This window comes from Gymnogyps californianus, chromosome 6 (assembly GCF_018139145.2).
Source record: "Gymnogyps californianus isolate 813 chromosome 6, ASM1813914v2, whole genome shotgun sequence".
Classification (NCBI taxonomy): domain Eukaryota; kingdom Metazoa; phylum Chordata; class Aves; order Accipitriformes; family Cathartidae; genus Gymnogyps; species Gymnogyps californianus.
This window is the reverse complement of record NC_059476.1, coordinates 29,385,690-29,529,868: the sequence shown is the minus strand read 5'-3', so window position 1 is coordinate 29,529,868 and position 144,179 is coordinate 29,385,690. Positions and strand designations below refer to the sequence as shown.

The 144,179-nt window shown below is 37.8% G+C and overlaps 1 protein-coding gene across 2 annotated transcripts; it reads right to left on the bottom strand.

The window, feature by feature from the left end:
* Positions 1–77,580: 77,580 nt before the first annotated feature.
* SH2D4B (SH2 domain containing 4B) lies at positions 77,581–143,773 on the bottom strand. Of its 2 annotated transcripts, XM_050899304.1 has the most exons (10): positions 143,599–143,773; positions 130,349–130,508; positions 129,086–129,233; positions 119,115–119,259; positions 110,451–110,640; positions 109,731–109,750; positions 108,960–108,963; positions 106,255–106,382; positions 81,081–81,301; positions 77,581–77,698 (listed from the first exon to the last, which is right to left on the bottom strand). In XM_050899304.1, exons 1-10 carry the CDS (start codon positions 143,771–143,773, stop codon positions 77,606–77,608), a joined length of 1,284 nt encoding a protein of 427 aa, XP_050755261.1. In that variant the 3' UTR covers positions 77,581–77,605. The 2 variants fall into 2 exon arrangements, with proteins under 2 accessions (XP_050755261.1, XP_050755260.1); XM_050899303.1 differs by lacking the exons at positions 108,960–108,963; positions 109,731–109,750 and having other exon boundaries at positions 106,255–106,404; positions 110,446–110,640; positions 143,590–143,773.
* Between the last annotated feature and the right edge of the window lie 406 nt (positions 143,774–144,179).

Below are 144,179 nucleotides of genomic sequence, written 5' to 3'. Positions count from 1 at the left end.
AATACACTCAATACTGAAGGAAAATACAGGCTTACAATAACTGGAAGTAGAAGACTTTTAAAAACAAATCCACAGTGCAGTCACTTTTTCATTTTCTCAGAAACTAGACCTTAATTTAAAGGGGAAACTTTCATAGTTAAATAGTTTTGTCATGCCTTCTCTTGCCTACTCTATTTATGTAAATTTTCCTACTAGTTTACATATCTAAAACTAAATAGCAGACTTGCACTTTATTATGGAGGAGAGGTATGACATTTCAGCAGGGGTTTCTTCCTGCGTTATCACTGAACCACACTGAGCTTCCATGGAAAGCATAGCACAGCCACTTGTTTTAAAAAGCAACAATTGAATGGGTCAGTGCCTCAGAGAGGTAGTGATCTATATCTCATAAAACAGCTTGACCTGTTTCCTGATTATTTTGCTGAAAATTCTCCAGTGAACCCGTTGATAAAGCCTAACCGAGGGTTGAAAGAAGGTGCTTCTTTCAACACAGAATCACAGCCTAGAATCCTCTTCTGAAAGTAAACTTCTGCCTCCATTTTTGTAAAACACAGACAGAAGATGAGGTCCAGGGATGCAATATTAAGGAGGCCAGGAGGGTTAATGAAGCCAGGATACTGGTTAGGGACCTCTTTCTAGAAGGGAAATCTTGAGTCATAGTCTCTGATTATTTCAACTGAATTGTTTTATGAAAAGTGACCATTAAAAACAGGGGCATAATTACAGGCTGTGATGGAGATCAAACCTACTGGTCTATGTTTTGCCACACACCATGGTAATTCACGCAACAGCTCAAAAATTTCACTGGCTTTAGGTTGGGTATGCTAATCTTCCTATCACTTATAAGAAACAAGTGCAACATTTGGGCATTTTAATCTGCAAATTGTTGTTGCCCTGGAGCAGAATAGAGGCAATCTCTAGAGTCAGAGAAAATGTGCTGCTATTGGCACACGGGATGTGATCTGCCTGCCACGCATCACAGGATGCAAGGGGAAAAGGAAAGTCTTGTTTCCAATCAAGCCATCATCAGAGTTCCCACTGATAGCAGCAGTACCAATCTTCAGCTCAGCTAAGAATACGAAGAAAATTCTTACCCAGTGATACAATTAAGACTTCATTACACAAGTACTGAAGTGCATATTGATGATAGTTTGATTTGAGAAATTCAGTTACCTTCATCACAGGCTACAACCTGTAACTTCTATGTTTTGGTTCTCTTCCCTTAAGAGACTCAAAAACTATACAAAAGTAAACATACTTCCATGTGTATTTTCTTGTACTGAGAATCCAAAATAAATAAATAAAGGTTCTTCTGCTCATTAACTTTGTTTCCTTTTTTAAATATCAGCTTCTAATTCATAGGCTCAGTGATATAGTATATAAATGAGGCATGAAATGAAAAATCCTTGCCTTCCCAGTGGGGCACTGATCACACTCACTTGCAGAGTGCCAAGTTAAGATACCTACTGCCAGAAATGGTCAAACAGGCTACCTAGTACTGGGATGAACTGTAAAGCAGAACAACAAGGCTCGGAGGAGACAACCAAGGACACTTCTCTCCCTCATTTGCTGTTTGTACCAGAGCCAATTACCAGGGCAGGGTCTGCAGGCAAGAACTGCTAGATGCTCTTTCTAAATCTTCTGAAAGAAAAAAAGGACAACTTAACGACATTGGTCTGTAAACCCTTTGCCACAGTGAACAGATATTGTCACTCTTCTAATGTGATATTGACATTTTATCTCTTCTGTGCTAGGAGCTTTGGGAGAAGCTATGCTTTATCCTGCTCCTTCAGTGGTAAGAACAAGGAAATAGGTATGCTTAGCACAAGAGAGAGAAGCGTTTAGCAAAGAGACTGTACGGTAACGTGTGATTTCCTAGGGTAGGACTGCTAGAGAATTTACAGACTAGAACATCAGAAGTGTGAAGCACTAGGAAAGAAAAGGAAGAATGGTACACATTGAGATGCTTAGATCCTATGTAAATTCAATAGTAAGGAGTTTTAAAGGAGGAAACTATTTTTTAATATCCAAGGAGAAGATAACAACTCTTCCTTTAAAACTTAAAACTTGAAAGGGGTTATACCATGCCTCCATAAACTAGGTGTAATTACAAGTAAAGCTACTTCTAGAAATCACTCAATCTGCCCATGTTTTTCTTAATAAACTAAATATTTTGATCATCTAAACAAAACCACATTAAAACACTAAAATATTAAAAACATAATAAAAAAAAACATTAAAGCAGAAAGTATAAGAGTTTCTGGGAGGTGGGGAAGAGTTCTTTAGGTTTTTTTTTTTTACCAAGCACAGATTTTGAAGAACCATGAACATGAGCCCACAACTGGAAAGATCATTTGTCTCAGTGGTCAAACATCTATCTATAGAATTAGTTTTAGTTTTCTTTTCATTTTCTTGCAAAGTCTGTGATGTTCCACACTCGTTCCTTTTCCTAGCTCAACAGCATGGTCAATCCTTTTATTCACCAGGCATCTTTAGGAAGCTGTGAATCTGTTCTCCTTGTAAAGGATTAGGATCTCCTCTAACTCCTCTTGGAATGCATACTTCAAGGATCTGAATTGCTTTACTAGTGCAAACACTAAGTATTTTTAACAAATGCACACCATAGTGAGGAGAAATACTAATTTAGTTTAATGTTATATACTGTTTCATGGAACTAATTGCACTACACAGCAACAACAAAAGCTTAATCCTCATAATCCATTCCCTAGACACCCCTATATATTTACATATGTTTGCGTCCATGTGTATGCATATATTTACATGTGTTTATAAATCAAAGACAACATGCTATTATAAATAAAAAGAAACTCATTCACGGATGTTGCTGGTATCTCTGGACAGCTATAGCTCTTTTTAAATCAGGTAAAATTTGTTTGGGGTAAGTAATGTTCATGAAACACACGAAAATGAACTCAACTGCCCATCACAACAGGGAATAAGTGGATGGGAGATGCTAATGTACTCGAATAGAGAGGTCCCTATACACCCTGACATGTTTAGTGGAACAGCAAGTGAATGAGAATGCTGTTAGTCCCAGGGAGGGACAATTTACAGTCAGTCAGGTCTGTAATGATTCCTTCTACTTACAAGGTTTCAAGCTAGGAGTTATACAAGTAGTTAGACTGGGTAATTACAATGATCTCTCCAGCATTACAAACTATAAATAGTTGAATCACTCATCATTCTGTTCAAGTTGCCTGCTTTTTCTCTTAATTCCTTTTGATCTTTTTCTTTCATCTGCTATAACCAGTTGTCCAAGGCTCACACATATATGTATCTCTACATCATTCAATTTATAGCTTATGCTTATCTTTCCATCCAATGTCAATCTGATGCTAAATTTTTTCTTTAGTTTTGATTTGTCAGCTTGCATTCCTTTTTAGGTATTTTTGTGATGTAAGCACATGAACAAAGACTTCTCTCTGAACCTATCTTTTGTTTAAGCCATTTAAGCCATGCATAGACTACAAGCTTTCACAACAAAACAAAAGTTGAAGGTTAGTTACTTTGAATCAAATGTTCCTTTACTACAAGGCTAAGTGGTTGGAGTCTTTCTAAATGTAGTGCAAAGCTCATCTTCAGTAATTTGCACCAATCCAAGAATTATTTCATTGTTTCTACCACTAGGGTTTAAAATTTCCCTTGCTGTTCCAACGTCTGATTAAAAGTAAAGCAATGTTTCGGTGATTTCTTATACCAGAACTATAGTGCTTTCACAAATAAAAAAATTCCTGAAAGGGAGAGGAAGTATTTTTTAAGCTTCTAAATTCAACAAATACACACATTCAGGAATGACCCAGATTTAAAAACAAACAAACAAACAAACAAACAAAAACCCCAGCATTTGTGGGAAGACTCCCTGCATATTTATTTAGACCAAATGTGGAAGAAGTTATGTTATCATCTGAAAAATGGTCAGAGGTGTTAAATTTCCATTAAGCAGCATTGCAGCACACTCTAGTTTTTGCTGTCTGTAGTTCTAGGTAAAATAAGCAGTTGCTTAGGGTAAGGCTGACAAGACAATCTGGTATCATTGCTCCTTGCTCCTGGAAGCCCCACATTTGCTGCTGCTTCTGCCAACACTAAAGCAGGTACTAGTTATGTGAGACAACTGCTACAACTGATATTACTGTGTGTAGTGTGTGTGTGTGTCAAGAAATAATAAAGCATTCCAATGCCTTTATGAAAATGCCAGCTTTTAAGTTTTTCTGAATCAAAATGTCTTTAAAAAGAAGAAAATATCTTCAGAGCCTTACACTAATGTTTTCGTCATCTTCTGTTCCTCACATATCTCCACCTGCCTCATAAAATTAGTAATATAATATACACACAACCATGAGTCAGTCCGTAACTGCGTTCAAGCAGTGCAAAGTAGAAAAATTACCCCAAAGAAGCAATTAAAAAAAAGCATTTCTAGAGATACAAATTGTGGGACAGTCAACCTGATCTTGATTATAGAAGCCAGTTAAACAAGGGTGTATTGAAATGCAAATATATCAATTCCACAAGTGTTTCTGTGAATACCTGTTGAAGAAATTTTCTTCAAAAGCTATTAAAGAATATGTTGTTTTTGCATCAAACCATATATAAGAACACAATGGGCTCTGTTAAATAAAGATAAGGGAGAGGAATAACCTTGTTAAAGGCATGACTGTATGAAACAAGGTTGTGCACTTACCACTGTTTGACTGTAATTATGACTTGTAGAAAAACAACATGTTCCTTGCGAATTAATACGGTGACTGCTGAATTCTTTTATACTTAAAGCACTTTTCATCTTGGTTTTAACCCTTTTTATTTCCATTTGAATGTTTTGGAGGGTTTTATTTAATAGATGGCAACATATTTTCAGCAAGCACATGACAGCAAGACGGAAATAACCAGGGACGGATGTAGTAGGCGTTACATGCACTCTAGCATACTGTAGTGGTAAGGTCTCACTGCGACTTTGGTCAACGGACGAGAGTTAACAAGGAGCTTTGCAGGTACTTGGAAACACATCCAAGACATATTTGGAACTTCATTTAAATCCAGTTTGCATAAGCATTTCTACAGAGACAAATAACAAAACAGGAACAACCTATCTGAATGCACTCAATGAATTCCCACTCAGGCACAGCCCCACTTTTTTATTCATAGGAATGTCATGGAAATAACCAGAATTACAATTCCGATCAGGTCAGAACAGAAGCAGCTTATTACTATAGCTATAGGAGAGAACACTGAGCAACGGAGTGACAGACTCTGCTGATAAGAACTCTGCCGAAATGGGACAGTTACAGAATTTATATACCTCTAGGTTATACAACTCCTTCTCCAAAACTCAGTCCGATAAGCTGAATAACAGCAGCAACTGAAAACCTTCAGATGAATAGACTCTGGACAGCACATCCTTCTACAAAGAATCCACTCCTTTTACGAATAAGCCACTCCTTTGTTAATTAAATTGTGCTGACTGGCAAGACCATTAGCTGCAAACGTTTCTTAACTAGCGAGGCCTGCAAAGGCGTATGAGATGTTAACTGTTTTGCTTCCACAGGAGTCTGTGGCTGAGATAGGGGATATGCTGTTTGGTATTTTAATTTGCTTAAATCCAGATTTTTAAAATCCCACCATACAGCTTTGATGCCACAATGATTTCTGTCCCATACAGCTCTGTAATATAAAAGAAAACTCTGCATTTGCTAGAGCTCTAGAGATGAGAGTTGGATAAACCTGGAACCAATGCCCCTCTTGGATTTGTACTCAGTCTATGCCAGCATTGTCTGTTAGACAGTGAATAAGGATGCGATTGCCTGAGCCACAGAAAACTGACACATTAGAGAAACTCCAAAGATTCAAGAATCATCAATCAAATTCACGCTTGCCCTCCAAAGAATAGCAATTGGCATCTTGCAAATACAATGCATGGGTTCCCTTCGGTTGTGGTTTGAACTTCTGAGGAACACGTTGCCATGTTTTGCTCTGCAAAGAAGGCAACTTCAGCTTCTCTTTCAATAAAGGAAGCTGTGCTTCTCACAGGAACCCAAGATCCCAGGAGATGAAAACCACCAGGTTTTACAGGCTTGATAATATTACCTCCACAAATAATAGGCATCTTAAAAGAACTACATAAACTCTGTGCTAAGTTGAACTGTATATATCACTCATTTTTTGATACAGTGACTAAATCAAAAGGAGACTGAAAGAAGGAGATAATCTTAAGGAAAAACAATTGATACAAAGTTTGATTATGCTTTTTCCCACTAAAATGAAAACTCAGGAGCAAAAATAATCTTGTGAAATGAACGAAACATGACATTCTATTTTAGAGAGGTTTAATTTTTAATTGTTGTAAAATTTCAGTTTTGAACTGTTTCTCTCTTGAAATGTGCTAATATGTAATGTGAAAATGTTCATTTTAAAAAATCGACTTTGAAATTTATTTTTTGCGATGCATTTTTCGTGTTTTTTTTTTTTATTCTGGGATATTTTTCAAATGAAACTATTAACAAATGCTGATTTTGAGACAGTGTCAGTCCACTGAAATCTTTTTTTTTTTTCCTAATCTAGATACTTCCCTTTAAAGCTTAACTCATTCCTATGCAGAAAGTGTGGTAATAGGAGTGAGTTTTGTCAGTGTAGTGAATACTAATAACCTCTCTATATGTTTTGTGTACTAGTACTTTGCTCAACGACCTGCTTTATGCTTGTTTAAATAGTTTTGCAGCATGAAGTTAGATATTATTTCCTGTTTCTCCGTATTTCAGAAAAATATGCACAGTTTTACATTTTTAGAGTAGATATGGAAAGTATTTTAAAGCACTTTGAAGACCATTTCCAGGATATTTGATTATCTAAGAAAAGAAGGAAGATCCAAACAAGCTTTGCTAACATACACACTTCAAATCTATCATCAGAGGCTTCCAGTTTGGCACTGTAATCTTATTGTGTCCTTGGCAGCTTGGAAGAGGGGGGATGGGGAGGGAAGGTAGGTAACCAGAAAATCCAATACGTTTCTGGAAAGACTCTTCAGAGGGAATTAATTTGTTGTTCTCCTCATTTATTTTAAGTAATTTCGTGCTGGTGAAAGGTGCCAGCTGAAGACACGGTAGACAAGCAGGGAGCAGCTTGGGTGCAGCAAGCCTCTGACTAGCTCATGCCAGCTTTTCTGCAGGCACTCCAGGGCTGGAGCGGGGTTCAGGGAACTCACCTGTGCCTGCAGGAAGGAAGGGGACCTTCCAGCTTGATGTCCCTCTTGGCTTTTGCCACCTGGCTCTTACCTGGGTTCACTATGTTTCTGTAGGACGCACACTTTTGAGGGAGAGACTCTTTCTTATTACACTTTTTTTCTGGGTACTGAGATCCTGATAGTAGTTGAGGCCTACTGATACTTCTGAAAAATAATTATTGCCCTGGCATGAATTCCCACTATCATTCAGTCCCAGGAAATGAGTTTTGCCCTGCATGTTTCAAATACATCCTAGCTCTTTTTAACAACAAATAAATAAATAAATAAATGTTGAAGCTAGAAAAGCTTCCCAGCAACACTTTACAAAGATTTACAGTAGAAATTAAGGAGCTTGAGTCCTGGACCTCCAGTTTAGTTGCTGTATTATTTATACTGCTAAATTCCCAATGTTTATCACTATCTATATCAAAATGACATCACATTCCTTTTTCTGATACAAATTAGATTTAAGTCAAAGCTTTTAGCTTCAAACCATTCTGAAAAGTGTGAGGATGTATTGATTCCCATCAGACAGGGCATCAGTTTTTCACCTCTTCCATACTGTCACTTAGAGAAATACCTACTAGAAGGAATTGTCTAAATGACTTTAAAATGTAGATTGTGTATGAAAATAAGCAATAGAAGATACTAGATCCTTTCAATTTAGGAAATAGGCATAAATCTCCTTGGCTCTTGACATTCTTGTTTTCAAAAGACCTGACAGAAACCCAGCTAACTTCTCTAAGCAGCTACTTCATACCAGTGGCTTCACGGCCATCTGTTTCTTATGTCAACAATGCATCAGAGTTGAAATTCAGACTCCATCCTGAACTGAGAGCTGATTCTTTTGAATAAACATCATCATCCAAAATACGTCCCACATCTCCAGAGCAATAAAAGCAGGGAAGAGAAGAGTGGTCACCTCTGCAAATGGGCCATTCCTCCAGTTGTGACAATTCACGGTTTTGTTTTGAATACATTGCTCTCATCTGACACTGTCTTTGGACCGGCCTTGAATTTCAGTGGCTACAAAATATAAATCACCTGTACATATTCTGTTTACAGTTTAGCAAACTGCCATGGTTATAGTAAGATCAGGAAGTACAGAAAAAGCATGGAGAAAAAAAATGAATCAGAGAAAGTTAACACATGGTCATGGAAAAAATAATGATGCTGGTTTCTTGATAAAAGAAAAGGAGGTTCACAAACAAGAAGAAAGGAGTTGTTTCATTTCAGTAGTTACAGGGGCTGAAAGTGACACATTTACAGATCTCTGTATACAAATTAAGCACTGTTTCAAACAGTATAATCAAGAACCACTCTGCATAATTTAATATTGGAGAGCAGCATAATTAGAAATGTACAGAGGGCAAAATGGCTGTTTCACTGAAGAAGTGAGATTTAAAAATACATATTCATTCAAGCTCTAAGTGAAGACTAAAGTCTTCGGAATTCTTAAAGCAATAAAAAAAGCCTGTATGTACATAGAATTGTTAATATCTAACAGCAAAAATAAAGAACACAAAAATACACTTTAAAATGTGAAAATAAAATACAGCATTTTGATGTTGTTGGAGCTTTCAATATTCATTTCAGCATTCATCATTCAGTTGATTAGAAAAATCAACTTTTTTTTTTGTTGTGTTGGTGATGGAACACTGCCCTGTCCAAGTTTCAGCAAATAGTTCTGCTGCAGGACTAGAAGTGATAATCTCAAACTAAATGAAATAATTTTGTCACATGCTACTGTCTTTTAATGGTTTTCAGCAAAAGAAACACCAGTAAGTCAATTGATTACTGTATGTGTGGTTAACAAAAGAAAACTGATTCTAAATAATTCTGAAAAAATAAACAAATACAAATGAGAAATAAGAGTTTATCTCCTTGGATCTGCCACAACTTAACTGATGAAGATGTTAATGAATAATAAAACTATCCTTCACAAAACTAGGGACATAATTTTTAGATCACCTTCTGAGTTATTTGAATTGTGCTAGAAATAATGACCCAACAACCTGCCATTCAGAAAACACCTGAAGGTCCAGTGTTCTGGCCATCTTCCTCTTCTCTGTCAACACTCTCTTTTCCTACCAGTTCCTCACCACACCCTATTGATTACTTCCCTAAAAAAAAAAAAGAAAATCCCATTCGTGCATGTCCATTAACTTTCTATTCCCTTGTCACTACCAAGCTGGCACAAAAAGTTCCAAGTGAAACCATGTACCTTTTCCACACTGCTTTTTAAATCTCAGCAACTATATAATCCACATTTCAGCATTCCTTATTGTCCTAGTAACTTCAATGTTGGTAGACAAAGTCTCAAGATATTAAACAGAGGAAATGCTGATTTCTTAGCTTTACTTGCTGTACATGATGCAATAGCACCATAAGCTTAGTTTTTACAAAGTTAATTCCTTTTATTCTTATTATGGGGAAGGAAGAGGAGGAAGTAGAGCAGATTTCAAGTCTTGAATATAGAACGCATATTATCATCACAGCTTTCTGTGCTAACATGGCTCTTGACTGCATGAGAACACATTAAGAATTCATCAACAACATGGATTGCCGAAGTAAAAAAAAAAAAAAAACAAAACAGATGCATGGGAAAATAAAATTAAAAGTATAATAGCATAAAAACTATCACCAAGGTTCTTCATCCTTGATATCCTAATAAATGTTATTTGTTTCCTAAAGAGCTATTTAACTGTCTACTGGGTCCACAAACTAAACTATAAATTTGGGTGTCCTAAGATTGTCAAATCAAAAAACATACACAAAGCAAGACAGAAAACTTTGTTTAGGTTGCTTCTTTAGACAAATGATAAATCAAATACAAAGATATCCCATTAAAAAAAGAGCACTATCGTTACGAAGTAAAAGCAAAAAGTTAGGGAATGCCAACTTTAAGATGAGTGCAACACCAAGAGGGTGTCAGAGGTGCTTTGTGATAGAGCGAGATGAAGGCATCAATGTTTATTTTCCTTCAGACTTCTCTCCCTGCCCCCTCCTTTGCCAAACAACTTTAGAAGACATTTCTCTATGCTGTCAGCTATTTTCTCCATGTCTCCCCTCACCTGGAGTTCTTTCTCTTCGTGTCATCTGCCTTTCCTTCACTCTCATCTCAGTTCTTGTTGTTTTCCTGAAGGTCTCAATCCTAGACAATTCATTGGATTGGCAAGATGATAGAACTGATCTATCCTGTGGCATAAATCTATAGATGTTTTTCTAATGAATTGGTAGATCCAGCAAACACTTATTAAGGCTCCTGATGCAAAGTGTAACCCTCTTTTCATTGTGGAACTGGTACGATACCAAACATCATCGGGGCAATCCCCGGTATCGGTACAGGCTCGGGGATGAAGGGATTGAGAGCAGCCCTGCCGAGAAGGACTTGGGAGTACTGGTGGATGAAAAGCTGGACGTGAGCCAGCAATGTGCGCTCGCAGCCCAGAAGGCCAACCGTATCCCGGGCTGCATCACAAGCAGCATGGCCGGCAGGTTGAGGGAGGTGATTCTCCCCCTCTACTCCACTCTCGTGAGACCCCACCTGGAGTACTGCATCCAGCTCTGGAGCCCTCAGCACAGGAAAGCCATGGACCTGTCATGAGGGTCCAGAGGAGGGCCACAAAAATGATCGGAGGGATGGAACACCTCTCTGATGAAGAAAGGCTGAGAGAGTTGGGGTTGTTCAGCCTGCAGACAAGAAGGCTCCAGGGAGATCTTATTGCAGCCTTTCAGTACTTAAAGGGGACCTATAAGAGACATGGGGACAAACTTTCTAGCAGGGCCTGTTGCAATAGGACAAGGGGTAATGGTTTTAAAGTAAAAGAGGGTAGATTTAGACTAGACATAAGGAAGAAATTTTTCACCATGCGGGTGGTGAGGCACTGGAACAGGTTGCCCAGAGAGGTGGTAGATGCCCCATCCCTGGAAACATCCAAGGTCAGGCTGTGTGGGGCTCTGAGCAACCTGATCTAGTTGAAGATGTCCTGGCTCATTGCAGGTGGGTTGGACTAGATGACCTTAAAAGGTCCCTTCCAACCCAAACTATTCTATGATTCTATGATCATGGGAATTCTGCCCAAGAACTTGAGACATACAAAATGCAATATTGGATTGCAGGTGCATATACACTACTGAAAACTATGTAACATCCCTTTGGCCAACTCAATGCTTAAATAATGCTTTTCTCAGTTATCTATGTCCTGTTTGAATTATTACTTACAGTATTTACTCTTCTCTATAATTTGTGAGGAGGTATTTTGGATTCACTTTAGATCATGGAAACTTTCGTGTCTTTAATAGTTAGATGTCATCGATCACATCTTTTTAAAGGAAGAAAATTTGACAGAGATATCTTTGTCAGTGTTTGCTCCTGTGACTATGGATAGGTTCTTCCTACATCAACAGCAGTTGCAGTATGAGAGTTGCAACAGTGTTTCAAGGCTATGTCTTTTGTATTACCATTTTCAGATGTGTTATCTACATTGCCTTTTAAAATCTACTGTAACTCTTGCTGCAGTCGTGTATATACTCTGTGAACTCTAGTGGACTTCTTTGTTAAAGATAGGCTAGTTTGCATAGAGAAAGACTTTATGCCCAGTGTCGGGCAGTGGTGCATAGAGACCCCCTGCACTGAATTTTCTAGAAGTTGATGATGAGGGCCTTTGGTCCAGTCGGATTTGATGTACACAACAGTCTAAAGCAAAGTAATAAAGATCATTATTTTCCTCCTGGAATTTTTTGTAATTTATACTAAAGATCAGAAGCCAAACCCAACAGCCCTCTTGTACGTGCATAAGAGGAAAAGGCAAAGGAAATACTGTGAAATCCATTTTACAAACTAAGAAGGAGGTACAAAGCTATCAGTTGCTTTAGATAAAGTCAAACAAGAAATACACAGCAATATTAGTGACTGAAAAATACCTTGGAAGCCTCCAGAAGCCAGAAAGTTATGATTTCTGCTAGAATGTATGAATCTTCTTTGGTACCATAATCAAGTCTCTATCAATGATATACACACTGTTGCAAAATGCCAGCCACGAAGGAAAAGGAACAAGTACTTACCTTGTTGTAGCAAGGTTCATTATTCCCTTTTCTGACAGGACTGGAGAGAGCAGTTTTCTTTAGTCCCAAGGTACTTCAACTGCTTCTGCAACACAAATGTTTTCCTCTTATTTTCTGCTTCTTTGGCTATAGGCAGAAGAAAACATCACTGTTCTGGATTGTAAAGACCATGACTTTGTTTTGCTCTCCACATGAATTTGGAGCCTATGTCTTTGCAGGCACAGTTTTTCAGTCTTTGACTGAAACACTGCAAATGACCTTCATGAAGCCCATGAGAGGAGCTGTAATATTTTCTCACTATAACCTTGTCATGAGTGTTGAATGTACTCAGCCTTGTGCTAAACATGAGAAGTTCGTTCACTCCTACAGACTACTGACACTGCATATAATACATAAATTCTCCTCTAGGTAATGCACTAAAGGCCTGGAGATAAAATAAATAAAATACAGAAATGGAATCTCTGTTTGCCTTTATATATCTGTTAATGTGTCCACTGCAGGTAAGCTAGGAAGCAAGCAACGTTCTCATGAGTTCTACTTGCTCTTTCCTATTCACCATTTAACTTTTACAAATAAACAAACTTGTAAAACACAAGAAGGTGCAAAGTTAACTTGACCAAGCATTTAAATATCCTTTTATTTGCTTTTGTTAAGCAAAAGGTGATTTAAGAGGGATCCTACTAAGAGGTGAAAAAAGATTTTGATATCACCATAATACATATGTCTGAACACACAGGTAGGATTCAATTTTGAAGCTTTTACAAAATATCACTACAAAGCAGACACAGTAAAGATATAATAGAAGAGACAGAAAATGTCCTTTCTAGTGGAAAATACAATGTTAATTAATTTATATAAGCCAAAGAATGCAGCATAATTCATCTTATCAACAGCTTATTATGTAAACATAATGCAAGACTTCAAGTGCCCTAATGCACTGTAAAATACAAATGAAAATAAAGACCAAATTGGGAAGTATGTTACATAAGAGTTAATATAATTGGTTAGTATAGGAGCCATATATATGTATCTATTATCAAGGACATAAAAAACCCCACTTACATATATTCCTGATTTTGCAATATGGTTCTGTTCTATTAAGGGCAGAAAGATGAACTGTGCCAACAGACAGACAAGCACGGGCAAGTACATGACAAAGCTATGACAGGGTGAGAATTTCCAAAGCATTCACATTCGTCTTTTAAGATCTGAATCAACATTTTCAACACCAATGTTTCCATCTGCCCACAGCTGAAAACTAACCAAAAGCTCTCAAAACACTGTAAATATTTCAAGTGCATAGTATGAGAGTGCTCCCATGGTCCACCTTTGACAAATGGCCTGGATAACAACACTTGTAAAGATAGGAATGCAAGTGTAAACAGCATGAGTGAATCAAGTTACACAAAACTATCTGGGAGGACATTTGCCCCAAATTGTTCGTGTTAAAGCGAAAGATAACCATCAGCTGGATTAAATAACAACCAAGAAATTATGGAGACTTCTTTCTGAAACAAAGAAGTCAGCCTGAAAAGAATTATAGGAGCATGAACATTGAGAGGAGACCTTGAGGATGACACATAAGTAGTCAAAACCTGGTTTGATGCTGCCACAAGTTGTCCCACAAGCAGCACATCCTCTGTCAAGGCCTGACAGAACGTCTTCCTCATCACACATGATGAGCAGCCACACTCCAGCCAGGAGAGTGAGGCCTCGGGGTGCCCCAAGTAGGCACCCACACCTGGAGCGGATGTACACCACTTGGGGAGGGTGGGGATGTTGGGTGGGGTCTGAGCCCATCACTGGGGGTTGGGAGTATTAAAACTTCTGGGATTAGTTACATAGGGGTGTTTAGAAATTTGTGGGCATTTCTTACCATTTTGTAAGTATCTGGTTTTGTGGCTTATCTGATATTGATCCTGAATGTATAGTTCACTGATTGTCTGTTTATTACATGTTGTTAAGTATTCAATAAAGTGTTTTGATCCTGATTTGGTTTAAACTATGTGATCTGAGCAGTGGTTCTCTGTGAAGCATAGTTTCACATATCTCAACATTTTACTTTTTTTCTCCCTAACATTTCAGCTGGACAAAGTTTATATACATGAACTCCTAACAGTCAAAAAAAAAGAAAAAATATTCAGCTTGGAAATCTTCAGCTGGTGGTAGTGGCATTTTTTGTGTGCATGATACCCCACACTTCACAGGAATACTTTGAAACCTGAGAACCAGCCACCCCTAAATTCTGCCTGTTGTAGACAAACATATAACTAACTTCACAATTTTTACAATTCCATTAAAATTATTTAGCTATTGCTCAAAAAACTTCCAGGGAAAGTTAAATATCATTAGTAACTCTATTTGCAGTGGGCAATTCAGAGAAGTTAAGTGAATAGTCCAGGTTCATGCAAGTGGGGCCTAGTTCTGGAGGCGAGTTATTTAATCTGTCTGAGAAAAATCTATCCCTGTTTAATTTTAGGGACTTCTGTGAACTAATTTAACTTTCTTGATTTCAGTTTCCCCACCACTGAGAAAGACACAGTAATACTTGATTACCTACAGCACAAAAGTCAGTACTCTTTAGCTGTCTTCTTTAATCCAAAACTGCCAATCATTTTGCTGGTTCCTGTATTTGGTGACCGGGTTGATTAATTAGTTCACAGAACTTGTTAAAACTAGTCAGGAGAGAAGAGTGATGGGAATAATTTGCTAAATCCTAGCTTTTGAAAATATTCAGGGCTCTGATTCATGACCAGGGATGGCTTGCATTGACGTGGCAATCATGCAATCCTGCTCCAGCTGACTATAGGGAAAGTGCAGCTACTTGTGTGGCAGCTACTGAATAACCACAAATTACAGCCTGATGTATTGCAGAAAACCAAAGGGCAGTTTTGGTTTACCTCAATACACTGTACTCTGAAACTGTGATATTTCAGCTTTCGCGTGTTGCTGATCTAACCAAACAGCTCAGTGCATTCTGCTTCTGGAACAGAGGGTGAGCAGTGGGGTAGGAGCTGCTACATCCATCTTCTATTAAGTGACTTGCTCTTGCGATAACAATTTAAATGCATGAAAATTCCAAATATTTCTAGAGCTGATTCTTTTTAAATAGCAATATTTAAATGAAACATTACATGAGGAAAAAAATTACAATAAAAAGATGACTAAAAGTATGAAAATTAAAGTCAGCTATAGTTTGGATTTTGCCAGTGTAAAGTGCTACCAAAACAAGATATTTCTCTCTGCAACACCAGTTCTCCACAACATTCCATAGCCTGTTATTTCATGACTATAATGTATACAAGAAAAAACAAGGAGTATCATTTCTTTCTAGTTTTCTTCAGATTATTTATTCACCACTCCCCCAAATTTGTCTTATGCAGACCTTTGTTTTTATACACTACATAGCTAACATTTCCTGAGACAGATAATAATTTTAGTTGCAGTTATATACTACATTTAACAGAAGCTAATAAAACAATGTGTTTTCAAAGGTAAAAATGATTTCATATATGCCAAGTTGTCTGTTACAAGTCCTTCTCATACTGCATCTTTTCACACCATTCTCATGAAATTAAAATGGGATTTACTATTAGAATTCTCCCACACATTCAGAAACCTAATTCTGAATACTACAATTACAATACAAAACATCATATCTGATTATGGAACTCTAGAAGACAGAACAGCCTTAATTATAACAGATTTGGTAAACCTAGTGTGTTCTTAATGAATTGTATCTCACACTGCTGAAACTTTCACACAATTGGCAGAGATGAAGGCCAAAACAGATCACATGGTTATCATTCATGTCTACCTCCTTTAAACAAAGCAGAGGGGGAGGCCTGGAAGCCTAAATACAGTATGTGCTAATTACTCAGTATTACAGCTATTAGCAGAGTCTGGTTTATTTTGATACTTTCAGAAGGCAGTGTCTCCAAGACGAGTATAATATTAATAGAACAGGTATTACGAAGCTAAGGTAGTTTAGAAGTGAACGGCACAGATAAAAACAGTAAAGTGTAGAATAGATCCATTTAATAGCCCCTGCAAATCACCATCCACAGTATTTATTCTCCTATCTCTGCAATGCAGTGCTTCTCAGAAGAAAACGTTTCCCTCAGTTTGAGAGATATATCAACAGTATATCAACAGCCTTAAATAATATGCAATATTCGTAGTCAAACTCACCCAAGTAAGTTTTGAAAACAAAGGCTAGAGTTTCCTTTTCTCTGGCTCTAGCACATCCTAGTGTGATCTTCAACACAACAATTTTCAGTCAAAGAGCAAGTTCTAAATTCTGTGAATTGATACTTCTGGGTTTGACCAAGACTGCAGTAGAGAGAGAGCAGTGCCGTTAAGAACTGAATTTTGCAGTATTCCCTGCTGGAAACAAAATGGGGAGTTCTAAATTATTGACATTTCCTTTTTTTTTTTTTTTTTTTTTTGATAGAGGAAGTGACAGAAACTCTGTTGAGGTTTATAGCACCATTTTGCAGATCCCACTGGTCTGACTACTTAGTATTCAGGAAGAATGTAATTTTAGATCTAAAATATCTAATATCTAAAAGCAGCCACAGTGAGTTTAAAACATCACTGGTCCTAATTCTAATCCATTCTACTTATTGCAGTTTATGTCATAACTCAGAAGTATCAGCTACAGGTGCTGCTTTACCTTTCAAACCAAAAAGTGAAATGCAGTGCATCTTATGCATCTGAAAACTCAACCTTTTCCAAAATCTAGTATCTTTGCAGAAGAAAATTAAGAATCAGGTGAAAAAATGTGCTATATTAAAATATCATAAAGGAATGTAAAAATAAGTTTGAATGAAAAGAACTTTTTCATTGCACTGATTATGATTAGCTTTGCAAAGCAGAGTAATCTGTGGTGGAAAATTGGAAGGAAGAAAATTAATATCATCACATTGGTTTTCTAAAGATAATATCAAAGCTACTCAATAAATGCAGATTTTGAAATAGTATGTAAATAACACAGGAAGAGGTAAGTCTATTTGCAATTCAGCATCCAGCACTTCGGCAAAGTTTGTTTCAGAGAAGAAACAATAGATGTTACTCTGGTCACTCCATATTATCAACTATTGACTCATTCATTGTCTCCACTATAAAAAGGATGATAACTGATTTAAACCTAATCTGTTAAGACCTGTAATTGATTTCTTTATTGGCAGAGAAAGAAAAGAAAAATGAAACCTTTCTTCCTTCCTGTTATATACGTAATAATTATGGCAGTGAAAGACATTATGATACTGAGCAGCACCCTAAACAGTACACGGATTGCCACCTAATAATAGCATCATAGTTACTATATCATATATATTTTCAGACATATATTAACTTAGTGTACCTAGTGTTCCCTTCTGCAAATTCCAGTTAAATAGGATTTTTACAAGGTTACTGAAGGTAGTGGAATGTTTCCACAGATCACAAAGGACAGCTATAAGCACATGAGAGATACTGCTAACAACTCAAGGTGGTATTCATCCCATGACATTGCATTTGGCAGATGATCTATGACTATAGGGATCCTTTGCCCCTACTTACAGCTCATTCCAACTTTCCTCCTTTCTTCCTGCTCTGCAAATGAAGCACTGCTTCATCATCCTGACACTTTGCACCAGCTCTCTGCATTGTCAGCCATAGCTACCCAAATTTGAAATATGCTTCTGCTGCCTTGGGGCTCTATCAATACACACCAAGGTAAAAGGAAAGGGAGAAATAAGATTTTGTCACACATGGGTAATATATTGATTCTTTGAATATAAATTCCATTTGTAAAAACCATGTATTAACTTTTACACTTTTTCCAAAGGATTACCAAAAGGATTACCAAACACCACAGACTTTTTTAAATCCCACTGTCTTCCTGACCTGAAGATCATTATGGTTTATAGATAAAAACCGCAGTACCCTGAGAATTTCCACTGTGCATCAGTCTCATTGCAGCTACAAATATTCAGTCAGAAATTATTTTAATGGCTTTCCTCCTCCATATAAACATTTCCTTCTCACAAAATGTGTTTCTTATATAAATTTCATCTGATTTAAGAAATAATCTGGTTTTGTTTGGGACAATAAACAATAAATTGTTTTAATCATAGTGGCATTTTAAGAAGTATGAAGCTTTTGGTTTTTTCTACATATCATTCATAGTTAATCCGAAACAAAAGACTTTTCTTCCAATAGCTTTACCACTGAAAACCATATATCACATTATACAAGTGGGATGCAAGGCCTAAGTTGATGTAAGGAAGCCATTACTTCCTTATTAGACATCCCATGAAAAGATAGAGCTAATTCCTTATCCCCTCTCCAATGCTGTACACAAAATTATTAAAAGCAACAAAGATGATGAAAGGACTAGAGGGCATGATTTATGAGGAGCCGCTGAGGATACTAGGTTTGCTCAGCTTAGCGAAGAGGAGACTGAGGGGTGATGACCTCGTTGCTCTCTACTACTTCCTCATGAGGGGGAGTGGAGAGAGAGGTGATGATCTCTTCTCCCTGGTGTCCGGTGATAGGAACATGAGGGAATGGCTTATAGCTGTGTCAGGGGAAATTCAGACTGGATATCAAAAAGAAGTTCTTCACTGATATGGTGGTCAAGCACTGGAACAAGCTCCCCAGGGAAGTGGTCATGGCCCCAAGCCTGTTGGTGTTCAAGAAGTGTTTGAACAACATTCTTAGATACATGGTTTAACTTTTAGGTTTCCCTGTGCGGAGTCAGGAGTTGGACTCAATGATCCTCGTGGGTCCCTTCCAACTCAGGATATTAAATTAAATTAAAAATTAATTTAAATTAAATTAGTTATAGTCCATTCACGACACTCGTTCCTGTGAACTATTAGGTTGTCTCATATACTCTAAGTGGCCTGACTGCTGTCATTTCAGGCACCCTGCTCCAATGATCAAAGCTCTTTATTCATCCACAAAATGAATAAAAACATGCTAGGAGGCACTAACCGGTAGCCTGTAACAATGCTACTAGTGTAGCCACATTGACCTGAAGGTGCCAAAACTAGGTCTGTGCTTGGCCTTGGCGGCTGCTGCTGAAAACACGAAGGAGGTTAGCAGGGCAGCTGTGGCAGTAAGTCTCAGTGTCAGCACCTGTCCTTTTAGAAGTGAGCAGAAGTTATTTCCCCACAAGTGAGCATATGTTGCCAGTCTAGGATAGACCTGTGACTAGCTAGTTACCTAAAAATTACAAACTTTGAGCTGGAATGCCCCTTCTTAAATGGTGTGATAAATGAGAACCAAAGTGCTTTCTTTTGCATGTTACGCTGAACACAAAGAGAAATATTTTCCTTTATGCCATTTGCCACATTCTCTTACTCAACACTAAATTATCCCCGCAATGTTTCTTCTCCTTCTCTGTAATGAAATCTGATTCCTTAAAAGGAAATGAAGAGAATTACACTCTTTCACTTTATGTCTATGCTCTGATTTTTCTTTCAGTTCAGAGCATATAATTTTTCTTTTCCATTTGGATAAAAAAGCCTCTGAAGGATCAGAGTTAGTTAGAAGGATCAGTTAACTTTGGTATATTCATGCATCCATATCCACACTTTAGGATACTCTGATGGAACAAAACTTGATATGAAATCCCAGCCCTACTGAAATAAATAGTGAAATCAGCATCTCCTCTTTCCAAGAAAGTTTCACCTTCTGTCACCGGTTAGGCCTGGTTGTCTTGCCTCTGCTCCTCATTCAAGTCTGACACTGTCTGCTGGAGCTGCAGGCTCTCAGCTCCCTGCTGTAACTCCATATTCTCACATGTAGGTCTGGAGCCTCTTCTGCCTTGAGCAGGCTCAGTTGTCATCAAGTAAGAAGCAATCTCCCATCCCCCTTCCCAGACTTCTTAAAAGAGCATTGACTCAAATGTGAACAAACACTATTCATCACATATTTTAACACGGAAGCCCAGAGGAAACAGTGCATTTTGATAAGATATGAATCTGACAATTTATTTTAATATGTTCTAAAAAGAAATACTTCCATCTGCTCATAATATAACCTAAGATAGACATAACCCATTATAAAACAGGTAGACAGAGATTTGAAGCAAAATGTACATAGAAGAAGAAAGATCACAGATCTTTCTAAGGAGTTATTTAAGAATGATGGGCAGTTAAAAACATGCCATACAGTTATTTCAATAAAGCAGTGCAAATAATGCAGTTATTTTAATAAAATATTCAAATGAGTCACATATTCAGGAATGACTCAAGCTGCTTCTACTGAACATGGCCATCAATGGAAAAAAAGTGGAGGTTCTTCTTGATTTCACTTAGCTTTGGATCTGAACCAAGATGACTATATTATCCCTTGGGTTTTTGTTTGTTTTTATTGAAAAATATTTCAACTGTTTTATGAAGGACAAAAACTGTCAACAAAACAGTTGTTACATTTGTGAAATATTTAATTCTCAAGCCATTAACGGTAGCAGTGTTACTGCAAATATTTTTCATCACTGTTTCGTGATATCAGAAAAATGATACGTGTTAGGAAGCAATATGAAAAAGACAAAGATGGAAATTTTGAAATGAAAAGGTGAATATAATATTTGAAACATACATCACTAAAAGGGAAAATAAATATGGATAACACCTAATTAAAAGCAGTTTTGAATCAATTACCTGTTCATTTTCTCACCTTTCTGTATGGCTAGTAACAATCTCTTTAAATGCTAACACATTTTGCATTATTTGCAACTTTGCAGAATATTCATGTAATATATCCTTGAAGTTTTACCATAAGATCCTTATTTGTAAGTACAAAACCAACAGTCAGACTCCTTGAAAGTGTTTGAAATTTGTCACTACCAAGCCCACTTATTCATTGTTCACATAAGCTAAATCTTATCTTCATGAAATAAAGACATTTCCACCAAAGAAAGGAAAGAGTTATTTTATGTATGTTCTCACCAACATAATGCAACAGCCTGTAATCCCATGTGAATGAGGAGACAACAGAGACCAAGCTGCAAACCACCCATCCTTCCTTATTTATATTTAATGGTAGCTCTACTCTGCCACTCATGAATGAGAAAGTTGACAAGATAAAGGCTGGAGGAGCAATGGTGGAACCCTAGTATCGACTGGCAGTTTTTTGAGAAGCAAATGTTTTTCCTTTGTCCTGTACTTCAAACCCCTCTGAGATTTCAGGATTTTAGCCCACTAACCTGAGATGATGCATCAATTTGCATCTCTTGGCACATTCTTCTATGAGATGAAATTTACACTGAACTTAGCGTAAATGTGGGTAACCAATGAGGTTAGTGGTTTGTTTGTGGCTCTGGAGACTGATTTCACTGATCTATTGTGGTTTTGTCCTGTTTAGCCTTCCTTACCTTTCTTTAGCCTTCTGGTGCTGGCATTATTTTTGAAGTTGCTAGAATTCTTTTCCCACTGTGACCCAAGTAACGTGCATTATTTCACAACTTAAATGAATTCATTAAAAGATAAAAGGGGAGTTTCTGTTAGTGTTCATTAAGCTTCTAATATCTTGTGGGATCTTGTGGGAGCAATACATTACTTATCACTGACTGGGATCTTGACTTTCTCTGATCACTCTCTATGGGAGCTGAAATAACAGTGAACTGTGCTGTGTTTTCCTCTCTAATTAGATCGCAATTTACATTTTATTATTTGATTTTTTTTGCCAAAGTTGTAAAAAGAAAAAAATCAATGCTATGGTTATTATTAATCTCATGGTAATAAAGCATGCTTCCTGTTGGCTATAGAGGTATTTTTCAGTGTCACGGCAATATCCTTCACCAGTCCTCAATCTGTTGGGTTGCCTTCGTGCTACTCTATACAGCTTGCACTAAAAGGGGCTTTCTCTTTTTTTAGAAGAATCTTTAGGTCTCAAAGCTTAAGTTGGCAATAGTCAGTGTATTCATTTTATTTATGATTTCTCTGACTTTCTATTTGTCCAAGGAATGTAATTGTAGCTGAGAAACAAAGATCAGGTTTAACAGTTCATCACTAAGGAACTTCATTTAAGCACACAGATAAAGCATCCAGATTCCCAAATCAATGAATACCATTAATAATTACTATGAATATTCTAAGAAATGTAGAGATGCCATAAACTCTGCACTCATGTTTTAGGATCTGTTGGAAATTTTCCTTTGAGAAAGTGAAAGCAATATGTTGCATATTGTTTTTTGCTCTTTGAAATTGCCTCTTGCTGATGGTGCTGAATCCCAATTGTCACCAGCACCTTGAGGCCTGAGGCAGTCACCTGAAAGTGAAACAGCTACACAGCAGAACCAATCATCTTAGAAACTAACTTGGAGAATACGACATTTTATACGTCCATTCTGCCTTCTTGTAATCTCTTTTCTGATACCAACTGTCTTCCTCTCATCTAGCATTCCACGTCCTCTCACAACCTGTAGTTGAGACCTTTCATTTCAGCTCTGGAGGAAGTCTGAGTAATGTGTAATGTGACTAAATTGCATATACACCAGGCAGGGAAAAGAACAAATGTAATTCTAGGCCAACATTTCTGGGGAGATTCCAGCCAAAGACAGCAATCATTTCTCTGATATAACTCTTCCCTAAGAGCTCACTTGAATTAGTGCTCCAATGGGCGATTAAATTCTTTTGTTACTTCCTTCTACAAAATACATCCTCTACTCAGCACAGACTATTACAAAAATTAAGAACATCACAGCCTGTTCTCCTAGAACTCAACATTTTCCCAAACACAAATAGATAAATGAAAGGCTATACATAGCAGCAGAATCTAACTGTCCCTCTCATCATAGCCTTGTGGAACAGAGTTTCAAAAGGGGTGTATAGAGGTATGAAAAAATCTATGCGTATGTGTTATACCATGGCTTAAAAACTGGGCAAGCTATGGCACTGCAGCAGTACAGGACATTTGATGTGTTTTTAATAGGGCTTTAAAATAAATCTTGTACCCTGGGTCAGGCAAGAAAGAGAATAAAGCTGGATATCCATTGTTATTCTAATTAAGCATTCTTTGTTAATTAGCATTGAAATTAATTGCATCTTCAAATCGTGGAACAATTGAGTGGTACATTTCATGAGTACTGTCACAAAAATTCACTGTGATGGGAAAGCCAGCAGAAAGAAAATTCTGTTTTCATTGGGTACTTTTTACTGTTTGCTGCTAAAAATAAAAGATGGGTTTGGCTAGGAAAACCTTTAAGAGTTGTTTTTACTCTGCATAAATAGCAAAGTTGTAAAATTTCTAAAAAAGAAAAAAAATCACAAAACTGTTAGATTTGTATAGGCAAAAATTGCATTAAATTTGATAGTTACACACAGCTCTGAATCTGTTGTCTTAAAACATATTCATTCCTACTTTTAAAATCAGTGTCCATGTAGAAGTGGCCATGTTTTAGAATAGTAGAAAAATTAAACTCTTTTATTGCTTACAAGTTTCACTGATCTGATGAGAATATCAAGAAAAAAAGAAGGTTGGTATTGGTATTTGTTGAACAATAGCAAAGTCCTTTCATTTATAAATTTTGCATAATAAAAAATTATGTCAACACGTTCAACCCTTTGTCACCCTTGTGAACTCTATGTCTTTTTGACCCTGGCTGGGAAATGACTAGCAATGTGGTAAAGTCTTTTTGGCCTCAGTGGGCCTCAAGAATACATTTGAAGTCAAACAGGTACCATGGGTTTGACTGAGATGGAGATTCGTTCATTGTTTAAAGCTTGCAACACATGAATTTACAAACAGATATCACTCTAGAACTTGCTCACGATCTCTTCATTATACATGTTCTTTTGGTGATTTGGCTGCTGTGTATTTCACTAATGTATTCAGTGACATAATTCATCTGCAAATGAGATGCCCTTCTCAATTACATTTCTGGAAAAAAAAAGTTTTCTAGCCAACGTTCTGACAGTACTTGGGGAAGAGTGGGAATGGAAAGAATAAATTCTTGAAAAAGTGAAAGTGGTTTTTGGGGGAGGGGTTTTGGTTTATTTTTCTTCCTGTTGGCTCATTTAATTTTGGCTTGCTAGGTTAATACTCTTCCTATGTATTATGCTCCTTCAGTAACAATTACTTGAGTGGTTTTGTAATTAACTGCCACATTGCTTATAGCTGTATAGGCAAAATTTACTGTGATTAAATCCAAATTAATTATTTCCACACAAATACTAGTAGAGTGGAATTTGCTTGGGGGGAAGAAAAAAGGTCTTTTGCATTCCCTCAGCTGTCTCAAACAGAAAATTCATAACCGCTCCCAGAGAAAGGGTTTTAAAAAGGCAGACTGAAATGCAAAGAATTAAACTAACAGGTTTCTTTATGGCTTAATTAGAATATTGGATTATATATGACAGGTCAATTTTGGTTAATTTGGCAGCTCTAGACCATGAACGAAGGGAGGTTTCAAAGTAACCATCTGTAACATCTCATCCACAAATGCACAGAGGTCATGATGGACACCCCTCTCAAATTGTGTAACGGTCAGATGGCAGGAAAAACCACAAGTGCACAGCTTCAGCCAGAAAGAAGCATTAGGGGCCCCAATTCCTTTTCTCCTGGGGCCCGGATCACACCACTCCCAGGGTGGTGCCACAACACCCTTCTGCTTTGGTAGTGTGGTAGAGGAGTTAGAAAGCAGCCATGGGTTGCTTTTGTTTATGCATTCATACCACATCTTGCACAGATTTTTCTGTCTTCTAAGGAAAGAATTAATCTGGATTACTGGCTAGCACAATTTCACAGTAGACGTTTTAACTGCCAGAAGCTGTCATCAGTAAAACAGAGTCCTTTCCTGAAACCAGGACCAGGAAGCAGATTATGGTGTACACCCTGGGTTCAGGCTGGAAGACAACCACCAGGGTGTACTTGGAATTTTTCAGAAGCAAAACCTTGTAATGGCTTGGTTCTGCAAAACAACCGACACAAAGATATTCCCTTGTAATTTGTGCTTGGTAAGAAGCATTTTTGCCACCACCTTTCCAAGTGTCTGAATAGGTAAGCGGATGAGAATTAATTTTGCAACAAGGGTTATTACAGTGGAGTCTGTCTGACATTCTTAAGGCAAGTGTCAGAGGACTTGTAAATAGAAGTAGACTAGCTGCACTTTCTAAACAAATGAATAATGTAAAAACAATTCTTGCTTTTCACGGATACTGCACAGTATAACAGACAATACTTTTTTTTGCATTTAGCTTCAATGTGGATGTTTTATGTTTACAATGGCACTTTTCTCTGGGGAAGTGACAGTTATGACAACAGATGACAATATCTAGAAGTCACTTTAAAATTATTGTGCTACTACAGTAAAAAAAAAAAACCAATGAAACCAATAGTATCTAAACAAGCATTATCCTATAGATTAATCAGTGCTGTATTATCTGCAGTTCCTTAATCCAAACATAGCTTTCCCCGTGTATCCAAGCTTTCTTCTTAGGATCTACAGTCAAGACTCCAGTATTCCAGTACCAAAATAACACAAGTGACAGTGGTACTGTTTATACCACTGATAGGAATAATCACGTTAGCTAACAGCTGCTATCCTTAATCTGTTATTGATGCGTTTTGTAAAAGGGTATGTTTGAAATTCAGTTTGGCTGATTCGAAAACAGGATTCTGAGAAGAAACATTTTCAACGGCCTGCCAGAGCAATTGGTAAAATATGAATAAACATAAACTAGAGTGACAAACTTTTTTCTTTCCTGTGAAGCTTTATTAGTGTAGATGTAACTGGAAGGAATAGAGAAAGGTATTTCTCTGAAAGTATAATGTAGGTCCATACTTGCCACTCATTCCTTATTTAAGGAAGTATGTTGATTATTATGCAAGAAGTGTTCTTTCTACTAGCTAGGAGCATTTCTATGCTAAGTTCAAACATAATGAAGCAAAGCAAAAAACCAATCCAAAACAAAAAATCACCTCATGCAGATTAGGAAGCCATATTCTGGAAACAGAAAGAGTGCAACTCAACAAAATCAATCTTAAAGTCATAACAAGTCAGGTTTGTTCTATATTACATCCTTACTGAAAGATTTGATCTATGACATTTCCAGAATGACATCTGAAAAAGACATCAGGAATGTAAGGCACAGGGAAGCAGTGAAAAGGTTACATACTAACTGCACATATAAATATAATTTCTTACCATTTAGCAGGTTGATAAGCAGACATTTTCTACTCAGTGTTTCAGCAAGGGGCACAGTGAATAATTAGGAAACCTTTTGCTCTCTTGGGCCTTGAGTTAAAGCACCTGACTCAGTGATGTCATCAAGTAAAACAAGTTCAGCTTATTTTTTGTACATCCAAGGCAAAGTCATTCGTATCAGATGAAATGAAAGTTGTGTGGCATCTGTTCAAGAGTGAAATGGATTACAGCACAGGCTAGGACAGTCAAAGTGGGAAATACGCTTGTCTGCACACAGAAGTTCAGAGTGATGCAAACAAGAGTGAGGTATGCAGTCATGCAAACACAAGGTAATATTTCTGAAGCCTGTTTCAGAGAGCATTTTGGATCTTCTAATACTTTGGATTCTCTGGTGTACAGTTTCCAAAACCTCAAAACTGAGCCATGAGAATGGATAAAAAGCTCCTGACATGAAGAAGTAGTGGGAACAAAATATGGAATCTAATGTAACAACGGGGGGGGAAGAAAATAGATTTTTACTTGGATATAGAAAGACTGTGTTATTAGCTGTCCTTACTGCAACTGGTTTTCATTCTCTGAAATCCAATTTCTACATCAATGAATTAAGTCAGAAACAGGATTTTTTTGAAACAAATATATCATTTTACTGGGTGCCCACTCTACTAATTCTTCACAAGTTAGTTACACTAGAATTTTATACAGGAGGAAAAGGAAAAGGACAGGCAAAGAAATTATAGAATGCAACAGAGTTTCAAGTTTTGCGATATCTTTCATGGGCCAAACACATGGCAAATTTTGAATGGCATTACTTTGAGTACAAGTATCTGAAAGTTGATGAGAAATGACACATGTGAATCTAATTTGTCCCACAATAAGAACAGACAATGAGAAAAAACAGAAATGGTGACAGTGTAATAATATTAATGTGAAACATTAAAAATGTTAATTCTGTGCTACCTTTGAAAGATGATAATCCTTTTCTACAGTCATATCCTGTTCATGGTCATTTTGCCTATGACAGTCCACCTGCTGCTGATACTCTCTGAAAGCAGGAAGCCATCCAAGACTTCATAGACCTCTCTCATATCCTCTCCCCAGTTGTCTGTGGAGAGGTCTTTCCTTCTACTCTGAGCTAAGGAAACAGATGTGTATAGTGTTGATAATATAGATGGACCATGGCTGTAGAAGCAGTCACAATTAAGTTCTCTCCTTCCTTCATTGAGTTTCCTGAAAAATTCTAAAATTCATTTTAGCCTGTTTGACTCCTGAGCGTTGAGTCAGGGCTTCGTAAATCTACTAAACTCACAGTAGTAACGCTAGTATTGATTTGAAGACCAACAAATTCTTAGCTAATCCACTAACACGTCTGTCAACTAGCTCTCACGAGACAGATCCAGCCAGCAAACAATCAAGCATTTCCCTGAATGCACAGTAAGGTTTTATCTTAAGTAGGGTAATTATATGATCATTATAAATTAAATCTTGCTCCTCTTGATCACCCATAAGTAAGTTAAGAAAGACTTGATTCTAGCTAAGGATTTGAAGTACTTCTCCCTCCTCCATGTCTCCATGTTTAAACTTGAAAAATTAATACAAAAATAAACAGTAATGCTTTTGTATTGCTCTGCATTTTCCCACTACTGGGGGAGAAGTGAGATAGCACAACGCAATAAGAGGTTTTATCTGATTTCTCCAATGGTGAAAATAATGGTTTCAAGATAGGAAAGGTATTTCCAAGTAAACTGTGGCACAGAAAAAAGCCAACTACCCACTGGTCTCCCAGCATGTGATGCCATCATTGATTTTTCCTTTCCACATAAAAATATTTTAAATCATGTGAGTCCAGGATTTTATCTGGTTAAATGAAATTAGTTTTTAGTAATGATAAATCATTTTTAATTATAATGTATGAATGAAAGATTGAAGTGTGAGACAAAAGTGCTGAAGCCAAGGGAAGAATGGGAATTCTTTTTTTCTCTCCAGCTTTACAGATCTCAAGTCAGCCCTTTGAACATTTCACAGACAATTCATTTCTGAAATGCTCAGTACTTTAAATCACATGGAAGTTATGCTTGTTACCTTTTTTACCTTAGTTTTTGTCACAGTGTATGATTCTTATGTCATGCTCCTCTATATGCTGCTATTACTACTAGACAAAGTGCCTCAATACATGTCAGATAGAAAACCACTGTAGAACTGGTAAGTTAAAGTTACAGTCATACACACAGCACTAGTCCTTCTTTGGCATGGGATTGTTAGCAGATGTGTAAGCAATGCTAAAGCTGAAATCAGGCTGGGGATATCTATTCATCTCATATTAAACATTTTCATTTTTACTGTCATGGTCATTTATTTTATACTGTATGGGCCTTTAGTCCTAATGCTATGGTACTTGCCATTTAAGATGGGAAAAAAAGTGCCAACTGAAAGAGAGATTAGAAAATTTCATTTAGAATGTTTTGGGAGATTAGAGAATTTCATTTAGAATATTGTCAATAGCTTCATTGTCAGAAGCTGGAAGTCCTTTAGCGTGGTCCCAGTATTTCAGAGGATTCTTAGAAAAGGATTTAATTTATTATGGGCAAACATTGAAGATATATACATATAATTGTATGTGTGCATATATGTATGTGTGTATATTTACACTATAAACATAAATTAGCAACACAAGATCTCAGAATTTATTGAGGACAATAGAAACCTCTCTCCCTCATGAGACTGAAATGGTTTCTATTCACTCATAATAGTCTGACAGAAGGTAGAAAGCCACTTATCAGCCTTATAAATTGAGCTGGTTATTAGTCAAGCAGTTTCAAAGCAATTCAAAGGTACTAATTTCATTCTCCCCATCCCTACACCCCAATGCTCTCATTCCAGCACTCCACGATTACAGCTACTTACACCCACCTCTTATCTACTTCACACCCCCCTCCTCCACATCAAATCAAGTAACAGGATGCTCCACTACCCTAGTAACCCAGGTGTACCATAGCAAGCACTTTACTCCAATAAAATCACACAGGCAGAAGCTCCACAATATGCTGTGAAGAAAAACAGTCTGTAAACCCCTAAGATAATATCTGTTAATGAGTGAGATGCTTAATATTCAGTGGGAAGTAACAATAGAAATAAACTATCCACAGAACTGGCTATTTAGGAGACAATACACAGAAGATACAATAGATTAATTCAGCTCCGAAGTAAGGATATCTGGGCAAGTAACCTGAAATTAACCCCTCATTGTTTGCCAGAAGTCAGTCCACAATAGCAAAAATTACTAGGTTTTTTTCGGCTAAATTAATTCACAAAGGGATATTCTTCAGAGGCTGAGGTGGGATAGAAAGTAAGCTTAAAACCTGAATACCCTGGAATACAAAGGCTGAACAAATAGGAACGACATATCAATAGCAATTTGTAAAATCTACCATATAAAGAAAATAAAATCCTCAATCAAGTGAAAAATCTGAATCCAAGAAGGTTTCCCATGAGTACATCCCTGCCCAGTAAAATTAGTGCATCTCCAAAGAAACAGAGACAGAAAAACCAGCAGGATCTGGGCCCTAGAGACCTGTTTTATGTCAGTCCTGGGGAGACAAAAAAAAAGGTTGATAAGAACACCTTTCTCAAAACCGGTACTGACAGGTTAAAGAAAATGTTGTTTCCACTGTTCCTTCCCAACAAAAGAAGCGCTTATATAAACACCCAGACATTAGAAAGGCAAGTAATCAAACCTGGGCCAGTTCTGTAAGTTTCTGACATTTCTTGTCTGACAAACATCCACAGCCATGCCACAGAGCACTAGAATTTTTTTCAAACTTTAATGAGAATTTTTAAAGATTCTCCCAAAGTCTATTTCTTTTGCTCACTTTCTCACACACACAAGCATACCACCTCTTTCTCTCCTTCCTCAACAAAATGGTTTCTTTTCAAGTAAAATTATTTTCACAGATGACGGAACAGACTGAACTGCTGTTTGATATCCTACAAATCCTATGTGTGGACTCAGCATTTTGAGAGGAAACTGAGAAATAAACAGTGACAGTAATGGCCTGCCTCCTTGTTCTTGAAGGGACATACTGTACAGACCCAATGCAGCATGACTTTCTATAGTGCCCACTTTGCTTGGTCAGAGAGAAGTGCCTAGTTTTGTCCTTTCACTCCTTGCCTTCTTGCATGACTGTGTGTCATACCTCTCATCCAGGTCCTGCAATGCTAGGTTTGTTTTCCTTGAAAGTACCTGGTCTTTGAAGCATGTCATTCTGAGATAGCGTCAATTAAAAAAAGTAAAGTTAGGTTTCAAGGTGAGGGAGAAACCTTTAAAACACTACAGGCTTTAAAAAATATGAAAGAAATAAAAAGAAATCTATATTTATTGTTTGTTCAAAAATATTTCAAATGTTTGGGTTTACTATGATTTATTTAGAGGAATAGCAGCAGCTCTGCAGATACACCATAAATATTGCTAGCTGTCACAGGGAAATAAGGAGGTGACTTATTTCTCCTCAATCCCTTAACAAAGGCATATTATATAGGCTACATACTCTGGCTCCGGGGAAGTTAATATACCACTTTGTGTTCTTGAAACTGAAAAACATAAAGCTGAGTGAGGTTCTTTCAGGTTTTTTCTTTTCATATTGTGAAATGTTTGCTTTCACTAATGTTACAGGGTAGTAATAATTGTTCATGCATTAGCAGAAAATGATCAAATAATTTCACAGCTATCCAGTATAAATAAATATTTTCTTCTAATTATACCACATGAATTAAATACAGGTGTTCATGATCTTCTAGAGGTACTCTTGTGCAAATATGGAGTCTTTGTCTTTCTCAAAGATTAAGGAAATCCTAGATGAGACTTATTAATGCTATATAGGTGGATATTTATGATTTTGGACAGGTCATCATATAATTGCAGTGGAACTATGCATGGTATTTACTTGAACACCTGAAGAGTTTGTTATTATTGAAATGACTACAGTGATTCTATAAAAAAACAGTGGTCTGATCTTCTAGTACTTATGTATCTCAAGCTGATTTACACCCGTAAAGTGAAGGAGAACTAGACAGCATCTAGAAAGGTGAAAACACGTCACTAACTCTTGAAATTTTACAGCTGTCATGATGTTCTTATGTTCCTTCACCTTGAGGGGTTTTTTTGTTTGTTTGTTTGTTTGTTTGTTTGTTTCAGTCTAGCTTTCAGTCCTGGACTTTTCTGTATTCTTGACTAAAAGTAAAAAGTACCGATTATGAAGAGAGATCTTTTAGGCTGCCCTCACTCAGTGAAGTGGCTTGAACATTTTTGAATGCTAAATAATGGTTAAGTCCCAAATCTTTATACCATTTAGCCCAATAGCTCTATTTGTAAACGTCACTGCTATTTAGTTTGAGTAGGATGAGAGGTTGTGACATACTGCTTTTTACCAGTGATATCACCTTCTTTTCCACACAATTAATCTATAAATAATTAACATGAGTCATCACCCCATTTAGAGGCTGGTCTTGCTGAACTTCCATTCCTACTGAGTCCACTCAGAGAACGGATGAGCCTTCAAAGCATGCCCCTTCTTGCTGCAATAAAAAGGGCAAAAATGTTCGGAAAGAGGCATTAAAGTTGGACAGTATTAGACATCATGTACTGCATTACAAAGCAAAGAGAAGCTGGCAGGTGGTCAATTAGTCGTGCATTAGAGTTTTGGCCACTTAGATAAATTGGAAATGGCACAGGGCAGGATATTTAGGTGCACTGAATTATAGTGAGACATTTTAATGTTCTGTGATTAGTTAAAGGAGTTATTTTGACCCTTAAGCAACTGGAGTATAGGAAAAGAATCATGCTGTGCCAATCTATATGAATTTAACAGACAGTGAGAGAAAACCTAAACAGTGGCTAGCAAGTAGAAGCCAGCCTTTACTAATGTCAGTCATTCTAGACTATGAAAAACTGCATCGTTTCTTTGCTTCTCCTATATTGAATATCCCACAAAACTGGATCAATGACAACAAATCAAACAGGAACTTTTGAGAAGCAGGCTTCCCACACATACTCAAGGTAGGTTTTTTACCCATGTAATTGATGTTATTATTACATGAATGAAAACCACAACAAAAAATGGAAATAGTTAATACGTCAAGTAGACAATTTGACTGGATCCTGTCACAGTGATTCTAATAGAGGAGCTTAATACTTGTGTATTTCTTATAAATGACTTCAACTGTCGCTCAGCATTGTCCGTTATGAAAACATATTCTGCATTTCACACCTGTGCCAGTAGATTATTAGCACTAGAACACCTTTGTGTAATCATTTAAAACTTTCTGTAATCATTTAAAAATCATTTAAAAGGAAGGGGGAGATGTTCAGAGTGATGGCATTTGTCTTCCCAAGAAACTGTTATGCCTGATGGAGCCCTGCTTTCCTGGAGATGGCTGCACACCTGCCTGCCGATGGGAAATAGTGAATTAATTCCTTGTTTTGCTTTGCTTGCATGTGCGGCTTTTGCTTTACTTATTAAACTGTCTTTATCTCAACCCACAAGTTTTCTCACTTTTACTCTTCTGATTCTCTCCCCCATCCCACTGGGGGGAAGTAAGCAAGTGGCTGTGTGGTGCTTAGTTGCCGACTGGGGTTAAACCACAACAATCTTTCATGTCATTTATCTATAGCATGCATTATTTCTTTAGGGTGTCATCTGACCAATTATGAATAGTATAAAATCGTACCTTAGGTCTTAACCACTAGACCCCTCTTTCTAGATAATGAGTTTATTTTTCTGTGAGATAAATCAAAACCCTGTTGCTGTACTTAAGCACATCAATATAAATGGCTATACCTGGTACTGAAACATTTATCCTTCTCTCCAGCTAGTTTTAGGGTAACAGACTTGGGTAATAGCTTTTGAGTAAAAGGTCTGGGCTAATACAATTTGTGTAGGTTTAAAAACAGGTCTCATAAATCAGCTTTCCAGTGGTGTTTATTTTTGTCATTGTTCCTGATTCTTGTCATGCAAACATTAGTCTTGTAGGATGTGTCAGCATTTGTTACAGCCTTGATTTATTTCATATAAGAGAAAGTAACTTGTCATTGCATTAAAAGTTAATGGACTCTTAAAAAAAATCTCTTTAGTTTGCTATGCGATTTTCTAAAATTTGGGCCAATGATGGCCCAAATCATCCTAGCCTGTATTGCGTTACCATCTTTAAATATATGTAATTATATTCTCCATTAATTAAAATATTAATTTCATATGTTTTACAGTACTTTTCAAAAGAGCTCAGATTAAACTGCAACAAATGGTTGGAAGGAAACTTGAAGGCGACACTGAATTTAGCTACCACAGAGATGAGAGACTAAGAAAGGGAGAGAAAAGGCAGGGTTCCACTCAGTTCTGGGTAGCAGCAGAAAAAGATCTAGAGAGCCAAGCTTGCTGGTGACTGATACTGCTGCAACTGGCAGTAGCAGTCAGCAGTTGTAGTCAGTCTAAAACCTTGCTTACCCCATGGCAGCGGTAGCAGCAGCTTAACAGAAACAGTACCAAGGCCCACTTCTCAAGGACCGGATATAGGCAAAACAAACGGTGGTACCGTTGCTGTTTTGTTTCTGAAAGTAATGTGCTACCTCAGACAGCTGCTTCCTTCCTTCTGGCTAGGAATGGCTTCAGGACAGGTGAATCTGTTTCTGGATGAAAACTACCAGATGAACAGCTCTAGAACATGAATTCTTCATACATCTCAGGACAGGTGTAGCATATACAGTGGAAGTACAAGCTCCCTAAATGTGTTTTGCTTGAAATGTAACCATGGAGAATCTTGGTTCTGTAAGTCTAATAGTTCTTAGTCCAATACCTCATGCAGCGTCAGCTCTTCTGACCTGGTAGTTTTTGCAATGGTTGAGATAGCTACTTCTGCATGGCATTCTGCCAGGGAATGTATGCCCTCAAGACAGGAGACCAATGATCCTCTATAAATGCACGTATTTGGGGTATACATCAAAAAAACCCCATGACAAATGCACAGAACATGTAAACAAAAATTATCTCTGGTCCTTCTTATTCCATAGTATTTATTTCTTGCTGCTGAAAGTCTTATATCTGTAATACAAAAATACCATACACGATTAAGTGATTCAAGTCAAGTTACCTGACAAGGCTGTGTCAGAAATAGGAAAACAACGTCAAGTTCCTGATTCCCAGTTAACCGAATAGACTTCTAGATTACTATAGATTCATGTGTCCAGTATGCTAGGCCACCTTATTCAACATCTAGATAAACACATCTTATCCCAAGGAACTAATATTACAGATAGCATGTATGAGGAATGGACAAGTTCAAAGTTACATTTCTCAACAGAATTCATTCTTACCTATTGTGTTTACTGTTCCCTCTAAATATTTGTGTAAATCATTAGAAGTGCACTTTATATATTACTTCAGTAATGTTAAATTTGAGGCCAACCATCCAAAAGGAATAATACGCACAACAGAAAGGTATGTGGCCTCCAGGATTGAGCATACCCCTTCTGCATCTGGCTGTACACGAATCGTTTGTAATGATTTAAGTTACAAACTTAAGTCCTCTGATTTAAGTTTGTATTAGTGTCTTTGTTAGGTTTTCATGTCAAAATATTGATGTTATTTTAAAATACCTTTATCCTGAGGGTGTCCCTGAGGGTGCATAATGCACAAAATTAAAAGGTCTATAATGACTTCCAGCAACATCATCAGCCTGATTCTCCAGGGCTGTTAATCTTCTATGTCTGCTTAAATTTGTGCCAAGAGAATACAAAATGTTACAATGGGCATCAGTGAGTAGAGAATACTCTCTGGGTCATGGACTATGAACTCTTTGCCCAGGTGAATTACAGAGTCTTTGCATGCAACTATCCGAAGTGAAAGGGAGCAAAGAATGAGGCCTAGTGCCTCTGATGAAGCAATTACAGAGTGATCACAGTATTTTATTTTGCTTTCCATCGATGTCTGATTCCACTATTTAGCCTTGAAAAGTGGTAGCTGACCACCTTTCTGATTGCCATGCATAACTTGGACTTGTGCACCTAGGAAGCTCCAAAGAATATAAGGCCACTAATTCTGAAAGCTCAAAGGCTCCCTCCAGAATGAGAAAGCAAACACAAGAGTAATTTTACTGGTTGTCATTCTTGTTGGATTATCTTACGCATTGAAGCCCTGCATTACTCTGTTTAGACTGACAAGACAACTTGTGATTAGATAGTAAATTTAGTGTTTGAATAGTATGAGCATCAGAATGGCAGAAAATGCCATTGACTGCAGTTTCACATTCCAATGAAGTCTGGCACGCTCCGCTGCCTACGAGCATCTCTGAAGTAAAGCACTGTAGTTAAGCTTTCACCTTGCATGCTGGTCTAGAATTCATGGAAAGAACAGGAAAGAAATCATCATAAGAAGCCCTAGCTACTGTTCAGATTGTTACTGCTTTACTCTTGGCGAGACAACATATTTAGATGCTTCTCAGTATTCACTTTTTCACTCTGCTTCCCTCTCCTGACCCCTACTCTTTTAAAAGTATTGTCTACTGTGCAGCCTAGGAAACACAGTACAGGATGAAAATTTGTTCAGGTAAGAGGTTCAATGTCTTCCAAGTAAAACGAGCATAGTAGAAAGCAATCGCAGCATACAAAACACCCTATTGCAGCAATTATAGAACAGTAAGACTCTCTAGATATAATTTAGGTGATTTATTATGCACTGTTGGTAGTCACTGGAGAAGATAGTCATGTAAACAGAATTATTTTATCATGTTAAAATGCTAAGTAAGTGTGCATCCTTGTTCTTCACATTTTCATACCTGGTGGCATGGTAGGATCTGGTGACCCCATACTGTCTTCAGACTGATAAGGGGTGTCCTTCACTGACCTCTGGAGTTTAGACCCAGAAATCTTCCTTCAGTTTCCATGGATAAACAAGCCAGGAAGTCAGTAATAATTCCCTCCAAATCTCAACCCACCAGTATTTTAACTTTATTGAATTACAATGTAGGCTGAAATGAGAACAGCTATGCAAAGTCACTGCTCATTAAGGTCAGATGGAAAAACATCATTTTCTCAATTATATAAAAAAAAGTTAACTATGAAATTAACTGATGGAAACTGTAGATGCCCCATGGCAAGCACCTACAATTATGCAATGCATACATTATACAGCTTAACACAGAAAACCCTGACATATCTTCTTGTATGCCCCCCTCTTTTTCCAAGCTGACTATACCATATTTCCCTCTATTCTGGCTTAGTAACTGGTTAGCAAAATATATTGGGTCCCGATACAAGGATGGCAAAATATAATCTCAAAGTTAGAAGTTTGCATTTTAGAGTTACTTTACTTTCATTCAGGCTTCAGTTTCCTGACACACAATTTCATTGAGTTATTCTCCACTAAACAGCCTTTTCCTACAAAGTACCTTTTTATTTTGAAAATACTCGTACATTGTAATGAATGCTGTCTCTCAGTCTTCTCTGGTGGTCAACTAATCAGGCTGACCTCTTTTGTGTCTCTCTATAAATAATGATCTCCAATTCATATACACAGGGATTTTGTTTCTTTTTTGCACTGTCAGAAGATTTTCAACATTCTTTTGAAGAACACAAGTACTGGAACTTCACAGAGAATTTCAGTATCACTCTTACCTGTGGCAAAAAGAGATGAAAGTCCTTCCCTTCTCACCAATCTCCACTGTAAACAGCCAAGGACTCCCTTAAACCTCTTTCCATAGCTTTGTCTTGAAAGCTCATTTTTGTCTATCCACCCTGACATGTATGTTTCCTATACAATCTCACCTTTTTAGAGAAAATAGACGGACTCATGTGGAGTTAATATTCACCATCCACACCTAATAAACTCATCAAATAATTTTTCTGATCAGGGACAGAGTAATCCAATGTAGTTTAGGTAACTACTGGTCAAAAGGACAGAAGTTGAGAGCCCTTAATATCTTCCAGTAATTTCTCTTTAGCACTATAAAATACTCTTGGCAGCCATATCTTGTAAAAGTCAACATGTTAATAAGCCAGGGAAGGAGGAGGAAGGGAGGAATGAAGGAAATGCTCTGTCATGAGGCTGCCAAAAGAAAGCTTTCCTACTTAAATCTCTGCTTAGGCAATTGTTTTTCGTAGCCTCTGACCAAAACAGAATTTAGTGGGTTTCTACAAAGAGAACTGAGAACTGGGTTGCACTAGGCAGAAAAGCTGTGCTCGTAAAGAGAGAAACTCACATGGGTAAAGAAAACAGCTTGGATAGCTTATTTATTTCCCTGTAGAACAAGGAGAAAAATTAGTACCATATTGTAACAGCAACCATATTTGCTCGCTACCTCTTCCTGAGACAACACAACGTAGTATAACTTGGAGAGACCAAGGGTAAGAGTGAGCCTTGAATACTTTCAGTGATAGAAGTTTATTTAATTAAGAGACAACACCAGCATTTCTTAGCTCGATATAGCCTGTTGAAATCATCCAGAAAATTACTCTCTAAGAGAGGAAGAAACAGCATCAGCTATCTTTTTGTATGTATTTCTCTTGTTCTGTATTATTTTGACAAAATTTGAATAGCAAGAAGGTTTCAGTATTCCTCCCTCTAAAAGGTCACATGGGTCCCCTAAATCCATCACCTCTCTTGCTTACTGTCTTCTAAATAAAGAAGCTGTCACGGTTTAACCCCAGCCAGCAACTAAGCACCACGTAGCCTCTCACTCACTCCTTCCTGCTCCCAGTGGGATGGGGAGGAGAATCAAAAAAAAAGTAAAAATCATGGGTTGAGATAAGAACAGTTTAATAACTAAAGTAAAACAAAATATAATACTAACAATAATAATAATAAAACATAATAATAATAATTGTAATGAAAAGGAATATAAAAAAAAAAAAGGAAAAAGGAAAAGAAATAAAACCCAAGAAAAAAAACAGTGATATACAATGCAATTGCTCACCACCTGCTGACCGATGCCCGAGCAGCGATCCACCCCTCCTGGCCAACTCCCCCCTGTTTATATACTGGGCATGACGTTCCATGGTATGGAATACCCCTTTGGCTAGTTCAGGTCAACTGCCCTGGCTCTGCTCCCTCCCAGCTTCTTGCACACCTGCTTGCTGGCAGAGCATGGGAAACTGAAAAGTCCTTGGCTTAGGATAAGCGCTACTTAGCAACAACTAAAACATCAGTGTGTTATCAACCTTATTCTCACACTAAATCCAAAACACACTGTAACAGCTACTAAGAAGGAAATTAACCCTATCCCAGCTGAAACCAGGACAGAAGCATAGGTTAGCTCCATTTCATAACCTGTCACATGTTGGTGTCAAAGTTTCAAGAATTTAAGCCTTAATTTGAGCTCAGGGTGGAATCATTTAATGTTTAAGTAGACCTCAACAATTAAGTACTATGAACCAGCGGAACCAGTAGGGAAATATACTTCATGCACAGTGCTGTTGAGTTGCTGTTAAAGGTTAAAATGACTGAAGCATGACAGCAATCTGAGAAATATTCTTCTTTATTCTCTCTTTTTCTAAGAGTACTTATCCTAAGAACACCTCTTTCTGAAACTTCCTAGCCAGTCATATTAATTCTACTGCTGCAGCTAATTGTCCAGATCGGCTACTTGTCCACTTCTTCAGTAGCATGGACAATCTGTGCTGTATATAGTATGTATGAGGGTCATCTCCACCATCATCTTACCTGCTGTTTTTCAATCAAATGGTTTTGCAGCTGCTGTACTAAGATCAACAGAGCATTCTTCACTGAGCTGCTGAATACCTAAATAAGTAGTGTCATGTTTGAACCTGTCAACTTTTTAGTCCCTCCAAGTTCTTTAGATGGTTGACGGTACAACAAATAGGGCCTGGAGTGGACTATCCTTTGACATTTAACAAGCTATGTGGTCATGAAAAAATAAATAGCAATGATACTAAATTAATCTTATCTACAAACGAGGAATGATCAAGCAGGATAGCCCTTTTATTATTCTGACACGACTAAACAACTTAATTGTTCTGGCAGACTCAGTTTTGTGACTGGACAATGAAGAAACAGTTTTTCCATATTTTTGCCTGATATTTCTTTTCATTTTTTATTCTCCAAACAGCCTAAATGCCTGCTTACTTTTTCATCAGATAGGTAAGAATAAAAGAACTGTCTAAGCTTAAGCACTCATGGATTTTTAAGTGTCCTTTTCAGCAGCTAAAGGAGAGGCAGTTTTTATAGAACTTCTTCCTCTGTGGTAGGAGGGCCAACAGATATCTCTCTCATGCATCACCCCTTGCTCAATTCTTTGAATACAGTTGCAAATTGCATGTCAGCAAGTACAGGCCAGACATAAAGAGAAAAATATTTTCATAGGAGGATGGCACAGCACCAGAACAGGTGACCAGAGAGGTTGAGGAATCTCCAGTTTCAGAGGTTTTTTGAGACTCAGCTAGACAGAGCCTCAATTAGCCTGATCAACTGTTGGCCAAAGTCCTATTTTGAGCAGAAACTTGGACTTCATGATCACTAAAGATCACCCCCAGCCAAAATTTCTATGATTTTGTGTAATTGCAGGCAAATCACAGGTCCAACAGAAATTCCTCCTTTGGCACATTCCCAAACCTTGCCTCAGACAGCTGTCGTGAAGCTGTAGTTTTCTGGAATAACCCAGACTTAGTATATTTAATCCACCAATTTGTGCCTCAGTTTCTCTGTGTGTAAATTGGGATTAATGTATTGCCCAATAGCAGCTGTCAGGACGACACAGCTAAAGAGTGTGAAGTGCTTTGATGTTTTGAGACTTTTTTCCAAAAGGAATTTGAAATCTCAACCCACATATGTCACAGCACTGCTATCATCATCATTTTAATTGCTTGGGGAAAAAAAATATCCTGTGAACAAAAGGATTTGAAGGTGGCAAACACCCTCTCCTCACTGACCGTCGGTAATACAGGAAGACACAATTTCTTTTCCGAGGTTGGCAAACATCTCAGCATACCTACACAACCTGTCAAATTTCTGAGGCATGCATTGCACATACAAACATGTCCTAACACATTTTTTCATTGAAGATTTTTCTTAAAAGAAGACAAAATAAGTCAACCTCCCCCCAAAAATAAACCAAACCACAAAACAAAACAAACCAGTAAAAATTGGACAATATCATTTGTTTTGAATTACCCCCTGTTTATACTTGTTACAGTCTGTTTGCTAATTTACAGGCAGCCAATATAAAGAAGACAAAAGAGGTGTAATCTGCTCAGGATTGTTCAAAACCAGAGAGCAAATATGTTCCTGAACTCTTAAGAAGCATAAGCAGAGCAGCTACTCTGCTGGAAGCCTGACTGAAAGGGAATTGCAATAAATCAAGCACTATGCTTATGAGGAGGATGTCTTGCAGTTGCAAGGTCAGCATGGGACAAATAAGAGCACAGGATGACCAAAAGGTACAGTTCGAGACATTTTCATACCATGTCTAGCAAACCGGGCTTACTATAGAACAGATGTAGATTGCAACAAGTGTCAGACAATTAGAAGGGGCTTGCTGCAATGACAGTCTTCACTAGTAAAATAAAGAAGGCAAATTACTACATTCTTTACATACCTATAGCGTCACTATTGTTTGTGTCAAGCAATTCTTGTGTCCTTGCAACAATACATTGTAAGCTTGTCTGGGCAGGGAACGTGTTTATGTACATGTTGATAAAGACAGCCTGAATGACCTCCTCTCGGCAGCCAGGCTAATGTTTTTATAAAACTAAGAACAAAATAATTTGTATGCATCCAGATGGCAATGTCATGTAAGCAATCCTCCAGAGCAGAGACTAAACTCCACAGGGTACAAGATACACAGCTGTGCATTATGAGAGTGCTGATGTTATTCTATGCTGTGTTAGGAAACAATTTTATCTAGAGGCTTCACATGTACTTTGAGCAACAAAGGTTTGGAGACAGATCCTCGAAACATGCCATGTTTCATACCTCTGGGCACCACCTCTGCAGTTTGATTATTTCTTACTGGTCTTAAGAGAGGATAAGTTCTGATATTCCAGTAGCATCTTTTAGTTGCTGAAGCAATCACCCATGATTAGTCATATCAGATGTTGTTGAAACATCTGCTTTAAAATGCCTATATCTTTTGAATTTCCAGTTAGATGGAATACCTGCCTGAAAAGCTGCTAGTGTCTCAGAAGTGATGAGTAAAGGAACATACTCTTTTTTTCATGAAGTGAAAAACCTAGGCAGTAACTGATAGGTCAACGGATGGTTTCTGAGCAAAATATCAAGATCCTTGCTAAAAACAGTCAGTATTATTCCAGCTCTCCATAATACATTTTTAATATATCATGACCACACTCATCTTTTCAAACAGCTAAGGATAGACCGCAATCAAAACTGCGTGTACCATGCCTCTTAGTCACTTTTCACTTCTTACTTGCCCATACAAAGTCAAGTAAAACTGAACACATAATATGCAAAGTGCTCTTGCTTCACGTTATTGAGTATAGGAATATAGCTGACATTTGCAGAAAAAAGGTGTTAAAAATAATGAGTAAGACCACAATATATAGAATCTTAGAATTGTAGAATCATAGAATCGTTTAGGTTGGAGAAGACCTTTAAGATCATCGAGTCCAACCGTTAAACTAGCACTGCCAAGTCTACCACTAAACTATGTCCCTAAGTGCCACATCTACACATCTTTTAAATACCTCCAGGGATGGTGACTCAACCACTTTCCTGGGCAGCCTGTTCCAATGCTTGACAACCCTTTCGGTGAAGAAATTTTTCCTAATATCCAATCTAAACCTCCCCTGGCGCAACTTGAGGCTGTTTCTTCTTGTCCTATCGCTTGTTACCTGGGAGAAGAGACTGACACCCATCTCGCTACAACCTCCTTTCAAGTAGTTGTAGAGAGCGATAAGGTCTCCCCTCAGCCACCTTTTCTCCAGGCTAAACAACCCCCGTTCCCTCAGCTGCTCTTCATAAGACTTGTGCTCTAGACCCTTCACCAGCTTTGTTGCTCTTCTTTTGACGCGCTCCAGCACCTCAATGTCTTTCGTGTAGTGAGGGGCCCAAAACTGAACACAGTGTTTTAGGTGCAGCCTCACCAGTGCCGAGTACAGGGGGACGATCACTTCCCTAGTCCTGCTGGCCACACTATTTCTGATACAAGCCAGGATGCTATTGGCCTTCTTGGCCACCTGCACACACTGCCGGCTCATATTCAGCCGGCTGTCGACCAACACCCCCAGGTCCTTTTCCGCTGGGCAGCTTTCCAGCCACTCTTCCCCAGGCCTGTAGCATTGCATGGGGTTGTTGTGACCAAGTGCAGGGCCTGGCACTTAGCCTTGTTGAACCTCATACAATTGGCCTCGGCCCATCGATCCAGCCTGTCCAGATCCCTCTGTAGAGCCTTTCTACCCTCAAGCAGATCAACACTCCTGCCCAACTTGGTGTCATCTGCAAACTTACTGAGGGTGCACTTGATCCCCTCATCCAGATCATTGATAAAGATACTAAACAGAACTGGCCCCAATACTAAGCCCTGGGGAACACCACTTGTGACCGGCCACCAACTGGATATAACTCCATTCACCACCACTCTTTGGGCCCGGCCATCCAGCCAGTTTTTTACCCAGTGAAGAGTACACTCATCCAAGCCATGAGCAGCCAGTTTCTCCAGGAGAATGCTGTGGGAAACAGTGTCAAAGGCTTTACTAGAGTCTAGGTAGACAACATCCACAGCCTTTCCCTCATCCACTAAGTGGGTCACCTTGTCATAGAAGGACATTAGGTTAGTCAAGCAGGACCTGCCTTTCATAAACCCATGCTGACTGGGCCTGATCACCTGATTGTCCTGTACATGCTGCGTGAGGGCACTCAAGATGATCTGCTCCATAACCCTCCCTGGAACCGAGGTCAGACTGACAGGCCTGTAGTTCCCCAGATCCTCCTTCCGGCCCTCCTTGTAGATGGGCATCACATTTGCTAACTTCCAGTCAACTGGGATCTCCCCAGTTAGCCAGGACTGCTGATAAATGATTGAAAGTGGCTTGGTGAGCACTTCCGCCAGCTCTCTCAGTACCCTTGGGTGAATTCCATCTGGCCCCATAGACTTGTGTGTGTCAAAGCAGTGTAGCAGGTCACTAACCATTTCCCCTTGGATTATGGGAGCTTCATTCTGCTCCCCGTCCCTGTCTTCCAGCTCAGGGGGCTGGGTACCCAGAGAACAACTGGTCTTACTATTAAAGACTGAGGCAAAGAAGGCATTATGCACAGGAATAACAGACATATCTGCATTGCATTGTGTCGTGGGCACAGTTTACCCCAGAGTGGATGTGATCTACATAAAAAAACAGTGGAGGTAACCCCTGGGTGGAAATGCTGAACACAGACACATTTAATTGCCTTGCAGAACCTATCTTTTATTTGTGAAGTGTTATGGACATAAAATAGGATGTATGAAAGATGTTATTATTTACTTGCTAAGAATACTAACATTCCAGTTGTAAGCATTTTCAAGTGACTATCTTTCTTCTTTCTTTTTCCTCTTGAGTCTTAATGCAGAATATATCCTACAAATTACACCGAGGAACTGTTTGCAGGGGTAATTATTCTTAGTTGTTATTCCTGATTCTTCTTATTCATCATCTGTCATTGGCCCTGCTCTTTTCAAGTAAAAAAAGTACACAGATCTGAATTAGCTTACACTTCTTTTAAATAGAAGAAGCTAATTCAGACAGTAGCCACACAAGAATGAATCAGGAATAGTTAGCTCCTTTAAACCCAAACCTTGTCATAATACAAATCAACTTTAGCAGATTAGACCTTCATTATGTTCAGTTTTACATTAATGACAACCCTAAGATCTCATAGCTTGTGAACCAGCAGGGGTGAAACATGAGCATTCAACCACTGGAAACTGGTTTGACAGGTGCAGGGAAATTAAAAAAATGTAACTACAGTAACCACAATGTTCCTAGTCTAAAAAGTATTTCATACGCTAGTACTTCTGCAGAATGACACTGAAAGTGTTGGCAATAGGTTGCTTGGGAGGCAACTACTTACACGGCTGGGGCCAACATTCATAAAGACCATGTAGGTCCCCCCTGTAGGATTCATTTTGCATCTGGAGCACAGGGCAAGATGCTGAGAGGACTTTAGCCATCTTAAACTCCGTCCGTAACGCTTTTTGCTGTGCCATTATGTATTCTATCAATATGCATGCAATTTCTTTCAACTAAGGAATAGAATTAGTCATTTAAAATGCAATACAAATAGGCTCTACTCAGAATCAGAACGAGTTTTATTCTGGTAGCAGAAAGAAATGGACTTCCAGTATGAACAATGTGAGAAACCTTGTTCCTGTGCTGTATTTTTGCTGCCCTCGGCACTTAAAGTGGTACAACACTCTGTCATGACTTGCAGTTTGAGACACATGTAGAATGCATCACCATGATATTAAAATAAAATAATTAAAAAAAAAAAAAAGGCGGGGGGAAGGGAGAGATCTAGTGAGGAACCAGCTCTGCTAACATGATAAGCTCAATAGTGCCACCTGCTGAGAAAAAGTTCAAGGCATTTATGCATCCGAGGCCAGTGGTTTGTTCAGACAGTATGTCTCATTTTACACCCTCTGCACTGCTCATGATCGGATCTTTTCACAGTCCTGCTTTGCACAACATACCGCAGCAAGGCTCCCTTCCCCTGGCCGGGTTTCATCCTCTTTTAGAGGTGGACAAACACAAACGAGGACAGCAGCTGTTTGGCAGTTGTCTAGAAATCAGTCTCGGCTGAGGTGCAAATGAGCTGTGGCTTTAGAAGGTGGCATGTTATCCATCTGTCTCTTCCTCACGTTACAACAGCAGGTTTAAAGAATCTATCTTCAAATCATTCTTTATTTATTCTTAATATGGTCTCCTTTCTTAGCTTAATCAGGCTTTTTTCATCCTGTATTAGTAAATGCTAGCAGCTCAAGCAATAGGCGCTCTTTTCCTTTGTTGCAGCTAAGAGACAAGGTATTTCAGGAAGAGATACGACCACAGTGTGCATGAAGGTAAGGAAAGGAAGAGAATCAGACACAAAAAATCCAGTTTCCACTGTCAAGCTCATAAAATTGAAGAGACTACAGATCTCCTTCTGCAAGTGAATGCTTGTGTTTTCACATCAAAAGATCTCAATCTACGTCAACACTGCTCAGCTTCTACACCAGTTAACACAGCCTGTTAAACCTCAAAACAAAATTCTTGCAGTCAAGGTCACGCACCGGCAAACGGCAAACACTGAGCTGAAGATCTAAATCCTCTTTGGGGCTCTGGACTTATTTGACCATGCCATGGCCACTCAGAAACAGGGAAGGATGTTTTCAAGTACCTGAAAGGAGTCCAAGCATCAGAAATCTTGCATACCTCCAGAAGACATGGACTACTGTTTGTAGGGCGTAGCCTGCTGTCCCTATATGCACATACTTAGCATTAGCCTTGACATACATTGCCCTGGAACAGAGCGATAATTCAGGAGCCTGAAGTACATAAATTTTGCTTTTTCCTCCCCGCAACATCTTCTCATGGTAAAGAGTAAAACAAGAAGGGAAAAAACACAAACCGCACATCTCCTTTCAAAGAAATGGAACCATAAAGAAGGCCAAGGCTTCAGACAGGGTGACCTGTTTCACAGTTTGTAAACTGTGCTTCCTAGTGAGGAAATGAAGCCAACAAGAATAACCTGTTAGCAAGTCTAATTCAGGAAATGTTCTGAAGAGAAAATCAAGTGCAGCTCTAACAGTTTGCAGTACACAGCCTCTAGAGGTACAACAGGGAAGGACATCTTGACCCACACATTTTAAAATGAAACTGGTAAAACACAGTCAACTGCCAAGATCTATCATGTAAGACAAACCAGCAGAAAGCACCCAGTTTCCACTGCACTGAACCCAGTAAATCAGATCTAAGGATTGTCCTTGAAGTCTTTGTAGGTACTTGGAAAAAAAGAAAAAAAGAAAGAAGAAAGGGGGGGAAAAAAGAGAGAGAAAATTCTGAGTAATTAGAGCCCAGGTTGCTAGGTTTACTTTGTCACTCACATTTCATTACAAAAGGTATTAATTGGGCTCCATGCAAGAAATCTGCCATAATTTTAAATAATCATCAAATTACAAAATTAAGTAGCCACAGGTACTTTGATCCACCCTATTTGGTTTTATCTGAATTTTCTGTTCTAATCCCCATGGTCTCTGAATAAATGAAAACAAACAGAACACTACATCAAGCTTTCCAATAAAGGCATTTCTGTGGGTTTTTTTGCTTTCAAATGCTATGTTCCAAAAATCACATCACCAAAACTGCTTGGTCCCCTTCCCCACCATGGCACTTCTAAAGTGACAGTTTACTACACCATTCAGAGAGAAAAAGTAGTTCTTTCCCATAAATATTCAAGGTCTTAAGTGGCAGTCATGTACATTGATGATGCCTGTGAGTTCCTAAGTGACTTATCTATAGGAGGGTGCACTAGACTTGGCCATCCCTCCACTTACTAACAGTTCCCTGGGGGAAAAAAGAAAAAAAAAAAAAAAAGGGTTGTCTTTTTTCCTATGATGAAGAATGAATAAGAAGATGCCAACAGTGTGTCAACTATTTATGTCAACTCTCAGGCAGACTATCATTGAGCTTCACAGTATTATCCTAGTCTTCCTTCCAATTTCTTTCCTTTGTGTAACTGTGACATGAACTTTCAGGGTAAACACAGGAACACACAGTGTGTGAAAGCTTTCAAGTGTGACATGCAGAACTACTTTCGTAAGTATTTTGAATTTTATTATCTCTAGTATGCCATATAAGATATCCTGTTCTACAAGCAAATTCTTCCAAAGGAGAAAAAGGTCCTGTTTTGCCATGGGTCTCCTGATTTCTTTTACCATATGCAAGCAAATGCAATGCTATTTTGGAGAAAGATGAATCTATTTGTCAGGTGCATGCATTTAATATTCCCAGACATTTTTCAATCTGTACTAATTCTTTCTTGATGACTATTCTGTCAAAATATAATTTCCCCTTTAGTTTCATATGATGAGGAAATTTTCTTATAATTATCACCAGGATGACAGTCAGCTGACTTCAGTTTTGCTCTCGCAAATGTGAATGTACAAGTAAATATGGAATACATGCATTGAAGTGACCAGCTAGGCAGGTAACCACTAATTTCTGTGGACTAATTTCTATAAGATGTTATCTTAAATAATAAACCAGCATATCTATTCGGTTCCACACCAGAGGCAGCTAGAGCAAACTAGTGAATTCTATACCCTATAAATTGTGTGGTGGAGAGGTAAAGGTAGAACCCAGAGATCTACATTTCCCTGAGATTTAATACATCGTATACATGGGCTGGTATGTGTTAAAGTTACCTGACATATGTCCTATCTAAAAAAAAATTAAGCTCAAATTTTGGCTTAAGCTTCAAGTCAGTGTTACTTTTCTTCAGGTTGTTTAAGCTTCTGGAAGTCAGCTGCATACCTAAGACAGTGGAATTGTGGCCTCATCAGTTTACCTGAATTTGGTTTTTTATTTACTTTGTAAGACCTTCAGAGTTGCATAGTACTATTCAGCTAGAAATGGAGGAGAGGAAAAGGGAATCATATCCAAAACAATGAGGACAGACAGAATAATCTCAAACAGATAATCATATAAAATAATTCCTCAATCATCTCTCTTATTCATGACTTTGTTTTTCCTTATACTTCTAAAGGGGACAATATGAATTTGTTTGAGTTCAACTTCATTTCAACTTTGGGCCTCATTAATTGCCAAAACAATGGAGGAGTGAGTGTTTTAAGCCTTTTGGTTTTGGAAAGATTTTTCTGCTGATAGGAATTTATGTGAAATTTTGCAAAGAAAAGCCTCACTCATTTTTCAAGGTAACTTTTTTCTGCCTCTGGATGGTGCTGGCAGAAGTAATAAAAAGCTTCTCTCTACGGAATTTTAGCTCTCCTTGTTGGTGAGGCATGTGAGCAGCCTGATGAACAGAGTTATGGAAGTGTCTGTTCTTATTAACAACTTTAACTTATTTAGATTTCCAAGAGAACACAAACAACATAGTCAAGGGATGCCAGGGCTATTTATATAACAACATTGCCATGAAATGCAGATGGATGTTCTAATGCAGAACAGCAGTACCAATCATACAAACAGCCAGAAGGACCGTGCATAGGTGGGCATCCAGAGGCACTCAGTATCAGCTTCCTTGTCCTTTCACAGCATGTGCTGCTACCTGTTAGTATTATTCCCACTGTACAAATGGAACCAAGCCCTAGAACCTGAGTAATTTGCCAGAGGAATCAAACCTTTGATTACAACTCAAACAAAGGCTGAGCTTACTAAATTAGATTCCAGTTAGATTTCATCACCTCAGGTCTTACGCCTTTCAGTTGGATATGGGCAAAGATGCACCTTTTGACAGAATTCTGTGCCTACTTTTCAGAAAGCTGCTCCTACCACCTTTCAGGGGATGGCTAATCCCCCCTTCACATTCTTGGCCCAATGCAATTATGAGATAAAGTCTTCCCAAAAGATTATTTTGGCCTGTGGTCCTTCATTATTATCCCAAATCAGGCCAAGATTATATAAATCATGGTTATAAGGGCTAACCCACTTTCAAATGGAGTCTTTTTAAATATCCACCTATAACACTTTCCTCTGATCTGTCTCTGATCAGACAGTAATTTCATGGGCAACAACAACAACAAAACACTGTAATATTTAAATAATAATGGATGAAGGGACCAAAACTGTCAAAGGCTCTGGAAAACAGCAGCAAGTCAAGCTCTTTTTGGTATATATGTAAAGCCAGATACTCTTTACAAAAAAAATCCAGATCCAACCCAAAACTTTTTACAAGAGGAAAACTCATTAAAGTTCTATTTCATGTCCTGTTCTCAAGGCTGAAAAGCACATACACACTAAATATCCATTGATCAGCAAAGTCACCCTGCACAAAGAAAAGTGAACAGACCTTTAAAGAAAGTAAGACTATTCATTTTTTTTGGTAATAAGAGCTTTTCAAATGTGAGGTTTCCCTGTAGAACTTCAATAGAGAACAGGATTCTATCTAAATGTTGTTTGGCCTGTCCTCAGGATTTTAACTGAAACATTTATCCTTGTTATAAAATTCTATATGATTTTAAAACACCCTAATAAATTTTGTCTAAGACCACAAGCACTGGCCTTACTGCTGTGTTTGGGATTTTGTCATTGGCTTCAGTAAGGACTGGCTTTACTCCGAATTTTATCAATAATTCTACAGCCATTTTTGTTCCATCACAATGAATGCTGCAAGACTCCCTCATATTAAAATGTCCTGAATAATATTAGACTAGAATATAGATTTTAAAACCATGCTGGATAAATTAAATGAATACTTGATTGGAAGAAGCCAGAATATTCTCAGAAGAACTCATTAAGAAGGATGTGTCTCCGGAGCCCACACACTGTGTGCTAGAAAAGAGGTGCAAACAATAGTAGTTAAGAGTATTGTTACATGTGGAGATCAAACGAGCCAGGGTAAGAGCACCATGATATCTAGTCATAAAGACTCGGTGCTTCTACTTATCCACTCACACTAAGGGGACAGAACAGCAATAATCCATTTCCTAGTTCATACGTCTTTCTAGATTAGGGTCTCCTGAGGAACCTGATAAGGAACACGCACCCGCTAGGAATTTCACATACATTCAACACACAACGTTCCCCCCCCCCACACCAGTCAACATACTTCTGTTATAATATGATTAACCATGAACACTGCTTCCACTGCTTCCACAGCTATATAATCTATTCTTTTGACAGACCTGTAATCTGCCTAAATCTGCAAACAGGAGTCATTGCTCAACACCTTCATAGTACAACTGCTTTGGCATTGTGTAAGGGAGACATTTACTCTACTGGTATTATGCTATGCCAGAAAATTATGGAACTCCTGTAAATACTAGAGAGGAACCAGAAACAGTATGAAATCACAACTACAAATAGTGATGCCTATGAAGGCAAGTATGCAATGATCAAAAGTTAACATTACAAAATGGATTATCCTTCACATAACTGGATGTGAGAAAAAGCTGCAATATATCAGGGACATCTCATACAGTACAAGGTTTCATCTTGCAAGCTATAGTTGACTCTGCATTTGGGACTTCTCCTTTATTGTGAGTTTCCCCATTCTTGATCTCATCATAGACCCTTGTCAGTTTCTCAAACTTCTTTGGGAAGATTTTTTTTTTCCCTAAAAAAAAAAACCCTACCATGAATGTTTAGGGTTTTCCCCCTGTATTGGTAATAGACATATGTTAATTTTTTGCTCTATCTTCTTTTCAAGATTGTAACTTCGTTCTTGTTGAGCTGCTAAAATAAACAGCATTGTCTAACTGCTATTCAGACTGTTTTTTCTGCGTGCTTGCAAGGTGTCCACTGAAGTACAACAGTGATTACCTAAAATGCACAAGATTTTTCCTGATTTGCTTTCAGTTCTGTTGACCTCATTTTGCTGGGTGCCAACAGAAATTCTTGATGGTAATAGCAGTAGATGAGAAACTGCAAGAATTCTCTCTGGAAGGGATCAGGGCAGCGTGAAACCAGATACACAGGACTCCCAGAGAATTGATTAAGGGTCTTGACCCTTAACCATGGGTATTAGAGCCAGATGAAATAGAGAAAAATAGCTTGATTACTCCACTCAAGTTCTAATCCCAGCAGAAGCAGCATGAAGCTATCTCTCTATATGGCAACTGTGCCACTGTAGTATGAATTATATAATAGTTGCTTGTAAGCATGTGCTCCAAGAATATGGGAATGCAAATACCTAGGTTCCACTACAACTACAACTACGTCAAGTATCAACAGCTGCATGGCACTAGGATCTTCCTAGGAAGTTACAACTCATAATGACTTTAGTATATAAGAAAAATACGCTGAGCTCCTTAAGGTATCCTTCTAAGTAATGTACTGTTTCATTCCAGTGCTTTAATGTCAGCTGAGCCAGCATAATTTACTTATTTTCAGTATTTTCATGGTGCATCTCTACAATTTCCCAATTCACTAACCAAAAAATTAACCAAAAGGCTCTTGAATGTTATTAGTCTATAGGTATCATTCTGAATGATTAATCATTTGGCTCAGGCTGAATGAATGTTTAGCAAGGTGTAAGTAAGAAAAAAAATCTAGTCTAGTTAGACTAATCTAAAGCATGGAACTCCTATTTTTATATTACTTCTGGGACTGTTGTACATACACCATTTCTTTTCTGTATTAAATACTAACACCATTCTCTATGTTGAACATTCTCCCCTAGTTGATTTTATGAATGAGACACACCAGTTTCATTTTGAGGCTTAGATAATGTACCTTCCTCTTATAGAATAACAGAGATTTCAGACTGAGAACAAACAGAATTAATAATTCCACTTGCACGTCTCCAACACGTGCCACATCTAGAAATAAAAAAAGAGTGAGGGTGGTATATTCTAGACTCTAAATGGTGGTAACACAGAATCTTGGTGTTCCATCAAATCACTGGGGATTAGAGAGTTTATTTATTTAGCTAAATGTACTTTATATGGTCCTCTCTGTCATAATGCTATTCCTTTTAAAACTACTATTTGTGGTTTAAAACAATTCAAAACTACAGCAAGAGGAAAAAGTTAATTTGCAGTCATGGAAAATTCGTATACAATTTGCTACAAGATGAAAAGTTTGTTACAGCTTTTTTGGAACCTCTCCTTTTTTTCTTCTTCTTCATCCCACATACTTAGAAAAGTCAAAAGCAATTTTTTTATTTTTTTCAAAAAAATCAAGGTTTTTGTTGGAGGCATCAAATAACCTTAAGAAGGCATGGCACTAATATCCACTTAGGCATAGTTAGACTCAGTTATGAAAAATGACTGAATAAGTAAAAAAGTTCTTAATAGTAACAGCAATTACAACAATAGCATGAAGAATTTTTGAAGTCCTTTTACAGTGCTAGGCCATCAAATCAGCCTCTAAAATGCACTGATAGCAAATCACTGAAATGAATGGAAGGACTCTTGAGACTTTGGTCAATTCAGACATAGATATTGCAGAAAAAATGGCACCAGACCTTTTCAGCTCTTATTCTCCATGTTGTTATGATGAGGAAGAAATAAGTCATGCTGTAAAATTGTAGTTATGAGGTTTCTACTAGGAGCTATAAAGAACGCATATAACAAGGCTTTCTGTCCCACATCTCCAGCATGAAGAAGGTCCTCTAGTGAACATACGAAAATTAATGATCATATTGACCTACCACCCCTAAAGCCATGTTAATGTTTCAGAGAACAGTAGCTTTTGACTTAACCTAAAAATTGAACGTATGTGGCTTGTAACTTTCAATGTAACTAAAAAAAAAAAGGTGTTTTGTCTTCAGTACAACTATGCTCTTGCATCTATCCAGGCAAATCTTAGTAGAAGAACATTCAGTTTTACAAGAAACTTTAATTTCAAGGCCTAATGAACATGATGAAGTCTCGGGCAATAAAAAGTATCACAGCTTGAATGTGTCGTTCTTCTCTTTCAACATATAAAAAGATGTTTGCTCCTCAGCTATCAGAAACATGAACCCCCATGGGCTAGAAGAAACAGTTATTGTAGCTGTAGCCATTTATTCTATTAAAGAATTTCTGAAATGTTGGAAAGACTTTTCTCAAAGTTAACAGTGTGATGAAAGACCACATATTGGGAGAGTGGAATTGGTTTTGGAATGCTGGAGTTGAAAAACATAGGCTTGGGAAAAAATATTAAATCCTCAAAACATTCTCTGCTTAGTATTAAAAGCAGAAACGGAAACTTTGATGTAGAAATCAGTATTTACAATTAAAGTAGGAGGCTATTATTATCTTGCTTTCCTTTCTTAATTCAATCCTTTTGACTGAGCATTCTGAAAGAAAAATAACATATTATATCTGAACGACTAATGAAAGGCATGATTATACACTTTTAAGTTTGCTTTAATTGCTGCTTAATGTTCATTAATTATTTTCATGTTTAAAAGGCTTTTTCTCCCCTATAATGCTAAAGCTTAATTCCCAGATGAACCACAGCTCCCGAAAAGGAAATCTGGCATGCCAATTTTGTTTATCTTACTGTCCATGCTTCTGTTGTTACAAGTCCATGTGAGAAATCCTCAGCTGGTGTACACTGATACAATTCAACTGATTCCACAGAAGCTGGGCAACTTGCACTGAAGGTCTGACATTTCATTATGAGAATTTGCAGAACTCTGTTCTGTTGTGAGACTCCAACTGAGTTCTCAGTTTGGAATAGAGTCTTGGCTACTTCTAGATGCCTTGCTCCAAGCTGTATATCGATCACCTAATTAGTCATTCAGATAACTCCAAAATAAATCCTGTTTTTAGAGTCTTTTGTCTAACCTTGTAGCAGTCTCAGCCTCCCACAAAGATTCTCACTGAAAGTGAGGCAGTGCTCAGAAGTATCTCAGAAAAAAAAAATGTTGACAAAGGTCTGCTCCATTCCCTTGCAACTGATATGTTTCACCTGCAATAATCAAGCCACAGGGCTCTTGCCAGAGCTTCCTAGGGGCATACTTTCTCACCATTCTGACATAATAATATTAACTAGTGTTATTCACAATTTCAGCACATTAAAAAAATCTCCTATATTCAACTGGTCTTTGAGTTGACCTGTGTCAGCACATGAAAACATCAGGAACAGCACTTTGAGATGGTAATCCTGGCTGAATGGTGTCAATCTACTGTAGTGCTTCCTTGAGATCTTATGCAAGACCTCTATTTGTAATTGTCCTTGCATGGAATTCAGAGATATGCTTTATATATCGACATCATACGCTTTACAGTTTTCCCCTGACCACCCCTGAGGACTTAGACATGCTCTGAATCATTTTCAGCAAATAATTGCAACAGGCTAAAATATACTAAACATTTTCTTATGCCTTTGCTCTCACTTTATTTGCTTGCACATACCCAGTGCAAATGGCTGGGCTTTAACAATGCAGGCATTCTTGTTTTAATTCTTAAATAAATACTAACAAATAACCACCCATGCAACAATGTTGATGCTCTGTTAATTTAAAATAAAAATTACAGAGCAAAGTTAGCTTTTGCAAATTTCTTAACTCATGCCTTATTATTTTGATATCATTTTCCACCATCTCATTAAATTGGGGACTTCCTGTAACATGTATTTCACTAAAAACATCTTAATTCATCCACTACATTGTGACCTATAATCAGACTACAACAAATGCATGATATCTAATAAAAATACAGACACCCCTGTGCCCTTGTCCCCCTTCCCTGAATTATGGAACAGGCAAATAGTTGGTTGATTGTTGGGGGGGTTGTGGGGTGTGTTTCCAGTTCCAAATTAATTTATACAAACTATACAAACTGATTTAGTTTTGCTTAATAGTAAAAAACCTTCTATTACTGTAATTAGATAATTCAGGCTGGGACTATGGCTTTCCTGTGCTAACAGCTTCCAATATTTTCTGCATGCTCTCATGCCGAGAAGGAGCTCTGGTTATCTGGTAGTCACAGTCATAGCTCACATTTTTCTGAGATATTTCTGTTCATTTCCTTCATAAGTTTAGGATGAGGAAATGAAGAAAATAATTATCCAATGTTCTATACCTTGCATGTTCACTTACATCCATGTATGATGTGGAACCTTAGCAAGTAACTCATCCATTTTACAGGGTACAAGTAAATTTCCATTTCTAATAACATTATGTATATTTTTTAAATACTGATATTGTGAGATAGTTTTTGAAAACACTATATTGTTCTGTGAGCTCTATCCTGCTTTTTCTGAAGTCAGTTCTTTCATATGAAGATTTCTGGGGGTGCCTGAATACATGCATGCATGCATGCATATCTAGCTAGTGACAGCTAGGAGAGAAATGCAATGAGCCTGCAAAGCGAATAAAATTACAGCTGGAAGGAGCTCCCCCAGAAACACAGGTTTATACACTTGTGCCTCAAGATCAGAAACCGATCCTGATTTTTAAGGAAAAGTATGACTGAGATTGCAAAAGCAGAAGGGGAAAATAATACCTCTTTTTAAAAGAGTAAAGGAGTACCTGAGAATCACAGATCACCCAGCCTTATCTGATAGCCAGGAAGATCCTGGAAGAGTTGCTATGCATTCTGAGAACAGTGATAGGTAAATAAAATAACCCCCTCTATGATATATGGTCTTATCAAAAACATCTTACTAGAGCAATTGAATTTCCTTCTAGCTAGCTTAATGAACAAGGTTAAGCAACGGATGTGCCACACCTCAGCTTTAGTGAGGTATTTGACACTGTGACATTGTAATAAACTGGAAATATTTGCAGAATGGCAAGCACAATAATAATCTCAAAAACTAAAAGTTTATGACTCATTATCAGAGTAAGAGACTTTAAGTGAGGTCTTTCAGAGGTCTGTCCTGAGATTTTTTTTAACTATTGAAGCCATAATATCTGTAAATTATTTGAGTCATGAAATAAACACACAAAATTCACACATGGCATCACACTGGGAGAATTTACAAGCATTTTGGAGGTGACGATCAGAATTTGAAATGACCCTGGTAAGTCAGAAAAATGGTTTAAAGTCAGTATGATAAATTCAGTCAGGACCAGTGCAAAGCACTGCCCATAGGAAGGGGAAATAAAAAGCATAAATACAAAGAAAGGAAACAAACAATCAGATTATGTCAGGAAAGAGTCTGGTTATTAAGATGAAACCTGAATAAGCATCAACCGTACGGGGCACTTATTCTGAACTGTACTAACAGGAATACTGTAAATCTGAAATGGAGCAAATTGCTCTGCTTTTCGTCATCTTGGTGAGAGCTCAGCTAGAACATTGGCTGCAGTTTGGCCAGTCTGCTTACGGCAGACAAAAGCAAATTACTGAGTCCTGAAGAGAACATTAAGAGTAATAACAGGTTTTTAAAATGTGAACTAAAAGGAACAGATGCAGGAATTCAGTAGGGTTAGTCTGGAGAAGAGAAATCTTACAGGTAACATGACAACAGTTCTCTAATGTGAAGGTTGGCAAAAACACTATAGTGATAAGTTGTTCTCCAGTCTCACTGGCAGAAGGAAAAAGAGAAACAAACTTTGGTTGCAGCAGAGATTTCAGATAGATATTGGAAGAAATTTTCTAATTCAGAGTGTTTCTGTGTTTATCATTAGAGTGGCCAGGGAAGTTCTGTCACTGCTTAGACTATGAAGGACAAAACATCTGTCATTAATCCTATCTCACTGAAAGGAGATGAGCTAGATAAAAAGGTCTCTTTCTAATGTTACATTTCTAAGGTTTGTATGCATTCTTTCACTAAAAGACACAAAACTAAATACTGAAAAATATTGTACAATACTGGTATTTGCAGTTTCACAGTCAACATGTCAAGCAGTTGTTTCTCCATCTTAAAATAACTGAAAGCCCAGATGGTCCATGAAGTGCTTAAATTGTATTGATCATCACCTGTTCTGCATACAGAGTACATTCTTTTGCACATTTAAACTGTGAACATTGTACATATTCATGCAGCTTTACAGTGAGAATGATAGGTAATAGTGATCTTTGACTGGTTAATGCATATGCCACTTCTGAATAGAAATTTTGACCATAAGAAGCTTATTAGCTTGGTTTTTTAAGCTTATTTTTAAGTCACTGAAAGAGTTTGAGTAACAGCTAAGCCATTTTCTGCTATTCAAAACAAGTAGTTTAAATCTGCCTGGTGTTTTGTAGGTGAATCTTGTAAAAAAGATACAAAGTATTCACAGTAGACATGTTCTTTTTTAAACCCCGATTCATAACGTCCATTGCTATCATATGTCTGAAACCCATGGAATCTAGTGCTGATGCTGTTTTTTCCCTATTTAATTACCTGTATTATGAGGAAAAAAACACTCTTTTTAATGTTGATTTCTCATGGAAATCTCAATACTGTATAATTTCTCTCTAATTATATTTGGGGGGGACAGTGCAATTTTCTTAACCAGTAAATGTGATTAATAATGCTATGCTATTCAAGCCATTATGTCTGTAATTTAGCCTTGGCAGTGCTGTGGTGTATTACAAATATATTCCCAAAATTTAGGACTGCTTAGCAATCTTACTGTCTCTGCAAGTATTCACTTAAGGTATGCAAATATGCATACAAACATATATACCTGCCTTCTCCTGATCACATGATGAATCACTTTCATTACCCTCCATTGCCAATCATCCTCCAATTACTCCCTTGATTAACTCAATGAGCCCAGTTTTTCTCAGTTAGGAATCTCTTGCTCAAGTTGTGGGAGAAAGTCAGGAGAAGATACCAAAACCAAACACAGTCCCTCCCCCCCCCCCCCCCCCCAAACAACAAATCTATTTCTGATGTCTTCATCCAGTGTTGGTAGCACAGCCAGAAGGCTACAAGGTACATTAGGAAGATGAGTTGATTACACAAATTCAGTTTCTCTGAATACAGAAGTAAAGAAAAGGAAGGGAGGAACAGAGAAAAAGCTTTTATCCAATACAGTCAAAAGTCTGCTAATTATTAAAGCAGCAACCTGATGTAGGAGACTGAAATTCAAGTTCTTGTTTTAAGCCAGCTCTCAATGGTCTTCATGGAGTTGACTATTTTCAATAGTCATCACAATTGTGAAACTCTGGGTAATCTTCTTTCACGTTTTTAATGAAACTATCAAATACTGAAATGAATTTGAGATATCAAAAGAAAAATCATATTTTTAGTCCATCATAGCCTTCATTGAAAAAAAGAAATAGGTTTCCTAATAACACTTAGCTGGAGACCTTGAAAGCTTACACAGTTGAAAGGACAACTCTTTGCAGTGATGATGTAGAAGAGAAGAAGCACTAGCAACAAATCATGAAAAAGGGACAAGAACTTTAGCCTGACTCCTGAATGAATTACTGCCTAGGGACTTGCTAGCAAGGACTGATTTTCTTTCCACTTCCTTTCAGTCCATGAGGCTTTTTACCTTGCACTGAAGTTTCCCATGCATTTCCATCAAAGGGGAGAGAGAATGAGGAGAGGTCCTAAGTTTGCATCAACCAATGGAGATACCAATGGACTGGTGGGGCAAAATGGCACTCATCATCCCTCTCACCTGAGTACCAGGGCTCTAGCAGCTGTTATCCTCCAAGTGCTCCACATCCACTTGAGGGTGAGTCAGCCAAAAGGGCTGATGTATTTCTTGGCATTCCTCTCCTTTGTAGGCAAACACATTTCTGTTCCTGCACAAACAACCTCTTCTCTACACATCATTGGATCAGGAGCAGCATTTACTGTTTTGGTAACACATCCCCATATCGTCTCAAAAAGATGATGGTGGGCCAGATAGGAGCTAGACTCTCTCTCTTCATTAGGCTGGCTTACAGCATTGCATGTGTACTATATTTAACATATGTAAAAAGTATCCATCAAAATGGGGACCATCAACTGAGCATTCTTGTTGATAACCATATTCTGGACCCTTTATTTCCCTTAGAAGCTCTAATCAAGAACTGTTGAGAAGCATTTTATCAAATAACAAGGAAAGAAAGATTGTTCAAAAATGACTAATAATTTTGGATGCCTCAATTTTTCGCCTGAGTTCCTTTGAAAGGATTTGTTCTGCAAAGCACTAGCAAATATAAAACCTTACAAAATGTCTCTAACTAACAAAACAAGACAATGCAAAACCACTCATCACATTTGAAAAGTTGGGCCGTAGTATGTTCCCAACCAAGACTATGCTTGAAATATACACTGAGATACAAATACATGAACTGCAGAGTGCTGTCTGCCAAGATGATCAGCCCCGTCTGTTGTATTTCTTGGATGAGCATATAATCATCCTAGTTCATAAGCGGCTACTGTTTCTACAAAACAAGTCAATTTTTATCTTGTTCTCTGGCTTTAATTTCAAAGGCATAACACCACATGCAAGCCAAAGTACCAAATGCTATTAAAATATTTATTTTAAAAAGAGTGTGCTGTCTGCTTGTCTCCCAAGTAGAAGGGTGATGAGAAAGTGAATTCACTGACATTTCAGTACTCAGGCATTTTGCAGTGACACACTAGCTAAGGAGGATTTTATGCCCGTTCCAATTTTAGTGTGATCTGAAACATTTTAAGTTGCCTGTGGCTGCCAAACCCTGAGAAAGGTTTAATTGTGAATGTCCAGACAAAACCAGAATGCAACCTACTTGACTCCATGTCTGTCAAAACTACTCTCATTATATATTTATGATGAGTTATGCACCCTTGTCAAATCTTGGCAGAATTTTGCAGCAGGGTGTTCCCTCTCTTATAAGAAGAAAGGCTCTATTCCAATATACGTATTTTACAAAACTAAGCCAGCTACAAGGGGATGCTACAGTCACTCAAAGATCTCCCATTATACCAAGAACAAATGGGAAAAAAATTGATCTGGCAGCCTGGTTCAGTAAAATACTGTTTTAAAAGATGTGGCAACCAGCCAAAGTACTGGGATTGTGTGAGCAGGACAGTCCCAATTCAGCAGGCTTGTCCTAGCGACTAAAGCTCTTGAACAATTGAATAAATACTATCTGTCCTGGTTTTGGCTGGGACAGAGTTAACTCTCTTCTTAGTAGGTGGTACAGTGCTGTGCTTTGGATTTAGTGTGAGAATAATGTTGATAACACTCTGATGTTTTAGTTGTTGCTAAGTAGTGCTTATCCTAACTCAAGGACTTTTCAGTCTCCCATGCTCTGCCAGCAAGCAGGTGTGCAAGAAGCTGGGAGGGAGCATGGCCAGGACAGCTGACCCAAACTAGCCAAAGGGATATTCCATACCATAGAACATCATGCCCAGTATATAAACAGGGGGGAGTTGGCCAGGAGGGGCGGATCACTGCTCCAGCATTGGTCAGCGGGTGGTGAGCAATTGCATTGTGCATCACTTGTCTTTTCTTGGGCTTTATTTCTTTTTTTTTTTTAATTCCTTTTCATTACAATTATTATTATTATTAGTTAGTACTGTATTTTACTTTACTTTAGTTATTAAACTGTTCTTATCTCAACCATGAGTTTTACCTTTTTTTTTTCCCTCCTCCCCATCCCACTGGGAGGGGGGAGGGGAAAGCTGCTGCATGGTGCTTAGTTGCCAGCTGGGGTTAAACCATGACACTATCATACACAAAAATGTTTTTTAGAAGAAGGCTTACAAGAAATATGGTAACGGAGAGTTGAGAATAATAATCACTGTTGAATTATGCAAGTTGAACAAAACCAAGTAGCATGTTGATGCACTTTAAAAAAAGGAAGAGAAAGTAAAATGGAACAAGTCTGGCAAGATCTCTTTCCCCTTTCTTCCTTCTTCAATTTTGGCCCATCAGGAGTTTCCTGACTCCAGCATCACGAGTTATGGATGACCATCAAGTTGAGCACCAAAAATGATGAGCTGGGCTTAATGATTTGTACAGTGTCAGAGCTGAGTTAACATATACTCACTCGGTTCAGGGTTTATTAGTTTGACTCAGCACTATGCTCACTGACTTCAGATCTCTGAGCACAGGAGGAATACATTCACGCCTGCTTGCAGCAGGAATATGCAAAGCAAAAGAGTTCTCTTGTATCTGTGTGAATAACACTATTTAGACTATATTCTCATTTTCAGATTCTGTACACTAGGCTCAAAAGGAAAGTTAGATATGCTGAACTTCTGAGGGAGTCAGTTTTTCAAAGCCCTTCTCTTTACATCAGTTTTAATGAGGTTTTAATTACCCTTCTCTTCCTTGCGCAGTGCATACCTTTTCACAAACTCGATGTACTGTTTGTGTAACATCAAAAAAACCCTCTCAGCAAAGCACGCATTTAGCACCTAACATTTTGTATTAAAGTATTTAGTGTTTGGTTTGAAGCTGTTCCATCATTAACTTACTGCTGTGGTGGACCTTCACTGGAATGCAGCCCATCATGTAGCAAACACTCTTTCCAATTCTGTCTCCAGCCCACATCCAACTGCCTTGTTCTACAGGTTGTGGAAACACAGTGTTCATGGCAAGGCACCGTTACAGTTTTCCCAGTATACCAACTCCCCCTGCACAGCCGCTCGGGAGCTTCAAAACAGTACTTAAGATCTGCGCTGGCTGTGTGCCAGTCTTCTGAATAAGGCTGAATTTTTCTCTGGCAGGACAAGAGGACTAGACAATGTTAAGGGAAGAAAATCATCTAAATCCCCATGTAGGGAATGAATTGAAGCTGAGGATTATGTTCTTTAGAGTCATAATACCCAAGGCATAGACTACGGAAATGGCTTGACATGCATTTACTTGCTTTTATCTTAAAGGAGCTGTTGTGATGATCAGCAAACCTTAGAGCTCTATTTTTACATCTTAAAGCTCTGCTTTCTACATCTTGAAGTGTGTTTAGGTTATCCTTTGGAGCTTGCACACCCTCTCTCCCTTTTGGATGGAGTTATTCAAGTAAGTTCAGCCCTAGCTGTTTCCAACTCTGCTCAAGTGTTAAATGAGGCATACCGCTGCAGTAGTCTAATCTGTACTCCTAGCAGAAAGTGCTTTGAGATTCAACTATGCAATCCACTGACTGTCAACATTGCTGATTGCTCAATTATGGTCCATGATTGGCAGTTTAGAAGGAAAAAGAAGCTGGAGAAAGAATCATAAAATACTTTCAGGAACCACAAGTTTGACAAAGAAAAGCTATGTGGGCAGTCCAGGCTTTAGTGAAGTCAACCAGAGGTCTACAAACTTTTGTCATGAGCATGTGAGTAGTATGTTATAAAAAGGAATGTATATGTTTGAAACTTAGCTACTATTCATGAATCTGATTTTAAAATGGTTTGGTATTTGAGAACGACTTTGACACACATTTGTGGCGCTGTTTTACTTAGACTGGATCACTTCTGGAAGCCAAATCTAGCTAATTTTGATTGAAAAATATGAGAGCTTTTTCCTTTCAAAAACATCTCTATTTGAAGACCTAGTACTGCATGTTACTGAAAGAATGTTTAGTTGTAAGCAACAATATCTAAGGGGTAGCAGACGCATTGTACAAGATCATTTTCATTGTTACTCTTTTGGCAAAAATTTTACAGATCAACTTATCTCCTGGTAAACTTATTTTTTTGACATTCAAGCTAGTATTCAGAGCAAAGCAGTTTCATAAACAATAACAGACTCTTATTCAGAAAATGAATGGTATCTGAACACATACTAAAGGATTTTATATCTATTACAGTGATGAAAGATTGGGAATTAAAAACATGTTTAAATGGTTTCATTTAAAACACTATTAAAATCAAAGTCCCTTGTCCAGCAGGAGTTTCTAAAACCTTTACTCAAGTTCATCAGGCATGCAAAAAACCCAAAGATCCCTCTTGCATTAAACTGTATTTTGCTTGGTGCTGGTGGGATTGCTACAAGATAAAAGGTTTGTGAGGATATGGATTTGAAAGTATTACAAATGGCTTTTTACTGAATATCAGTGCCATTTTATTGATAGAGGGATTTGCTGACTATTTACCACTGACATTTTGAGAAGTTGTTCTGTAATCCAAAATGATCTCCTACTGTACAGCATTCATTTTTAAGCTAGGATCCAGAGGGAAAAAAGTAGGTGTTCGGCACAGCATGACATTATGATGTATTCTGAAGAGTTATTAAAGGACTTATCATCCAAAGTAGCAGGATAGATTAAAAAATATATAAGGATATTTTCATTAGAGATTGGCTGTTCTCAAAAAGTTCAGATTTTTTATATGAAGCACAAGAGTTCAGACACTCATCTGAAATTGTTTCATGGAATTCAGGTCTTTGGGGTCCATCGGATTTATTCCTAGAAAGGTCTTCTTTTGCGACTTCCCATTCTTTATATATCTTCTTGTATCGGACGTTTAACAAGTTGGAAAAGGAAGATAAAAGCAGACTTGCATGGATTTCCAGGAGTTTTGTATCAGGCAGGCACTAACAGAGCATTCTTTTAGCACTCAGTTCAAAACTAGTAAGAACTAGGAACTTAGGGAAGCCTAAGGGAAGACTGGAAGCGGAGGCACTGAGCTTTTCTTAAACATCAAAAGAGTTCCAGTATTGTTACATATAAAACCAGAATAAATTCAGTTTGCCTGAAATTGTTTTCCTTTGTTTAACTAAATTGTTTATCTAAGTTTTTCTTCTCTACTTTTTCTACAATAACTTTTCTACAATAACTATTGTGGCACAGTTGCTAAAGGAATGCTTCAAGCACACTTCAATGGTGCACTCAAGTGACTACAACTTACCAGCAAACACTAGACTGTTTAAAAAAAAAAAAAAAGCAGGAGGGAGAAATCAAGAAGGGGACGATATCTATATCTCTAAAAAGAAGCAGCAGAACCTGGACCTGGAAAACTGAGCAACAAGAAGAATCAAGTAGAAACACTGAACCAGTTCATAGGCTAAGTTGTGCTACAATTAGCTGTTTATTGACCCAGAAAACATGATCCATTGGCTCCTTTTATAGCCTTAGGATTACTATTGATGAGGGACTCACATAATTGTATGTCTAAATAAATTGACAAGAACTGTCAGTGCCTCAACGTAAGCCCCAAATTTATTATTTTGCATCTATATGGAATCATAATTTTTCCAATATGATGAACATACATTGTACGTATAAAGTTATGTAGAATATCTGAGACTTTTCAGTTTGGCCACTTCTATTGTAGTGCCAAAATGTGAATTTTGGAGCCTAGCTCTGGACATGCAACTATGACCTTATTTATTTATTTATTTATTTATTTAAACATAGTATAATGTAATAATATGCATACTCCTTTAGGAAGTAAAAGAACACAAGAACAACAATAAACAAGATGTTGATTTCGCACCACAAATTCACTGCCTGAAAGGAAAGATCTCCATCAAGGAAGTTAATAACACTGGTCTACTAGCCTTCCTGAGACAGGACATCACTCAGATGCTAATATAAACTCATTGGGTAGACATATATCTATTGCAATATTTATTCATTTTCCTGCTGTCAATAGTGACAAATTGTTTCCTTGTGTTCTTTGTTAGAAATGGGCTTATTTTTTTTTCTTATATACCTCCCAACACCCCAGACACTTTCTCAGTCATATCTGTAGCTGTTACAGAACTCATAGCAACAGCGTTTTATCAGACATGAAACAACAGCAGTCACTGTAAAATATCAAGCTTAAAGAAGAAACTCCAGCTGTCTCGGCTAAAATGAAGCCTTCAACAAATCCTCTGGTATCACATCAAATAGTTTTTTAAACTAACAAAAAAAAACCCAACCCAACAACAAAAACACCTCCATAGCTCTATTACATACATATTAAGAACTTTAATACTGCAAAAATGAAACACGAGCAAGAATTCCCTTCTTCTGTAAAATACTTTTCAGCCTCTTTCAGTAGAACTTCTGCCCATATTCACACGTAATGAATTCCAGCATCTCTGCTGTAACCTAATATTTAAAAAAAAAAAAAAAAGTGTACGGCAAAAACTTTACTGAAAGATGAGCTCCAGGAATGACAATCTGAAAGAAATTTGTAATAAGGACAGATCTGAAAATTTATTGGTTGGACCAATAAATTTGCCAACTATGGTCCTCCAGAGGGTGTGGTGACAAGGAAGGAAAAACAAAAAAATCCCAGATACTGAAAGGTTAAAGAAAATTGAGGAAAAACTCCACACAAGTCCAGGGGAAGCCATCCTCAAATTTTAGTACAAACACGACTTCCAAAGACCCCCTAAACCCTCAAATTATTCTATGATTCTACAATTCTTCCATTCTGAGTTAAAAGCAGCTTCCTTTCTTTCATGTCACGAAGTGGTTCTTTAGCCCAATGTTGTGCTGCACAGAATGAGGGCAGGAGATTCTTCATCTTTTACCTGCTGCTTCTAATCAACTCAAATTACAATATCATATGTGTACATTTTATTTTCTCTGTTGGACTCCTTGGTTTGTTTGAAATTAAATTACTATGGCAAATACCCACAAAACATTAAATAAACATAAACATTTCCTCTGAACTATTTAAGAAAACATTAACTTCGTTTAGATGTTCTCTAGCTTGTTCTTCTGTAGTGAAAGGATGCACATTGAGATTACTTTAGAAAAAGAAATCAAAACAGAATAATTTAATCGTGAAAAACAGGCATCATTGTATTCTTGGTAGCTATTTACAACATTCCTTATTATGCAAAAACTTTATTACATTACATTACTGAGCATTATTTCAGTATGTATCAAATAGTCCCAGTTTTTGAAAGTTTATAGACTGTATCAAAGTACATCAAATCAACAATAACATAGCTATTTGCCACTACTTTCTCTACCACAATAATTCTATTTTAGACATGTCTTATTTTGACATTTCTAAGTCTTCAGACAGTTTTCCCTCTCCTGTACCTGAAATTGTGTTTAGTGCTGTATGGAGAAAGGTGTTACTGATAAGATTTAAATTTACAATTTCAGAGACTGATACACTTTATTTCATTGAATAGAAACAGTTCCGTTAAGTGAAACACAAGCTGCCCTGATAACGTGTGTTCCAGCTGTGACTGTGAAGGTGAGAAAGCAGATATGTCTCCTTTTGCATTCAAGGCTTAATCTAACACCCATTGGACGCATTTTTATAAATATCCTCGATACTGAACTAATATTTTATTTTCTTGTAGTGCTTGATCGAGATGCAAATACGTTGGACAATTTTTTCCTTTAGATTCTTTCTAGATCAGACTTGAACTTTGGACTCGGTTAACAAATTGGGCCAGTGAACACTAACCTCCTTAGCAATCACTGTAGGTTTTCCTATTTCAAAAATCAGCCCATATCTTTCCTGCATTCCAGCACCATTACCCTGGCAATTCTGGGAATCTAAGCCAAACAACAACAAAAAAATTCATCTTACCTACTAGTCCGCCTCCATCAGGTGAGTATCACTGGAGAAGAGGGCTCCTTCCCATTGTCTTTGGAGGCAATATGGCAGCTTCCTTCCTTATGGTCTTCCCGTTTCTATTGTCCAGCCACAAGTAGCACAACTGAGCAAGTCCTCTTCAGCAGATGAAGAGTCCTTAAACCAGGATAGTTCGGCATTCCCCCATGTATTTCCTACTGCCAGTTTTATCTTGTCAATCTGTAAATTATCTGCTATGTTCAGCCTGAGAGGAATCAACCCATGGAAAAAGTTTTTATCAGGCTTGCATTTCGGGCCCTGGTTTGGACAGGACTCAGTAAATAGGAGGCTTTTAGCAGATGAAAACTGTTATTGAATGTTTCCTCCAGTAAAGCTGCAAGATTAAGCCCTCAACCTCCAAGCCTTCACAATGGAGCACTGAGCCAACTATGCAACAGCTCCATCCCACATCCTCCTCCACAGCTGTTGTAGCTGCCAGCTCCTCCAGCCACCCCAGCAGTGCCACAGCACCTCTCATCCCAAAACCCACAGGGTGACAAGGCTGGGCTAGGGGACAGGTCCTCCATCCAGCTGCCGCACTGAGAGACCGGGGCCAGGGGAGCAGGAAGGGAAAAAAGAGGGAAGTCTGTCAAAACTGGTGACAAAAGCAAAGCCAGGCGATGAATCCAGATCAGTTCAGGTGAATTTAGATCAATTAGATGAACTTTATCCGATGCAAAACAAGAAGCATTGTTTGTCTGATACTTATTTCAATTTTCTCTCATTTGCAAAGGTTTGGGGTATTTTTTTTGGCTTGGTTTTAGAATGGCTAAAAATTTCCAGACTTGAAGCATGAAGCCTAACAGTCTCATCTTGGAAAGGCCAAAATCCAAGTGGCGTTTTTGCAAAACGCACGTGCCGTCCGGCTGCCCCGCGTGGGCACGGGCGCTGCTTGCTGCGGGGCTGCCGGCCTGGGGGGGGGGGGGGGCGGAGGGGACGCCGCGGCCTTGAAGCGTCCCGCCCTTTTCAGCTGAGGGAGCCAGCGGCCGCGCGCGGGCGCGGCGGGGCCGCTCAGGTGCGGCCGTTAGCGGGGCCGCGCGGGCGGGGCGGGGCCGCTCAGCAAAGAGATAAGCTTTAGCACCTGAAACTTAATTGGTCTCAAAAAATGCGCGGGAGTCTAAAAACTCCTGAGAGACACGGTTTGTGGGAAGGTTTAACGTTAAGAAAATCTCTAGAGCAACTGATTGTCTTACCCACATCGTGCTAAGGCCGCAGGCTGATTTTGCTCTCGCGTTCTATGCACTGAGTTCCCCCAGTCTGCGAGCCTGTGTCCAGTGCTGTGATGGCCTCCGTGATCTGCTTGTCACCAGTGCCACCCGGCTCCACCAGGTGCGCCCGATGACAGACAACATGCAGCCTCAGCTCTAACTATGCATGAAATGGCATGCAACTTGCAGCACAAGCCTTGAGCTAAATTGTCAGGAAAAGGTTCGTATTTCCTCCTGTCTATTGAAGCTTGAGTGGAAGTAATTTTCTGCTGTCATATGCTTTTTAGTCATCTATAGTAGCAAAAAAATAGTGTGAAATACCACATAATTAGTTCATATGGCTTAGAGGACCACAAAGAAATCATTTCTACAAGGGAATAAAATAGTTCAATCGCTTTGATGTACAGATGGCTCCAAGACAATGTAAGAGTTGTTGGGGCTTCTCAAGATCCGTAAGTTTCTTAACTTGTGATAGACATAGACTGGCAGGATTTATGCACCGAAAGCCCCAGTACTCCCTCTGTGCTGAGTTCACAGGCAAGATGTGTGTACTTCACAGGCTGCTCTGAGGTGGGTGCAGTGGCTGATATTATTGCTGTAGTGCTGTGGGATTATTCTGACAACAATACAAGCTCCTCCTGCAGTTTTAAAGAAGGGAACTCAATTCATGACCTTGCTGCACTTCCCTGTGCATGGTTAATTACTGCATTACCTTGGAGATTTTTAAACCATTTCAGATCCTCCCTGACTCCCCAGCTAGTATTCTAGGAGTTAACGTGTTCCCTGGTACATCTCTGCGGCACTTACATTTACAAGGATCCAGCTATCAGCTTCAAACCCCACATTTTTCCATTGCCTCTCACAGCACATTGCCAATGTTAAACTAAGTTCATTAATGCATTTAATCTTTATTACAGCTGATCACAAGGATGCCACCATTGTGCAGAAACAAAGTTATCAAAGAAAAAAATCTGAAAAACTATTATCCTTCTAGACTTTGAAAACTTCACTTGATATTGAAACAGGTAAAGCAACATTAATTCAGTCTCAAGTAGAGCACTCCGTTCCATTAAAATTTCATTGATTTGCTGCTGATAGAAAATGAACCACCAAAGACATTGATAAAAAAGCTTTATAAAGGGATATGGCAAGTGATCATCAATTACTAAAGTGTAACTTGAAATGAATTTTAGCACCGTGGGCAGGTGCAGACACAGTATTACAAACAGAATATTAGCCAGCAGGCAGGTTTCTCCTTGGTTGTTGTGAATTTGGTTCATTATTAATAGGTCTGGGGGAGGAGGAGAGGAAAAAAAAAAAGCAGCCCTGATGCCTCTTAATTTATCTGCAGACTGTGGCCCAAAGTAAAAGCATCCAAGCCTTTTCAAATCACCTTGACTGTCTCCTTGGCAGACAGAATATTTTTAGTCCATTGGATTTTGAATAACTTCCGAGAACAGATGGGTTAGCACTTCACGACTGTATGTGCGGTGCTGTAGAACAGAATGAATAAAAAATGACCCGGCTGTGAAATCCTTATTCCCCACTTACTTCTCGTTGACTTCAACAAATTCTCTAAATGTCTGCTCGCCAATAGGAAGAAGTCATCTGCAACAGTTTCACAAAGCCTCCTTTTTTTCATTTGCAAACTGACTCTTATCTAGGGTGGGGGAATGGGAAGTATTTTTTTTCCTATCACTGAAATATTTCAAGGTTTCAAAAGTTTTCACACTCTCTCCTGACCCCATGTCTCCTCAAATAACCCGTGATCTTTGACAGAGGAGCTGATACCACACTGCCCTGGAACTCTGGATGAAGTCAACGTTTCTAGTTCAGCTTAAGGTGAACAACTGGAGTCCAAGCTATTCATTTTTGCTACATGACAATGGCTATTCCGTGGGATGTTTCGCATTTGCATGCAACTGGTTCATTGCAAATGTTTCCATTTGGTATTTGAACGTGCAGTCAGAACTTTGTATTTCTTAATCAGAGACCTTCATCCAGGAGGAGATTTCTGTTGTCATTAGTCACAATTACAACTTGGAAAACCAGATCCGTTTTCCTGCAAAAGTTCATGAATAGGCTTAGTCTTTTACATAACCATGGGGCTGATAGACTTAGCCTTTTTCAGAGAAACTGTAATAGCAGACAATTCCCATTATGTTATTTATTATTCCACTTAGATGAATTATTTTTCAGTGCTCACACTTCTCAGTAGTGTATAAATGGAAATCATACTGTAAGGATCCAAGCATGTAACACAAAATTTTCAAAATTGTGAACAATATACATCAGTTCTTTTTTCTGAACTCACCTGTTTTTCTGGAGAAAACATTATCTCGGGTCTTATTTAAACCTTCATAAATTAATTCAGTTGTCAAATCAGATATTTAATGGGCTTGACATTTTGAGTAACTGTTCCCTGGGTATTTCCATTCTCCCTTAAAAGGAAACTAGCATTAAGGGAGAGAATGGATACCTAATGAAATGTCAAAAACATTGAATATATGTATTGACTTTGGAGCTTAATGCAGCACATTTTCTTTTAGGGCTGAAAAAAATACAGGAATTTTTTGTGTTAAATTTTTGCATACTTTTCATATTTTCTGCAATTAACAATGCCTTTAGATACTTTTAACCTTTTTTATTCTAAAAAATTGAAACAATTTCATGAAGCTTTGCATTTGGAAAATAGAATGTTTCTCCATTAAAAAGTGTCAATGGAAGATTTTAGAGTATCTCAGTTTCTTTCTGGGGGAAGTGAAAAGTGATTCTGACGGGCAGTCCTTATAAAAAATTCTCATATTTATCAACTAAGGATTGCCACACAAACTCCAGCGGATGTTGTGGGGGCTCAGCATTGGAATTTGGTGGACATTTTCATTCCATAGAACAGTTTGCTCATATGCACAGCTCTTTACTGTTTTGTTATTAAAAAATGTAGATAGGTTCGAATGTAGCACATAGCATACTGAAATTCAAAATGAATGAACCAGCATGCTGCGAGTACAGCACATAAAAGGTAACAAAATACTGTCTAGCAGTCAGATTAGAACTGTATACATTTAGTCATTGCTTTTAGAAATTTTTATTTTTTCTGGGATTCCCTGAGAGAAAATATAATGGTAAAAATGATAATGAAACATATACCTTAATACATCTTCCATAAAGTTGGATTTGAATGACTTACTAAAAACATATTTCTCATTAGCATCAGACTATCACAAGCAAGACGAGTTTGAGAACCAAGAATAAATGTAAGTGCAACAGGCTATCTTACTAATTGGAGTGCAGTGTTCAGTGTACAGCTCTCTGAAATGATTTGCTCTAATATTTAAGTCCCTTATTAAGCTTAAACTCCTAGATGAGAAGACATTTTCTTGTTTACAGTATTGACAGCATTTCCTACAGGAGAGGAGTACAACCAGGGATAGCTTTACTCTTCATTGACTTTTTAAGTGCTATAAAAATTACATTGAGAAGTTCATTATGCTTTATGTGGTAAGCAGTGTTTATCTTCTACATGCTCATATCCTGATAGCGATGCATAATACATCTTAAAATCCTCTGCCCCAAATATCATACAATAATGCATATTAACTCTTGTCTAAGACAAGTATTTCTGATTTTCCTTTCAGGCAATCTATGTTCTATGAATTTGTGGAATAGGAAGTGCATTAAGATTGGCCATGTCTTCACGTGCATTGACCATTAATGACAATCATATAATTAAAAGAATTACCTTCTACCAAACAAGAATTTGCAATCACTCCTAGCTCTACACACCTATATACAAAATATGTCTTTACCATGTTCTTGATCTGTACTACTTTGGTACCATTCCTGGGGCACTGTAACGTTACCCATTCAACTCCACTTGGGCCCTTTTCACAGCCAGTATGAATACCTGCCTGTTGCTGTTGTGTAAGGGAAAAGTAGTGACAATAGGTCTCAGCCTAGATCCTCTGAATGCTAAGCAGGAAAAACACTGCATCTCAGGAAATACTCAATTCAAGACTTTGTCTACTGTTATATGTAAAATTATATGGAATAAGACAGTCCTACCTCCTCTCTTTTCTCTCCATTGCTCGTGAGCGTATGGCCTTCTCCCACATACAGTTCTCATTAAAACTGAGAACGGGAGAAATGGCAGCTAAACTTTAAAGGAGACATTAACATGCTAGTGTTTTCTTTGCACATAGATCAAATGAACACAATTAGGGCCAAACTAAATGTCCAATCTCTTTTGAAGCTATTTCTCCTCCATGAGAAAAATCACTTATTGATGTTTAAAAAGATACCATAAAATTATATTACCTCCATTTAAAACTACTGGAAGAAATTCCAAGAGAGAAGAAGCCAAACTCATCGAAGGCTCCAGCCTAGTAGAAAATTTGCATTAGCTATGGGTCATAATGTAAATATACAAGCCACAGGACTAATCACTAGCAGTAAACAAATATTTGAAGAGAAGGTTTCACACAGCACTTGCATGGCAAGAAATTAGCTATAAAAATCAATTACGCATCATTATCATCAGACAGTATGTATCCAGAAGATTCATCTAAGGAAACACAAATCAAACATCTGGTCAAGTGCAAACACCTCATTCCGCAATTGATAGCCCAGCCAGGGACACATCATTACTTCACAGAGGTCACTAACCCTATCCTCCTGGGAAGGGAAAAAGGAACCTTAAAGCAAAGGCATAATAAAACAGAAAAGAAAGTCAGTCCTTGAAAATCATTGGAAAATAAACTCCAACCTGTAAATTATGCAAACAAATTTATTCATACAAAGGAAGAGAAAAATTTCTCCCACTGTGAACGACCACATTTCACCTGAGACCAGGTTTGTGTTGTGGCATTAAGTAAAGAGAAGAATTTACACTGCAGTGAAATGTGGTGTAACTCCATTAATGCTCTATATTCAGGTCTGTGGGGACTCGGGGGAAGAATGAGCAGAAGTAGATCCCTAGTTCGTACAAAACTGAATTGTTTTACTGTAGTCAGTGTATTAATATTGGCTCACATCAGCAAAGAAATAGGTTTTATTAATTTGATTCAAAGTCTTTGAAATATAGTGGAGATTCTCACTCTGAATCTGGTCTTTGGAAACAGTTTCTACTCAGTAAGTCTGAAAATAATCTCTATTATAACTAGAATTTTTAGGTATCTCTTTCTTGAGGCAAGAGCTATCTTCTTTTGCTCAGTACTGGTTCAGCACAATAGGAATTTAGTACTGAATAGTTGCTCTGGATTATTCTTTTATAAAACTAATATGTAAATACTCATACTACATAATTATTTCACTACAGTAATTATAAGAGGTAATAGACTGGCATCTACATTCTTTGAGTAGCCTTGAAAATCTCATCCATGATTGCTGTCAGTTTCTTTGCTTGGTTTTTGTTCTCTTTTAGAGAAGAGAGCAGTATTAAATTGGATATGTCTATGTACAATAACAGATTAAAACAAAATTAGAAAGAACGGATGCATCTGTGGATCCAGGAAGAAGCAAGAATAAATCCTCAAGATCTACTTTTTCAAAGATACGTGCAAACAAGCAGGGGATCTTGTGTGCCATATTTTATGGCTGTGAAACAGATATGAAGAAAAGTTCAATTCATTTAAAAGTTTAAATGTTTTCCTTATTGCTGTAGCACTTTTTCCTCATGAAACAGAATTACCATAATAGATGTCTCAGTGTATTCCCAGTGGTGTCATTGACAAGAAATATTGACAGGAAATCTTATAATGAAAATCCATAACGTGCACCTCTTACAACTCAACAATAGCTACCGCTAGAAAAACAGATCAGAAAGCAAGACTTGAAGGTCACTGTGTAATAGAATAAAGCCAGCCATTCCAGGCAATGAAACTGCAGCACTAAAAAGATTTTTGTATACAGTGATGAACAGCTTCAGACAGCACTAAATGTAGAGGCAGACAGCGCGAAGCAGATGCAGCATTCAAGGCTGCAGTATGGAGCAGCCCAGCTCTCACAGACTGAGAGTGTAAAATCTAGCTCCAAAGTAGATTTAGCTCAAAGCTGAAATCTTGGAGACTTGCAGAGCGAAAGGGAGGTACCAGTACCCAGTCTTCCTCCCAGAGCAGCAAAAATCCAAAATGCTTTCAAAGCAATGGGATAAGCACATTTTCCCCTTTCTTATTTTCTTAATTTTCCATACTTACTCCTTCACTGCTTTCCCTTCTATTCTTTCTACTAACTGGTTACCTTTTCATAGTCCATTTACTTTCTGGAAGGCAACAAGAAGCATTTGTTAGCTTAGAAAACATCTCCATGCTTGTGCTTCGCCCACAGCCCTCAAGTGTATTGGCAGCAGCTGCACATACCTACCAAGGAAAGCTTCTGTTCTTCTAAATTTCTGCTTGCTATGATCTCCTTTTGTTTCCTTCAAAATTTATCTTCAGTTAAGTCGCACTGTATTTTATTGCTGCTGCTTCTGGTTATGTATTGTTGAGCTTTTCTTTCCTGGTAACTCTATGAATTGTCTGGCTATTTTTAATTATTTCTGTGGGGCTATGGAAAAAAAAAAGCAATTCCTTTACTTGAGAATTCTGACATTTATTAGCATAATAAAACTCTCAGATGAAATTACAGTTTCCCAAGTATTTCATTTGCAGGGAACTTACAAGGGATTTATTTTAAAGCCAGGTAAAACCTAGAATGAGAAATGGATGGATGGAATTCAGACAGAAATATTTAGAAAATTAAAAGTAGGAAATGTGCTCCAAAGTGAAAATGATGATGCTGTTGTGATGTTAATTACATCACAAGAGGACACATAAGCTAAAGAGCTAATATTTCCAAGCCTTCTTATCGGCTAAACAAAATGCAAGCAGTTGCTGGGAAGTGTGTCACTAGAAATAAACAGCTGTATTATTATCAGTCTCTGAATGTGAATTCCTTATGGAACAAGTTCTTCAATATTCTGTCTACAAACATTCCCAAAGTTGTGTACAATGGGTTGAGTAATCTTCCAAAAACTTTGGAAATTGCATGCCTTCTTTTCTAGCATGCCTAGCACCTTTTCCAAAGAGAAGGTGGCACTTTATGCCTTTTTTTTTTTTTTACAGTTCATAAAGGCAAAACACCAGTCTGCAAAGATGTCTAGGTGTCTCAGTACCACCTTAATTACTCAGTACCACCTTTAGGCTCTCAGTCCTACACAGCTAGCTGCTGCTCTCTGGCCTCCGAGGTAAATCTACGGATACCTACATTTTTTAACTTTAAAAGGTCCCTTTCCATTCTCCTTTAAAGTAGGGGTCCAGTTGTTCTGTGATGGAACATGTGCAGCTGTGAATAACCTGAGGCTGAGGTGGTTCTTGAGATGCCTATACAGAGGGAGCAAGTGCAGAGCTAGTTTCTCAGAGGAAGCAGCTGGTAGATACTGGGGCTCTTTGGAGGAGGTAGATTGCACTTAGTGAATGTTCTATTGGAAAAAAGCAACTTACTCTGTGATTCTTTTACAGAGTCCATATTTGAAGCACAGTGAATTACTCTGTGCTGAGCTCCACATTTTGGTAGCTGGATTCAACGTCTGTATATACCTGTACTAGGTGTATTCTGATCCTGGATCACATATACCAGGCTTCTCATTTAACAGAGACTATAGATCCTACTAGAGGCCTACATAAGTGTTACTGTGTTCAGAATTGCAGAGCTGTATTCCATTTCGGGAATCCAGCCCCTGGTGACCTGCAAAGGACCACACTTCAACAAAATTCCAAGACCACTTGGGTATCTTGACCCAAGTATCTAGCTGCCAAGTCACTTTGTTTCTCAAGGTATCAGACACACAGCTAAAGAATGTCCTACCTCTGTAAGTCTACTTGCTGTGAAAAGCCCAGCTGTCATCTTAGCTGAGCACTGGGCACTAAGTACAGCTGCTCCAGCTAATAAGTATTGCTTAGTTGCTGTGTCCTGATTTGCTTTGTTATGAGGTGCTAATAGTAGCTATTTAAAACCTCCTGAGCCAGTGTCCCAAGTGATTAATACAGAAACTGTCCAGCTAAGTCTCTGTGGAAAGTTCATCAGAATTTTCTTTTCATGGGTCACAAACATTGATGGATTAAATCACACAAAAAGCAATGTTAACAAAAGAAAATTTTCCTGAACAACAATGAAGTTTGTGTGCAAAAATCTGTACTTTAATATGGGCTAACAGTAGAATTAATTATGACGAAATTGTTGCTATTATTACCACAGGTTTTTATTATTATTGTAGTACCTTAAATGCACAGTGTGCTTTATAAGCTTGGATGAGACAAGTTTCTTTTCCTAGATGAGCTTACCATCTAGGTCAGACAAAGTACAGAAGGTAACAGTGAGTCAAGAGAAATGACTATTTGAGGAGAGATGGATTTACATGGGGTTCGGGAGGGAAGTCTACGCTGGAATTTGGAAGAGAACCACATAAGAATTCAGAAACTGCCCAAAGCAGTAGCATATGGAAATACACTCAGTGTGCCTTCGCTATGTGTTCAGAGATTCCCAAGAAAAAATGAACCATGGAGGTACAGTAACACATACGGATTGGTCGACTTTACATCTCAAAATACTCATCACACATGAAAAAGTACTGAGAAACTGCCTATTAAAGGCATGACTATGAGACCAACCAATAGGTACGCAACTACTTCCTTCATGTCCCACTTCACTCTTGAAACAAATCAGTTGCATGCAAAATCATCACAACCCTGTTATTTGAAATATTGCCCTGCAAAATGAATGTTTGGAGCTGAAAAGAACACTTCTATAGCCAGCAGTTTCTATCTGGCCATTCACGGGAATAGAGCAAGGAGCACAGAAAGGTAATAGTAACAGTTCTGCAACTCTCTCACTCTGTTTTCTGAATTGACTGCCTCAGTAGTATTCATCTTACCAGTGAAACAACGCAGGACTACATTTATACCGTGTGACAGCCCAGAGTGCAAAGACTCCTAAGATACAAATTTCGGGAGGGCAAATTAACTACTGCGATGAGATTTTTTTTTTTTAATAGTCCAAATACTAAGCAACTGCTCCATAGATCTAGGCTACAGGTCTATTTTCATGGGGTTTAGTATGTATAACAAATGGATCAGGAACACATTGTATGCATCTTTTTTTAAACATGAAACAGCATGATGATAATGTAATTAGTTGTTCCTTTTCTGTGGATAAATATACCACTCCCACCTCCACTCATAGCTCCGCTAAGGAAAATATCTGGTCCTATAGCAAAGTAAAGCTAGGAATCTCCAGCATGTATCTTGCACATCAGAAAGCAGAAAACATGACAAGGCCAGCGAGAGGAGTTCTTGCTGCAAATCAGACTGCTTTCATTAGAACAACTAGTTTAGAATAAACTGACCACTTTCTGTACAGGAATAAAATTCTTTCCAAGGCTGTTGGACTGCATGAAATTGTAAATAAAATGTGAATGACCTTATTCTGTCTCTGCTGTGGTGAACTTTGTAGGCCTGAATTCAAAAGCACAATGGCAAGTTTCCAGCTACACCTAACCATTTAAGCAATCACAAACTGCAAAAGGATGTTTCAAGACTGCTTCTCTTGTTATCAAAAGTGCACCATTGAGTAATGAGATTGTCAACAGAAACTGACAAACCTTGCTTCGGAAAAAACAATCTGTTCACCAATATTGGTACTTCATACAATACTCTATGAATAGTTCCCGCCCATACTTCTTGCTGCATTTTGCATTTTCAATCTCAGACATTACAAAAATTAAGATAGGAACTTAGCGTTCAGTGCAATTGGCCACAACCCCTTGAAAAATTTAGCAAAATGTTAGCAATATGAATAATGATGATAATTCAGATGCAAAACAAATATTTTGGGCCTTCTAATGAGGATAACTTTTTGGCCACAAGACCGGTGGCTTTGCAATTAAGTTAACTACTTTTCAGTGTTTACTTTTGTAGCTATCTATCACTACAGCTATCCAGAATGCATTCCTGTGAGTCCTGGATCAGTTATTCAAATAAAGGGCTGTAGTCTGGTGGATTCTTCTGCTGTCCACATGGCTCCAGTAGTAGCTCCGCACCTGAGGATGTGATGATTTCTTCCTAGAAAGATAAAACCAATTAAAATATCACAGGTCTAAGTCTTTCCCTATCTTCTAAGAAAAGCAACTGATAGCAATAAAGACCATCACTCCACTGTAATTGCTAACCAATTATGAAGAAATGCTTGATAAAATAAGTACAGACCAGCAAAGAGATCCTATCAACTATTCATTTTCTTCATGCTTTATCTCGTACTTATGCCAGTAGTAACTTGTGCTAGTATCAAATAGTGAAATCAAACAGTTGGTGTACAAAAAAGGCTGTGATTTGTACTATCTGTAAGTTGCTATGCTACTTAAGAAAAACAGCTACAGATGCCTATAAAGGATGTTCTCAAGGGTTAATTTAACAGATATATGCCAGTCCTACTATGCTACTTCCATAGTCATTGGGATGAAAGAAGTTTCCCCAGGCAGACTGAGCAAGAGCTCAATGTTGAGTGCTCACACACAACAGTAACAGCTTTCTGACTGATTATAGAGAGGTGAAAGATATTAACCTTGCTAGGGTAAAGACAGTCTTTACAAATAGCACCTATTCTCATTAATTAAATACCCACATGCCAAGTCTGTCATTCCAGTAATTGATTACCAAGATGAACACAAAAAAACTTACTGGAAAAGTAGAGAACTTGGTCTTTGCACTTATTCCTAGAGTAATGATAGTTCATTTTTATTTTTGTAGAAGTTTAAGATTTATAGATGCACCAAATGAGCCAGAATCCAGAATTATATTGACTAAAATAGCAGTCCTTCATCTGAAAGTTTAGATCCAAGTTATGGCTCTATATATGGGCCTAACATTTTTAAAACTTATCTAGTTTCTATTGAAATTCAATGCAAATTTGGTGCCCGATTTCCTCAGAACACATGCAGGCTCCCAGTTGTGGTTCCTTCCCAATCACTACATCAGACTGAGAATAAGTTCAGAAAGTTGCTACCGAAATTAAATGCTTTTGAGAAGGTTATGAGGAAGTAAATACAAAGATTTAGCAATGATCTTGGATATGTTATTGCTGCTTTCCACATAGTATTTAAATGCAAATAGTAATAAGAGAAAATGCACACTCACACCCTCTTCTGTAAGAAGTTTGTTCTTCCAGCTAATGGTTACCACCCCCTTGTATCTGTCAGCTGAGTTGCATGAGTGACCTCTTCTTAATTTTTTTAAATCAAAATGGAGCAATTTTAGATGAATAAGTATAAGCAACTAAAAAAGTAGTTATGCCAGTTATGCCAGCCCTGCTCATTTTGACTGAAAGTGAAAAGGACCCTCAAAGACAAGTCCATGCAACGTTTGGGGTGGGGAAGTGTACTCTTGCTAAAAATAGTCCTGAGGAAGCAGCAACTTTTCCAAACAATACAGCAATAGCTGCAAGAGAAAGTGTGCCTGCAGCACAGCCACTTGTATAAAGATTGCATAGTTGGTTACCAGAAGGCTTTGGGACACTTGACAATGTACTTCACCAGAAAGGGCAGGCAGAAAAGCTTCAAAGAAAACCATGTGAGAGACAGGATAAGATGCCTCCTGAACTGATTGCCAAAGACACCAGTTTTAATATAGCTGTTAAGCTAGACAGTTAAAAGAGAATTGTGTGGTGACATTAAAGGTGAACCAGTTTCTCTGATAGGCTTACTACAGGGGGAGCTATTAACTATTATCAGGGGACACCTAAGAAAACTTTTTTTTTTTTTTAAATGTCAGGAACTAAAAGCCATTCTGCTTCTGACAGGTGCCCTACTGCTGTCTATAAATAGATGTGTTTCTAGTACAGTGATTGCCTAGGATGAGCTGTCATGAAAATATAGGAACATAGCTGGAGCAGAGATGGTTGGAACTGGTTGTCACCATCACCCCCCTCCAGGAGCACAGGGGATACTCCTTTAGCCAGAGCTCCTACATCCAATGCCTGATAATCTGCATTTGAGGTGTTGTATGTGTGCTTTTCTTTCCCTGACAAGGCCCTGGTTAGACTCTTTCCAGTTGTACTGGGTCTGGCTGGGATGGAGTTAACTTTCTTCACAGCAGTCTGTATGGCGGTGTGTTTTGAATTTGTGGCTAAAACGGTGCTGATACCACACTAATGTTTCGGCTATTGCTGATCAGTGCATGCACAGCATCAAGGCTTTCTCTTTTTCCCACTCAGGCCCTGCTGGCAGTGAGTAGGCTGGGAACAAGCGAGAAGTTGGGAGGGAACACAGCCCAGTTGGTTGACCCAAACTGGCCAAAAGGATATTCTGTACCATATAATGTCATGCTCAGCAATAAAAACTGGGATAGAGGAAGGGGGGGGCAGGTTTGCCTTCCAAGGTGGCCATTGAGAGACAATTTCATCAAATTAGGGAAGGAGGTATTTTTTGGTCAGATGTGACACCTACTCTCCTCCCATGTGGAAATGTAATTTGTGGAAGTATGTGATGGTGATCTGTGAGGGGACACTAAGGCAACACTGAAGAGATGTTGCAAACTAGCTGAAATAAAAGAAAGATTTAAAAGAGAAGGGAAATTAGAATAAAAATAATCTCTGCTTAGTGTCTCTGAGACTGAATACTGAAAAAATTAAAAGCTGTGAAGAAAAGGAGGAGCAAAAAAATTAATAGAATTAGTCTGAGACAAGAGTGAGAAAAGGATAAAAAAGGAAAGGGAACTAGAAAAGAGAGGATGAAGAGAAATTGTGAGGGTGGCTAAGAAAAAAGCAGAATTAAAACTGATGAAGATGGGGAGAGATGCAAGATGATGAAAACAACCTACGCTATCAGAAACAGTGCTACTGTTTAGTCACAGTCTGGCAACAAGAAACACAAGTTAAAGGCAAAGTAATTCAAACCCATCTAAAGTCAAAGACGAGCAGTAAATTACTCTTGTAAGATTGTTTTGGATAATAAGGAATGACCCTTGGCACATCCCTAAAAGAGAAACCCCCCATGTTCCCTTCTTTACTGCAGGGGCCCCACTCCTTTGCTTTTGCACGTTACAGCCCTCACATCAAAGGTCAAAAAAAGCTGAAATTTCATTGAAAGACCTTTCTATGGTATTTCCAACCCAATTTTGCACAGCAGAGAGGCTCAAAAAGTGTTAGCTCTGTCAGCCCTTATTAGTCCATTTTTAGCCCAGGAGAGCATGCATTGCATAAGAATCTGCTTAGAAGGGGACACAAATACATGCTGAAGCATTTGAAAGAAGGGGAAAAGCCTTCTGATTCATTGCAACAAAAGACACAAACTATAAATGTTACAGCTAGGCTTACTGTAGAGTATATACGTATATTCTTTTCCCCGCTATGTTTACTACTACTTTCCAGTGTGGTTTCAAATTACATGGTGGTTCTTTAAATTATTAATCCATTCCACTCAGCTATTGATCTCTACCTAGCAAGCGTTACCTTGTGAAAATCAATAAGATCTGTCAGTGTTGCATGTCGGTTTGGATCTACCCCCAGGAAGCTGTAGAAATCCCCCGAAGCATCAACCAGGAAGTGTTTGAACCCACTTTGCTGGCGATAAGACAACGCATAGCCCCAGATTTTCTCACTGACTCGCACCAGGAATGTTCCTTCAGATTTATTCATCAACAACTCTTCTGCCTCCTGGCGGCTGATAATACCTGGCAAGAAAAAAACCTACAGTTAGGCAGATAACAGGTCTGTCAGAGTAAATCAAACGCAACAAATACAGAGCAGAAGTGAAATTAAAATGCCGTAACTTCTCAAGATTGAAATGTTTATAGGAGGAGTTAGAGCTATGGAGAAAACATTTATGCTATTTGCTTCTGAAGGATAGCTATAAGAGTTTTGATGGAGTCTGATGGGATACGCTTTTTAATTATCTGATTAAGAATTGTTTTCTCCCATCCTTACTGCTTTTTCAAAGGAAGTGCATAAACGCAACTGGCCTATGAGACCAGCGAATTCTGTACAAGTGATCATTTAGCAGACTAGCATGGTTTGGCATTGCAATTCGAATTTGCAATACACTGCTGGTATTTGCAATTGTATTACAGTACTTCTGACTGTGTTGCCGTACAACTGTTTTATAGGTCATAAAGAAGGAACATAAAGCAAGTGCCAGGAGAAAAAGCATTTGTCTGCTTTCGTACATCCATACACACACACATCCATAGATACACATAGATGAATTGGAGCACAGAGAAATCAAATCCTGCAACTAACAGAGCTGCTAACTGAGATGGGTATGTTAGATTACTTATTCACAGGCTTGCATTTCTAGGGAACATTGTCACAGAGGAAAACAAGAAACAAAGATCACAGTCCTTTCCTTCTGGGACCTTTCAGGCTTAATATTAGAGTAATAGTCTCCTCCAGTTAAAAACTGTAGCTATGAGCTAAACAGAGTACCAACATAAAGAAAAGATTGAATATTTTATTTGTTGACCAGAAGTGAGCTCGTCTTTACAATTCATAATGAACAATAATGAGTTATGCACCTTGCTCTGGGACAAGAGAAGACAAAATCAGTTGGGGCTTCTTGCAGTATGTAACTGTCATCCTGTGGTCATTCTCTCTATAAGCCAGCTTACCTCTCTGGACAAACTCAATCAAGTAACAAACTCTCTCCCCATATCCTGGTCACCAAGCAGTTATTTTATAGGTGAATTCATTCCTTTGCTGTATGGCAAACTTATTTGTCAGGGCAAAAGAAGGATCACAAATTCAGATTTTCAGAGTAAGCAAGGGAAGAAGTTTAACAGGAGTAGAGCTTTCAAGAACTTTCCCATTTTATTCATCTGTGTTGGAAAAATCGTCATCTCTCTTTTTCTTTCTGATCCTAGGACACAACACTGAAGTTGCTGGTACTTCCGCTTGCAAACTGGGTATAACAGATAAACCCTGTTCTGATCACACCCCACGTAAACGGTGTGATCAGAATTGCACCCAAGCACTGAACCAGGTCTTACCATCCACCTAGAGAGCCTGGTTCCAATTTGTCTGGTAGGCCTAGAGGACAGTAAGCTCATGTCTCATAATTATCTGTGAAATACCAGATGCTCACTTTAATCAGGAACAGATGTTGAATTAGGCCATCCTGAATGTGAACGAGGCACAAATGTCAATAAATAATATATGTACATGTTCCAAAGTTACTCACTGTGAAGCTAAACTTTCTCAAAACAATATATGTAATATTTAATGGAACCGCTTGTCATCGTAGAATCCTACACATGTCCTCGTGATATATCCATGGAGTCCAAGTGCTGAAAAGCCACATCGTTTTAGTGTAATAATAACCATAGCTGAGGGATTACCAATTCGTACAAAGAAGGGCCTACCTGAAAGACCAAAGTTTGGGATGCTAATTAAGCCCACAAGGAAAATTATGCCTCTGGGAGACGTAGGAAGGGACTGAGGAGATCTGGGTCCTAAAAGCAAGCACTGTGTGATGTTAGGAAAGACAGAAAAGCAGCTCCTTCTTTCAGTTTTTGTCTAATTTAAGACAATGAATTTCTTTTACAGTTTTACTTGGTGCAACGATGAACATGACAAGGACTCAATCTCAGTGGGGCTCAGAGGTCCCTACTGAAATACTCTCAGTGCTAAGAAGAAACATACACGTATATACTCTGCTGAATGACGTACAATTCTCTTTTCTGGAAGATATTACATCATCTTTGCACCAGACATGCAAAACAGGCAGTAAACATGCAAACATATGCATTTGTTTAGAAACAGCATGCAACTGCTCAGCCAAGTGTCAATTGCTGCACTTTGGAAAACTAAAAACAGTTTTATTGGAAGTATTCCAACATGAATTGTTAAAAATTCTTGAACTCTGTTCAAATGAAAAGATAGTACTAATATGAATCCATATGATACAGCATATTATGTGAAGCTGTATCACTAGATCCAAATACCAGGTGCCACATGCCAAGAATTACACAAAAATTGATTCTGAAATCACACTATTTGTTAATCCAGTCTTCTCTCAAATTGCTCTAATTTAAATATACAATGAAAGGGTTTATTAGTGATTATGATGCCTACTTCCTTGACAAATCTCTGCTAGAAATACATGTAGATGAGCCACACTAAGAAGCTCAGAGCATTCAATGATACAGGAAAGGATAAACAGTTCCATCACCAGCAAATACTACATTAATTCCAATAATCAATATTTATACTGTAATTCTAGATTGAAACCATGCTGGTAACTTTTGGGACAGGAACTGGGTGCTGTCTAAGCAGTGTCAGAACTGTTATGCAGCCCTGCTAGGGAATGAGGTGGCCTAGACAATTTAGCACCTATCAAAATATAGGGTTTGTAAAAAAAGAGGGTTTGTATTATATGGTGAACATTATTCTTAGGATATTTTTAGGGTTTGAATGACCATCACTATCAGGCATATAATATGAAATTCATTTAGCATCGATTAGTTTAATGCTAAACAATCTGTTCACCCGCTCTCAACTCCCACCAGTAGAGCTAAAACACTGCAGGCTCCCACATGATGTTATCTTCTTTGCCAGACCTTATTTTTGTTCTGGGCGCTTTATATCATTGAGTAGGTGAGAAATGCTACATTGCTCACAGCCAAGTTCTTTTTTGTTTTAATTCTCTTTTCTGCTAAAGATGGTGTAATAAATTATCAGCCAGCTGCTTTCTACCCTTTTTCTCTCCTGATTCTGTTAACAGCACATGAGAAACCATCTCTCCCCACCACCTCCTCCCTCTCTCTGCCTCCCAGTTATTTCCTTTTTCTCGGGTTCAATTCTTCAGTGGGTGGTGATTGCAGCAATGAAAGTCTCCCTCCACCCTTTAAAAAACATTATGCTGTTCTCAAGACAACTAGAAAATGAGTGGCACTGCTCACTCCTGAGACGGCTGTAAAGAAACAGACATCTGTGAAACCCCTACATGAACATTTAAAATTGTGTGAACTGAACTCAAGAAACTTTGGCTTCCCAAGGCTCTGGTAAGAAGTTTAGAATCACCGATGCTCTTATTTGTGCTAGTTAGGACATTAATTGGAAATATTATGTGGAAAAGAAACCACTGATGCTTTGAAAGCTAATTTTCCCCTCTCTCTAATTCTTGCTAATCTCTTAAAAAAAAAAAAAAGAAGGCAACATCTTCACTTGGTGTAAAGCAACCCTGTGTCAAAAGCAGTAATCCTTTCACGTAAGGAAAGGACAACTTTGCAAATCCGTCATTTAAATAAATACCTCACAATTAATCAATTTATCATCAGTATCATAATTTTAACTCGTCATGTGGCCAAATACACAATAGCATATTTGGACAGCAGTTAGCTACCCCACTGAAACTCACTTACATCTTCTACCTGTCATGCCAAATAATTTCTCTCAGAGTATACAAACTGCTGTTGTCTATAACAAACTGTAAAAGAGCAGCAGGGTTTTGACTGGGAGAGGATCAAAGGTGTAACTAACTCCTCTTGAAAGCATGGAAACCCTATCAGCTGGCTTGAGTTTTAGCCCCCTGCCCCCCAAATTCACTGCATGCATCTATCACGTTACATGCATCTACCTGTCCACTTTAAACATTCTAGTTTTGCAATGCTTATACATATTAACATTTTGGATTCTTAGCAAGAGATAACATTTTGGAAGACAGTTATTTCAAATCATAGGACATTCATCATCAACTGACATGTTCCTAATTAACAGCTTCATTTTTAAATGCAGTGCCCATAATGACAATTTGTAGATGATAGGCAAGTTTTAACATTTTTTTTTGTAATTATGTTCTTTTTACTGCCACCAATCTTCCAAAAAGGAAAAAGAACATCCTAACATTTAGAGTATATTAAGCTCACATGGGAACTGGAGAGTCCATTATGAATTCAATGGGCACAGCTAAGAAATCTTGATGCTGCCTTCCAAGTTTACAGCAGCCTCAATAGCAGAAAACGCTATTCTGAAATATTATGCAATGACACTTCAGCTTCCCACTCTTCTCGCAGCCGTATCTTACATACATCCTTGAGTGAAACTCAGGAGATGAAATACATAAATATTTGCTAAGAGAATGCCGTAACAAGCACGAATCCAAACTAGAAAAGCTGACAAGCTTTGCCAACAAGGCAAGACTATATACTAGAAATCTAAAATTATTTTTTTGATTATACAAATCGTTACATCATGTGCATTGTTGTAATCTACCAGTGGTCTAATGTACCATGTGTAATAACAATGTCAATATTTAAAGATAATTTGGCCTTTAATGATCGATATATTTTTAATATGCATATGTGCATTTATATATGCCAAGAGGTTGACTAAGATCAGAGGGACAGCAGGTACAAACACAGCCCAGAAGCATTCATTTACCCTTCTGCAATAGAAGCTATTTGCTTAGCTGATGTTTTCTCTTTTCATATTTTTTCATTAGCTTGATCTCAAACACTCCAGTGCATGAGGTTTTACTCACAGAGCAAAAGCGTCACAAATACTGGCAGGAATAAATATTAATGAGAGCATTCATGCCAAAAGTGCTTTCATGACCATTATGAAAAGCCTTCTATTTCATGCAAAATTGATTTGTTGAACAATTATGAATATTCACAGGTAATCAATGAAGAGGAAAGAGACTCATCCTGTTTATACAACTTAAGACATCTAACCGGGGAAGCGTGTGATTTAGGTCACCAATCAAAATTAGGAGCAGGATCCAAAACACAGAGAAGCCAATATCAGTATCTGTTTTGTTTTCAATGGGATTAGATCAAAGCCCATATGAATACAAATATTCCTGGCAATCATTACATGAATAATTCACATGCTAGAGGTCATACTGACACATTACACCTAGAGCAAGTGTAAACAATAAATAAATGAGTAAACACAAGGAATTATGAGGAATTAGCAGATAACTCCCGAATAATGTAAAGGACTATATTTGTTCAATTATACAGGCAGATCTAAGCAGTAATTTGAAAGATAGTGACAAAATGACACAAGGGTTAGAAGGATCAGTTTGCTAAGCACCAGACAATCCCTTCCACGTTTTGGAACTGAAAAACTGAGCTAGACAGACGTACTACTATAACTATAGCATTTGGAATAAAATGTTTCCCAAAGGGAAATAAACAAGCAAATTTTCCAAAAACTTCCAAATAAATTTCCTCTCTCTGAGACAATTTGAGAATCAAAAGTTGGATTACACCTCATCTTGCAAAAAAGCTGAAACAAGTTTCAGAACCAACGGCTATAAAAGCCTGAAAATAAACTTGAATAGAACCGATTTTAGGGTCTTGGGTATTTTTAATCAAAACAGAAAAGTTCCAGTTTGAGGAGAGGAAAATATGTCATAGGTTTTTCTGCCTACATCATTATAACAACAAAAATCATGCAGCTGGAAGTAAAGGCCCAACCTACTTGGGACCAAAATATGAATAAAGGCAATCAATTTTGAAAGAAATAATCAGAAAAGTAAACAGAAATTCAGAAGGGATTAATCCAACTGCAGCCAGTATGGTTTAGGAAGATCTGACAGCCTGTGTTAGCATGCCAGCATTAACATAAACCACTGTCAGGAAGTGCAAGCACAGCTTGTAAGAACACTAGTCTACGAACCTAATGGAGGAGGTCATAGATTTCAGAGCCCACAGCAAAGGAAGATACACACGAGGAACAAACACAAGCTAAGATGAAAACTGAAGCTGGGTAACTAAGGTTTAGAATAAATCTGACCTTTTTTAAATCCCATAATAAGGTGGGACAGTAAAGGCTTGAAACAAACGTTCAAATGCATGACACTAGCAACCAGCTCTAGTCTAGGAGAAGGTGAAAAATCCAGCTCCTTCAACCACTCAGAAAGATCAAAACCATAAAAGCAGGGAAAATGAAGTGATTGCTTCCCTGCAGTGCAAGAACTAGAGCAGCTCTAGTTTATGCTCTCAAGGAAAAGCAGTCTCTACATCACTCAAAGCAATAGTTTCCTCAGGTTGGCTTTTTCAACTCTTTCCCACAGGTGCAAGTCTATATGTGGACTCTTAAGCTGACTGAACATACTTATGGTTGTTCATTGGGAAGGACACAATTAATCTAGAAAACTATGATGTCTAGACTGAATACTTTATGTTATCCTTGAGACTACCGATGTCACGTATAATTTGAAGAACACTGTTATCTGTTACGGTGGTTTATGGACTGATCTGCAACTGAAATAGCTAAAGGATAATGTACATATCTAGGTCATACCTTGTCATTTCTCTGGCATTTACAGCAGGAGTAGCATGCACAATTAATACATGCACAAATATTTGCAGCAATAGGATCTTACAGTCTGCCACTATTAAAAAGGTTTCATCCTCTCCTTCTCCTTCCTTTTAGTCACAATACTTTTTTGGATAGTGCAACAAAACAAATAGTGAAAGAAGAGATCAACAGTATTGTGTGAGAAAAGCTATGGCTGAGAGATAACAATAGCTCTGCGTCTGCTATTTCAGAATAGAAGCAATAAAGACTGAAAAGCAAAGCAAGGGAGTAAATCAAAGACGGCTGGTAATAGCAACAAAGCTGTTGAAGCTATTCACCATCTGCTGTTAATGCAGGATAAACTCACATGGGACTAGATCTTCAAAAGAGTTCTGTTCCCATTTAGGCATCAAAATAAATGGCCAAGTTTTTAAAAAAAAAAAAAAAAAGGCACAATGACTGTTTGTTTTTTTTTTCCAAAACCTGGCCACAAGTGTCATGGCAAGAGCCCAAGAGCCATGGGGTGCTGAGTTCCTATGAAATGCTTTTCCTACTTATAGCTGGTGTGAGAATGCAGACATTTCATGCTGTGCTGCATGTTGGTAATCTGATTTAAGTCCTAGTAAGAGCACAGTATCCATAATGTTACTAAGTAAGGGGCCATAGGCCTCTGTGCTGATAATAGAGAAAAGATGTGCAATAGGTCACAAAAAGCAAAACCTAAAATATGACTAAATATACTAAAACCTTCCTGTCCGCACAGAACTGCAATGGGAGGCAAAGCTGAGATGTATTTAGAAATCAACAGGTAAAATGCACATTTGAAATACACTGGCCATGTCACAGATAGGTTATCTGAGTACTCAGCGGTCACTACGGGGCCAGCCTCCTCTCTGAGCTACATAGGCAAAGTGAAGTGACACGCGTTAGGGAGCCTCTGGAGAAATCTTTCTTTGTTCCACATTCACCATCTTTTCTTCTACGCAAGCTCAGGAGCAATGCATGCAGTAACATACCTAAGATAGAGATAAATCTGGGCTGTTGAAAGGTGAGCAGGAGTCCATTGCCCATTCTTCACCATTCCTCTCCTTTGTAACCATCCTGGTACATTTAAGATACACGCAGAATTGGGAAACAGCACATCAGTGAATCTCAGCTACCTCCCCAGTGGGCCTTGCTCAGTATGGAAAGTATGCTCTGGGCTACGTACAGACATGTATAGAAAACCAAGGCCCAGGGGAATAACATTTTTCTGATGGCAAGAGATCCCTTCAGGCAAGGATGAGGCATATTGATAACGTACCATGCCCTAAACAAGCTCTCCTTGAAGACTTATGTGGTGCATAGGACTATCTTGAGCCTCTATACACAGGAGAAATTCACCAAGGACAAGTATCATAGGTAAAACCATATAGGCCTGTTTTGTTGGGTTTTTTCTTTCTTTTTTTTTTTTTTTAATATGGATTCATCTCTCTGTTCTGTCAGGATAAAGCAGTTCTTAGAATAAAGAAAACTCAGACCACAGAAGCTTTCTTAATTCCCTAAGGCTGAGATTCTTTAAAGCAATTAAAAACCTACTGAAATTCTGAAGGAAATGGGTGCCTTAGTCCCCTGGGAATCTTTGAAAATCCTGTCTAAACAAGTAACGCAGTTATAATGGGTATTTTTCTTCAGGTTTACAGAAAATCAGATGTGCCACATCCATTGTTGCCAGTGTGGTTCACAGTTAATTCCCTATGCACTCTGCAGAAAATATACCCCTTAATTGTCTCCTTTAAAGTTCATTCTATATCCAAACTATCAAATACTGTAAAAACCCTTTATACTCATCAAAATATTTACACCATATTCACTAACAAGCAGTGCAGCACATAAAAGATAGGCGTTTGCATTACTTGTCTGAATACACCACTGGTATAATAGAGCTATAATTTTTTCTGTTAATGTCTCCTCAAAGCATAGTGTTGGTTTCTTTCTTTCCTTCCTTTCAGATCAGCCTATAGAATGCATTAGCCAGGAGGAAAACGAAGATTTCAAACTCTCTCTTCTCTTTGTACATTATTGTCACCTATCAGAGAAGAAAAGGTAGCACAAAAGACCTTTAACGTTTTATCTTATATACATATTTCCTGATTTTTTTCTTTAGAGATGGGCTTTTCTGACCTGAAATCCCTGCATTAAACCTCTGCTACTACCCTTTAATTTTTGTGAGTGTTCTTTTCTTATCTGAACAGCTTCTGAAAAGAAGCTTATTTAAAAAAATTGAACAGTTAACCATTCCATTTTCAGTGGTTTCTCAGACTACATTCTCTGTGTGTAGTTTACCATGCATGATCAGTAAATTGACAGAAATTTAGGGGCAAGAATATTTAATTTTGTATGGTTTTCACTGACTAAAGTTGGAAGCGTCTATGTTCTAGTAAAGTCAATGGAAGATCAACAAAAGGAAGGTTCCAAGCACCTAAATAGGATGCCTAACATAAATAGTACAAATATTCTTGATAATGATGTTTTTTTCTTCGCTGATAGGATAACTTGAAAATAAGAAAGTGGCTTTTTAAAAAAAAAAAAAAAGAAAATCAGTAAATACTTCCGGGCCTATACAAGCATCCTGGATGCTATTATAGATAGTTGACATTTCCTGCAAAGAGCATGGAAAATAAGCGTATTCATGAGGATGTCTGCAAACTCCAAAGAAGAAACAAACACGATTTGAGAAAATATCAGTACACTAATCCAAATAGGGAACTTTGTTACAAATATTATTCCTGTAGGATGTGTTCACCTCCTTACAATACAGATGGGATTGAATTTTTATTTCTATTATGTGTTAAAAGGATAGCCAACTATACAGACTCTATCAATAAACTTTTGGGATAGGCGTGTGTTGTGACACACGCAAAGTAGATACTAAGACCTTACTGTATTCTTCTGAAACGTTAAAATTTGCTTAATCAGTAAAGCACACAGAAATACGTCACTAGAGCAGCCTGACAGGGCTAGAAATAGTACAGTGGTGTAATACAAAAACACTATAGAGCAAAGAAGCTGATTTAAGCTCTGATCCTGGTCCAGCAAAGAGAAACACATCTGTTCTGGTACAATAGTCACTGATACTGTGTTTTGTGTGAAAACTGAAAAGCGTGGCAGTTTTTTAGAAGGTTAGTGGCCAGTATTCACCATCCTTTGTCCAGGCAGACAAAATATTTGCAGTCATTCAGTCTTGGTCTTGCAAGCAACAGGGGAAAAAGAAAGGGAAATTCTAGATTGTGGGCATCATTTGCAAGCACTTCTTATCCACTTCACCTGTTTACATTACTCACCTTGTCACTTCTCATTTAAATCCTCAAATTTTGCAGAATTTGAAAATGAGAGCGAAATCGTCTGGTATGCAAATGAGATCTAAATCAAGGAAAAAGATGAGAAAGCTAATCTGTGAGAGGAGAGGATGAGAGAGCAAAAGCCATCCTAGGATCTATTTATGTTCTCATAACTCCAGCCATCGTAAGTCCTTGTTCCTCCTAAATACTTCTGAGGGCAGCATGGACATGAAAAAACATGGAAGACTGAGCTTTTACCAAACCAACTGCACAAAACAAAACAAAGCCCACAGTGAGATTTTTGTTTGCTTTAGATTTGTGTAAAAAGGCAAAGCAGAAGAATTAGTTAAAGGCAGTCTCTTTGTAGCCCCTTCCTGGCTTTGCACAACCCATTCTGAGGCAACACTGCCAGATGACACTCCAGGGGGAACACATGGACCAAAGACAGGAATAGTGCATGGAATAGCACTACTACTAAATAGCTTTGGCGGGGATGACATTCCTGCAGAGACATGGTTTCAAAGGGCCCATTACTGGCTGATGGATAGTTGCTGAAGGAGAGTTGGGAGGTACAGTTCTGAACACACAGAAAATGCGAAAAGTTTGTGAGGTTGGGGGGAATTCTTTCTTGAATCAAAGGCTTCTTTAAAAAAGAATTTAAAGAAATATTCATATAGAAGTAGAAATTATTTGCAAGTCAAAATCATCAATCGCTGGACACTCTAAACGCTGAAGGCATTAGAATCAGGATTTCGTGCAAGTTCTCTGATTTGCCATGCAGTCTGCATTTGGAACTTAAAAATCTACACACCTGCTCACTTACTGCGTGTAAATGTTACCATTTCCCACTTTCTGCAAGTGGAAGACAAGTATGAAGAATTGCAAGTGTTAAAACTACTGTCAGTCTCAGAGAGCGCTTTTGAAAAAGACATGTCTCATCAGATTTGGATCAGCTTGTCGCTTCTCCATTCACTCAATTGTGAATACATGGATGCTTAGGCAAACAATCATTTATGTTTGCAAATGCAGACTGGATCCTTTGTGTAAGCAGCCCCTCTTCTAAAAACATGGCCACATTTAAGGAACAGAGAGCAATAATGCACGTTCAGTAAAAAAGCCCACTATGGTTACCCCATCATTTGCATGCTCTATCATGAATATACCACTTCTAGAGGAAAACAGGGGATTTAATTCAGTGCCCATGAAATACTTAATGTCTAGGCTGTGACTATGACATTATACTGAATAAATGATATAATAAATCAACATAAACTCTGGCAGAACAGTTAGGGCCTGATTTGCTTTTGCCTTGTATGTTGTGCAGTCATTTATTCCGGGGCAGTTTTGTGCCCATTATACCCATTTTTCCATCATGTAATTGAGTACAGAAAATATACAGAAATTAAAAAATCAGGCCCTTGTCCACACAGACTGGACTGAGAGAACCAGCTGCCAAAAAGCTTTCTAATAATAATAGTAATAAATCACTGAGAATTGTAATATGCTATGATTCCATATCAAAAGGAATACGTAAGACACCAACATTAAGTCCTAGTGCAGTTTTCCTGTGCCACTGTTGCCATAGCTGTAAATACCTATGAAACATAGCCACTGGATTTACTAAATGAAGAAAAGGAACAAATTACTTAGATAATAGGAAGCTACTGGCAAATTTCATCAAGCCAAGTGAGAAGTAGCAAAATAAACAAGAAGATGATTCTTAAATCATGAGTTAATTGCACTGGAGGCTGCATGATGCAGAGATTGACTATAAAAAGACAAAAAAAAGCAAAGCAGCCAGATCTATATCACCACATTTTATGGGTACTCCTGCCTTTATCAGAGCATCTCTAAGAACCATACAAAAAACCCAGGAGGGAAAAACAGTGCATTCAGTCATGAGCTAAATTATAAAAAGCCTGCAATTTTTAATGGTTAAAACTCAGAGAAAATCAGCAGTGCTGCTTTCTCAAGCTCATCCCTAGGAAAAAAGAAAAAAAAAAAAAAAAAAGAGTCATTCTCAGGCATTCTTTCCTTCTCCACATTGCCATAAAGCTTGTCAATATTTCTCATATAAAAGCAGTATAATTTCTTCATTACAAATACAAAGTACGTTTAAGAATATCTTCAATACGTACTTAAGTTTTTCACAATTTTGGTGAATTACGATAAAGCCCAACACTTCAAATTTGGACTTAGAAACTGAACTTACAGTCTTTATTAGAGGGTTGACATATTTTATTTGGGTGCAATAAAGCAACCGAAAATATAGATTACAGCTTCAGGCAAACAGGAAATATACCCTAATCCTATTTAGAATAAACCTCAAAAAAATAAATGAGATGTACTGAATGAAAGCACATTTTAAGAACATCTGAAGAACAATGATCATGCTAGTGGTATAAAAAGGAAGACAACTGGATTGGCTTTAGACTAGCAGATGTCACTGATACTTCTATGGATCCAAATAGCTTTCTATATGATGCATCTCTGCAGTAGAAATAATATTGAATAAATACTGAAATTACTTTCCATAAAGGCAATTAATTTGCAGGTCTACCTAAAACAAACAAGCTTCACAATTACTACTGTGAAACAGAGAAGTAAGATTTTGACATGAGTAAGGACTATTAGTTATTAAAAATCTGCTTGTATGTAAACTGAAAACCAAATCTCTCCATATACATCCATACTTAGCAAGTTTTATGCAAATGTCACATTTCTGTGAACAATTGAACAACTGAATAGTGTAATACAAAATGCATGGCTGTGTCGGAAAGGTTTTGTAATTCTACTGGTTAACAACAGAGAGGTGATATCTGGATTGATCGTGTTTTTGAGCATTAGGAATGTTCAGAGCCTTCTTCGGGAGTCTTCCTGGCATATTGCTAGTTTAAATGGCTTTATTTTATGCTAGTATTGATTTGTCATTCAGTACACTGGGAATGCATTATGAATACAACTTCATTAATTTAGTGGTCTCACTGTAAGAGCATTTGCCCGATGAATGGACACTGAAATGTCTAGAAGTTAATTGAGTTACATGGTAGTAAACAAAATATCACATTACAGCCTCTGACAAGCTGCTAATTTGCTAGAGTTGCTAATGTTTTCCACTGGCCTTTTTATATTGATACTGATTTGTATTGATGTACCTGTGCTATTTTAATTTTCATTTGCTTTTTATCTGAGTATATGAAAGTTAGATTTTAATTCTTCATTGCATCCAACAAGACTCATTAAACCTCTAGTTCGACCTCCAGCTCCATAAGCAACAAGAGTTGACTTTTTGATTCTGGGGTCCATTCTACATCAGCCCTAGAAAGGCAGCCCAAGGCTCATTCAGGTGGGCAGGGACCAGAATGGCATCGTCACTAGGGTGCAGTAAGCTCCAGCTTCTCTCTTCCCATGGTATGTTTCCTTGTACCTTATGACATAGCTGAGGGTTGCTGTATGCTCCTGGCATGAAACTATTAATTTCAGGAAGAACCTAGACTATTGTTATAAACTTGGCCCACAGTTTATAGCCAATTTGACACACTATCAGGAATATGCTGAGTAGATATCAGCTAATAATGGCAATTATATAGCGCAATTGGCTCTGCAATCACCACAACAATTTGTGAGTATAAGGTATAAAAACTTTTCAGGAGGCCTTAATGATAACATTCTTGATTGTGAATTAGACAGAAGAAAAGCAGTTGAATGCATTCTCAATTAGTTTTTAAATAATAAAAAACCCCTTGGTTATTAACAAAAATACATCCTCCACTCAAAAATAACCGATCAACCCTTCTCCTTTTTATAATGAAATTAATAGATGCAAAAACTAGGAAAACTTTACATATATACAAATATATGTATATATTAACAAAACTTTACAAATACATACATGTGCCCATGATGGTCTTCAAAAGCACATATATCTTACAGCTTACCTAGAACACTGTAATCTCATAGGTGTTGAAGAAGCTGTCAAGATACATTTTCCATAAACCTAAATGACAACTGTAACAGTAAATCACAGTGTCAGTAGAGCTCACTCAATAGAAGGAGAAAAATAAAAGTCACAGTTAACATGGAGCCCTGGAATTCAAATTTTACAGCTGGTGTTACAACAGATAACTAAGCAGAAAATATACTGCGTTCTTTGCTTTTCATGCTTTTTTCACAGGTGAAGGAAAATGTTTTTGCCTCAAATATATTCCATTTGAGTAAGGTTTAAGAATGCATACATTTTTTAGGTCCATTAGCAGTCAAATCTGAAATCTATTTACATCTGTGAGAATCTTCCAGATGACATCACTGAGCTTAGAAGAAATCTTTCTGCATGTTTTTTAATCAAGTAATCATTAGAACTTTTATTGCTGAAAGGGATACAAATTTAAATCATGCTATATCTGGAGTATTTTCCCATATTCAAATTAGAATAGCAGTTCCAGATAGATTTCTACAAAGCAGTTTGATTGTGGTATTTTCTGTAAGTACTTAAGAAACTATACTTCTTTATCCAGCTGAAAGAAAAATAAATCTAGGGATAATATTGATAACTAATTTTTCTTCTCATACACTTGGCTAGATTTGGGAACTTTAAGCTAACTTTGTTAATTACAGTGCTTTCTAGCTGCTTGCAACATTCTCGCATATTGATTTAGTGTACTGTTCCTCAGGGGAAAAAGTTACCTTTAATCACTCAATAAAGTGAACCAGACACTGAAGCACTGTTGAAAGTCAAATGAGAATAACATTGGGATAGTAAAAACTTCATGCCTAATAAGCGGCAGTATAATAACCATGTGCAGCTCTTACAATGATCCAGTTCTGGACATCCTCTGGGGTTTGACCCAGTTCTCAGTTAAGCCACTAAAAACCAGCCGCTAAATAGCCTCATTTCCTACCAGCACTGGAATTAAGGTATGCGAGCTAGCAGCGAGGCTCAAACTCACAGCAGGATAATCTGAATTAGGTGTTTGAAGCCACTACTTAGTAAGCAGAAATGGCTTCAATGGCAGGACCAACTTCATCTGAGGTTCTGAAAAAGTTACAAACAGAAGCAATCAGAATTTTTTACTTAATTTCTAATACAAAGTCTGGAATTAAAAGTCTTTCGTTTATGCTAAATTTCATGAATGGAACTATTCCAGTTTACATGATAAGAGGATCTGACACAGACAGCAAGTGTGCAGAATCATTTGTTGCTACTGCCATCTTAGCTCTCAAAGCTTCTGTCCCCACCCTGTAAACAGTAGCATGGTTAAGAGAGAAAAGAGGAGAGGGAGCTCTGTCCCATGACTAATGAACTATTACTTTCTTGTATCTTGGATTGAAATATCTATAAATGTTTGCAGCTCACTTCCAGTACAAAAGATTCTTTTTAACAAGCGTACTGGAATGAATTTACAGTAGCCACATGCACTCATGAAAGATCCACGCTGTATTTAGTTGTGAGAAGCAGTGGTAACAGCAGCGGCAGAATGTTCCATGGAAGTATATATAATTTAGATCTGAGTCCTCCCTATCATGGATTAAGAACTATTGTGTATTATATTACAGATGCTAATCTTGGATAGAGAGGTACGGTATGATCCAGTCGGAGCAAATGCTAATCAGCGTGCTAATGTGCATAACTCTTTTGGAGTTTTACCTCTTAAAAAGACTCATGAGTTTGTGATTTGACAGTCCTATTCACTGAAAGGCCAGGAGAAGAAGGAAGAACTGACCTTTCTGAAATCCAAGAGGGAAGAAAGGGAGCTGTTATTCCCTTAACTTTTGCAGGGAAAGGGCAAGTTTATGTTTCCCACACTCCACCTCATTCTGCCTCCAGAATCACATGGTGAAGTTGCACATACGGGTTAGTTGCCTAGAGAGTCGCAGAAATCTCTTCCCTTTGTTTTTGTATCATCTCCTACTGTTTATCTCCTGTGATGAAAGCAGTTTACGTGTCACAATCTGCTCCTAACTGGGTGAACTGGAGTTAAGCTAAACCAGCAACACAATTTTGCGCAGTCGCATGCTTTTCCCCCCTGCATGACTACACACCATACCTGCTGATACTCTGAGAGAGTTGTGTTTGTTTAGCAGGAAAATAGCATTATTTCAAAGGAGCTGTCAAACTAATAACTTGTAATCTTTTGCCTTGAGGCTGGATCAATAGGACTGCGGTTTCAATACTTTGCATAGCAAGACAGAAGGACCAGTAAGAAGGCCATCTTCTGGGAAACCAGTAAAATTTTCTGACCTTGGGTCTGCAAGTATTTACTGTGCTTTAAACAGAAAATACTGCAGATAAAATAATAAATAACAGTCTAGCATAAGCTGAAGAAAATATATGGAAGCCTATAAAATAGAAAGCATGTTATTGTAAGTGTGCAGACAAAGGAATAAGAGCTGGAGGCATGGCTGATACACAGTTAGATATGGACCAACAATAAGCAGGAGATCAGCAATTCACCCAAGACTAACAAGGTTCTACCCAAGACACCCGCGGTATGCTAGAGGGGGTGATCAGGAAACATCCAGATACAGCACTAAAAGATGCGCAGTATGAGCTGTATGTCTTGTGCTGGTACCGACTGACATCTAAGTGCACCTTGTGCACGGATAAACTAACCAACCAATTAACACATATACAGCTGACACTGAAAGGAGAAAGCATGATCCAGCATGTAAGGACCAGACTACAATATATGTAAAAGGGTACCATAGCTCAGATTCAGGCTGCTGGACAGGTGCACAAGGCCTTCTACGTTCGCTTTGGTCACCATAAACAGTCATCATAAATTCTTCCAGTGTTAGCATAAACAACCTTTGTAGATGTCAGGGCCTTTTACTTGAATCTAACGTTCCTTGTTTTCTTTAAAATGGGTCATTTTTAAGTCTTTATCTATGATTTCTTCCAAATAACTCATGGTCTTATATCACTTGGTTTTTAAAAATGATTCTTCATTTCCAAACACTAACAGCAGAGCTGTCCATTCAGGAACGCCTCTCCTTTTTGTTTTATGTAATGTGATAAAGAAAGCCTGGCTGAAGGAACTGCAGTAAGAGAGACGTGTACTCACACACAGTCCAGCTCAATAAGACGACAGAACACAGAACTGTAATGTAAAATTACAGGTAAATACATTAAGCTACCACAATGGCTTAATAAATGAAATCATAATTGCTCACTATGTCATGGTCTAATAGTAGCACATGGAGAAGAAAATATTAAAGTGTTTTAAAGGGGGCACGAAGTCTTCAGAATGTAATGCAATTTGATTTTCAATAGCAACATTTTTTTTCATTAAGAGATTAATAAATTCACCTGGAAGTAAACTCTATGAAAAAGCTGGTGCATATTCTTCACAAATGCAAAGAATTGTCTGGCACAAACTTAAACTTGAAAGGACTCTTTTTTTTTTTTTTTTTTTAAATCTTTAACTAGCAGTGCACTGTATGGGCACTGCACCTGACCTGTTTGTATCCATGAAACCATTAACACTTCATCAAACTTGTTTCCCTTTTGTGGTCACATGCTCTTTATTATCTCTCATTTTTAGTGTCTACAATACCTGTTCAGAAAAATTGCTGCTTTCTATCTTTAGAACATGCTTAATCTTTAGAATATAACTTCCAGTTAAAAAGCAGTCAAGAAGGACAATGTATTGTAAATGAATAAGAAAGCTCATTTCACATTAGCAATTAGCCTATTTACATTAATTATTCAATTGCCTCATTCTACAATTTCCCTGCCACTCTTTTGTGTTTCCTTTCTCCTTGCAGCATGTTACAGCTCACATTACCTCACTTTGATACTTTGCTCCCTTCCAAGGGGAGCCAGGAGTCTAAAACATTTATTTTGTTTGCTAATAACCTGTTTGTGTAGACACTTTGGAACTGTAATGGCACTAGAAAAACAATTCCAAAGCCTTCAAAAGAACTGACAGAGTGAAACAATCATTATGACCTAAGTGGAATGAATCAGTATATAAAGGATCATCTTATTTCTCAGAAAACAGCAAAACATCTCTCATTTCTTAAGGAAGAAGCTGAGAACTGAATTAGAGCCGATGAAGTATTTGGGTTTTGTCATATGTTATGCATCTGACTTGACTCGAGACATCCATAATCAAGTACCAGAATCTACCATAGGATCTAAACACTTAACTCCAAATACTGTACTATCTTTGAAAAACACTATCAGAATGTCCAGTAGTTGTTTGATAGTAATATGTTCTGGAAATATAAAAAATAGTGTTCCATCTCACAGTAAGTAAACAGATGATCATGGCTCTAATAACTATGTGTAAATCCGCCCATATAGAGAATATATATATATATATATATAAAACTGCAAGGACAAACTGGTTCATGTACAGTGCCCCAATAAAACCTGCATGTGTAGGTTATAAACATTACTGCTTTATAATTATTTCTAATTAAAGTAACATTACAGTATTATCACTATTTAAAGGCCATGGTGCAAAACCAGAGTGAGCCTATCATCAGTCCTCCAAATGCTAGACACAGATTTTCCAGCCTGACTTGTCTCATTCAGTGTTTAGCAACCCCTTTATATAATACAACAGAGGGCTCTCATTCATCCTGCGTAACCATTGTGATATGAATATGATTCATCTCTGTGTCTGAATTCAGCAGCGATGAAAAGCACAGGACTAAGCAGCCTTGGAAACTAATGTGCTCTGTTTAACCACAGAATAGGCACAATAGGGGTGACAGCAGTGCACGCCTCCCCACTCAGGCCTAACAGTATGCCTCAGCCCATCTTCTAATGTAGGGTTATGTGATGAGAGCGTAATTTGGTGTCCAAACTTGTTCTGTATCTGTTCTTCCTGCCCAGATTCCCAGCAAAGGTAACACTCATTCCTAAAAACGCTTTTGGAGAAATCCACACAGATTAGGAATGATGATTAATACCAAACGACTGAGGCATTACTCGTTTTACACAAAATCAACCAGGTGGCAATAACTATCAGCCTGTGTCGACCTGGGTGTATCCCTGCAGCAGTCACAAGCCACAAAGTCTACAGACACTCAAACTGCTGATCACAACTGTGTCGGCCCTCTCTCTTTGAGAACAGGCTGGCAGAGTAGAAAACAGAGAAATCTATTTGATAAAGAGCGTAAGACATAGTCTCTTCTAAATCTATCCTCTCGAAAGTCGTCTTTTTTTTATCTTTCCCAGACAATTGTTCAAAATAAATTTTTATATTCTGCAACTCTTTTCTAATCTCACACTTCCCCTTCTTTGTTTACTTGCATAAATTAGAGACCCAGAGCTGTCGTGCAAATGTGTGCAAGATAACAGGTACATTGTAATTGACAACTTTTATTTTAGCTGTTTTTATCATTTGAGTCAGGAATTCTGATTCCATTCCAGATGTTTCCCAATCACAGGATGTTTTAGATACCAAGCTTTGCATACAGCTGTTTTTTGGATGTGTCTTTCAAGGCCTGTGGAAGACAGTAGAAAAGCTCTCATTGAATTCCGAAGATTTTCAACAAGATCTTCTATCTTTTTCCCAACAAAGTACCCCATCAACAACAATTCTAGAAGGGGAAAAAAATCCCAGACCCTCGGGGCTCAGTTTACTGAAGCAGAGAATCTATCTGTGCACTTTCTCAAATAGAAGTAAAAGCTAGATAACGATAAAGCAGTGAACTAGCAAATAGATCATTAATATCAAGAAGGCTGTACTTCTGTTGGATTTACAACACTTGCTTTACATTCTTCCTAACATGCATTTATTGAATGATTGGAAGGTTCTTCTTCAAGAGCAGAAGAAAAAGTGTGCTTTTACGTTCAAAGCAGCAAACTGTATTCACTGTTAGATGTTTTTCAAACCAAACCACTGCCATTTCCGTGTCCCTTAGAAAATATTACAATACAAGCTATATTTTATAAGATATATTTCCCACTGTTCAGCTATAACAATATGCCCAGTGTTGCCACTGCTGTTCAAGGACTCAAAATCAGTAGACCTTCAGAAATAGTAAGTCTTGAATCCTTTACTGAGAGCATCTGATTTGCAGAACCATTGTCACTATTTAGGTCTGCTAGATTTTCCTCTTGAAAACAAGTTTCTTCCTGAAAACAATATTAGCCATCTGAAATTAAACCTTGATCTGTAAACATTTGCAACATGATCCTGTTAAACTGAAAATTGTCTTCCCTGGCTCCCCTGACCTCAGGGATTACCCAGCTTCTGCTTCTCTCAGCATTTTTGAATCCATCCTTCAACTTGCTCTGATCAGCTTCTTCACAGCTTGCCACTCCCTTAGCTAGTAACTGCACTGCCACCCTGACTTCCCTTGATAAAACAGTTCTCCACAATAGGAACCATGCTACTGCAATTATATTTTAAAGGTACAACCTTTAGGGCAACTACCTCATGTTTCCAGATCCGTGACATCAGCCTCTGAACTTTCCTTTCGACCTGAAGGCAAGTAGAGATCTGATAGTGCTACAGTAGATGCTTAGCAAACGTGCATACAGCCACCTCACAGACAGGCAATGAATAAATTCCTCATTTTGCCATACCATATTATACTCACTATACATCTGAGAGATCCCTTTTATATCACGGATAAATAACATCAACAATCATAAAACCTTGGTCTCAACTAAAGCTGGGGAAATATTTAGAGATCAGCCTGCCCTGCAAACAGCAACACTCTCTTATGTTCTGAATGGAAAATAACCAAATGCAGAAGAGAATATGTGAGAACAAAAAGTCTAACATCTGAAGTTAAAAAAAAAAATCAAAAATATCAAAAATAACAGCTGACAAACCAGTGGGAATGGAAAAAAAAATGCTGAAACAGGTTTCAAGCAAAAGAGAAAGGTTAAAGGACAAATGAAAGACAGAGCAAACAAATGGAAATATTACCTGTTTCAGCCACCAGCATCTTTTTGTTAAATACTTATGGGAGGAAGAGGCCTCTAGTTTTGCTGCCATATGGAATTCTATTCCCAGTGTCTTATGCCTGCAGTAAACTGAAAACTACAATTTGCTAATGTCTGTGATAGAGTTTGGCAAAACTCTTCAACATATAGGGAAGGCTTGTAACTTTACTTGGCATGGGTCGCACAGAGGTTGAAAAGAAAATTCCAGTTAAAAGCTCAACTTGGCCAAAACAATGAGCGTGTCTCCTTTTCTAGCCCTTTTGAGACAGACCTCCCATCCTAAACACCAAACTACTTCCCAGCTTTCAAAGTGCACCAGCAACTGAGATCTTGGCAAAGCATGTTCTGAATTCAGATTTACAAAAAAATTTCATACATCTTGATACAACATTAGGATGCCCTTGTAAGTTAGATTCATCTGCCCATATTCATCAATTAGCAGGTAAGAAATCAGAAGATGATTATTAACTTCCTGGTTATCAAAATGATCAGAATTTATTTTTAACTAAATTTAGACCAATTTCTTAGTTTTCATAGTCAAAAAATTGAAGGCATAATTCTTTTCACTCAAACCTAAGGCAACTATTAAATAATATAGAAGAAACAGCTGGTTTTTGTACACAAGATACAGACACCAATTACCTTATATCCCAAGATAGTCTCAGTGACACCTTAATCGCTTGCTCTGATTCTCCTTTATTTTAGCAGTTTGAGAACTGAGCATCATTGCACTGTGGCGACTAAGTGAGCATAAGCCACTTAAAAAAAAGGTTCATTGCTTCCCAATCCAAATGAAGTAAAGATCACCTAATTTTATGGTTTCTGAAGGGATTAAAGATGGGTTTGAGTTATAAATAACAATTAGAAATAACATTTTTTTCTTTACAAACTTAAAATTATCCTATATTGAAGGGGTAAATGATCTAGTTTTTGGCAAGGATCTATTACTCAGAGCAAAAATAACAGAATTTACATCCAAAATTCAGCTGAACATTACAGTTTGTATCTTTAACATGTTAATTTTTTTAATCAAGAAAACAGTAAAGCCTATTCAAAATGAGCTAAAAACATGTTAGTAGAGTTCAGATAACTGATGATAATTTCAAGAGACAAATAGAGATGGATGAAGTTGAAGCTGAGATTTGTTTAAGAAGTAACTTTTTGTGAATAAGGAAGGAAATGCTCAGATTTGAAAAGACTCTTCTTTACTACAGATTTTACCACTCCACTTCAAATGAAACATTTTGTAGTGATTCTTCAAATGAAGACAAAAGGAAAACTTCAGGTACATTAAGTACACCGTATGTTACCCTGTTTCACATACCATGAAAATACTGTAGACAATATGTATTTTAAAACAGAATCCAGATCAGTTTGATGACTTACCGTGGGAAATATGCCAAATATATGAGGGTAAAGACATTTTTGCATTATTATTTGGACTTCGTTATTTTAGCCAAACACATCTGTCTCAAACCTTCATCTCTGTATAATTAGAAAATATCATATGTCTGTAGTACAATTTGAAGACAGTGAATCAGCTAAAGTTTAACTTTAGCTAAAAAGTTGAACAACGTGACAGTCAAAGCAGGTAAGCAAAGGTCTGTTGACCTCGGCAAAACCATGTAATTCTGTAACAAACTACTATCTACTTTTTCGGTAGTGCTGTAATAGATCTCTTAGTGCATTGCATTCAAAAAGCCCTTAACGTGAGGCAGAATATTATCCTCCCATTTTATGGTCCAAAACTGGGATACAAGAAAATACAAAAGTTGTTCAAGGATGTGAAGGACCTGATTATACGTGTTTTGAGAGATGCTTGAGGTTTTAAGGACCTGTCATCATAATACAAGACAACATTAACTACTAGGCAGCAGTTCTTTCCACAGAAACATCCACCTATCCAAATGATGACTATATTATTGCCCCATTGGCTCAAGGGGTCAGCCATAATTCTGGGCTTTGCAGAATGGCTTTCATTTGTATTGCCAATTTCTTACACAAGTCAGATACATTCTGCTGTATTTTTGTTCATACACAAAAAACATATATATATATATATATGTGTCCTGGTTCCCTGAATACAATACAAAACAACAACACACAGATGATCCTAAATAGGACTATACAATACAAGTCACAATCTTTATTTTAATAACAAGTAAATAAAGAATAGAAAAAAGATTTTTGACTGGATCAAAAGCTTTTTCGTTGCCTTCCCCTCCTCATCTCCCTGCACCCCCAAACTGGGGGCCAGTTCAATGAAGAGAAGGGTTTTTTCTGGAAAAAAAGAAGTTAAAGTATGTCAATAGTTTCTAATATTTTGCTCTGGTTTTTTTGTTTTTTTCCTCAAAGTTTGTCTACATTACAAAATGTAACATAGACACCACATAACACTACAAAACATTGACTACTGCATCTGTAACAACCTGATGTTTAGCTTCCACCGCTCCAGAAGAGTTACAAGGCAGCTGAGTTGTTCACTAAGGATTACGATGAATCTGACCAGAGTTGCAGAAGCTAAACCAGCTAACCCAGCAAATATGTACCAAAGCAGCATTCGTGTGGATCTCTGCAAAGAAAACCACTGAGCTTTGTGCTGGGAATCTATCTTAATTATCTTTGTCAGGCTCCTTGAGTGGGAGGAGGACAAACGAGGTACTTTGTTCACTTTTATAAATGTCATTGGATAGTCACGGTTTCTTAAGATATGAATGGTATGATCTGAGAAATTAAAGAAACATCATGAATTCCTCAATTCTTGCAGTGATTAACAGACTAATCCAAAAGCCACGGAAGTTACTAGAAAGACTGCACAGGTATTAGCTCAAGCCCAGATGCCTTCTTAAGTTAAGGCATGAATTATGTTCATAACTACTCATGTGTAATTTATATGGGTGTGAACTTCCCACAAGCAGGGAAAACATTTACCATTGGACCACACAGAAAGATCATGGTTGAAAATACTTTCGAAAAATGTCCACAGATGAAATTTTAATCAGTTTGTCTCTCAGAAAGAAACCTGCATCACTGTTCATAAGAAATGGAAGTATGTAGCCGTTACAAGCTATTCATGACTGACTTCAGTGTCTTTGACTAATTAAGCCAATGAAAACAGCAGCTTGCTGATGTCTTTTAACGCATAAGGATTTGTGTATCATAAAAAGAAATCTGAAATATATGAAACACTAAACTTGTTCAGAAATCTTCCTTGCCTAGTTCAGTTTAGAACGCCCACACATCTTCATCTTATGCTTAGAGAATCATGAAAATAGGATCAGGGTCAGATTAGTGCTTTGAACAAAGAACTATCAGACTCACCAAAAGCAGCAATGAAAAAATACTGAGATTTAACGTTAATGTCTTTCCAGTCCCTCAATTATGTCAGCTATTAAGCCAGAATTCTTTTTTTCACGTTTAGGTATAACAAATATAAAGATCATTGTTAATACCTATGAAAATAAGATGTCTTACCTGTGAATTTGATATCAAAGATTCAGCTGCATAGCAAATGCTATACAGAGCAAAAGCCTCTGAGATGCTAGGAAGTCCAGCAGATATGACAGCAAATTATGGATCTGTACAGAAATTGTTTTTCCCATTTCATGAAAACTGCCTAAAATCATACGCTCCCAAGTCTTTCTGAGAAAAACCAAGATCTTCCAATAATTTTTGTTTGCAAAAGAAAGCGAGAAAGAAAAAATGCTACCCCGGTTTAGAAAGTACAACAGGGATTAAACAGACATGAGTTCAAGTCCTTCTTGCAAATCAGGTAATGCACAAACTTGAATGTCAGTCATCCACATACCATATCACTATGGTATTTGCCAATTTATTTTGGAGTCCTCCTCACCCTATCTTGGTCTCATTCCTCCTGCTTGGCTTGCTGTTTTACAGCAAGTATATATTGGCCAAAATATTCCTGAGAAAAACTTTGGTGATATGAGTCCCAAATTAGTCTACTTAATCAGAAAAAAGAGAACAGGAAAATCATATGCTAATAATAGGAATGATGCAAAAATCTTGTTTTAAGAGGCACTAGGTTTCACAGTGTCAGTAGACGTTCCTTTTTGTGATGAAAGCTGGCAAGATTGATTTCCTGAGTGTATGCTTACAGCTCTATTATATAAGAAATGAAGGATCAGTGTATTACCATGAAACCATCGAGCAATCCTGTTGGTGTTCCTCTCAAACCCAGCACGTCGAGGGATCTGCTCTTCTTTGAACCAGCGAATGACGACATCTCGGGAAAAGGGTCTAGAAGGACGCTCCCAGATGTTACTGCATTGAAAGGCCAGTAATTACAGAAGAGAGTCATACAGAGAATTAGCAGTGTATGAAAGCAAGGGACAATATAAATACTAATCTCTTTTTTATATATTCACAAAACATACAGCTACAAAATGGCCAGTATAACTGCTGTTCAGCATAGCTCACTGAACAATTTTAACCTTTTTTAAATTTGTTAAAATTATTTTGAGTTTTAATGGAAACCAGAATATTTTGATTTTACATTTGCAATGGAACCTTAAACATTTTCTTAAGCACAGAACTTAAATTGAAAAACAATTTATCACAAAAGATGCAATGGACACTTCAGTCAGCTTTCCTTTTCCACCTCATTTTTATTCAAATGTTCATATTGACAAGAAAAGTTTACTTTTTTGCTTAGAGTATACTCCTTTTTACTAGAAAGAAATTCTAAATCAGAATCAGCTATAATAGGTTGTGTATCCAAACCATGGAGCATGCTGGAGGGAACGTTTTGTTTAAACTCTTATGTTCCCTTTGCATTCTCTACTTGCCAGCCTCCCTTACTGTTTCTATTGCATTTTAGATTATTTTAGCTAGTAGGAGGCAAATCAGGTAAAATACATGAAAATCCACCCAGCTGGCCCAAATAAGGACTAAGGTATATTATATCAAACGAAAGTATGACTGCATTCCAATTAAGCATACAATCTCTTTTACCCTGAGAACAGTAGTAAAAGGGAGGTTTTACAATGGATTTCTGTATAGTTTGAAATCCCATGGGTTTCTGGGTGCTCAGAGCGTTAGCACAAATTACCAAATCTTCATCACTGTTCTTCTTCAGATAAATAGGACGAAGGCTAGTGTGGGTATGTCTACTTGTACTATAATTTCACTTTCATTTGGTGAGACATACATTTCACAGTGCCCAGTACAGTAGAGGGCTACATACTTCTAGCTTTCCTACTCCACCTGCCATGGAGCTGTCAGTTAATGTTGTATATTTCTAGACAATGTAAGGGAGAACTATTACTAAAATTAGATTGTCAGCTCAGAAGTCACCAAACAGCGTTAAATTAATTTGCGAGATAATCAAGAACCCTCAAAACCAATCAAGGTTCTGCAATTCATGTCAGCAAGGTGCTCTTTAGAAAGGAATAAAAGCAAAAAGATAGATGCTGTCTGCTTGATGATATATGCAACTGAGTCCTCCTTTCAGCTTGTCTTACTATTACTAAAACTAGTGATTGATTCTGTTGATATCAAGTGATGAAGCCTGCAGTGAATGTAATAGTTATTGCTAAGTTACACAAACACGTGTGAGTAGATCTGACCAATCAGACCATCATAAAATTTGAAGATACAACCATGAGTGAAAGGAGAAAGTGAGAATTCAGTTATAGACACAGTTTAAAAACCCCAAACTACATACGTGTTTCTTATTTCTATTTTTGAATATTTTCTATAGAGAAACAAGAAACCCTTTAAATTCCAGGGCCCTACAATCCATTCTCATTTCTTAACTGATTTCTCTCTAATTCAGTTTAGTTTTGAAAAATTTGTCAAATCCATAATTTTTTCTGCCCTCGGCCAAATCTCAAAATTACTGTCTCAGTTTCTATACAGCTACTGTGGTCAAGCTTGTCCAGTAGGGGCAGGAGGAAAGAAATACAACCACAAAAGTAAAAAAAAAAACAAACCACAGTAGGCAAAAGGATAAAAGTGAATAAGCGGGCCAAAGAGTTTCCTCAGGAAGAGAACACTCAGCAAAATAAGAAAGACAGTAGGAAAAAAATCGAATAGAAGCTTTCTAAACTATATAGAAACTATAAGAAAGAGAGATCTCAAGTAAAAATAAAAGAATACTATTTTCATGTGACTTTTAAAAGAAAAGGCAAGGCAAGGTAAAAACTACAGGAGCTATGCTTCATGCTGAAAAACTCAGAGACATAACACTGCACCCACATTCCCTTGAGGCAAAAAAATCTGTCTCACACTAGTGGTAAATAACAACAGACTGTGCATCTCTTCCCTGACCTCCCAGGTCACTGGCAAAGTAAAATTTTAGATACACATCTGCTCCTGCTTTACCATACCAGTGTTCGGTGTGAGAAGCTGAATTATATACACTTATGTATATTCACTATTAAAGCACGTGTTTAGATCAACTTTTATTTTTCTTGATACCTTCACAATCAAGTCCTAGACAGACAAAGAGGAGCCTTAAGAGATAACAAAAATAAATACTGCCTGTTTTTTGTAGTATAGCTTAGGATAGTTTTTTTATAGTATAGCTTAGAAACAGATAAATAGTATTGAATATGAGCTGGATAATGATCAGAATATTTTTCAGCTTTTTTTCAGGCCCTTTTTGAAAAGGATCACATCTAACACCACCAAATTCTGCAGTAAATAACCTTCACCTCAGAGGCTCAGAACTTCAGGGCAAAATTATGGACTGTCTTTTTCAAAATCTGCCTCTTTTACTAGTGTTTTTATTACTTCAATTTGAAGAAGACTTTAACTAGTTTGGAAAAATAATGAGAGAATTCCTTTGTGTCCTGTTTCAGCTGGGATAGAGTTAATTCTCTTCTTAGTAGCTGGTACAGTGCTGTGGTTTGGATTTAGTGTGAGAATAATGTTGCTAACACTCTGATGTTTTAGTTGTTGCTAAGTAGCGCTTATCCTAAGTTAAGGATTTCTCAGTTTCCCATGCTCTGCCAGCAAGCAGGTGTGCAAGAAGCTGGGAGGGAGCATGGCCAGGACAACTGACCCCAACTAGCCAAAGGGGTATTCCATACCATAGAACATCATGCCCGATATATAAATGGGGGGCAGTTGGCTGGGAGGAGCGGATCGCTGCTCAGGCATCAGTCAGTGGGTGGTGAGCAATGGCATTGTGCATCACTTGTCTTTTCTTGGGCTTTATTTCTCTCTCTTTTTTTTTTTAATATTCCTTTTCATTACAATTATTATTATTATTATATTTCTTTATTATTATTGTTAGCATTATATTTTATTTTACTTTAGTTATTAAACTGTTCTTATCTCAACCCACGAGTTTTACTTTTTTCCCCGATTCTCCTCCCCATGCCACCGGGAGGGGAGAGGAGTGAGCGAGCAGCTGCGTGGTGCTTAGTTGCTGGCTGGGCTCAAAACACGACACTTTGACAAGTTGATTTGATTGTAACTTTAAAGATCCTGCTCTCTCTGAAAGTGAAATTCTGATTCCTCCTCAAACTGGGAGTTTTGGCTGTTACCAGAGAGTTTCTGTGTTTCAAGGCAGTAGAGCAAAGAACTTGTCAAAGCAGAATACATTTCCAAACAATGAGGGACTGATTCTCTCTGGTGCTACACTGACTAGTAAAGAAAAACAACGTAATGCAACTCTTTCCTTTCTGAGCCTGGATATTGGTGGTTGTGATTTTTTTTTTTTTTTTTTTTTTTTTAGCATTTAATGCTACCGTCCTGCCAGTGTTCACATTGCCTTTGTCACCACATGAAGCCAAATTAATGGTATAAGAAATAACCAGGAAAAGAGTAGAGTGACTAGTCAACTTTCTAGCATCCATCTGCCAGTTTGGATTCTTTTCCTCTTTTGCAATTCCTGGTGCTCCCTAAATAGTCAGATGAAAGATTAATAAACACCAAAGATACTTGATTTTGCCTGAAAAAAAACTTAACCCCTGAAACTTAGGAGTATGACAACTCTCTGTAAAATGTTTCAAAGAGCTGTTAAGTAGCAGGCAGTTTTAGGCTTGAGGCTTAAGACTTGCCTAAGAATTTGTCCATTTGGCTTCTCCATATCACAGCCTTGCATACTAATCTAATACTGACTTTGGAAGGACCCATCTCTCTCTGTGTGAACTCTAAGAAATCTGTCTGAAAAATAAATGGCATTTAGTTCACATTCAATCTGTTTTCATTTTTCTTTAAAAATTCTTTTTCTAATTGTAGTGAAAGAGCAAGACTCTGAGAATTTCCAGCAACTGAAGAAGAGCTTGTTGAAATGGTGGGGATTGGAGAGGGAGCAATTGAACGGAAAACTATTTCAAAGTCAGTCCTGTACAAACCAACCTGGATGCTGCAGAGAGAGACAGCAAAGGATTTGCACTATTGTTGTTCAGTTTTATCTCCTGATCGTTATTCAGGCTCGTCCCCTGGAACAAATTACTCAGGCCAGCCACTCTTCCCTTCTGGATGGCACGCAAGGACTGTCGTCGGTATTCATCCCGGGCCCTGCGTGCTTTGTGGCTCCTTTCCTCATCTGCAGCTTTGGAGCGGCGCACTGGGTAGAATGAATGGGAAGGATGGGGAGAAGAGACTTTAGAAATACAAACAGCCATTCACCCCTTTCCTTATACAACAACTTACTACCTTTATTCCTTATATGACCTGATTTTCAGAACTTATAAATAACAATGCAGTATCAAAGAGATGGCTAACTGGATGACTTCCCTGATGCTTGAAATACAGGCCTACCACTAGATGAAGCATGCCAGACTTGAGCTATCAATGAACTGATCACTGGCAATAACTCTACATACTGTGATTACATCTGACACTTGCTTTGGCTGTAATAAGAGAAATTCTGCTTCAGGACGTCTTTTCCACTGGCAGAGCACCAAGTTTTATGTTTCAAGAGAGAATGTTAACTACTGCTTAAAATTAAGCCTGTGTTTAACAGAATTCTTTGCAACTATGCACTGAACTAGAACTGCAGGAGCTACTCTCAAAACGTACAATTACAAAAACTAACATGTAGGTCACACTTTTTGTTGTTAATGTTGCTTTCTTTCTGAAAGGCAGATGCTTTCTTTGTTACAGTACTTGAAGTCACAGAAGTCTCCATCTTGAAAACTGCAGTCTAAAAATGGTTTCAGTAACAATGGAGAAATTAATAGCCATTGGAAACGGCATGCTGATGCTATGGATGGGGTTGTCTCACACTTGAGTCTCCGAGTCTTGCATATAAAGAACCAGAATCTGTACTGGAAGATTTAATACACACTTATCCATAGCACTGACCAGGGAGTTATATATTTCCATAACCTGAAATGAGACTGCTGCTCTGGCCATTGCAGATCAGGCATCTTTCACTAAAACTTCTTCATTTCAAAACTAATGTACTAACAATCCTGTCTTCAAAATGGTATAACTTAAATGCACCAAGAATTGTACTGCAAATATTTGTCATCTATCAGCTCTTTTCTGGTGCCTCAAGCCCCATTTTGATGATTTTTTTGACACACAAATAACTTCAGGCAGGCAAATTATTCCAGTGCAAAACAAACCTTTAACATCCAGTGAAGCAAATATTAAAGCAGCAAGCTATTGCCTCCAGTAGCAATTATCAATCCTGCCATGACTATCTTGGCTTAGATCATACCCAATTCATAAAGTGCACACACTATTTCTTACTCTACTGTGATCGTACCTGTGACTAGGAATGCATGATATAATACCAGACAGCTGCATTTCATTAGGCTGTTTGCATGCCTCTGGTTTACACTCCTGATTTAAAGCAAGCAGAAGTATAAATGGATTTGTCCAAATTATGAAAAGATTTAATGGAATCAAGAAATAAAAGCACTCAAAGCAAAATGAAACAAAATAAAACCGTCTGGGCAAATGAGGGAAAGAGAAAAGACCTTTAAGTTTAGAGTTATATAATATTATCATAGGTAGAAAGATATACAGGACTAAAAGCTCATCAAGATAGCATAATAAACAAGTCACAGATGCTTCATATGTATACAACTGGCAGGATTTCAGTTTCATTTAACTACATACCCTGCAGTTTTAGCGAAACACAGTAACAAACAACTGTATAGCACAGAAAATATGAGTAACAGGTTTCACTATCTTACAAGTGATTTTTAAGGGTAGATAATGTCATCTAAATATACTACTTCAATGGGTCAAGTATATTAGTCACAAAATTTCTGTGACTTATCCTTTGTAAGGCCAGTCAGTAACGGCTGCTTTAAATGTGGACTTTGTGTTTGCAACAACACGAGAGGCAGCAAGGAAGATGAGTGCGATGCAGCTTGGTAAGACATTTAGAAACCAGTCATTGTTTGTCACAATGACAGTACACATATCAAGGGCAGACTGCCTGGAGCTTTCTGGGATTCTTTTCTACTGATGTACAGGCTACCTGGTAACGAAAAAGGCAAGGTATCTTCATGCCCCACTTTCCTCAGCAATAGATACTGTTTTCAACAGACATTCCTACTGTATTTTTCCTAGCTAATAAATCTATACCATCAGAAGCCAGTGACTCAGACCACATTTTCCCAACCTGTATCAAATTTTAATATTTCTTAACACAAAACAACGGAGAGATGTAGCATAGTTTGCAACTGTCAAATAGTAATATTCAGAAAACTTTTTGAAAGGATGTGTGACACGCTGCCTTCCCTATCCATCCACATATATGTATATGTGTTTATATATATGTATATACCCTATGTATATGTCCTAGTAGTACCAGCTACTAAGAAGAAAATTAACTCTATCCCAGCCAAAACCAGGACACCATACAAGTGTATATGTGTCTGTATATACGTCGGGATAGGAAAGGCTGCATGCCATAGATATCTAAATGCATGCACATAGATTTTTTATATATACATATATAGGCATCTCTTTCACGTTATGAAGAATTTTTATGGAAATTTCCCAACTGAGGTATCTGAAGAATTGTATCATTGACCATAGGGACGCATAGGGTCTCTTAATCCTTTTTTTTTTTTTCATTACTGGAATCCTGATTTTCTCCATATTCCATTCCTTACAGTTTTTCCCAGAAACCTCTCTCTCTTTCCTCACATTCCTCTATCTTTAGGAATTGTCTAGTACAGCTCCTACTGTGGATCTGTGTTGCTATGTTATCCCAAGTTTCTTTTAAAACTCTCTGACTGGTCAAGGTATGGGGTAAATAATCAAAGTCACTGGCATCAATAACTGGTTTTGGTGACTGGAAACAGTATTGTGGATAAAGATTCATCCAGCCGTTGCGGTCAGGAATCTACAAAAAGTTTTCCATTACATTCCAGACAAGATGAAATGTGTCACATGAACTGTTCTCCCTTACTGATACCTCACACAAATTTGTATATCTTGAGAAAGTCACTCAAAGTCTGAAGGTAAATCTGGACATATTTCTGTAGCAGGTTTTTCTTACAATAGAATTTAATGAATATTCATATTTCTCTCTTGGACTCTGAACCAACTCACTAGAAATAAGAACTTTATAACTGGATCAAGTGTAGCACAAATACTCTAAGATCGAAGAAGCCACAAATTCTGCATTACCTGTTGTATTTCAGGACACTTCATAGCCTTTCTCACAATAAGAAAGCAAAAGTAGTCAGGACTTCTAGTGCTATCTTAAGTAGGAACAGATTACTCTTCTTGACTGGCTGTCCTTTTACAGTAAATGTACTTCTGACATGACCCCTGTGCAAAGCATTAAATTCAATAGTATTTTCAGTAGTGAGACTAGATATCTGAATGATGTCTTCTGTCCTTAAAATCTCTGCATCATCACCATAGGTCCACATATCTAGCATCAAGAATTACTACAAATAATAATTTACATTTTCTTCATCTTCCTTTTATATTATGGAATAATGTCAGGACTGACAAGACTGGGAAATGAGGAATTGGATTGATTTGTCAAGCTCACAGGAAATCTACAGTTCAGCCAGTTCCGCTAAGTCCATCTCCACTACTAGTTTTCTCTTCAGGTGCTGGTGATACCAACAACAGTTACATCCTCCTTCAGTGCTCGTAAAATTAAGCACACTTCTGCCCTGATGGCATGGGAACTTGTGTAGAAATGGCTGAGCTGTTGATACAGGTTAAGTGCCAATATGATTGTAGCTGCAGTAGAGCAGGCCAAAAATGGGTTATCAAACCCTCCTGGAAAACTCGTAAAAATATCCAGACTGAGGTCTGTGCTGTCATGATTATATGGTTACCATTACTAGAAATAAATAGTTTAAAGCCAGACTGGACACGTCTACATGACCTGCAGTATGAACATATTCTAACAACAAAGAAGAAACCACAAAGCTTGTGTATGCAATAGCTCTTATGATCCTATAGGTCTTAATCTGAGTTTGCCTTGTTAACGTTGAACAGTTTACAAGAATCTATTATTCCTCTATGCTAACCTAAGTTGTCTTTTGAGTGAAAATACAAGATTGCCTTTTATATTTTCACTTAGGGTTGGGAAATCCCTATTAGCAGTCCTGGCAAAGTTCTAATACCAAATCTTTTGATACAGATGAGGATTAATTCATGCTGTGCTGCAGCTGAACGTTATCACATCATTTGTGAAAGACTAGAACTCTCCGTTTCATATAATCTATTTTGTGCTTTTGAAGAGCTATGAGTTACAGTCAGAGCTATGTGAAAGCAGAAAAAACCCCATGTGCCATGAATATGCATCCTCGTTTTTAAATTATTTTGTTTCAGCTTTACCCTTGTTAATAATCCTTGGAAGCGTGTTTATGAGCAATTCAAAATGACTACTTAATAGATAAAATTCAATCTTCAAATTTTCTGAGTGCACATACAAATCACACGGTGTTTTTCCATTTCCTAATTGGAAAATAACTTCCCACAAATACTCTGCAATATGGCTCCAGTTCAGCAATCTTATCTGAAAGCATGTGAATAATTCCATCCCTATTCAACAACACACTCCGAGACCTATTGAAGTTCAATGAGCACATACTTAAGGTTGAGCACTTGCTTAGTTAATGCGGAGCTGAACTGGGGACTACTTACTTTAAAATTCAGCATTTTATCAAATGCTTCTGCCAGTAAACTCACTCACTTGAATTTCTGTGGAAGATAAGTACCAAATGAACATAAATTCCTTTAAAATTCATACAAAAATAAATGCATAGACATAGTTTGTAGAAGAACATAAAAATATAACAATATAAAAGAAGCTATAATGAGTCAGCCTGGTATCCTACTTCCAACAGAGACCAAAAGTGGGTGCTTAGGGAAAGGCATAAGAATAGATCAGGTCACTCAAATCTGTTCACATTTTTACTGGAATAATTTTTGTCTGGAAATGAGTACAGCTGGTCAGATGGTATCTGAGCACTTCATTGCTTGATGCAGTTTGCAGGGGTTTGTAAGTGTACTAACAGAATGCCTTTTTGCAATATTCAATCAGATGAATATTTATGCTACAGTTTTTCCTATTATCTTTTGCAGATTCCTTTTCTGCTCTCACAGAGAGAGGTCACACTTAGAGACTGTGATATAGGGTATTGTTTATTGAATACTCTAGAAACCTAACAAAATGGAACAGCCCATAGAAAGGTCCAAAACTAATCAGAATATATACACTCCTCTATCCAAGCTTAGCCTTAGTTCTCACTTCTCAGTTTCAAAGAATAAGAGCTTTGAACAGTGAACTCTTTGAATCAATCTTTTCCACTATTCATCTTCTCATTTGCTAACCAATGTACTTGCTGCACATATTAACTCATAACTGTCCTCTAAAATACCCCAACATATATCCATTATATGAAATCAAAGTGTATAATTGCTCTTACAACATCATTTTTTCCTTTTAGTACTGATTTCTCAAGTTATTCTACATTTGTCATTTAGTATATTAAAAAGCACTAAAATGATGTATTTCAATTAACACAGTGGTTCTATGGGCTTTTATAGTTATTTGGCACAATCAGGCAAACAGCAGAAGCAAACTGAACCGAACAACAGAAACTAATATTAGCAACACTTTGCTTATTGCCTTGGCAATAAACAGCTGAGGGATAATGTGATGAGGAGAGATGAATCCTCATCACATTCTAAATTCCATCTACTAAATAAATCAGTAGTGTCATCAATATCGTTGCTACATTTGCTCTCCACAATAGCTGCTCTAGCACTGCTGTTCCTCTTCAGTACTGACCCCTCAGCACTGTTGAATATGAAGGGCTGACTTCAAGGAGGTAAGACACAAAGGAGCCTGGCCTGGTTCCTAATGGCCAATACGGTTTCCATTGCAGGTGCGGAGACAAAAGATGTTAATATTACATCTGCTTGTAATTCTCTTATGCATTCATGCATTTATTTATTGCTTAGAAAAGATGACAAGTAGATAGCTTTGCCTAACTTGACTAAATTTCCTCTCGGTGTCCCAAAGGAATATTTGAAGACAAAATGAAAGGATTACCATAAAAAGGAAAAAAAAATATCTGGAACTGAAATAAAAAGTGAAAAATCTGATGAACCTGAGGTACTAGTTCATTCCATAGCAATTTCCTATGTTCCCACTTCCAAATATTTGTTATTGCCTGACTGCTGGAGGTTCTGGCTTCTGCAGCAAAGTTAAGGAAACAGAAGATGTTAACATTCCTTAGGACGCTCAATGCAAAGTCTGATGGCATAGTCCAAACTAGCCAGGAACTGGTTTCAGATAAGGCACTAAACACTGCATCTTCATATCTTGTCACACCCATTTGCTAATGGAACACAGTTCTAAGTCTTCAAACCAACTGGGATAAATTGAGACACTGAGATAAGCGTAAGAGGATAAACAAGGATGTGATACACTCTAGTCATTAGTCTGCAGTTAGCTTAATGCTAAATCAATTACTGATAACAGCATAAACTCTGGCAGCACAGAATTTATACTAGGCTGCAAAACCCAACTGTGGTGCCGCCAGCTACAAGGTGCTGAGCTTTTGTTTTGCCACGGCAGCACTATTACTGGTGACCAGGCTAGATAGCTTGGAATTACGTGAGCTGCAGTCGGTAACCCTTTTGACCACAAGCAGACAGGTCTATAGGTATTGAGGCACACAGACTGAAGGTGATAGAATTCCTTCAGAGCATACAGAATACGCCAAAGGTTACGCACAAAGAAAATACTGGTGGTAGATATATCCATCAGCATATGATGCAGTCGAAAGTCTTTTGACAGACCAAGAATGCCATTACAGAAATCATGGTCAAAACCTTTCATAGCTTATTCTTTTCTTCTCTGCCTTCTCCCATAATTCCTCTATTGCATTTCTGGCATCTGTCCCTGTACAACCAGCATTCCTTGAGAAAACTGAGGCAACAATTTAAAACCTCAGTTACCTCTTGAATGCAATAGTAAGAAAATTATAGCTGGTTTTAGTAATGTTTATAGTGTTTTGTTTTATTGCCAATTTCAGTGTAAAGATAGGCTGAATTTTTTTTTTATAACATGGTTGCATGGTTTCTTTCCTTATCTATCATCAAAGAAATGCTAAAGTACATAATACCATCCTCTATGCTAGGTTGCCAGCTGATGCTAATTGACGCCTCATTTTCTACAAAACTAAAGGGCTATTTCTTCCCCAATTCATTCTGCTCTTAAACACCCAAAATACAGAAAGCTACAGTTTTCCTTTCCAAATAAACATGTACACCTGGATTTAGATAATCCTCCAGGAAACAATTACCTTCTCTTCATTGACAGTGTAATATACAGAGGTTTTATTGATCAAAAATGAGCATAGCCTGCTATGAGCTTGGAAAATGGCACCAGTGTATCTTATATAGATTTAATTCATGTTGTACAGAATGATTCAGTATCACATCAATTCCAGGTAATAGGACTTCAGTAATTAGTCTTCAGGAACTCCTGAAGTGATGACTAAAACCGTAAAATAAACTCATTGCATATTTTGAAACATTTCTTTTACTTCTGTCAGGAAATAAATAACACCACAGCAATATTTTTTTCCTGCTTCCTGAGGTATTTCACACAGACTATCAGCTCCCTAAAACTCCATTTTTAGTATTAGTTGATTAACCTTTGTGTTCTATATAATTAATAGAATAACCCCACATGAGCTAAAACTTTCCAACCATTACCTTTCCCTTTTTTGCAGAGTCATCAAATCAGTACAGATATGGGAAATAAAAAATATTCTTCCCCCAACAAAAATGCACAATTCCTATTGCAAACAAATTTCGTACTTCTAAAGCCAACTATACAATAGACTCCAGATGGAGTGGACGTACTTTTTATTCACATTAACCTATGAATTCTTATTTACTCATAATGTGGACCTTTACTTACCTACAGTATATATGTATACCTATATATAGTAATATATTTGTTCTGTTCCTTATAGGCTTTTAAAAATCACTAACGTATTTTTAAATTAATCACAATGATGATATTAATAAAGAATTTCAGGGTGGCTAAAAAGGAACAGCACCTCCATAGAGTGAGATCATCATCATCATAAGGACTTTTTTCAGGGCAACAATCTTAAGTATTATTTACTGTAATCTTTTGAAATGAAGTGAGTTTCAGTGCTGATATCTTAGCTTGACCCCATCACCATATGGAAGTAATTAAAATACAGATGAAGACAGATTTTACCTCTTCAGAGACAGCTGAGGACAAGCTGTCAAAATAACTGTGTCCAGAATTATTATTACTAAGCCAAAACTGTTAATTAATTACATTAGACAAAAATTAATGATCTCAGTCACTGTACACGAAAAAATTTTCTATAAGGCATTGACACGGATTCTTATTCAGAAAGAAATGTGAAATTGGTAAACTCACAGTAACTTCTGTTTGTGAAGTCAAGCTGGTAATTTCCTGCAAAATAATATAGCATTTTGCATTGCTCTAGGTAGAAGAGATTTTCGGCAACACCTTTTTCCATTCCACGAGTCTCCTTTTATTTGCTTTTAGAAATACATTAATCCCGTGAAGGTAATTTTACTCACACTGTTCTTCCCACTCCTGGTCATCATCGCTGTGTTGACCATGCTGCTGAGCTTGCTTGAGGCTCAGATACAACTCTTTTGCTCGGATTTCTTCCTGCTGCCTTATTTGTTCTTCACCCTTTTGTCTTTCCTCCTCTTCTCTTTTCTAGGCAAAATGAAGTAAAACAGAGGTGACTAAAGAGGAAGAATGTGCCAAAAGTTAGGACACTGCTTCAGTTGCTTCCTCCCACAGAGTAGCTATGGTACCTTGGACAAATCACTGTCTCTTCTAACTTTGGCTTTCTCACCTATCACAGCAGGCATAATAGAAGTTTCCTACCTCTTAGGAATTTCTGAGGAAGCTACGTTTTGAGATGCACAGGTATCACAGGGATAAGGAATGTGTAAGTATCTAAGACCTGAAATCTATACGGAAAACACGTTTTATCACGTGGCACCAAAGCCTGCGCTATCCTACAATCCATAAGCAATGCTTGTTTTAAGTCCACATGTACTCCCGTTGGAGATCTCACTGTCACTCAAGCAGTATACACATCATCTACAGAATCTGTAGAATTCAGTATCTGATTTACTGGTGGTCTTAGTCTAGCAACTGTCACTGTGTGTCATCAAAACCAACAGAGAGAATAATGTTTTCCAAATATCAGGACCATTACATTCTGGAAGAAAAGCCAGATCCTTCAGCACACACGTCACCTTGCAAAATGTAGCTAACAGTAACATACAAAAAGGTTCCCTTCCAAGAAGACCTTAAAGGAGACGGAAAGCTGATAAAGATTGCCTCTACAGCTGGCCTTCCACATACTATCAATAACACAGGAGCTTGATTAGTGCAGAAATAGGAAACCGTATCTGTTTTCTAATAAATTTTCCCGATTTCCTTAGGCAGCGAAGAGGCAGATATAATTCATTGTTCAATTGAACCCCCCCAAAAAAACAAAACTGAACTTCATGAAGTGTTATTCATATTGAAATAACTTGAATTATTAATAAAAACAGTTTTTTATTTAATTTTGTAATGGAACCAACACTATACTCTTTTGGGTAAGAATTTTTTTACAAGTCACTGAATAAAATCACCCTGAATTACTAACCTAGTTACCTAACCTAAACTATAAGTAAGGGAAGCCCAAAGTAGATTGTGAGTTGCTGCAAAATGTTAATCCTATCAAACTTCTAGGGTGAAGCAAAAGATAACCAGTTGAATAAAATCTGGTGAAACTCTGCTTTTTACATTAGGAGGTTTGGGGGAGATCTTTCTGTCTTCCTTAAATAACTTTTGTTTATTAAAGGTCAGAAGTGGGATTTCATAAGATCTTTGCATTTTCCTAACTTTGCTCCCTTTCAGTGGGATTTTAATGTTTCATCGCAATAGGACCAGCAATAGTTGCGCACAGGAAAAAAAACCCAAACACAAACGCATGATTACTTTAAACTGGAAAACAATTTTCTCAAATGCACCAACACATTCTATCAATCAGTTGAGCTGACAGATGTGAGCAAATGTTTCTTTGCTACAGACTTTGTACTGGTAATTTTTTTTTCTTAAGACCTGGTATGATGTAAAGTCTGAAAACTATGTTCAGATGGGATTGCTCCTACTCTCAAAGGGGAATCAGACATATTTAGCTTCCTTTTTATTATATCATATTTGTGCACTGTGAACTTTGTGGAAGGGCTTATTTTCTAAGTTTGAAAACAAACTTTCATCACAGCACGATTCACAGCACGACCAAAACAATCCATGGTCTGTTTTAATAAGTACTACAAATATGAGTGGATAGATTTAAAAAATGGGGCCAAAATCTGACTTCTGTTGTTCTCTAAACTAAGTCTGTGGGTTCAGGAGATGCAAAACCGAGCTTTCATGATGTTGCTCATAATCCTGCAAAAAGTAACTTGCATACCTATTTTTTTCACATGTAGGTTCTTCCTGTTCAATGTCTGAAGATGCTACTTACATGAAAGTTCACACTATGTAAAAATGTTCATTATAATTCAGACTCTTTATAGGCTGAAAGAGGCTGAACTATCCAAAAGCTATATTAATTCAGTAAAAGTATATATTGATTAACACTTCCCTACAGTAAATAGTTTGTATTTTATAATACATTGGAAAAGTACTCATTTGAAGGTTGTCTGTCCTATCTTAAACACCTGCCAGGGCACAAATACCAAAAGCAACCCGAATATAGAAATACGAATGTCCAAACAATGTTGTTGTTTAATGCCCCTAAGAGGGACTCATACACGTTTTGCCAATGGTGAAACAGGTGTCTGGAATGTCTGTCTGGGAAACAGAAAAAACCTTTTGTCCACCATAGGGAAGGAAAGGCTTTGTTTTTCTCTCCTCCCCGCCCCCCGCCCCCCCCCAGCTCTGCAGAAGTTATCTGTTGTTAACCAGACGTGTGGAATTAAAGGAAGACAACTCCAATTCTTTTCAGAAGACAGCTTTCCAAAGCAAACAATATTGCTGTTTGCAGCCTCTAGAAGCTCAGTGAGGGCCAGAAGCAGCAGAAGGAATCAGGAGTGTTTGGTTGTTCTGGTCATGGATCACACAACAGCATGTTTAAGGAAGAATGACAAAAAGACTGAAAAGAAGTAAGCAATTTAGCAGTGACAAGCAACACCATCTTCAGAGTGGGAAAACGGAACAAATGCAAATCTCCATCCTTTGAAAGAATTCAACCACTTTTCCATTTCCCTAAGTAACTTAAATCAACATTTCTCCATTTAGCACAGCTGAGCTCCACCAGTTTACACCGGCAGAGGATCTGTCTTCTTGGTAATACAACAAATCAAAAGATCTGAAATATTGGGTATTAACAGTGAGGTACCTGTGTAGTGAATAATAGCTCCATAACACACATGATGAACAATACATTAGGCTGCTCTTACTATTTCTGAGAAAGAAAAGCCTAGTATTGTTCTTCAGTCAATGTTAATGCTAGTATCTTTGATTATTTCTAACATCATCCTCCCATTATCTCCTGAGTCCTAAAAAGATTAGTTGAGTGGACAGTTCATTATTTTTGAAAAGTCAATGCTTTTAGGAAGCACTGATTTCAAAGTCCAGCAGCTTCTTCAGAATAAAAAAATAAATTAAAAAATAAATTATCTTTTTAAATACCCCATAGAATTAGGGATTCCATATTTCAGTTTCTAGTAAATGGCTCTATTCCCTTCTTGGGAAAAGTATGCAATCAGCTATTCTTTATTCTTATGAGGAGAATATTTATTCACTCAGCTTCACTACCTAAAGAAATCCAATACATCTAGACTATCTTTTCAGGAAGATGGACAGACACAGGGGTAAATCCTGTGTTATCAAAATGCTTAATGTTTTCTATTCAACATCTCAAACCACAAGGTAAACTTAATGGGGGGGGAATCAATCTCACAGCAGTTTCCCTGAATCACACAAGAGTTTTGTCACAAGTTTGCCTTTTTTTAATGTAGCTATTGTTGAAGCATTTGTAGTGAAAAGGTGAAAGTGCCTAAAACAAAACAACACAACAACAAAACCCAAGAACTAGAGTTCAGCTAGAGTTTGAGTTCTTAATGGAAAGCAGTAATGACTACTAAGAAAATTCTACCTTTTTTTTTTTAGTGAGAAGGAGATTTAAGTCAAAGGAGAGACAACAACAAAAAACTTAATGCTGGCACTTGATTCTGAATTCACAAAACTTTTTCATACCATTTTCCTTTTTAAAGGAAGAAAAATTTTAAATTCTATTTATTCAAATTAGCGCATGGATGCATGTGCAAGTATATCGTACAACTCCTTAAAGGTGTGTGTGAGGAGAAACAACTCTTGTTAGTATGACACAGGAAAGAAAAGTGATCCTTCTGTCAAGTATGAGTAAAAAGTGTATGTTTGTATTTAAAATGAACAACAATTGAACTTTTCACATTTACTCCACTGGAAGAATACAGCAACCAGTTTATCTGCTTCTCCCCGTGAACCCAATCCTGCACATCCGAGCTGAGAGTGAAGAGCTGTAATAACCTACAAACATCACCTTCTGCCTGACAGTTGAGAGAGATTGTACTGTGTGCTGTGACCCTTTCAGCTCTTCCAGAATAATTAGGAAGGTGACAATTCAGTACATAGTTGCATATTGCCAAGAAATACCAACCTGCTGCAACAAATCACACTGGCAATTCAATAGGCAGCAGTAATCTTCTCCAGCTTTAACTCCACTGGAGAATTTGAACATGCTAAATAATCTTATCTAGCCTCCAGCAGTTGAGCATTTACCACAAACTTGTTACTTGTAACTGTAAATGTGTGCCTCACAATGTTTGATAGCTTTACTACAGCCAGCTCTAAATAATATTGAATATTAGCCATGGTTAGCTTCTAATGTTTCAGTCCAATGCAGATGAGAGGAGATTAGGTCAGCATTTAGGTTTTGCTGCAGAAAGATTTAAAAAATACACTGAGGAAAAGCCAAAATACAGCAGTTGATTTTTTTATAATGGAAAACTGAGCTTCTTGCTGCCATGGCTCTTGGGGTCTCTCTGGGGAGTCTTACAGGATGCAGGGCAGCTGAATGACTGCCATCCTGCTCAGGGCAAAACCTACAAGACATATTTGTTACAACAGTCCTCTCCGAAGCCAAGGATGCCTGGGATTCCTTCAATGCTTCAGGCTGGCAGGAATTGTCTTCGGCAGCCCTGAGAGCTGCAGCTAGTCTGCTCTGCATTACAGCTGCTGTGAATCTCCTGAGACCCCTCAGCAATCACCCCTGAGCCAGGGCAGACATTCAGGCTACCTGCCACAGAGCTGAGAGCACAGCTTGTCTTCAGATCTCAGCCCTTAGGACTCCCCCCTCTGAAGAAGGGAATCTGGAAATCCGGGGGTCCCCGGCTCCAGGACAGCCTGCTCTCAGTGAGGCTGACACAGCAGGCTGAATTCAGAGATCAGAGTTCTCCGCAAACCCACCTGACAGTTTCCAACAGAGCTGTGAGTGAGTATCAGCAGAAATATGTCCAACTCCTTCCCAACCTTTTTCTGAGAAAATTCTCTCACTTGCCTCCAAAAAGAAAGTGTTTGCAGAGACATTATTTTCTTCTCTACTACCAGTGTCTCAAAAGGAACACAGGGTTTACATCACTTCAGTGTGTGTATTTGCACAGAGACAAATGTACAAAATGCAGTCATGCTTTATGTAGAAGAAGTTACGTTTCAGTCATGGATATGTCCCAGGATATCCTATTCACACATGGCTCACATCGGGAGGTAACAACACACTCTGGTTCTCAAAGACTCTCTTTTAGATGATATAGAAAACAAAGCTAAGGACTATTCCTGACTGGGACAGATCTGAGATTTATTGTACATGCTGGAGCAGACTCTGCTTGGGTAACTTGCCATAGATCCAGTGACAATCGACTAAAAGTTTGTCTCTGGATCTTAGGGACTCTTCACAGCTTGAATTCCTGATAAGGAAGTTATCCTCATTAGTGGCTCAGATTTTCCCATTTACCCATGGAAAATATCAGAGCTTTGCTAGTTCTCACTAGCGATCCAGAATAAAGACAGTGGCTTCAGCAGTGCAATCATTACTGATGTCACCAGGGAAAAGCTTTTTCTTTAAAATTAATATCACAGTTCCTCACAAGTAGGATAGAAAAACCTGAAGACCTGATTTCCAGCAGAAACTAACAGCTGCCTCACTTCCAACATTGTTCAAGAGACAACTGCATAGAAAAAAAGAATTCTGAACTGTGGTCACACAAAAGAGAACAAAATGAAGTATAACTGAATTATTGTAATTGCGATTGAGTGAACCCAACTGAGGCTTTTTCAGAACTGGGTGCCAAACTCCAGCAAGAAGCTGTTGTCATATTCCTGGATTCTAAATATGCTGTCCTTGGGAAAGAGTTTGCTATTTTCCTGGCACAGCAAAGCACAGAGCTGAACTTACAGCTTATTTGCACTTAAAGATAACAGGCCCCCTCAAGTGCTTGATGTTTACTTGGAGACAAGAGGTTTTTTCAGATCAGGACAGAATGCTCACTGCTATATCATAAGAAGCCCACAGTACTGTAAGTGGTGATGGTGACATTTTACTGTATTCCTAAATTCTACACCTGGCAGCAATTGCCTGAAGACTCAGGTCCACAGCACTTTTGGGCATGGTAAAGCACGCAGAGATGTGTTGAAAGCCCACTCAAGGCAACAGGACTAAAGTGTGTTCTTTCTATTAAGCATAAACTGTCCTTATTAGAGATTTCCTGAACTGAAGCACTAATTATTCTGTTCTTCTCTGAAGGTTGATTCTAAACCTGTCGTCTTTGATGAGAATGGAAACAGCCAGGACATAGAAACTCTTGGATCCGCACCTTAAAAAAGCTCACTTCACTCACCACAATCCCAACTGGAATTAAAGGTCATGAACTTGCATCCAAAAAAACCAAAAAATTGTGGAAGGAAGTTATAATGCACTGTTACCCTCTTGCTGCCTATCAAGAGAACAAGGATTATTTCTCCTTAAGGGCCACTCTCATTAAAACTCCTACTAAATATTTTTTGATGCATGAAGAAAAACAATGCCCATAAAAGTTTATATGCAGCTTTTGATTAACACACATTTCATCTCCCAAGGAATTTTTAAGAAGCAGTCTAGCTTTAGTGTCAATGATGCTTATATTATTAAATTTGGCAGGTATCTGATGTTGTCATACAGATAGTACTTTACTATTAATATTCTCTTGCTTTATATAGACCACATGAAGAGCGAGCTGAGAGAGTATATCTCTGTTATCTCTAAATGTAGCTGAAGGATACCACCCACCCCTGGCTGGCTGACACTCATACTTTTAATTTGCCCTAGCTCTGTACATTGTTCAAGACTCTTAATGACAGCAACTGATAACGGTAGGAAATTATGCCTATGATCTCATAGCCTTTGTGAATTAGCAAAAAGATTAATGATAGTAATTGCCTCTCTTATTTGTCCTTTGCAATAGGTGGATAAAAGAATAGCTGTCCTTAAACTGCAAAAATAGAGCAGTCAACATTTATATTCTAGCATCATAAATTAAAGGCATTTCTGCTTAAGAAACACCAAGGAAAGCAATACTTTTCTAATAGTGTTGGAAAAGGAAACAGGGATCATCATTCACTTTGATATGTGAGATATTTATCTAGTGCAGACAGCCCTAAAGTCCCATGATAGGTCAAGAGGAATAAAAGAGTTTTAAAAAGGAGTGTTTGTGATACAATAAGGTTAGAAATTAAACACATCAGCAGAAAGGACAGAGTTTCAATCTCCCAAGTCAAAATGCTTCAAGAGGATGAAGCATTAGCAGAGACTGCACTTTTCGTACCCCAGTTTGGAGAACGCTTTAAACACAGACTGGTCATCGTCACACAAGGATGATTACCAATGCATCAAATATTCTAAACCTGTTAAAGTGGGCTTGCTAACTGATCTGCATCTCATTCCACACCTTGAATCATTCATGAAAGGTGCATTTCTTCGTTATTTCAATGATTGCAGTCATACTTGAGTAGATTCATTAATTCATCTTTTTCCCAACACCTTAGCTCTATTCACTTCTTGTAGTTGGAGGTAGATGCCAGAAACATAACTTTCCTATTTTCCTGTCTAGGTACCTTTCCACTCATTCAGCTTGTAAATATTTCACGTACTTCTTCCACTGCACAAGAGTAGTTATAAAAAGAGTAAAATGGGAAAGAGAAAGAAAGTCAAGTGAGCTTAAATAAGCCAGTGGACAGGGAAGTTAACAACTCCCCCATATTAGCCTGTGAGAGTCACTTGTCTTTGAAATGCCTTTACTGTTTTTAAGTAGTTCTACAGCACTATGTACAAGGTCTGCTCTTTCAAGACCAAGTAATAGATAAGCTGCTTTTCCGAGTAGCAAAGGTGTGGTGTTATAGTACCAGGGATCAATCCTGCATTTGGATCTCTGCTGGTGGAACCCTATGTTAGTCCAAGTCCCTCCTAACAGATTGCAAATTATTGACCTTATTGAAGACCCAGGGCTGGAAGTGTAATTCGACTATGTTGTATTAATACAGCAAAGGCTGGGAGCACACTCAATAAAGGGGCATTTAAAAAACAACTGCTGCATAATATCTTGTTTCCAAACTCATTTTTGAAGCCAAAGAGTTCATTTCTGCTGGGTCTTGTCTTAAAAATTTTGGTCTATTTATTTAAAGTTTTGCAAATATTCTCTTCAAATGCTTGATTTAAAGGAAACCATAGGGGGGAAAAAAGGTTTCCGTTGGCAACTTTATGAATAGGGCTAAAGAAATCCTGGCCAAAGGTTAGTATTTGAAATTCAAAGTAGAAACTGAACCAAATTCTCATCCCACTTACAGCAGTGCAATGCTTGCTCCTACCAGGAACACAGTTGGATGGAGGATATCTGTTCACTTCCCGAGAAACAGCGGGAACACAGATCACCGTGACATTACCTTTCCATCAATATGAAAATGAGCAGAATTTGGTGCCATTCCTTCTAAATTGTATCAACAACTGAAAGACTAGTTTTCCTTAATAGAAAATTATGACTGCTGACCACTAAAAGTCTCACTCTGCTTTTTGAAAAAGTCTCTTTGAAACAGAATAACAACAGTGAGCTTGTGGACATTTACCCCATCAAGTGCACTGTAAATCAACCACAGAGATACAAGTGAACAGGCCTGTATCGGTCTTTGTTCAAGAGGGCTTTGCTTTCCGGAAAGCAGAGGAAAGAGCATTTAATTAGTTGCTTTGCTCATTATTCATACATTAATAAAGCACTTGAAAGGTATAGTTTCATTACTCATTGACATCAAATTTCAAAGGCCCTGTTCTCTCCTATGAATTCAAATTAATTGTGCAAAAGTAAATCAGCAACTTTGTGCAGAGGAGGCTACAAGAACCGCCCTTGCTTTGTGCTACATAACCACCCTCAAATCCCAGGCCCACAGTTTATAGAATGACAAGTAACTTGCTGACTCTAGTTTGTAATCAAACCGCATAAATTAAACACTGAGTTTTTCAGCATTCCTCCCATCACAGAGGGACAAGGGGGGAGTCCATCCGCACTTTCCACACCTTTAATCACCATCCTAGGAAGGGAAAAATGACATAGCAAGCTGTCAGCAGGGGAGAGGCATGTAGACGGAAGTTACTGGATGCAGATCTCCTAGGAGTCGTATTTTGCTACAGGCTTTCTCCATGGAAACCCAGCCTTAACAATCTTGTGCAGCCCCAGAGTGCACATCCCAGACTCAGAAGACTGATAATTTCTCTGCACACTAAACCAATTATATTTTGTTTTCTCATTTTCAAACAAGTTTTTATCTTTATAAAGTAATATGAAAAGGGTAGACAGAGGCCTTCTTTTCCTGTTGAATTTTCAAATTGTTATTGTCAACAAAAGAATGTGAAAAAAATATTATTTCAAACAAACATTAAAATACTATAAATGAGCTCATAGAAAATTCACAACGAAGTCAATAAAAATCAGGCAAATGAACTTCTCCCAGCAAAGCTAGCTGGACTTTTCCCATAAGTTGAGTAGGAGAAGGATCCACTCCTCATTATCTTAAAGAAAGTAGTGACAGAATTTTCAAGTTAAATATGTGAACAAATCATCCAAAATACACAAAATATGTTCAAGCAAACTAACTTAAAATGAGACATTTCACAATTGTACATTTTTTTCCCCCAGTATGATTCACTCAGCACAGCTGACTGAACAATTCTGTTAATGTGTGAGCTGAATAACCAGTTTGATTGTCCTGACACTTTTGAATGAGATATGTAATTTTTTCGCATCACTCACCCAGCTGGTCTGGTGAACACCATGTAGCTATTTGTATATTCCAGGATGAAAAGTTACAATTCTGGGTTTTAAAGCTTGTTAATAAACATGCACTGAAGGCGACAAGAACTTTGAATCTATACAAAAACACTATTAAAAAAGCTAAATTACTCTATGCAAACCTTCAGTTCCTCCTGAATTTTTTCCTCCTCCAATTTGGCAGCTTTCCGATCTTCTATTTCTATTTTCCATTTTTCTGCCACTATTCTGGCTTTTTCTTGAGCCATAGCATCCCGGAATTTCTTTGTAATTTCAGCCTCCTTTTGTCGCCTTCAGAAAAGAATTTGAAAACAAAAACTATTTAAGACACTGATTATTTTTTTAAATTGAGGATCAATACTTGCTCATTGGTTGCAACAAATAATTAGCATAAGAATTCATGGAAATATACAAGGAAAGAATTAAAGTCTATTTAACAAGAGACCTACCACAAATCAGATTTGAGGAAACTATCCAGAAAGCAGACATTTTCAATTTTTGATAAATGACTAATTAAAATAGCACCTTCTAAATTAGAGAAGTACTTCTTGGACGTCTTTGAGTCATACCCTATATTTTCCCTTCCCTGGCTGAAAAAATAGATTTTTCTGTCAGTCTAGCAAAGCATGATTAGGAATTTATTGTCTCTCAAATATCAATGCAAACGTCTGCCAAATTCTTATACTAGATTGTTTATTAGTACTGACAATGTAAAAGGAACACAGAGCACAGGTTGAAGCTTTTAATCCCTGCTTAAATATGCAATCACTATAAGCAAGAAGAATCTCATATGAAAAGGAATAATATAGAATAATGTGATATTTAAACTGTCACTTTTCAGTGCTGCACTACAGAAGGAAGTGCAGGAGGCAGGTGGCCTACTTCCTAACAATATCAAGCATCAAAACATTTTTGAATCTCTCCCAAAGCTAGAAGGGGCCCTGCTGGAAACACCAGCATGGCACGTTGTGTAATCAGTTGCTGAACTGCTGGGGTAAGAATTAATACAAGCAATATGCAAATAAAACCAATTTCAAAAAGGATTTCATGTACCAAATCCCCATTGTGGGCATAGATGTGTGATACAACAAACATTTCTAATTTAATCATCTCAAAACCAGATTGTTTCATTTTTATTTATTTACAAACTGGTCAACGGTTTAGCAAAATTCCCCAAAAGAAAAATGTTTGCTTCACTTTTTTTGTGAAAGAGGGTTTTTGTTTTTCAGTATTCAATAAAAATGAAATTAAATTTTTCAGATGCTGAAAAATTGCCAAAACAAGTGAAAGCAAACGTTCACAAAACATACTTACCAGTTTTACCCACCATTACCTGCCGCCTTTCTACAAGGCCATGTCTCCCATTATGCCAAGTGGACCCTGAATTCAGATTCTTAAATCCTCACCATAGTTCTTCTGCCTCCTTCTGTGCTTGTTGCCTGGCTCGCTCTGCTATGAGCTCCTCTGATATCTGTTCATACGGCTTGTCACCTGGGGCTTCTCCCATCACCCAGACCCAGACCTCACCATCCTTCCCACGTAGCCACTGCACATGTTTGCCATTACCTGCAACAGCCACCAAGAACAAACCAAAACTATAAATACTGGCTCAAATTCTTACATAAATATAGATGAAAAGATGGGAAATCTGCAATTTAGAAACATTAAGCTTGCAATTTACAATTCAGAATAAAACATTACTAAGAGGTTGGATGAAATCTTCAGATTTGACCAGCCTACCATGCTGGAGAAAAAAAAGGGTTTGTACACTCCAGATCACACAATCTTGAAAGACTTGCTGTCCCACAAAAATAAGGAATTATTAATTCTGGCATGCATTTCCCAGAATTTAGGTATTATGATCCTTTTTTAATTGTTATATTTTCTTGCTTCACTCAGCAAGGGATGAATGAAGAGAACGGCAAAAGAGATGGAGCGACAACAACAACCAGTGACATTATGTGACTAGCAATGCTTCAGCACACAGAGAATGTTGAGTGTTGAGCATATAGAGACTTTATTGGAACTTCTGCAAAAAACCCAGGAATTTCCTGCTCCCACTGTGTGAAGGAGGAGTTTCAGAAAGCCTGCATACTCAGAGCACACCACTCAGCACTGCAGAGGCTTTTCCGTTCAGGTAGGCAGTTGAAAGGGATTAAGTTTCTGGTTCAGTTTTCATGAAAGACACCGTGCAAAAATCTACAGTTACTGTGTTGACAGAGTGATTTTAAACACACCAAAAAAGCCTGAGTGCTGTTTACAAAATAGACTACATTTGGTGAACCTTCATGTCCAAGAACCAACTATAGGATTCCTGCTGACTACAAAGGACACTAGATTAGATCCTATTTAAATACATTTTAATAGTCATATACACTACCTGACTTAGTGTGGTTTGGTCTTTTCCTTCTGCTTTTATATGTATAACTCACAGATATTTCATGCATTTTAGAGGTTCATAATAAGGAATTGGTAGAAACACCTCTTATGCATCCATTTTTATGTTTTATTTCTTGCAAATCTGTTGAAACTGTTTTTCACAAAAGGAGATTCCACCACAGAGACTGTTGCCAAGATGGACGATGGATTTATTTTAAAGAACGAAGACTAAAAGGCCATAAAGGCTCGGCAGTTCATCTCACTTCCTGTATATTCCAGTCCATTAGATTTCACCCTCTTACCTAAATATTGAGGTTAGTAAATTGTGCGTTGCCACATAGCTTCTAAAAGGTATCTTGTCTCATTTGAAAACATGAAGTAAAAGACAGTCCGCCATTTTCCTAGGTAGTTTTTCTCTGATGTTCCCATAAGAGTTAAAAGAAACCTGGTCTTATTTGAATGGCCAGACTTTGCTTCCGCTCTTTCTACATCTTTCTCTACTAGCATCAGCTTAGCTACTCTCACCTTCAACTACCTGTTGTTCTGCTATACGACAGTATCCATTTAACCAGATTAAGTTTCCCAATGCACAATCAATAAAGTGTTTTTGACATCCCAGACTGAAGAGAGAAAACTGCAGGAGGGAATGAAGCGGGGCTGTTGACAGCAGGCAGTGCCAGTGCCAACCCACACTCGCAAGTGTTGACAATATGAACTGAAGGCAACGAACATATCACATCTCCCAATGAAAGTTAATATTCTATATCAAATTTGAAAATGTGATTTATACGAATTCCCAGTGTTGGCCTAATGGTACTGACTTCAAGGGGGGGTGGAAATAATGTTTGCCTTCAATAACTCTCAGAAGCATTTGCTCTTTCACAGTCTATCAGATTATGTCTCAGGTTATAAATGTGAATGTATTTTACTGTGGTTCCTATTCTGTACATTTCTGTGTTCCTGTCAGCACAACATTTATGGCGTATTTTTTGGATACAGCATTTGAACACCGTCTGCCGAGAACTGACTGGCCATATCAGTATTTGCCTGCAAGGTTTTGACCTACTGCATTTCATGGTAAAGTATCTTGAGAAGTATGGAATGCTTTCCCAGGAGTACTGATCCCACATAACCAATAGCAGCTTTTGTTTTAAAAGTGGTCCATGTCCTCTTTCCTGGGAGGAATCTGGATATCCTAGTTGTTCTGCTTTATTTAGTACTTTAAAGAAAACATTGCAAACAACGTGCCTCATGTTCATTTACTTGTATCATAACTTGTAGATACCAACTACTTCTACAGTTCTAGGACAACTTCACTACTTCTGCTCATTTATGACCCTACCACATGGAAAGCAAATAAAAAAAAAAAACCCTTTTCAGGTAAGCAGACAAATTTTATCTTTGCTTCTTTCCAGGTTTTCTGTGCCAAAGAGTTATTAATATGTTTCTCAGTGGCACAACTTATCCATTACTACCCAGCCCCACAAAACAAACAGCTAATTTGTAGACGTCTTGAGAAATTGTTCTCTTTTTTCCTTTTAAAACAATGGATCTCTCTTCTAAAGCTAGAGACAGCAGATATATAAGCTCTTTTGAAAACATCAGTATAACATATTGTTGGTTCAGCACTAACTACTGTATGCTACAGTACAGTATACTACTGTATACACATCCATAGTTCAAGTTGAAAGATAATAGCAGTATCAAACAACCTAGCAATTTTAAGCTTCAGCATTAAACAGACAGACCTCCACATGTACAATTTTAAAACAATTCAACTTGAGCATATACGCCTTTATTCAGGTTTTTCTTTAGAAGATGAGAAAGTCTCTTTCACATCCAACCACCCTGTCTATTTTACTTCAAGAAATGACTCCCATGCAAGTCTTCCCTTAAACTTATGCTCCCATGAAGTCGGAGATGGGCTTTACTGTACAATCTGATCATAAAACTTAGTAGTTTCTTAGCACAGAATAACGTTCAAAAATGAGTGTGAAGGAAAAGAAATAAGCAGCTCAGGGAGAAAATCTGGCACTGTGAAAACTGAATTCCTGCCATACAAAAAGTCTTTGCAGCCTACAGAATCAAGTTCACAGTGGTCAGTGTCTGCTCTTCTAGGCTAACGATATTAGGCTTGCACTTTTAAACTGTAGAACCAATTTCAAGATCCAAGCTGAAAGTACAGAAAATTATTTTCCTTAATATTTGTAGGAATCTAGTGTTGTCTGCTTTGCAAGCAGAGAATTACCACCGTTGAGGGCTCATTATAAAAAAAATTTCTGCTTTAAGATGCCTCTCAAGTATTACATTTTTCTGCAAAATAAGATATTTTGTTAACACACTTTATTTACAAATGAAACAGAAATAGAAAAAAAAAGTCATAGAAAAATTCAACTAAATCTAAAAGGAAGACAGGTCCTGACTAAACAAATTTGAAATCTAGGTGAGAAAGAGGCAAGGGAACCTCATGTTTCCTGTTCAGAAGCAGGCTTCCGAGTCCAGTCACAAAGCCTAATGCAGAGTCAGGAAATAATAATTAAATCTCTTGAGCCCCAGTCTTGTGCCTTGACCACAAAAGTACTTTTCTTTTCCTGGAGAGACTGTGGCAGGCTACAAATAATTACCATTAGGAAGTAGTGGACATCAAAATTAGTCTGGATTGGCGAGTAGAAATGAAAGTCTTTTAGAAACAAACACTGCTTTATCAGGAAAATGTACTGAATAATTTACGAAGTTTTTCCTTCTCTACTCTTCAGACCAATGATTTATCGGCTGTAGTATTCTACCAGGTTTTTTGTCTAAAACAACTCTGTAGCACCACAAGAAGGCAACATTAATTCTTGCAGTTCTTTTCACCTGTAGCTCCTCCATGAATTAGTATCTCCCATGGAGTTCCCCTAAACCTACATCTATACTGCTTTGAGACAGGTAAATTGGTTTCTGGATATTGCTCTTTACCGCAGAAAAATGCAAAATCAAGTCTCTCAAATTTGCAGCACAAAGGGATCACAGTGAAAACTTTCAGACCTACAGCCTGAACCAATAGCAACACAAATCTGCACGTATAAACACACACAATCAAAAAGAAGGCCAAATCATGTTTTCTATTTGTTTGTATTTATGCAGTCAATTCTGTAACAGCAATGAAAGCATAAAACAATGCCCTAGAGAGCAATAGCAAACTCAAGGCTCTCACCTGTAAGAATTATTAGTCTCTACCAGCAGCACTACTAATCTCATACGCACACACACAGAGTGCTGGAGTGCAACCATGAGTTGTGCTATACAGCACCACAGGCTGCTCTTGGCCTTTGTGCTGCCCTTGGGAAGTTCCTGGTATAGGCACAGTATCATTACCGCCACAGCTGAATGCTGCCAAAAAATACGAACACTGCCCGCCACCTTGGGAGAGAGAGAAAAACAGCACCTGAAGGTGCACGGGAGGGGGAATCCTGGCTGCAGGCAGTGCTCAGGCCAAATCAGGCTTCAATTCCAATCAGCTCAGACTTCCACATTGTGACTAAGGCTTAAAACAAATGGAGCTGCACAAAGGAGAACTGGGCTTTACACTGCCTCTGCTAACCGGGACAGAAGAGCAGAACCACCGATTGGGTTTGGGGGTTTCATGGGTTTTGGTTTTTTGAGTTGGTTTTTGTGGGTTTGGGTTAAATCTGGCTTCATTTTCATGCATGCTTCTAATTAAAAGTGCTTTAAAAATAACAGTAATCAGAGCAAATGGAATACTACTGGAGTCAGCTTCCTTCCTCCAAGCTTGTTTGTCATCGCTTTAACAGTTACAGCATCCCCGACAATTCCCATTTGTGATCCATCTCCAGTGTTTACAAGGGAACTACTCCAAGGACCATTAGAGGCCTGATTTGGTGTCAAGTCTCCCAGCTGTGCTGTCACTTAGCCACAGTCTGCCTGCTTAGTCCAGCAAAATGATAGACTGCCTTTCTGTCATAGGGAGTGTTACAGGCTGTGTCAAGTGTAAATTCAGAAAGTTAGAAGATCACTGATTTATAATCTCAGAAACATGGAATGGCATTCAAAGTCTGCTGCAGCTTTCTCAAAAGTCTGCTATTTCCATGAACAGTCTTGTTTCTCTGAGGTTGGGCTTCCCACCATAGTTCTCCTGCTTAGAAGCTACAGATCTCTGCAATAGCAATTGACTCTCCTTCCTCACTCGCTGGAAAGCTTTGTATCAGTGAGTCAAATATCCTTTGACTCTCTCTTTAGAAAATATTCCTTTTCTTTTCTCTCCCTGCGCTAGAAAACGGCTCCTGAAATTTATTCTGCATTTGAAATAGGCTGCATGAGCATTCACTGCTGACATCAAGCTGATCAGCCTGATCAACTTTTGTCATTCAGAGATAACTGTAGCTTGTGGAGTTTGCTGTGTCTGTAGGGTTGAGCTTTTTTTGTTCTTTTGGAGTTTAGATATCTGGTACACTTTAGTCTAAGCACAATGTGTTTTACATGAGATTTCACCCTTGGCTTTCTGAGCAAATGATTTTTATGGCTTCCTTAAAGTAGAAGCTTGAATTTTGGTAGTCTGCAGGGTAGATGAGGTTCCATTCAGTTTGATTAGCTGCAGGACATGTGTTAGAAGCACATTGATTAGGATGAAAATGAGAATGTGAGCTTTAGGCTGTTCTCAGTTCCTTGAGCTTACCCAGTACAAGTATTTCATTTAATTATATTACTTTTTTATACAAACACACAAATACACACACATAATTTAACTTCTTTCTAAGGAGAAAACCTAGGAAACTACTGTGAATGTTTCTGAGAGACTGTTCAAAGGACAGAATGCACTTTTCCAAACATTAACTGCCATAAATCCATTCAAATACATATAGAATAATTAGGTGGTAATGATGAAAGTAACGAAAATAACATAATCCCACAATAAACCGAAGATCTGCTATAATTTAATTCTGTGGTCTGCCCCTGCAAATAGTCATAGGACCATGAACTCCTCTCTTCCAAGAATACATTCAAAAAACCAGTCACTTCAATTCTTAAAACAACAAGAAAATGTGGAAAAATTCTGAACTTCGCAAGCATCCCCCCAACATTTCAGTTTACACATCCTCCAATTTCAACACTGTGTTGTGTGCCTTTCTATTTAAAGGAGGATTTGCAGAGGGAGAAAGAAATTCAGCTGGTTTACATCAATATATCACTAAGGGTTGCAGGATCTCAGCATTGCTGAAAAATCAGCCTTCATGGCTCTCCAGCTGCTTCCTGATCATATAACAAACTCAATCTTCTGTTTATGGAATTACAGCCTGTTACCATGGAAATAATTATGCTGCAATATATCCCTGCAGGATCAAATAAAGGAAGAGTGACTGCAAGAGAGAAAACATTAAGGGAGGAAACAGTTACTCAAATAAGACTACAGTAATTAACAAATGTAGCAAAAATAACTGTACATAACACTCAAAGGTAAGTGGGTTTGCATTATCACATGGTATGTATATACGCAGTATGTATATATAGGTTTGCATATTATAAACCAAAAAAGAAGAAAAAAAAAAAGAGAAACACACAAGTAAAGTATCATTTATGTGGTCTCTATCTAGTATGTCCCAGATATTTTCCTGGCTCCCTGGCCAAGGCACACTGTTACACATAACAGTTTTGTAATTTGCCCACTTTCAACTGGGAGATAACATTCAGAACTCATTCTTAAAGACATTGTTCTAACTCCATGTACAATCTAGAGGTAGTCTCTTGTCTGTCCATTTTAATGACACTTTCAGTGTAAACAGTATAAAAATGCAGGTACACATCAGATCAAAGTCGAAGGTTGTAAAATCATTCACATCAGTATCATTCATTTGATTTTTTTTTTCTTCATTAAAAAGAAAGTCAAGAACATAGCACTATAGTTTCTGATTCCTGATCCCAGTTGTCTCTTGTAAAGAGTAAAAGCTATATACGGGGCTTGGTTTCTCACACAGAGCTATCACAAAGCATCCAGGTTTTCCCACTGCTGGAGAATAAACAAAAAGAAGTCTGTATGGCTGCTTCAGGGTCTGCTGGAAACTCAAAGCAGAAGGATAAGGGTTCTCTGTCACGGAACGAATAGAGAACTGTGGATCACTTTCTGCACCAGACTCTCCTACTTAATGCAGCATGGCAGGTTTGCCCCAATTCCTTTTATCAGGCACACAGGACCACAAAAGCAGGGAGAACCATACCACTACAGCGAGATTTTCTAGCACCACAGCACACGAGTGGACTTGAAGGTTCATGAACCACCATCAGTGTCTGGCTAAATCCACTGCTGACTTGAATACATTGTGTTTTCCCATGCCTTCCAAATCCTGCTATCAAAACCTGGTGCCTCTGTCCTTGAATGTTTTAGTCATTTATGCTAAAAACTGGCAAAATCAGCAAGGAAATATTGAATTAGCTTGGATGAACCCCATTCTCCCCTTGGCCGCAGTACTGCTCTCTTTCCATATCAAGTATTCATGAGCTTGCAGTCAGTCACAACCTCCTATCATTACCAGAGCACTAGTATGTACAAGAAAGCCCATCTAACACCACTGTGTCCAGACAGGCTGAGGAACACAGTGCTGCAGAGAAACACAGGAATGCTCTCCACGCCAGTGGCTCAATTAACCCAGTAGCCTCTCTCAGAAAGCGGCTGATGCCAGATCCTTCAGACAACGGGAGCACTGAGGATCACACGTGTGCAAGAAAAACCTCCAGTGTAATAAGGCCCAGGTAGCCAGCAACATTCTGCTGTCACTTTTCTGCAAAACAGAGAAGTCAGCTGCAGGGCAGGATATGAGACTAAAAAGCACAGACTTACAGCTAATCCTAGGAGGGCAGAGAATTCCCTCTGGATTTGTTCCATCTGGTACGTATTTAGGTCATATGGCAGTTGGAGGTCTCTTTCTAGCCCCAGGTTCGGAGAAGTGAACAGACAGTTTAGAAGCTGCTGTTTAACCGTACCTCAGTACACAGCCACACTGAGCACGAGCTCTGAGCAGCTGAGTTCTGGCTCCAAGGTATACAGTACAAACAAAACTGCATCATAGTACAAGCTGCTATACATGTTGGGAATGTTACATTAAAACTTTTCCAATGACTTTAAATTAGTTCGCTCAGTCCCCTAATAAAAATGATTCTAATTTTCTCACTAATGTTCTCCTGTTACTTTTTCAGTTGTATCTGAATTGGAAACAAAACACAGGGCTCTACAGAATTCAAGACCACATACAGCCAAAAATTTCAGAAATACTCAAGTCTGATGTCTCTGGTTAGACCCATATCCAATGATACAGAGAAAGAGACAACGAACACTGCCAGGAGCACATCTCCGTAGGAGATAAAATCATAGCTAAGCATTACTAGGGTGTGTAAAGGTCTTAGTATAAATGAGGAATACATTTCTGAGTTCAAAAACATAGAAAAAAATGTCACTGCATGGACACCCACTCACCCTTCATACACACACTGAAACACATGCCCACTCACTGGCCCTCACATGTGACACTGGTGTATCCTCCATCCATCCACTTGTGATATTTCAAATACTTGCTTCCAAATAGCTTCATCTATTCTCTAATGATTTTCTAACACAAATGCCATTTAGATAAAGAAATTATTTTCTAGCCATGCTGTGATAAGCCTACCTAATTTTCTCCCAGCTACTCTTGTTAAGGACAGGTAAATAGGAGTGTTTACAAATAGCTCCTGTCTGAACATCATGAGCTGCAGTTCACAATGAATAAATGTCAGACTAAGCAGCAGCAGACCAGCATTGTCTTCCCTCCCACATGGCCGTCCTTCACCTACCTAATGCTCAATAGTTTTTGAGATCTCATTTTGGGTATGCTGACAGCTCTGGATACTGCATCAGAGTCAACATCCAAATTGGCAGGGTCCTTCGCTTACTCCCAGCTCAGCTATACTGGTTAAAGGGCTCCTGCCTAATCAAATACATACGTTTCTTTGCAAATTGCAAAGCTGCCTGTCAGTCAACCCTCAGCAAATCCCAAAGGGATCTTGAAATTTTGAGGAGATTTCCCTTAGTGATTTTAGCACAATAAGAAAAGGCAACCTGTTTTATTACAATGAAAATATGTTCCTGAAAGATCTGCCCAGGAGTAATTTGTAAATGAACTGGAGACGGACCTCCAAGAATTCAACTTACTTGTGAAGCTATTTCAGTACGAGCCAGCAGTCATGATTTAATTAAAGCTACGAAATACTTTTTTTACCTTGAATAAGTTCACTAAACACTGCAGTTTTGGGAGGACTCAAATGATGCTCAAATTCTACTAATATTTTTAGGCAAAGTACAAATGTAGGCTAGGTACAAACAGCAAAAACATGGGAACAGTTTATTTAGTATCTCCTAAAGGAAATATTTCATTCTGAAGTGATGTTTATATATTGCTCCCTTTTAGACATTGATCTGTCTTTTTAAAAAGGGAAGGAAATTAAAACTGTTGAATAACCTGAAAATATTTCATTCACCCCTCAAGTGAAATAATTTCTTTAACATTGACTCATTCTGATACAAATTTCAATTTTAACCTTTCCTCAAGACACATGAAACCAAACAATCCAAATGGAAAAGCAGGTACAATTTAGTATTTACTGAAGGTGACTAATATTATGTTCTTTAGAAATGAAGAATAAGACTAATTACACGTAGACTGTTGCACTATTTGGCTTGCTAAACACTCTCAACAACTTACATCTTATTTCATGGTTTGGACTTGGTTTTGTTTTCTAAGCAGCAAATTACATACTACTGAATAGGACATTTATGGACAATCAGCGTTCAGTGGCGCTTCTATAAAAATCACTGTAGATTTTGGGCCTTTGCTAGTTCATTTCCAAACAATTAAAAAATGATCACACTGACGAGCATTCCCTAAACCTGCTGATGATTTTAACTCTAGCACAAGGCCAACCTGACCTGCATATGCCACTTTTTTCCTCCCCAACTCTGCACTTGTGGTTTCTGTAAGACAACGCATCTCTACCTTGCACAAGAACCCTTCATCCTCAAGTCACTGTAGGAAATCAAAATTGGATTCACAATCACTGCTCTGTTTTGAAAAATCCATGCCTTTTGCTATGCTGCTGGGTTCACATGTACCATTCCAGGCAAGCTCTTGAATCAGATCAAGCCCAAGCACTTTTTGGAGCACTTTTAATTAGAGAAGTTCTCATTGTCATTAATTTCTTTTGTTCTATCTCATCCTATCCCATCCCACAAAGGTGGGGCAAAGTTTTCACATGTAGCTATTCAAACTATGAGGAAAACAGAAGGATTTGAAAAGTAGTCCTATGAAGATAATTCCGGTTAAATTAGTAACAAATTATTTTATACAAATGTTATGTCATATTCACAAACAACATACACATTTTCCTGTCAACTAGAAAATTCCAGAAACTCGGCACAACATTAGAGATATTAAAGTTTCACCTCTGTTTTCTACTATATGTCAGGCTACAAAGATCTTTATAAAGCCAGAGTAACTCTTGGCTTCAACAAAATAGCATGAACATAAAACCTGTGTCATGCAGTAGAGAGTCAAAAACAAAACCTTGCAGATGAAACTGCTCAAATCCCTCAGTTTCAAAGGAATAAAGAACATGTAATTGTGGTAGCTCTAAATTTCCTGGTAGCCACTAATTTTAAACAAGAATAAAAATACTCCATATTCTATGCTGTGTAGCAGGGGGAGAATGTTTGGAAATTTGCTTATACATCAATGGAAACTGAAAACTAAGCAGCTTCAAGGTCCAAACAATGTTGATGCCAAATGTCTTTTAGGAAAAAAAAATTACATAGTTTAAGATAAGAAAGAATTATTACAGTCATCTACTCTGACCCTTTGAGTCATATAGGCAAAAATATTGCACGGTAATTCCTGTCTTACACCTATAATTTCTGGTTGACTTTTTTCACCTTTTTTTTTTTTTTGAACAAGAAACTAGCTCCACTATGAGACCATTTACCATCATATTATGGAACTGTACAGTAGAAATCAGTTACAAGTATCTGTATAGCTAATGACCAGCATGCCTGAAAGATGGAAGTTATCTTTTGTAACTCTGGCCCACATCAGTTCATGGAGGTCAAAATATATTTTCAGCGGAACCAAATGCCTGACTTGCAAATCTAATTTCAATAGTTCTGTCTACAAAAAAATTGGTAACATCAATTCTTTCGTACAGTTCTGAAGGAAGTAGAAAGTTTCTAACAGTGGGCAAAAGTCAAACCTAAGCAATACCTTAAATTGGCAATTTAAGAAGGTAAAATGGAAATGGGCTATTGTGAAATTTAACTCTGTGTATTTGTGAATACTTTTGTCAGAGCAAATATAATCTATAGGTTACTCTGCTGCTCTCCTTTCTCCTACTCTTTATAAATCAGAAAATTAATTACCCAGAAAACGGTCTCCCGTAGTAGGAAGCTGAACAGGTTTAATGTATAATTTATATATGGAAATTTAGGTGTCAACACTGTGACAAATCATCACATAAATATTTTTGCAGTTAGATTTTTCTGCATCTGTCTTCCTCAAAGAATGAGCATAATACAGATTATCTCAATGATATAACGTTGTTTTCGTATGTGGAGCTGAACTGCATTTTTAATTTTTTCTCAGTTACAAATCAATCAAAATGAACAAGGTTTTTGTGCTGTATGGGAGAAGCCATTTTGACGCCATCCCTCTTTGGAGAGCGCCATTCACAGTAAGGACACCAACATGAAAAAAATAGAAATACAACGAAATGAGGTTTTCCAATGTCCACCTCGCCATCTGTGAGGGGACATTTTAAAAGCCTATTACGGCTGACTAGGGTGTTCTGAACGTTCCTCCTTTAAGGTTACTATTGTAACTTACTCTAGAGTCATTTCGTAAAGGCCTTTGCTTCAAGTGAATCTTGGAAACTAGTTTTGCTTTGAAACACGTTTCTTTAATAATAGTCTTTGAATTGTTAACTATCTAATGGGCACTTTGTAGGGTTTAGAGGCTCTAAACATTTTAAGAAGTCTGACAACTGAATCCAATAATCTCTCTGTACCGAGGTGCTCCAAGCAAAGCTTTCTACTGTGCGTGTGTTAAGATGAGCAACACTTTGAACACTGGCTGCAGAGTCACATAGCTATTAGAGCACTTTCTCAAAATCAGCTACCCCAAATTATTAGAAATTTTGAATATTCAAGTTTTAATAGATTTAAATATAGGATAAGATCTTTGGCATTTCGCAGGGAAAGAAGTGTTTGACATATCCCTGTGACATTTCCTTGTTGAGTGAGGAATCACTGCAACTACATTTCCAAGATGAAAATGTTTTCGCTCTTGCATCAGCCTAACGACTTCATCCTGTGCATGGGGAAAGAGTTGGAAGTCACTTGTTCAGAGAAGAGAGCAAGGAAATAAGTATTTCTGTTTATTCCAAACCACTTGGACCCAAGACCAGACACTTGGAAATGACATTTGGAGAAGTTCTTTTTTGATGTTTTCTTCCCTGATTTTGCTTATTTGCTTTTTAAGTCAACACACACATATAGCATCCATAACAGCCTGTGGAAGGAGCTCCATAGTTTAACTACATATTGCATGAAAACACAATTCTGTTTTTTTCTTTTTTGGTTTTGGTTATTGGGCTTTTTTTTTACATGCTTGCCCCACTATTATCCTATTCCCTAGACATCATGTTTTGGAGAGTGTTTACTAGTACAGTTGGAAATTTAGTCTCATATGGTATGGCTGTTCTGACATCGCATCTTATTCACAAACAGCTCTTCATAACAATCTCAAATTCATGAATTTATCTCCTACTCCAGTCACTTGGGAACATTTAATGCCAAGTCAAGAAACGTCAACAGCACAGGCAAGACTGCCTTTTGCCTGACTGAGAGAGTGAGGGGCGGGGATGGTAGGTGAAGAAAAAAGCCTTAGGAGTGGAGGGGAAACTTGGTCATGGTACCTCTGTTACCACTTAGACAACAGGAGCAGTGACTCCTGACTGAAAGAGGCACTTCAAAGTGATTCCCCTTGCTCCCACACTAAACTGTTACCCTGGAGAAAGAACAAGCCTTGAGAGAAAAGGAGCAGGAACAGGGTGCTTTTGCTGCCCCAGACTGTCTTTTTGCCTATGGGGACAGCTGGCACCATTCCTTATAATCTCTTCCAGATGCATGCTGCACCATAGCCAGTTGCATGCCCACCATCCTCAGCTCTTAAGTATAGAAGGAGGTCACAAATCTTACTCTGTTTGCACCTCGCTGTCTTTCTCAGCACAGCCTCCTCCATTCGTGCTTTTTCTTCCCTCTCCTTCCAGCGCCTCAGCTGCTCTTCTCGCATTTTGTAGAACAAGATCTGCTTTTGCTCTTCATTCAGCTCTGCCAGGAGCTCAGGGTCAATATACATATCACGCAAAATTTGCTGCAGCATGACGACTCCAAAAAAAAAAAAAAAAAAAAAAAAAAAAAAAAGATAAACCTGCTTCCAATTATACTCACTACAGTGACAAAACCCCACCGACAGCACTCCAGAAAGCAACCTACAGCAAAGGAGCTCTTCTACACCTGCCTGCCCAGGAGAGGTTTGATTCTTGCTCTAGCCCTCTTCGTGCAGGCATATTCTGCTCCTTGTCTCTTACAGAGATGGAGTTCTCTGCTTATCTCATCCTCCAAAGGCAGGGACAGGTGTCAAGTGAAAGGAAGGGGGAGGAACAGACAAGGATACGGAAAAAAAAGAAAAGGCCAGGAGGAAAAAAAAAAAGTCACTTCAGTGCTCCTGACTGCAAGCCGGTAAAAATAAGGGATTCTTGATTGATCCCATCAGCTTCGCTCCCTTG

Excerpts from the sequence above, each read along its gene's own strand:
- SH2D4B (XM_050899303.1), bottom strand. The coding sequence starts at position 143,773 with ATGCTGCAGCAAATTTTGCGTGATATGTATATTGACCCTGAGCTCCTG. Across the intron at positions 106,405-110,445 it reads TGCAAATCCTTTGCTGTCTC|AATTACTGGCCTTTCAATGC; the intron begins TCTCTGCAGCAT and ends ACTCTCTTCTGT. Across the intron at positions 77,699-81,080 it reads ATCTTATTGATTTTCACAAG|GAAGAAATCATCACATCCTC; the intron begins GTAACGCTTGCT and ends TTATCTTTCTAG.